Genomic DNA, 142,770 nt, shown 5'->3' on the forward strand with positions numbered 1-142,770 from the left:
GTATTGTTTGTTGGTTTGGCAATCACTGTCAGCCAGAGAAATATGATGAGAAGGATTATCACCACAGCAAGCAAGGTACATGGAGTCAAACAGACAGGCCTGGATGAGATCTTTAAGGTCAGGGCCCACCGCAAGGCTCACAAAATCATTTTAGACTCTAGCCACCCCCTGTACCCTGACTTTTTGATTTGTAACATACAATAGGTCAGGGATAGGCAACCCTGTTCCTGGAGTGCTGGAGGTACTGCAGGATTTTCTTCCAACTAGGCACCACACCAGACCAACTGAGCTAATTGATCAGTTCAGTGATTGACTAAATTCAACACACCTGCTCTTCCAGGTCAGTTAAATCAAAAACATGAAGTGCCTGCGGTCCTCCAGGACCAGGGTTGTCTACCCCTGCAGTAGATGAACGCTTTAACCACAAGCTCTTAAAGACACAAAACCTGCAAAGGTCTTGGGACGTTCTGAAACAAAAAAGGCACATTTCTAAACCAGCAACAGTCATATCAAACAAAACAACATGGAAACAGTTCTCAGAACTCAAAATGTCCTGATTGACAACCATGGAGCAGATCAAATAAAGCAGAAGACTCACACTGAAGCACATTAAATAATTGGCTTTTGGATGTATAATCTAGCAAGGGGTGGAGGTGACAGAATCTTTATCCACAATGTTACCTCTATTGGAGACATTTTGACAGTTCATGAATGCATAGATGTGAAGAGAAACCAAAACCAAACAGGTTATTTCAAATACTCATCACACGAACATCATTTAAAGCACATTTCCATTGCAGATTCCAACTGCATCATACACATTTTATATAGGCTAGTCCACACACTGCTAACTTTAAACTCACATTAGTAATCACCTTCTCATACTGTATGTAGATGTCACTAAAACATGTTCTTCAAATAAATGCTACCACAAATAATGTGAGTAACACATTTCTGGCAACATCTCCACATATCTGCATTGTCAAAAGGGCCCCATAGAAGTACCATGTAAAAGGTGTGTTAGTGTTACTACCTGTTAGTGGGCTGATTGTTATTATTCTGATTCATGGAGTAATCTCTAGGTGTCTTCTCCCCTACAGTGCTATAAACTGTATCCATGGCAACCCCAGACAGAACCCCTGAAACTCCACGATTGGCAAACTGAACATCCCCTACAGTGTGATAAACAGTATCCGGGGCAATAGAATTCTGATTGTTGACTGCATCCCCTGTAAATTTTCACCATCCATCAACATTGTTTACAGCAAATGGAGTAGAAGAGGTTCCTTGAATTTAGGATGTATTTGCCCTTTAAATTTGCATATAAGAAAACGTGGAAATATTCTTAGTTGTGGGATTACTGCTGTGCACTCGCACTCTCGCTTTCTCTCACACAAACACACACAATAGGAGATACAAATTACTAAGTAAGGGCCCTAATTGAATTAAAACTGATTTTTTTATTTCTGGGATGGGACAAAAACAACACTCCTGTCCTGTGCTGTGAGGAAGCATGTGTGCAGTGCATGGAAGTACTGTATGTGTATATGGTGCAGTGCATGAATAATAATAATAATAATGTTGTGTTTGTATTACTGTGGGGAGCCAGTTAGCAGGTTGAATATGGATCAGTCAAGTTAGGGTAAAACTTACCAAACATTCCACCACAAAACCTGCTCAAAAAGGCAATCCAGGTGTCTTGGGGATATCCTGAGATGAAAAAGAGACACACAAATTTAAGACATTATCAAGACACTTTCATTCAAATGAAATTCACATTGTGTAACATTTTGGTGAATCAGTGAGTATGAATAGTTGAAACAGGAAGAGACAGAGAATCATCCTACCATTTTTTTTCTTCCTCCACACCAACCAAACTGGGGAGTAAAAATACAAATATTTTATAACTTCTTAAAGTACAAGTCTGCATTAATATTCTGTCAGCTATTGAATATGACTTTACCCACAATTACATGCTTAAGCTGCAATAAGAAACCATTTCTGAGAGCACCAGTAAACAACCTGCATACAGTACCTGCACACCTGTAAAATAACATAGCCAGCGATTTCACATCTAATATCCAATGAACTCTAAACATATTTTTAGGTTACCACAAAGTCATTACCATCCTTTTTGCTGATTAATTCAGATTAGGCTAATCTATACTCTGCGAGGTCCAAATTGGTGCCTCACTGTGACACATTATGAAGACTGTGCCCTACGGCAGGTGGTGCATCTCACCCCCTGTCTTGTCTGTAGCGGTAGCCTGAACACTACTGTAAATACAGGTAGAACAGGTATCCCCTTCAGGGGGTATAGCTCACTGTTGTTGCTGCTGTTATGTCAATCTGTGCTTCAGAACTATGTACATGTACAGTGCTCTGTTACTATAGATGTGCTGTTCTTACCTGTTATGGCGACAAGTACAAATATGATAAAGACAACCAAAGCAACAACAGCACCGATATTGGAAGGCTCTGAAATAAAAACACATTTTGTATTGATACTTTGACAGGAGTTGATCAGGTATTCAACGTAGTGCAGCATTCAAAATGTCCTACAACACTAGCAGTGTTACTGACATATCAATACATAAGACTGTAGCATACTTATCAGTGTCCACTCACCTGAGTTAAACACCTCTCCAACTGGCTCACTGACTTCCCCTTCCCCACTAACAGAGTTATTCAACTTGCAGATGTACTTGTAACCATTGGTTGGTTTGCCAGTGTCGCTCTTAAAGACATTCATCTGTTTATCTAAGACCTCCCACGCCCCCTCTCCCACTTTCCAGCTGTAGGTGATGGGTTCAGCATCAGTGGTGTCGCCTTCACAGGTCAGAGTGCAGGAGGTTTTATCTGGGTTACAAGAAGAAGTGATTGTGGGTTTGGGGACTTCCTCTGTAAATAGAGGAAAGAAACAGGAATAATTTGGGAAATGCTTGTGAGGCACTGAATAACCTGCTGTTTCTACACGACCACACATACACATATACACATGTATATAACACACACACACACACACACACACACACACACACACACACACACACACACACAGAAACACTTACTGATAACAGACAGTTTATATGTCTTGTATTGCAGTTTGCTGTTGAACTCCACAGAATAAAGTCCACTGTCTGTTTTCGTCAAGCCTCTGATTCTCAGCTCTCCAGTAGTCTGGTCCAGGGTTGTGCGGCCTTTGAAGGCAGCATAGATGTCCAGACCAAAACGATTGTACCACTCTGCCACCTTGTTCTCCCCATGCTTCCATAGTATGTTTGTGATGGGGCCAGGCCAGTTTGTGATGTCTGGTTTCAACAAGACCTCACCTCCCACTTTATGATAAAGATCTGGAAAAGCAGACATTTCATACATGTAAGATAGTATCAATGTATCCAGGGTAACACATTATGGTTAGGGTATGAATATGTGGTCCTAACACTATTGGTATTGAAAGAGACATTATTATGAACCTTTACTTTTTATATCAAGAATTCATTTTGCTGGGTGTATCTGGCCTATGAAGTCTGCCCACTTTGCCAGTATTTTCCCCCTCACCATCGCCACTTGAGCGGAAATTGATCTATACTACACCATAGATGAAAATCTTTGGGTACACCCTGCCTCAGAGGCTGTCCACTATTATATCACCAGCTAGGTTTCCATCCAATTTGAAACAGATTTTCATGCAAATATTCAAAAATATGCATAAAACTATATGAACATTTTTCTACCAGAGATACAGTATGTTTCCATCAAACTGACTTTCTGCGGATAAAAGGCTGTGCGTGATGACGTAGTGCACATACTGTCACGGTTCTCTAAGACCGAACCCAGAAGCAGACCAGGACAAGGTGAGTTGAACGAATGAGAGTGTTTATTTACAGGGAAAAGGTGCAGAATAGTCCAGTAGACGGAGCGGGTGGCGGAGATGAGTAGGTGGTGGTGAAGTAGCAGATGAACTGATGGCACGGCAGGGGTTGGGTGAAGGTTCCGGGAGAATGACTGTAGACAGAACAAACGGAGGTAAGTACAAGGCAGGTCAACAAGATGCAAAAAACAACAAAACTAACGCTAGTACTCTGAGGCTTATACGCTGGCAAAACATACTGTTTATGGCTAACGATCCGGCAGGGAATGGATGTTAGGCCAGAGCCTAAGAAGGGTGATGATCAGGACCAGGTGTGCAGATTGCTGATGGGATGCAGGTGCGGAAATCAAGAGAGCTCCCCGGAGCGTTCCAGAACCCTCGGGAAACTGGAGATCACGAACATAAAAACTAGTCCACAGACAGGACCCGACTCAGACTGCCGGGATCGTTACAGTACCCCCCTCCGGCCGAACGCCACCGGGCGGACTCCCGGAGCGCCAGGATGGAGGCGGTAGAAGTCACTGATGAGGTCAGCATCTAGGACCTGTCGCCGCGGAATCCAACTCCTCTCTTCAGGACCATACCCCTCCCAGTCCACGAGATACTGGAAACCCCGGCCCCGCCGTCTGGAATCCATGATGCGACGCACCGTGTAGGCAGGACCACCTCCGATCATCCGAGGAGGAGGAGGAGGAGGCGGAGGAGGCAACAGAGGACTGAGGAAAACAGGCTTGAGGCAGGAGACATGAAAGGTGGGATGGACTCTGAGCGTCCTCGGGAGTTTGAGTCGAACTGCCACCGGATTGATCACCCTCTCCACCACAAACGGACCAATGAACTTCGGTAACAACTTCCTAGACTCAGTCCGTAAAGGAAGATCCCGTGTGGCCAACCAGACCCTATCTCCGATGGTGTAGGTGGGAGCGGGGATCCGGCGACGATTCGCCTGGAGCTGATACCGGTCCGAAACTCTAAGGAGTGCTTTTCTGGCCCGATGCCAGGTCCGGTGGCAACGGCGAATATGGACCTGAACAGAAGGCACTGAGAGCTCCTTCTCCTGAGAAGGGAACAAGGGAGGTTGGTAGCCATACAGGCACTGGAAGGGAGACATCCCAGTGGCAGATGTAGGGAGAGTATTGTGGGCATACTCAACCCAAGGCAACTGAGAGACCCAGGAGGTGGGGTTGGAAGAGGCCAGGCAGCGTAGCGTGGATTCCATCTTCTGGTTGGCTCTCTCCGCCTGACCATTAGATTGGGGGTGAAAACCAGATGTGAGACTGACTGTAGCTCCAATGGCCAAACAGAAGGACTTCCAGACAGCAGAGGTAAACTGAGGGCCACGGTCGGAAACGATATCACTGGGCAACCCGTGGACCCTGAAAACCTCCCTAACCAGGATCTCGGACGTCTCCGAGGCAGAGGGAAGCTTGGCAATTGGCACAAAGTGGGCGAACTTGCTGAATCTGTCCACGATAGTCAGAACGACCGTGTTCCCCTCAGAAGCGGGCAACCCAGTGACAAAGTCCAGGGCCAGATGCGACCATGGTCGCCGGGGAATAGGAAGGGGGTGAAGTAGTCCAGAGCTGGGCCGATTGGTACTCTTATTCTGCGCACACACTGGACAGGCAGCAACATAACCCCGAGTATCCTCGGCCATGGCAGGCCACCAAAAAGCGTCTGCGAAGAAACGCCATCGTCCGAGCCACGCCAGGGTGACAAGCCATCTTGCTGGCGTGGGACCATTTGAGGACCGCAGGGACGAACCGACTCAGGCACAAACAACCGACCGGGTGGACCGTTACCGGGACCGGGCTGCGTCCGAAGAGCCGCCATCACCTCCTCCTCAATCTTCCACCTAACAGCTCCCACGACGCAGTTCCGGGGGAGAATTGTCTCGGTCTTGGACCCACTCTCCTCCGTCTTGGAGAACATCCGAGACAAGGCGTCCGCCTTGCCGTTCTTAGATCCAGGTCGGAACGTCAGGGAAAAATTGAACCGTCCGAAAAACAACGACCACCTGGCCTGACGGGGAGTTGAGACGTCTAGCCGATTGCACGTAAGCAAGATTCTTGTGGTCAGTCCAGACAATAAACGGCTGCTCCGCCCCCTCCAACCAGTGGCGCCACTCCTCCAAGGCAAGTTTCACCGCGAGAAGCTCCCGGTTACCCACATCGTAATTCCTCTCCGCAGGCGAAAGGCGACGAGAGTAGTAGGCGCAGGGATGGAGTTTACTGTCCGTGGAGCATCGCTGCGACAGGATGGCGCCAACTCCCACATCGGACGCGTCCACTTCAACGACGAACTGACGGTCCGTGTCCGGTTGAGAGAGAATCGGTGCGTTGGTGAATCGCCTCTTCAAATCCAGAAACGCTCGATCCGCCTCCGGATTCCACTTGAAGCTCCTGATACTGGAAGTCAAGGCCGTTAACGGAGCAGCCACACGGCTGTAATCCCGGATGAATCTGCGGTAGAAATTCGCAAACCCCAAAAATCTCTGGAGCTGCAATCTCGTACCGGGCTGGGCCCATTCCAGAACCGCTCTAACCTTCTCCTGGTCCATCCTAATCTCTCCCCTGGAGATGATGTACCCGAGAAAGGATGTCGTGTGGGCGTGGAACTCGCACTTCTCGGCCTTCACGAACAGGCGATTCTCCAACAATCGCTGCAGAACCTGCCGGACATGCTGGACGTGGTCGGAAGGTTCCTTCGAGAAGATCAGAATGTCATCCAGGTAAACAAACACAAAGAGACCGATCATATCTCTCAGGACGTCGTTCACCATACTCTGGAATACCGCTGGAGCATTGGTCAGTCCAAACGGCATCACCTGATACTCGAAGTGACCCATCGGTGTATTGAAACCCGTCAACCACTCGTCTCCCTCTCTGATCCGGACCATGTGATACGCATTGCGTAGGTCTAGCTTGGTGAACACCGTAGCACCCTGTAAGGAGTCGAAGGCAGAACTCATCAAGGGCAGGGGATACTTGTTCTTGACCGTGATGTCATTCAACCCCCGATAATCAATACACGGTCGAAGAGAGCCATCCTTCTTACCCACAAAGAAGAATCCTGCCCCCAGGGGTGATGACGAGGGACGAACGAGACCAGCAGCTAGGGACTCCTTGATGTAGGTCTCCAAAGCCTCACGTTCAGGGCGGGAGATACTGTATAACCTTCCCTTGGGGTAGACAGCTCCAGGGAACAGGTTGATGGCACAATCATATGGTCGGTGGGGAGGGAGTGACAGAGCCTTCTGCTTACTGAACACTTCCCCCAAATCGTGATATGTCTCGGGAACCAGGGACAAATCTGGGGGTTTAGCCTCAATCACCTGACTGGGAACCGAATGGGGACAGGCAGTCTTGAGACAGTTAGCATGACAATCAAGGCTCCAACTCGTTACCTTGCCCGTCACCCAATCGAACGTGGGATTGTGTTCCTTCAGCCAGGGGTATCCAAGGACTAGAGGAACATGGGAAGACGGCAGAATGAAGAATGAAATCATCTCCGAATGATTCCCCGACAACAGCATCTTAACCGGTTCAGTCCTCATCGTGATACGTGCCAGACTACTGCCGTTCAGAGTGGTCGCTTCAATGGCTTCCGGCAATTGCTCCTTGGAAAGCCCCAGCTGTTCCACCAACTCGGCATCAAGAAAGCTTCCATCGGCACCTGAATCGACAAAAGCGTTAATCGCTAAGCTCTGATTCCTGTTCACAAGGGTTGCCGGGAAACGGGGTCTGACAGAGGTACTGAGAGGTTGAAACTGGCTCGCTAAAAGTCCTCCCAACTTTAGCGAGCCGGGCAGTTTGACGACCGCCGGGAACAAGTGGAGATGTAATGTCCCGAGCTACCACAGTAGAGGCAACAGTTGGTCTTACGTCTATGTTGACGCTCCTCCTTGGTTAACCCGTGCCGCCCCACTTGCATGGGTTCAGAATCGGGAGAGAGAACCTCTCCAATAATCCTTTGTGGTGGAGAATGATCGACGTGTTCTGGTCCACCACCCGACCCGACTGGGAACTGAGAAGCTGATCGATTGGACGGACCCCATTGCTTCTCCCTCCTTCGCTCTCGGACTCGATTATCCACCCGAATAGACAAGGCTACCAAGCTGTCCAGATCACTAGGCTCCGGATAGGAGATCAACTCATCCTTGAGCTGCTCCGACAGACCCTGGTAAAAGGCCGCTTGCAGAGACTCCTCATTCCACCCACTCTCCACAGCCAACGTCTTGAACTCGATCACGAAGTCGGCCACGCTGCGAGTTCCTTGGCGAAGCGAAAACAGGCGCCTAGCTGCGTCCCTCCCTCGGACGGAATGGTCGAAGAGCTTCCTCATCTCGGCCGTGAACCCCTGGTATGACGCCATGCAGGGATCCTGTCGTTCCCAAACGGCTGAAGCCCACTCCAGCGCTCGACCACGCAGCAACTCAATCACAAAGGCTATCCTAGCCTTGTCTGTGGCATAAGAGTAGGGCTGTAGATCGAACACTAATCCACACTGCATAAGGAAGGAACGGCATCTTCCCAGCTCCCCCTCATATTTATCCGGCGTCGGAACCTTGGGCTCACGGAAGGACACAGCTCCAGAAGCGGCAGGCGAGATGGGTGAAACCGGTAGTGGATCCTCCACCGGAGACTTGCGTTGGTTCTGGACCTCCGTCAGACCGGTAGAAAGGTTCCGAACTGACAACGCGATCTCCTGTAGTACCGTGCTATGATGGCCCAACATCTTCTCCTGATGGGTAATGGCATGGCGAACAGAGTCCAGGTCCGCTGGGTTCATTAATGGCCGGATCGTTCTGTCACGGTTCTCTAAGACCGAACCCAGAAGCAGACCAGGACAAGGTGAGTTGAACGAATGAGAGTGTTTATTTACAGGGAAAAGGTGCAGAATAGTCCAGTAGACGGAGCGGGTGGCGGAGATGAGTAGGTGGTGGTGAAGTAGCAGATGAACTGATGGCACGGCAGGGGTTGGGTGAAGGTTCCGGGAGAATGACTGTAGACAGAACAAACGGAGGTAAGTACAAGGCAGGTCAACAAGATGCAAAAAACAACAAAACTAACGCTAGTACTCTGAGGCTTATACGCTGGCAAAACATACTGTTTATGGCTAACGATCCGGCAGGGAATGGATGTTAGGCCAGAGCCTAAGAAGGGTGATGATCAGGACCAGGTGTGCAGATTGCTGATGGGATGCAGGTGCGGAAATCAAGAGAGCTCCCCGGAGCGTTCCAGAACCCTCGGGAAACTGGAGATCACGAACATAAAAACTAGTCCACAGACAGGACCCGACTCAGACTGCCGGGATCGTTACACATACAAATAACTTTAGCCGTTAAATTCCCATGTACCGAATGAAACATGGGTTTCCATCGCATTTTCAACTCTACTGATGGTTTGTCACAAAAACTGTTGCATTATATAGCAAATCTGCCCACTCTGGTCTTGGCCCATGCGCTCTAGCCAACAGCTCGCAGCTACAGTGGGCGTAAACTATCTACATTATGAGATTATCATGGATAAGAGCGAGAATATTTTTATTTGTCCAACGGCAGTCAAGCATTGATCATCATGTCACCAGAATAAGACACTCGATATTTATTGGAAAGTAGCATCAAGATCACCCTGCACTTTCTCCACCCTGTGAAGTTCATAATAATTTATTTCATCTGTAGCGAGAAAGCTCACTCTAGCCAAAATCTGTCCTGAATGAACCCAATATTTTTCTTTGGACATAATATGCAGACCTAAGCTTGTCACCTGCATTCCCGCTTTTGGGACAACATTTTACATTTTAGTCATTTAGCAGACGCTCTTATCCAGAGCGACTTACAGTTAGTGAGTGCATACATTATTTATTTTTAATACTGGCCCCCTGTGGGAATCAAACCCACAACCCTGGCGTTGCAAACGCCATGCTCTACCAACTGAGCTACATCCCTGCCAGCCATTCCTTCCCCTACCCTGGACGACGCTGGGCCAATTCTGCGCCGCCCCATGGGTCTCCCGGTCGCGGCCGGCTACGACAGAGCCTGGATTCGAACCAGGATCTCTAGTGGCACAGCTAGCACTGTGACGCAGTGCCTTAGACCACTGCGCCACTCGGGAGATAGTTAGTGCGGAGACAATCTAGTCATTACAGTACCTCGCAAAAAAATTATATTTTGTTGCATTACAACCTGTAATTTAAATAGATTTTTATTTGGATTTCATGTAATGGACATACACAAAATAGTCCAAATTGGTGAAGTGAAATGAAAAAAATTACTTGTTTCAAAGAATTCAAAAAAAATAAAATAACGGAAAAGTGATGAGTGCATATGTATTCACCCCCTTTGCTATGAAGCCCCTAAATAAGATCTGGTGCAACCAAACCTTCAGAAGTCACATAATTAGTTAAATAAAGTCCACCTGTGTGCAATCTAAGTGTTACATGATCCGTCACATGATCTCAGTATATATACACATCTGTTCTGAAAGGCCCCAGAGTCTGCAACACCACTAAGCAAGGGGCACCAACAAGCAAGCGGCAACATGAAGACCAAGGAGCTCTCCAAACAGGTCAGGGACAAAGTTGTGAAGAAGGACAGATCAGGGTTGGGTTATAAAAAAATATCAGAAACTTTGAACATCCCACGGAGCACCATTAAAAACATTATTAAAAAATGGAAAGAATATGGCACCACAACAAACCTGCCAAGAGAGGGCCGCCCACCAAAACTCACGGACCAGGCAAGGAGGGCATTAATCAGAGAGGCAACAAAGAGACCAAAGATAACCCTGAAGGAGCTGCAAAGCTCCACAGCGGAGATTGGAGTATCTGTCCATAGGACCACTTTAAGCCGTACACTCCACAGAGCTGGGCTTTACGGAAGAGTGGCCAGAAAAAAACCATTGCTTAAAGAAAAAAATAAGCAAACACGTTTGGTGTTCGCCAAAAGGCATGTGGGAGACTCTCCAAACATATTGAAGAAGGTACTCTGGTCAGATTAGACTAAAATTGAGCTTTTTGGCCATCAAGGAAAACGCTATGTCTGGCGCAAACCCAACACCTCTCATCACCCCGAGAACACCATCCCCACAGTGAAGCATTGTGGTGGCAGCATCATGCTGTGGGGATGTTTTTCATCGGCAGGGACTGGGAAACTGGTCAGAATTGAAGGAATGATGGATGGCGCTAAATACAGGGAAATTCTTGAGGGAAACCTGTTTCAGTCTTCCAGAGATTTGAGACTGGGACAGAGGTTCACCTTTCAGCAGGACAATGGCACTAAGCATACTGCTAAAGCAACACTTGAGTGGTTTAAGGGGAAACATTTAAATGTCTTGGAAATGCCTAGTCATAGCCCAGACCTCAATCCAATTGAGAATCTGTGGTATGACTTAAAGATTGCTGTACACCAGCGGAACCCATCCAACTTGAAGGAGCTGGAGCAGTTTTGCCTTGAAGAATGGGCAAAAATCCCAGTGGCTAGATGCAACAAAATAGGAAAAATGCCAAGGGGGGTGAATACTTTCGCAAGCCACTGTATATACAGATCTCTGGTTTCAGCCACTTGCGAATTAGAAAGGAAAGTTGTCGGGTGCACATTGCACTGTTCGGATGCTGGCTTTCCCTATATTAAATTTAAGTTTTGCCAAAAACGATATAATTACTCCTGTCTGAATAAAATAACTCTAATTACTTTACCAAAGAGCTTGACTTAGACACAGAGGATCATTAGCTTCTTAAAAAATATATATATGTGGAATGTTTCAAATCACAAGTGAATAGGCCTATGCCAACTTGGGAAGCCAGCAATTTGGGCAGCGTGCGTGGCAATAGGCCCAGCTGATTATTGAGTTGCGGCTGTCAGTGAAAAGCATCTAAAGTGTGTGAAGATAATGTGTCTTGAGTATAATTTAAAATGTTGAGACAAGAAGAAGGGGAGGGGTGTGTGGCGAAGATATGGGCGTCTTTTTCCATTCACTCAGCTCTCCAGAATGTGCTCCACTGTCTCCCGCCAATGCGTGCACATCAATTGTTTCATTGTGTGAATTCAATGCCTTTTTATTGTTTATTTTGATCAAATCCCCATTACATACAGTGGGGAGAACAAGTATTTGATACACTGCCGATTTTGCAGGTTTTCCTACTTACAAAGCATGTAGAGGTCTGTAATTTTTATCATAGGTACACTTCAACTGTGAGAGACGGAACCTAAAACTCCAGAAAAAAATCCAGAAAATCACATTGTATGATTTTTAAGTAATTCATTTGCATTTTATTGCATGACATAAGTATTTGATACATCAGAAAAGCAGAACTTAATATTTGGTACAGAAACCTTTGTTTGCAATTACAGAGATCATACGTTTCCTGTAGGTCTTGACCAGGTTTGCACACACTGCAGCAGGGATTTCGGCCCACTCCTCCATACAGACCTTCTCCAGATACTTCAGGTTTCGGGGCTGTCGCTGGGCAATACGGACTTTCAGCTCCCTCCAAAGATTTTCTATTGGGTTCAGGTCTGGAGACTGGCTAGGCCACTCCAGGACCTTGAGATGCTTCTTACGGAGCCACTCCTTAGTTGCCCTGGCTGTGTGTTTCGGGTCGTTGTCATGCTGGAAGACCCAGCCACGACCCATCTTCAATGCTCTTACTGAGGGAAGGTGGATGTTGGCCAAGATCTCGCGATACATGGCCCCATCCATCCTCCCCTCAATACGGTGCAGTCGTCCTGTCCCCTTTGCAGAAAAGCATCCCCAAAGAATGATGTTTCCACCTCCATGCTTCACGGTTGGGATGGTGTTCTTGGGGTTGTACTCATCCTTCTTCTTCCTCCAAACACAGCGAGTGGAGTTTAGACCAAAAAGCTCTATTTTTGTCTCATCAGACCACATGACCTTCTCCCATTCCTCCTCTGGATCATCCAGATGGTCATTGGCAAACTTCAGACGAGCCTGGACATGCGCTGGCTTGAGCAGGGGGACCTTGCGTGCACTGCAGGATTTTAATCCATGACGGCGTAGTGTGTTACTAATGGTTTTCTTTGAGACTGTGGTCCCAGCTCTCTTCAGGTCATTGACCAGGTCCTGCCGTGTAGTTCTGGGCTGATCCCTCACCTTCCTCATGATCATTGATGCCCCACGAGGTGAGATCTTGCATGGAGCCCCAGACCGAGGGTGATTGACCATCATCTTGAACTTCTTCCATTTTCTAATAATTGCGCCAACAGTTGTTGCCTTCTCACCAGGCTGCTTGCCTATTGTCCTGTAGCCCATCCCAGCCTTGTGCAGGTCTACAATTTTATCCCTGATGTCCTTACACAGCTCTCTGGTCTTGGCCATTGTGGAGAGGTTGGAGTCTGTTTGATTGAGTGTGTGGACAGGTGTCTTTTATACAGGTAACGAGTTCAAACAGGTGCAGTTAATACAGGTAATGAGTGGAGAACAGGAGGGCTTCTTAAAGACAAACTAACAGGTCTGTGAGAGCCGGAATTCTTACTGGTTGGTAGGTGATCAAATACTTATGTCATGCAATAAAATGCAAATTAATTACTTAAAAATCATACAATGTGATTTTCTGGATTTTTGTTTTAGGTTCCGTCTCTCACAGTTGAAGTGTACCTATGATAAAAATTACAGACCTCTACATGCTTTGTAAGTAGGAAAACCTGCAAAATCGGCAGTGTATCATATACTTGTTCTCCCCACTGTATGTAACCAGTAGGTCTAGTAAATGTACCCTTAATCCCCGTCATTTGGTTACATTAATTACTGTTAATGCATGAATTACAGTCATTTACCTTTCTCATTCTCGGAGTGGAAACGTTGTGTGCAGAGTTCACAACCTGCTACACTTGTGAGAAACAAGTTCTTGTCTATTCCATAACTATCATTTAGGAGTTGTCCATTTATTCATTGTATTTTTTTTGGAGTGCTCCATGTGAGCATTGAGCATGTGTGTGGTTTCTCTGTCCTGATAATGTTGAGGCAGCATGCGCGCCTGAGCACGCCAACCTACCGATTTGATACAATGTTGCGCTTCACTAGCAATAACTCAAGTCAAGAAGATAGAAAGGGAGGCAGACATGCGGAGTAGAGACATGAATGCAATTAAAATAACCTGCATTTTCATCAGGATATGTTCTACTGTTTTTATTTTGTTGGCTTTAGGCCTATGTATTTTACTTAGTTGATGATGGAAGTTATAGGCCTTCTGCTGCATTGGCCTATAGGCAGCGCCGACCCGTCTTTCAGGGCCCCATGTCACGGTCGTCGTAAAGGATTGTAGACCAAGGCGCAGCGTGTGAAGCGAACATGACTTTATTATATTAAAGTATCTAAATCACAAACAAAAGACGACTCATGAAGTCCACGGTTACACTGACCGCATAAGGAACAAAACCCCACAAACACAAGGTGAAAACACACAGTTTAAATATGGCTCCCAATCAGAGATAACGAGCCGACAGCTGACACTCGTTACCTCCGATTGGGAGTCATATGACTAACAAGAACAACCAAAACCAAACACACCCAAATACCCAACATAACCAAACCAAACCCAACAAAACTAATACACCCTGGCTCAAATACAAAGTCCCGGAGCCAGAGTGTGACATAACCCCCCCCTTAAGGTGCGAACTCCGGGCGCACCAGCATAAAGTCTAGGGGAGGGTCTGGGAGGGCGTCTGTCCACGGTGGCGGCTCTGGCACTGGTCGTGGTCCCCACCCCACCATAGTCACTACCCGCTTACGTAGCCTCCTCCAAATGACCACCCTCCAATTTAACCCCACTGGATTAAGGGGCAGCACCGGACTAAGAGGCAGCACCGGACTAAGGGGCAGCACCGGACTAAGGGGCAGCACCAGGATAAGGGGCAGCACCAGGATAAGGGGCAGCACCGGACTAAGGGGCAGCACCGGACTGAATGGCGGATCCTAGCTGGCTGGCTCTGGCGGATCCTGGCTGGACGGCTCTGGCGGATCCTGGCTGGACGGCTCATGGCTGGCTGACGGATCTGGCTGCTCATGGCTGGCTGACGGATCTGGCTGCTCATGGCTGGCTGACGGATCTGGCTGCTCATGGCTGGCTGACGGATCTGGCTGCTCATGGCTGGCTGACGGATCTGGCTGCTCATGGCTGGCTGACGGATCTGGCTGCTCATGGCTGGCTGACGGATCTGGCTGCTCATGGCTGGTGGAAGGCTCTGGCTGATCCTGTCTGGCGGAAGGCTCTGGCTGATCCTGTCTGGCGGAAGGCTCTGGCTGATCCTGTCTGGCGGAAGGCTCTGGCTGCTCCTGTCTGGCGGAAGGCTTCGGCTGCTCCTGTCTGGCGGAAGGCTCTAGCGGCTCCTGTCTGGCGGAAGGCTCTAGCGGCTCCGGTCTAGCGGACGGCTCTGAAGGCTCATGGCAGACGGGCGGCTTTGCAGGCTCAGTACAGACGGGCGGCTTATGCAGCGCTTGGCAGACGGGCAGTTCAGGCGCCGTTGGGCAGACGGGCAGTTCAAGCGCCGTTGGGCAGACGGGCAGTTCAGGCGCCGTTGGGCAGACGGGCAGTTCAGGCGCCGTTGGGCAGACGGCAGACTCTGGCCGGCTGAGACGCACTGGTGGCCGGATGCGTGGTGCCGGAACTGGAGGTACCGGGCTGAGGACACGCATCTCAGGGCTAGTGCGGGGAGAAGGAACAGGGCATGCTGGACCCTGGGGACGCACATAAGGCCTAGTGCGTGGTGCCGGAACTGGTGGTCCCGGGCTGAGGACACGCATCTCAGGGCTAGTGCGGGGAGCAGGAATGTACCGAACCGGGCTATGCACGCGTACAGGAGACACCATGCGCTCTACTGCGTAACACGGTGTCTGCCCGTACTCTCGCTCTCCACGGTAAGTACAGGGAGTAGGCGCAGGTCTCCTACCTGACTTCGCCACACTCCCTTTAAGCCCCCCCCCAAGAAATTTTTGGGTAGTACTCTCGGGCTTCCAGCCTTGCCTCCGTGCTGCCTCCTCATATCGCCTCCTCTCGGCTTTAGCTGCCTCCAGCTCTTCACGAGGGCGGCGATATTCTCCCGGTTGTGCCCAAGGACCCTTTCCATCCAGTATCTCCTCCCATGTCCATGAATCCTTTATAGGCGTCCATGAATCCTGTGTATGTGGGTCCTGTTGCCGCTTGACACGCCGCTTGGTCCTAGATTGGTGGGTTTTTCTGTCACGGTCGTCGTAAAGGATTGTAGACCAAGGCGCAGCGTGTGAAGCGAACATGACTTTATTATATTAAAGTATCTAAATCACAAACAAAAAACGACTCATGAAGTCCACGGTTACACTGACCGCATAAGGAACAAAACCCCACAAACACAAGGTGAAAACACACAGTTTAAATATGGCTCCCAATCAGAGATAACGAGCCGACAGCTGACACTCGTTACCTCCGATTGGGAGTCATATGACTAACAAGAACAACCAAAACCAAACACACCCAAATACCCAACATAACCAAACCAAACCCAACAAAACGAATACACCCTGGCTCAAATACAAAGTCCCGGAGCCAGAGTGTGACACCCCACCTGTTTTGAGCCCCACATTTTTTGCAAAAATGGGGGGCTTGCCTGTTTTGCATGTTATTTTGGCATTAATACGTGTCGCATATCAGTTTGCAAACAATGTAAAAATATATATATATATATATCATTGAGTTAATAAAGCTGTCACGCCCTGACTCAGGAGACTCGTATATGTTGAGTCAGGGTGTGTATAATCTTTGTTATGTAGTATTTTCTATGTGGGCATGCTGGTAGGTGTAGATCTATGTTGGCCGGTGTGGTTCCCAATCAGAGGCAGCTGTCGCTCGTTGTCTCTGATTGGGGATCATACTTAGGCAGCCGATTGGCACTATTGAGTTGTGGGATCTTGTTCCGTGTTTAGGCTAGTTGTGTGTTCTACCTTGGACTTCACGTTTCGTTTGTTGTTTTGTCGTAGTGTTTATAAGTTAATAAACATGTATGTATATCACGCTGCGCCTTGTTCTGACCCGTCATTCAACGAACGTGACAGAAGATCCCACCAAACCAGGACCAAGCAGCGTGCCCAGGCGGAGCGAATAGCCATGTCACAGGTGGGCAATTTGTGGTCATGGGAAGAGATATTTGCGGGGAGAGGACCATGGGCTAAGGTAGATGCCCAGGCAGGAGAGGTGCAACGGCAACACGGAGGAGGCCGGTCGAGGAGGAAGCCCGAGAAGCAGCCCCATTAAAAATGTTGGGGGGGGGCACACGGGGTGGTTGGCGGAGCCTAGTGTCAGAGCAGAGCCAACTCCCCGTACTCACGCGAGGAAGCGTATGACTGGGCAGGCTCCGTGTTATGTGGAGCTACGTACTGTGTCGCCAGTGTGCCGGCACAGTCCTGTAAGTCCTGTGCTTGCACCACGCACGTGCCGTGCCAAGATGGGCATCCAGCCAGGACGGGGTGTGCCGGCTCAACGCTCCTGGTCTCCAGTACGCCTCCTCGGTCCTGCATATCCTGCGCCAGTTCTACGAACTGTATCGCCAGTGCGCGTGCACTGCCCAGTGCGTCCTGTGCTGATGCCTCACACATACTGTGCGGAAGTAGGCATTCAGCCAGGACGGGTGGTGCCAGCTCTCCGCTCCAGACCTCCAGTCCGCCTCCACAGTCCGGCCTGTTCCTGCTCCTCGCACCAAGCCAGTGGTGCGCGTCGCCAGCCCGGCCCGGCCTGTTCCTGCTCCTCGCACCAAGTCAGTGGTGCGCGTCGCCAGTCTGGCCCGGCCTGTTCCTGCTCCTCGCACCAAGCCAGTGGTGCGCGTCGCCAGTCCGGCCCGGCCTGTTCCTACTCCTCGCACCAAGCCAGAGGTGCGCGTCGCCAGTCCGGCCAGGCCTGTTCCTGCTCCTCGCACCAAGCCAGTGGTGCGCGTCGCCAGTCTGGCCCGGCCTGTTCCTGCTCCTCGCACCAAGCCAGTGGTGCGCGTCGCCAGTCTGGCCCGGCCTGTTCCTGCTCCTCGCACCAAGCCAGTGGTGCGCGTCGCCAGTCCGGCCCAGCCTGTTCCTGCCCCTCGCACCAAGCCAGTGGTGCGTGTCGCCAGTCCGGCCCGGCCTGTTCCTGCCCCTCGCACCAAGCCAGCGGTGCGCGTCGCCAGTCCGGCCCGGCCTGTTCCTGCTCCTCGCACCAAGGCAGTGGTGCGCGTCGCCAGTCCGGTCCGGCCCGTTCCTGCCCCTCGCACCAGGCCAGTGGTGCGCGTTCCTAGTCCGGTCCGGCCCGTGCCTGCTCCTCGCACCAGACCAGTGGTGCGTTTGTCCAGTCCGGCACGGCCCGTGCCCGTTCCACCGGTGCCTGGTACGGCACCGGTCAGCTGTTCCACTCTGGAGCCAGAGCAGTCCGCTCCACCGGTGCCTGATCCAGCTACGGTCAGCGGCTCCACTCCGGAGCCAGAGCAGTCCGCTCCACCGGTGCCTGATCCAGCTCCGGTTAGCGGCTCCACTCCGGAGCCAGAGCAGTCCGCTCCACCGGTGCCTAGTCCAGCTCTGGTCAGCGGCTCCAGTCCGGAGCCTGAGCAGTCCGCTCCACCGGTGCCTGATCCAGCTCCTGTCAGCGGCTCCAGTCCAGACCATGACGTCAGCCCCTCTCCAGGTTGGTGGTCTCCCACACCAGGGTCCAGACAGGGCCTGGAGTATCGTGGGAGGAAGGAGAGGGGAAGCAGCGCGTCGAGGTCAAGACCAGACCAGGGGCGCAACAGGGAGGCGGAGAGGGTGTGGTCGTCACGCCCGGAATGCCCACCCGGTCCCTACCCTGGTATGTGAAGGTTGTGCGGTCGGAGTCCGCACCTTTGGGGGGGGGGTACTGTCACGCCCTGACTCAGGGGACTCGTATATGTTGAGTCAGGGTGTGTATATTCTTTGTTATGTAGTATTTTCTATGTGGGCATGCTAGTAGGTGTAGATCTACAGTGGGGAGAACAAGTATTTGATACACTGCCGATTTTGCAGGTTTTCCTACTTACAAAGCATGTAGAAGTCTGTAATTTTTATCATAGGTACACTTCAACTGTGAGAGACGGAATCTAAAACAAAAATCCAGAAAATCACATTGTATGATTTTTAAGTAATTAATTTGCATTTTATTGCATGACATAAGTATTTGATACATCAGAAAAGCAGAACTTAATATTTGGTACAGAAACCTTTGTTTGCAATTACAGAGATCATACGTTTCCTGTAGGTCTTGACCAGGTTTGCACACACTGCAGCAGGGATTTTGGCCCACTCCTCCATACAGACCTTCTCCAGATCCTTCAGGTTTCGGGGCTGTCGCTGGGCAATACGGACTTTCAGCTCCCTCCAAAGATTTTCTATTGGGTTCAGGTCTGGAGACTGGCTAGGCCACTCCAGGACCTTGAGATGCTTCTTACGGAGCCACTCCTTAGTTGCCCTGGCTGTGTGTTTCGGGTCGTTGTCATGCTGGAAGACCCAGCCACGACCCATCTTCAATGCTCTTACTGAGGGAAGGAGGTTGTTGGCCAAGATCTCGCGATACATGGCCCCATCCATCCTCCCCTCAATACGGTGCAGTTGTCCTGTACCCTTTGCAGAAAAGCATCCCCAAAGAATGATGTTTCCACCTCCATGCTTCATGGTTGGGATGGTGTTCTTGGGGTTGTACTCATCCTTCTTCTTCCTCCAAACACGGCGAGTGGAGTTTAGACCAAAAAGCTCTATTTTTGTCTCATCAGACCACATGACCTTCTCCCATTCCTCCTCTGGATCATCCAGATGGTCATTGGCAAACTTCAGACGGGCCTGGACATGCGCTTGCTTGAGCAGGGGGACCTTGCGTGTGCTGCAGGATTTTAATCCATGACGGCGTAGTGTGTTACTAATGGTTTTCTTTGAGACTGTGGTCCCAGCTCTCTTTAGGTCATTGACCAGGTCCTGCCGTGTAGTTCTGGTCTGATCCCTCACCTTCCTCATAATCATTGATGCCCCACGAGGTGAGATCTTGCATGGAGCCCCAGACCGAGGGTGATTGACCGTCATCTTGAACTTCTTCCATTTTCTAATAATTGCGCCAACAGTTGTTGCCTTCTCACCAAGCTGCTTGCCTATTGTCCTGTAGCCCATCCCAGCCTTGTGCAGGTCTACAATTTTATCCCTGATGTCCTTACACAGCTCTCTGGTCTTGGCCATTGTGGAGAGGTTGGATTCTGTTTGATTGAGTGTGTGGACAGGTGTCTTTTATACAGGTAACGAGTTCAAACAGGTGCAGTTAATACAGGTAATGAGTGGAGAACAGGAGGGCTTCTTAAAGACAAACTAACAGGTCTGTGAGAGCCGGAATTCTTACTGGTTGGTAGGTGATCAAATACTTATGTCATGCAATAAAATGCAAATTAATTACTTAAAAATCATACAATATGATTTTCTGGATTTTTGTTTTAGGTTCCGTCTCTCACAGTTGAAGTGTACCTATGATAAAAATTACAGACCTCTACATGCTTTGTAAGTAGGAAAACCTGCAAAATCGGCAGTGTATCAAATACTTGTTCTCCCCACTGTATGTTGGCCGGTGTGGTTCCCAATCAGAGGCAGCTGTCGCTCGTTGTCTCTGATTGGGGATCATACTTAGGCAGCCGATTGGCACTATTGAGTTGTGGGATCTTGTTCCGTGTTTAGGCTAGTTGTGTGTTCTACCTTGGACTTCACGTTTCGTTTGTTGTTTTGTCGTGGTGTTTATAAGTTAATAAACATGTACGTATATCACGCTGCGCCTTGGTCTGAACCGTCATTGAACGAACGTGACAAAAGCTGCATACAAACATGGTCTCTTTTTTGTTTTCTTGAGTAAGGCAGCTCCAAAATGCAGGTGTTTCAGCCTAGCTCAGTGCTTTCTGTGGTGGTGGGGCAAGCCAGCAGAAAATATGGAGCGTTGCGTCGTGATTGGCTCAGTGTTCTGTCATTCATGGGGACACTACGTCACCGCCAAGTCTAAGGGTAGACCTCGAAAATTCAAGCCCCTTGGGTGCTGCCATAAATTTACATTAGACTTGCCCATCCAAGAAGACTCAAGGTCATTGGCCACAGATAAAATGACGTCAAATCACGTTATATCTACAGTAGCTTTGATTGGACTGATCATGTCAACATCATACTTTCAAAATCTTAGCTAGCAGTCATCATCATGAATCAAGTCGACAATCTACTGGCAAATCCTTTTTAATCCTTGTCATATGAAGAGAAATAATGAAGAGAAATTATAGATAAAACGTATCAGGGCTCATCGTCCATTGGACATAAACATTACACAACAAGTTGGAAATCGCAAATTCAACAATGAGTGGTTTGGAAGGAATCAGTGACAGTGGCTAACTGCAAGCATTGTAAAGCAATCACTAGCCTGCTATTCAGTGGAGTGGCTGTGTGGTCCCAAATCTGGGATTAAGGGAATTCATTTTCCAAGTTTAAAATTATAAACATTCGACATTGGCCATGCTGTCAATGAAGCATGATTTGTGCCGCGCTCAAAACAACTGTTAACTCGGAACTGCGAAAACTTGAGTTCAAGAGAACTAGGAGGTCGGGAATAAACAAGCTCAGACTGGGAAAATATGTTTTGAACGGTCATCCAACTCGGAATTGTAAATCCGGCCTCTTTCAAAAGCTACATCATCATGATTCAACCTTGTTTTTTCCCAGAGTTCCCAGTTGTCTTGAAAGCACCATCAATCCAGAGAATGGCAGACTTTGATGACAAAATTTGCCCACGAAGGACCGCCGCGCCACCTTCCTGTTCAAGTGAGCACAGCACAACAAGGTGAATCAAAAAATTTATTGTATGCTGCTGCATAAATTATGTAATATGCCAGGGAGATATGTATGCTGTCGCTAAGAAAGTAATACTAAGTGTATGTTGTGTAGTAAGCTGTTAGTAGCCCATGTGCCTCACCCTAATAATTTGGTCTATTTACCCCTCTTAATTTCACCTGTTGTTCTGACTTGGTGGTGCACATGTAGCCTATAACCTGTTTTAGAGAAATGTAATCATCAAATATTGTAAGAGCTTTAATTGTCTGCTTATATGCCCCCTTTTATTTATCTTACGGTTCTGACTTGGTGTACAGGGAGAACACTGTAAGAACGGCCCGTGTTCTGAATTCTGTCGCTGTACATTTCAAAAGTGCTAAACAAATAGTTATATTGACTACGTCCGTCCTAGCGCGCTCATTAATGTCTTCATAGAAATTACGGATTGCCTCTTATCCGCTTGTCGTCCCCTTATGCCATAGTTTGTACATCTCAATTGTCATTAGAAACCACATTTGTTTAAGCAAGTCAGCCATATCAGCTATGTTTTTTTTAAAAGGGAGTAAATGAGGCTGAATGAACTGTTTCGCTGCCAGACAAGGCTCGGCTGATAACCAGGTGTAGCAGTGGTAAGGTGTTGGGACTGTTGTTGGGACAGCTTTATGTAGGCCCTAACAGTTTGTGGGCACCGTATCTCTGAGTTACATGCGCTAATTTCTTTAGCCGCCAATGGATCACGGTGTATCAGTGTGTCCATATGGCAAAGGCTGGTGGTCTTGCATTTTGTTGAATTTTCACTTTTAGATTTTCATCATTTTAATTCAGATTTTTATGATCAACCACATGACAATAATTCTGAGAAACTAAAACGTTTTTATTTAAAATGAAACTGTTGCATGAAAATGTGCATATAAAAATTATCATAACTGGCACGCAGATAGGTAGAAATGGTTAAACTTGAAACTCACGAGCTGCCTATGGTCTTTATTATAAACTGGGTGGTTCAAGCACTGAATGCTGATTGACTGAAAGCCGTGGTATATCAGACTATACACCACGGGTATGACAAAACATGTATTTTTACTGCTCTAATTACGTTGGTAACCAGTTTATAATAACAATTTACATTTACATTTTTACATTTTAGTCATTTAGCAGACGCTCTTATCCAGAGTGACTTACAGTTAGTGAGTGCATACATTATTATTTTATTTTTTCACACTTGGTGCAATAAGGCACCTCAGGGGTTTGTGGTATATTGCCAATATACCATGGCAAAGGGCTGTATCCAGGCACTCCGCATTGTGCATTAGAACAGCCCTTAGTCATGGTATACTGGTCATATACCACACACCCTTGGGCCTTATTGCTTAATTATAACCTCATTAACAATGCAAGGGCGTCCACACAGGAGGTCCCGGGGGAAAAACGGTCCCGCCTACAGAAATCAAATGCCCATCCAACTGATTCGTTCTGGCGCCATACTCTTTTGGTCCAGACAGCATCAGATACATGGTCTACACATACTGTAGCTAAACTGAATTAGAAGGGTGCGGTGCTTATTTCTCATTGAAACCCACATAGACGTCGTTTAAAACCATTCTGATTTTCCATGTTGAAAATCAATATGAAGAGCGTGCTTAGATTATTGTTCATCCATAACGTAGTTAAAAAATAAAAATCTGTGATAAGAATCCCATCGGCGGATGCGCTTCTAACTTGAAGTTACAGCGCACATAGTGTTCATAAATCACATTATCTTACATATACATTTTGTTCATGATAATCAAAGATGTCAAAGATTATGATGTGATGTTGTAGACTAGGCTATACAATTAGTACAGAATAGCAAACAATAGCCAATATTAGGTAGGCCAAATGCCAGGTTCGCCCCTGCCAGTCGGTTCAATTTACCTGTGGAGACCATTTGCGCCAGACAAAGCCAGATGATTAGCGTTAGTTTGGGCGTATTTGCTGCTAGTTTATTTGTGAAGATAATACATAACAGTAAATTCAAATGAGACATCCTAAAACACTGTGTGGTTCACCTAGTCTACGTCTGATCTTTATTTCCCGAGGCTGTGAAAGTGAAAGTAATTAGGTTTAGTTCCTCCCTATGTTTGACCTCTGTGGAAAATAAAATAAGGTGGTGGAAAATAAAATTATGTTCCATTTGACTTGTAAATAATGTTTAATAGCTGCAATACAATCACACTATACCTACACCTGGCATTATGTTTTTATGCCATAACTTTAATATCAATTTTTTTCTAACCACTTCTGGAATATTCCTTGCTGTAGTCGTGCCCATACCTGGTCTTTGACGCCTCCCTGTGTGTATAATTGGCTACAATGTACAGAATTACATATAGAATTTAGAATTGATAGGATCACTGTGCTATAATGTAACAACAGTTGGCAATAATGTAATATTTAAAGGTAACTTTACAATTATAGTTCATTTAATTTTCCTCCTGTACACTGAGTGAGGAATTTTGATTCACCAGCCTAGCCATTAACCTATAGGCTTTGAGACATGCACACAAAAACATTCATACAACGAAATATTTTCCTCAAAACATAATACATTTTTGCCATCTTGTTGCATGGAGCAACATTTCATTATAATTCACATTATTCAAAGTTGAAAAATGATAGTATTCTAGGCTAAACATGACAGCCCATACAGGAAAACACTGATACTATTATGTATAGTAGAAATTGATAGAAAACGAGATGAGTTTACTGAAGAGAAACAAACCTTCCCTGTACATAATCTAAATATTTGTCAAACAAACTATATATTCAATAAGTGCTTTTCAACTGGTTTCTACTGGTCCAGAGGATTTACCTATACTTCTCTATGAAGTAGACAGAGATTAGTTTAACAGTTCTCATATATTTTCGAATCCAAGATTCTGTAAGAAAAATGATTAAATAAAGTTGCTTTATGTTGCAAGATCACAAGCTCTGAGCTGTTGAAGATTTCTCCCACATTTATACTCTAAGCTACTTCAATAATGAGGACACATCAGATAGTACCAATAGGCAACAGGTGTACTGTTCATGCACACCTGAACACTACTGTAAATACAGGTAGAACCAGTATCCACCTTCAGAATTACTGCTTGTCGGCAAAATGATGTAGACATATTGGTAGTACTACTTGCTCCCACTCACCTACAACTTGGTACTTACTAACCCCACATGTTGACAATAAGATGGTTCACTTCAGCGCGGTGACTCTTGTAGCCATGGGAATTTCCAAAACACAAACCTAATGTACCCAAACCCTGTCATAAAGGTTGCCTACTAACAAGTAAGAGGGGGAATGTTCCCACTGTTACTGTTATGTTAACCTGCACCACAACAAATCATCTAACTACAGTAGATTCTATGAGCAAGTGCTCCGTTACTAAATACTAAGAATGTATTGTTCCTACTGGTCAATTTTCTATGAACACCAATGCAAGTGGTAAAAACAAGTAGGGTACGGTCACCGGCAGCAATTCAAATGGCAGTACCAGCACTGTTTGACTCTAAAATGAAGACTGATTTGACATTTTTTTGTTATATGTAATAACATAATCATCAGTAATGATGATCAGGCCTATTGACATTTTAGTCCTTTAGCAGACGTTCCTATCCAGAGTGATTAGGGTTAAGTGCCTTGCTCAAGGGCACAGACAGATGTTTTGACCTAGTCGGCTCAGGGTTTCGAACAAGCGACCTCTCAGTTACTGGCCCAACGCTCTTAACCGCTAGGATACCTACTGCCCTGGCCTATCATTACCACTCACCTGAGCCAAACACTTCTCCAACTGGCTCGCTGACTTCCCCACTAACAGTTTTTCAGCTTGCAGCTGTACTTGTAACTGTTGGTTGATTTGCCATTGTCACTCTTACAGCTGTTTGTCTAAGACCTCCCACGCCCCCTCTCCCACTTTCCAGCTGTAGGTGACTGGTTCAGCACCAGTGGCGTCCCCTTCACAGGTCAGAGTGCAGGAGGTTTTGTTGGTGTTTCAGGAAGAAGTGATTGTGGGTTTAGGGACTGCCTCTGTAAATCCAGGAGAGAGAGACAAAGACAAAGCAGGAAGAAAAGCTTGTGAGGCACTGAATAATCTGCTATTTACAGTGGGGGAAAAAAGTATTTAGTCAGCCACCAATTGTGCAAGTTCTCCCACTTAAAAAGATGAGAGAGGCCTGTAATTTTCATCATAGGTACACGTCAACTATGACAGACAAAATGAGAAAAGAAAATCCAGAAAATCACATTGTAGGATTTTTAATGAATTTATTTGCAAATTATGGTGGAAAATAAGTATTTGGTCAATAACAAAAGTTTCTCAATACTTTGTTATATACCCTTTGTTGGCAATGACACAGGTCAAACGTTTTCTGTAAGTCTTCACAAGGTTTTCACACACTGTTGCTGGTATTTTGGCCCATTCCTCCATGCAGATCTCCTCTAGAGCAATGATGTTTTGGGGCTGTCGCTGGGCAACACAGACTTTCAACTCCCTCCAAAGATTTTCTATGGGGTTGAGATCTGGAGACTGGCTAGGCCACTCCAGGACCTTGAAATGCTTCTTACGAAGCCACTCCTTCGTTGCCCGGGCGGTGTGTTTGGGATCATTGTCATGCTGAATGACCCAGCCACGTTTCATCTTCAATGCCCTTGCTGATGGAAGGAGGTTTTCACTCAAAATCTCACGATACATGGCCCCATTCATTCTTTCCTTTACAAGGATCAGTCGTCCTGGTCCCTTTGCAGAAAAACAGCCCCAAAGCATGATGTTTCCACCCCCATGCTTCACAGTAGGTATGGTGTTCTTTGGATGCAACTCAGCATTCTTTGTCCTCCAAACACGACGAGTTGAATTTTTACCAAAAAGTTATATTTTGGTTTCATCTGACATTCTCCCAATCCTTTTCTGGATCATCCAAATGCACTCTAGCAAACTTCAGACGGGCCTGGACATGTACTGGCTTATGCAGGGGGACACGTCTGGCACTGCAGGATTTGAGTCCCTGGCGGCGTAGTGTGTTACTGATGGTAGGCTTTGTTACTTTGGTCCCAGCTCTCTGCAGGTCATTCACTAGGTCCCCCCGTGTGGTTCTGGGATTTTTGCTCACCGTTCTTGTGATCATTTTGACCCCACGGGGTGAGATCTTGCGTGGAGCCCCAGATCGAGGGAGATTATCAGTGGGCTTGTATGTCTTCCATTTCCTAATAATTGCTCCCACAGTTGATTTCTTCAAACCAAGCTGCTTACCTATTGCAGATTCAGTCTTCCAAGCCTGGTGCAGGTCTACAATTTGTTTCTGGTGTCCTTTGACAGCTCTTTGGTCTTGGCCATAGTGGAGTTTGGAGTGTGACTGTTTGAGGTTGTGGACAGGTGACTTTTATACTGATAACAAGTTCAAACAGGTGCCATCAATACAGGTAACGAGTGGAGGACAGAGGAGCCTCTTAAAGAAGAAGTTACAGGTCTGTGAGAGCCAGAAGTCTTGCTTGTTTGTAGGTGACCAAATACTTATTTTCCACCATAATTTGCAAATAAATTCATAAAAGATCCTACAATGTGATTTTCTGGATTTTTTTTCTCAATTTGTCTGTCATAGTTGACGTGTACCTTTGATGAAAATTACAGGCCTCTCTCATCTTTTTAAGTGGGAGAACTTGCACAATTGGTGGCTGACTAAATACTTTTTTCCCCACTGTACATACATATATATATACATACATACACATATATACACATATACACACACACACACACATACATACACACATTTTTTTATTTTTTTATTTTTTTTATTTAACCTTTATTTAACCAGGTAAGCCAGTTGAGAACAGGTTCTCATTTACAACTGCGACCTGGCCAAGATAAAGCAAAGCAGTGCAATAAAAACAACACAGAGTTACATATGGGGTAAAAAACATAAAGTCAAAAATACAACAGAAAATATATATACAGTGTGTGCAAATGTAGCAAGTTATGGAGGTAAGGCAATAAATAGGCTATAGTGCAGAATAATTACAATAGTATTAACACTGGAATGCTAGATGTGCAAGAGATTATGTGCAAATAGAGATACTGGGGTGCAAAAGAGCAAAATAAATAACAATATAGGGATGAGGTAGTTGGGTGGGCTAATTTCAGATGGGCTGTGTACAGGTGCAGTGATCGGTAAGGTGCTCTGACAACTGATGCTTAAAGTTATTGAGGGAGATAAGAGTCTCCAGCTTCAGAGATTTTTGCAATTCGTTCCAGTCATTGGCAGCAGAGAACTGGAAGGAATGGCGGCCAAAGGAGGTGTTGGCTTTGGGAATGACCAGTGAGATATACCTGCTGGAGCGCAGACTACGGGTGGGTGCTGCTATGGTGACCAATAGAGAGACATACATACATATCCTATAAAAATATATATATATATATTCCCCTTTATTACTTTCCAACCCCGCCACCCTTTCCCTACTTGGAGTAAACTAGTGAACAACAATGCTTAGGCCTCTACTTCCAGCTTATACTTACTATCTACATTTTATGGACACAGTCAATTTTACAATCATTATATTTTGTTAGTTTTTTCTCCTGAACTTCTTCTACTCTCAACCTCTCCGATCATTTTCATGATGTCCATCCGGTTTGCTTCTTTATGCCATATCTTTCTAACTGTGCTCTTTCACAAAAGCTCCCAACCTACAACCTATATACTTATTATGGACACACTATGCTTACATTATTAGTTATCTTGTTATTATTTGTTGTTAGTTGTTATTAGTCCCATCCTTCAATTCCATTCAACACCTCCCATCTATCTCTTAACACCATCCATATAGGATTTCTATTTGCCATATATATTTCAACTGTACTGTGAAGTTCTGAACCTTTCTATTCTTATTGTTTCTACAGATTGTGAATTGAAAATAAACATTTTTGCTAAAAGTATTATTACATTATTGATCGATTGACTATGACTTTTCAGATCACCCAGTAATGCTATCTGCAAGGTTAGCTCCAGGTAAATATTGCAATACTTTAGCCATTCCTGGACCTTTGTCCAAAAACAAGCTACAAATGGACAGTACCAAAACAAATGATCTAATGATTCTGTCTCTTTGCAGCAAAATCTGCAGAGCTGGGAAGATTGTATCCCCCATATAAATAACATTCTATTGGTAGCAAGAATCTTATATAATAATTCAAATTGAAAGATTCTACGTTTTGAATCCGGTGTCATTTTGCGTATCAGTTCATAAACACTATGCTATGGGATCAGTATGTCAAAAATCTCTTCCCAACTATTTTGGAATCTACAGTGAGGGAAAAAAGTATTTGATCCCCTGCTGATTTTGTACGTTTGCCCACTGACAAAGACATGATCAGTCTATAATCTTAATGGTAGGTTTATTTGAACAGTGAGAGACAGAATAACAACAAAAAAATCCAGAAAAACGCATGTCAAAAATGTTATGAATTGATTTGCATTTTGATGAGGGAAATAAGTATTTGACCCCTCTGCAAAACATGACTTAGTACTTGGTGGCAAAACCCTTGTTGGCAATCACAGAGGTCAGACGTTTCTTGTAGTTGGCCACCAGGTTTGCACACATCTCAGGAGGGATTTTGTCCCACTCCTCTTTGCAGATCTTCTCCAAGTCATTAAGGTTTCGAGGCTGACGTTTGGCAACTCGAACCTTCAGCTCCCTCCACAGATTTTCTATGAGATTAAGGTCTGGAGACTGGCTAGGCCACTCCAGGACCTTAATGTGCTTCTTCTTGAGCCACTCCTTTGTTGCCTTGGCCGTGTGTTTTGGGTCATTGTCATGCTGGAATACCCATCCACGACCCATTTTCAATGCCCTGGCTGAGGGAAGGAGGTTCTCACTCAAGATTTGATGGTACATGGCGCCGTCCATCGTCCCTTTGATGCGGTGAAGTGGCCTGTCCCCTTAGCAGAAAAACACCCCCAAAGCATAATGTTTCCACCTCCATGTTTGACGGTGGGGATGGTGTTCTTGGGGTCATAGGCAGCATTCCTCCTCCTCCAAACACGGCGAGTTGAGTTGATGCCAAAGAGCTCGATTTTGGTCTCATCTGACCACAACACTTTCACCCAGTTCTCCTCTGAATCATTCAGATGTTCATTGGCAAACTTCAGACGGGCCTGTATATGTGCTTTCTTGAGCAGGGGGACCTTGCGGGCGCAGCAGGATTTCAGTCCTTCGGTCTTGGCCATGGTGGAGAGTTTGGAATCTGATTGATTGATTGCTTCTGTGGACAGGTGTCTTTTATACAGGTAACAAACTGAGATTAGGAGATTAGGAGCACTCCCTTTAAGAGTGTGCTCCTAATCTCAGCTCGTTACCTGTATAAAAGACACCTGGGAGCCAGAAATCTTTCTGCTTGAGAGGGGCTCAAATACTTATTTCCCTCATTAAAATGCAAATCAATTCATAACATTTTTGACATGTGTTTTTCTGGATTTTTTTATTGTTATTCTGTCTCTCACTGTTCAAATAAACCTAACATTAAAATTATAGACTGATCATGTCTTTGTCAGTGTGCAAACATACAAAATCAGCAGGGGATCAAATACTTTTTTCCCTCACTGTATATGGGACGGCTGTCAATCCTTTGGTCCTTAAATGAAACTGATATACTTTTTTATTTATCACAGTTTTCCTTAACCAATTATGTTCTTTAATGCAAGGCCGACAGACAAGTTCCTTACTTTCTCCCCCTTCCACTTTCCTTTCCATTTTTGGACGTGATTATGCTCCAAGAGACCCACCTGCTGGAAAAGGATGCTCCTAGGGTGGGAGACAGGTGGGTGGGCAGTGCTTACCATAATACATTCAACCCAAAAAAAAGAGGCGTCTCTATTCTATTTTCCAAAAGTATACATGTTCACGTGAAAAAAGAGTTTAAGGACAAAGAGGGACGAATCTTGATTTTACTTGTAAAGATTTCAGGACAAAACATCATATCGGGAAATATTTATGTTCCAAATGAGGAGGATCCAGACTTTTTCCTTCAACTTAACAAAATAATACTGGATTTCAGTGATTTTTCTCTGGTACTAGGGGGGGATTACAATCAGGTCCCTGATTTTTTAGATACATCCAAAACTGGTCTAACCAGGACCTCAAAAACTCAAGAAGCAATTAAAACACTGTGTAAAGATGCTGGTCTTTATGATATATGGAGATTGATCAATCCAACCGCTCGTATTTACACATTCTTTTCAAATAGGCACACTGTTTATTCACGCATGGAGGTTTGTTTCCTCCCTGCGTGGAGGTTATGTTATTTACGTTACCTACGAGTAAAGTACGTTTTCGATTAGCTCTGTGTCCTGCGCCTGACTTCGTCCTACTGCATCACACTGACACCCTGACAGAAACACGCACCAAAATATGGAGTCAGCAGGTACATTAATTTCGTCCGGATCAATGGAGGAACGTGTCCAACAGCAGGCGACTATGATCCAGACTCTCGGCACCGCAATGGAGCGCGTGTTGAACACTATGGAGCGATGGGAGAGAGGTAGTGGTCCTACACCTCCTCCAACTACACAACCACCCACACCGCTGTCCACCCCTTCGTCACCTGGGTCCAGTGGGATTTGGCTCTCGCTCCCGAGGGCATACGATGGTACAGCTGCCGGGTGCCAGGGTTTTCTGCTCCAGGTAGAGCTCTACCTGGCTACCATCCACCCGGCTCCCTTGGGATACGAGAGCGTGTCCGCCCTCATCTCCTGTCTGTCTGGAAGAGCGCTCGAGTGGGCCAACGCCGAGTGGGGAGGAATAGACGCAGCGTCAGTACGCTATGAGGATTTCACCCGCCGCTTTTGGGCGGTATTCGATCAACCACCGGAGGGGAGAGCGGCGGGGGAACGTCTATTCCACCTCAGACAGGGGAGGAGGAGCGCACAGGACTTTGCACTGGACTTCAGGACTCTGGCTGCCAGCGCAGGATGGAATGAGAGGGCCCTGATCGACCACTACCGATGCAGCCTCCGGGAGGACGTTCGTCGGGAACTGGCCTGCAGGGACACCACCCTTAACCTGGACCAACTGGTGGACATGTCGATAAGGCTGGATAACCTGTTGGCATCCTGCGGTCGTCCGGATCAGGGGCCGTCCATTCCATCCCCCAGCACCTCCGACCCTACTCCTATGGAGCTCAAAGGTGCTGCACTTAGGGAGACCGGAAGGAGGGCCATCTCCTGCACCAACTGTGGCCGCGGAGGACACACTGCTGGTCGGTGCTGGGGAGGGTCTTTCAGGAGTCGAGGCGGTAGGCAGAGCACTGGTGGACCGTCTCAGGTGAGTAGGCACCCGACTCACCCAGAACTCCCTGTTGCGCATATGTGTATTGATATTGTATTTCCAGAGTTTTCCCCTCATTCCCAGCATAAGGCACTCGTAGATTCAGGCGCAGCTGGGAACTTTATTGATCGTCAGTTTTCCCGTAGTTTAGGGATTCCTATTGTTCCTGTTGATGTGCCCTTCCCTGTACATGCCTTAGATAGTCGCCCTTTAGGGTCAGGCCTGATTAGGGAGGTCACAGATCCACTCTGGATGAAAACACAGGAGGGTCATGAGGAGAAAATTAGTCTCTATCTGATTGATTCTCCTGCGTTTCCAGACGTGTTGGGGCTTCCCTGGTTAACTTCTCATGACCCCACAATTTCATGGCAACAGAGGGCTCTCAAGGGATGGTTAAGTCAGTGCTCGTGGAGGTGTGTAGGTGTTTCCATAGGGGCAACGACGGTGGAAAGTCCAAACCAGGTCTCCACCATGCACATTCCCCCCGAATATGCCGATTTGTCTTTCGCCTTCTGTAAAAAGAAGGTGACTTAATTACCACCCCATCGACAGGGGGATTGTGCGATAAATCTCCAGGTAGGCGCTGCACTTCCCCGGAGTCACGTGTATCCCCTGTCACAGGAAGAGACGGAGGCTATGGAGGCATATGTCTCCGAATCTCTGGGGCAGGGATACATTCGGCCATCCACTTCACCTGTCTCCTCAAGTTAATTTTTTGTGAAGAAGAAGGATGGAGGTTTACGCCCGTGCATTGACTACCGAGGTCTCAATCAGATCACTATCAAGTACAGTTATCCACTACCGCTCATTGCTAGTATGACGGAGTCATTGCACAGGGCGCGCTTCTTCACAAAATTGGATCTCAGGAGCGCGTACAACCTGGTGCGTATCCGGGAGGGAGATGAGTGGAAGACAGCATTCAGTACCACCTCTGGGCACTATGAGTACCTCGTCATGCCATACGGGTTGATGAATGCTCCATCAGTCTTCCAATCCTTTGTTGATGAGATCTTCAGGGACCTGCACGGACAGGGTGTAGTGGTGTATATTGATGACAATCTCATATACTCCGCTACACGGACCGAGCATGTGTCCCTGGTGCGTCAAGTGCTTGGTCGACTGTTGGAGCATGACCTGTATGTGAAGGCGGAGAAATGTCTGTTCTTCCAAGAGTCCATCTCCTTCCTAGGGCACCGCCTGTCCGCATCAGGGGTGGAGATGGAGATTGACCGCATTTCGGCCGTGCGTAATTGGCCGACTCCAACCACGGTGAAGGAGGTGCAGAGATTTTTGGGTTTTGCCAACTACTACCGGAGGTTTATCCAGGGCTTTGGTCAGGTAGCGGCTCCCATTACCTCCTTGCTGAAGGGGGGACCGGTGTGACTGCAGTGGTCAGCTGAGGCGGACAGGGCTTTTGGTCATCTGAAGGACCTGTTTACCTCGGCTCCAGTGCTGGCTCATCCGGATCTCTCCTTAGCATTCCAGGTTGAGGTGGACGTGTCCGAGGCTGGGATAGGAGCTGTGCTGTCTCAGCGCTCGGGTACGCCACCAAAGCTCCGCCCCTGTGCTTTCTTTTCTAAGAAGCTCAGTCCGGCAGAGCGCAACTATGATGTGGGGGACCGGGAGCTGTTAGCTGTGGTTAAGGCTCTGAAAGTGTGGAGGCATTGGCTTGAGGGGGCTAAACACCCTTTCCTCATTTTGACTGACAATCGCAATCTGGGGTACATCCGGGCGGCGAGGAGATTGAACACTCGCCAGGCAAGGTGGGCCATGTTCTTCACTCGTTTTGTGTTTACTCTTACTTACAGACCAGGTTCCTAGAACGCTAAGGCAGACGCCCTGTCCAGACTGTATGACACAGAGGAGAGGTCCATTGAGCCCACTCCCATACTTCCGACGTCGTGTCTGGTGGCACCGGTGGTGTGGGGGATTGACGCGGACATCGAGTGGGTGTTACGTACCGAGCCCACTCCCCCCCAGTGTCCAGGGGGTCGTATGTACGTGCCGCTCAAGGTTTGCGATCGATTGATCTATTGGGCTCACACGTCACCCTCCTCTGGTCATCCTGGCATCGGTCGGACAGTGCACTGTCTTAGTGGGAAGTACTGGTGGCCCACTTTAGCCAAGGACATGAGGGTTTATGTTTCCTCCTGCTCGGTGTGCGCCCAGTGTAAGGCACCTAGACACCTGCCCAGAGGGAAATTACAACCCCTACCCATTCCACAACGGCCGAGGTCCCATCTATTTTGTTACCGACCTTCCCCCCTCACAAGGGAACACCACGATCCTGGTCGTTGTGGATCGGTTTTCTAAGTCCTGCCGTCTCATTCATATGCCAGGTCTCCCTACGGCCCTACAAACTGCTGAGGCCCTGTTTACACACGTCTTCCGGCACTACGGGGTGCCTGAGGATATTGTATCGGATCGGGGTCCCCAGTTCACCTCAAGGGTCTGGAGGGCGTTCATGGAACGTCTGGGGGTCTCGATCAGCCTGACCTCAGGTTTTCACCCCGAGAGTAATGGGCAGGTGGAGAGAGTTAACCAGGATCTGGATAGGTTTCTGCGGTCCTATTGCCAGGACCGGCCGGGGGAGTGGTCGGGTTTTATCCCCTGGGCAGAGATGGCCCAAAACTCACTCCGCCACTCATCCACTAACCTTTCTCCCTTTCAGTGTGTGTTAGGTTATCCGCCGGTCCTGGCACCTTGGCATCAGAGCCAGATCGAGGCTCCTGCGGTGGATGAGTGGTTTCGGCGCTCGGAAGAGACCTGGAACGCTGCCCATGTACGTCTGCAGCGGGCCATCAGGCGACAAAAGGCAAGCGCCGACCGCCACCGCAGTGATGCCCCGGTGTATGCACCGGGGGACCTGGTCTGGCTCTCAACCCGAAACCTGCCCCTTCGCCTGCCCTGCTGGAAGCTGGGTCGGCGGTTTGTGGGGCCATTTAAAGTCCTGAGGAGATTGAACGAGGTTTGTTATAGATTACAGCTTCCTCTGAACTACCGTATTAACCCCTCGTTCCATGTGTCTCTCCTCAGGCCGGTGGTAGCTGGTCCACTCCAGGAGTCTGAGGTACGGGAGGTTCCTCCGCCCCCACTGGACATCGAGGGGGCACCGGCGTACTCGGTCCGTTCCATCCTGGATTCGAGGCGTCGGGTGGGGGGCCTGCAGTATCTCGTGGAGTGGGAGGGGTACGGTCCGGAGGAACGGTGCTGGGTCCCTAGGAGGGACATCCTCGATCCCTCCATGTTGAGGGATTTCCACCGTCGTCATCCGACTCGCCCTGCGCCGCGTCGTCCTGGCCGTCCCCGAGGCCGGTGTCGGCGCACGGTTGGAGCCGCGCGTCAAGGGTGGGGGGTGGGTACTGTCACGGATTCAGCCGAGGCTGCTCCTCCTCCTTGCTCGGGCAGGTTTCGGCGTTCGTCGTCACCGGAGTACTAGCTGCTACCGATCTATGTTTCTGTGTTCTACTTGTCTTGTCTTTAGTGTTCACACCTGGTTACCATTAAGTATTGATTACTTCCCTATTTAATCCTCTGGCTCCCACTGTATGTTGTGCGTGTTTGTTCATGTTTGGTTGTCGTCTGGTGAGCGGGTTTGTTTCCTCCCTGCGTGGAGGTTATGTTATTTACGTTACCTACGAGTAAAGTATGTTTTCGATTAGCTCTGTGTCCTGCGCCTGACTTCGTCCTACCGCATCACACTGACACAAATAGGCTCTCTCTTTCTTGAGAACTCAACTAGGCCAATTTGGGTGGACATGGAAGAGGAACTTAATGCCCCATTTGGAGCATCAGATTATTTGAGGCAACAAAAGTTGGGACTGCAGAATCCAATAATGTACCATACTAAAAATATATGGAGCCAGATTCATAAGAGAGAGAGATCTTCACCTTTCTTGACTAGCTCTGCTTCATTATGGAACAACCCTAAATTGAAAATCAGGGGACAAATGGTTTTCTGGAAAGATTGGTATAGAAAGGGGATAAAGAACATTGTTTGTCTGTATCAAGAAAACACTTTTACCTCATCTGAAGATGTCACGGTTTCGGCCAAGGCTGCTCCTCCTCCTGGTTCGGGCAGGCTTCGGCGGTCGTCGTCCCCGGAGTACTAGCTGCCACCGATCTATGTTTCATGTTCGTTTGGTTTTGTCTTGATGTTGTACACCTGTGTCTAGTTAGTCCTCGTTAGTGTCCTATTTAGTTCTCGTTGTGTGTGTCTGTGTTTGTGTGTGATTGCTCTTCTGTTTTGGTGTTTGAGCTACGTACTTCCCTCCAGTGTTTGGAGAGGTTTTCGCACATGTTAGTGCGCCGTTTGTTTGACGCCTGTGTGCGCCGTTATTTCGCCTCCGGGCTTATTGTGCTCATTTACTATGTGAATATTTCACTAAAGTATTTTGGACTGAGCTTCTGCGTCCTGCGCTTGATTCCTGCACCACACCCACCTTCAGCACCCCTTGACAGAATCACACACCAATTGAATGGAATCAGCAGGATCAACAGTCACGCCTGAGTCGCTCGAGGAGCATGTCCGCGGCCAGGATGACCAGATACGACAACTGGGGACCGCTCTACAGGACGTCATCAACACCCTGCACTGATGGGAGGCCAGAGGGGTACCCACACCTCCACCTACCCTGCCAACCCCATCGGCCGGTCCACCAGTCCCAGGTCCGGAACCCAGGGGGATTCGGCTCTCGCTCCCGAGGGCGTATGACGGAACAGCTGCCGGGTGTCAGGGGTTCCTCCTGCAGGTGGAGCTCTACCTGGCCACTGTACACCCGGTGCCCTCGGGACACGAGAGCGTTTCCGCCCTCATCTCCTGTCTCACGGGCGAGGCGTTGGAATGGGCCAACGCCGAGTGGAGGAAGATGGACGCCACCACCATCTCCTACGCCGAGTTCTCCCGTCGCTTCAAGGCCGTGTTCGACCATCCACCTGAGGGCAAAGCGGCGGGGGAGCGTCTAGTCCACCTGAGACAGGGGAGGAGGAGCGCACAGGCGTTTGCGCTGGAGTTCCGGACTCTAGCGGCGGACGCAGGGTGGAATGAATGGGCCCTCATCGACCATTTTCGATGTAGCCTACGGGAGGACATTCAACGTGAGTTGGCCTGCAGGGATACCAATCTCACCTTCGACCAGTTGGTCGATATGTCCATCCGTCTGGACACCCTGCTGGCCACCCGTGGACGTCCCGAGGGGGGTCCGTCCATTCCGCCCTCCGGCACCTCCGAGCCGAGCCCTATGGAGCTCGGGGGTGCCAGCGCTAGAGAAAGGAATAGGAGGAGCCCGAGGGGGCCTGTCTCCTGCACCAAGTGCGGTCGTGGAGGGCACACTGCGGCCAGGTGCTGGGGAGGGTTCTCCGGGGGAGAAGACAACAGGCCACACACTGGGGAGCCCTCCCAGGTGAGTAGACGCCCCACTTACCCAGAGCTCTCTGTTGCGCACTTTTGTATATCTGTTTGTTTTCCACAGGTTGCACCTCATTCCCAGCATAAGGCGCTAGTAGATTCAGGCGCAGCTGGGAATTTTGTTGATCGGAAGTTTTGTTTAGATTTAGGGATCCCTCTCCTACCTGTTGACAAACCTTTTCCCGTTCATGCCTTAGATAGCCGCCCGTTGGGGTCGGGGTTGATTAGGGAGATCACAGCACCACTTAGGATGTGTGCGCAGGGGGGTCATGAAGAGACTATACAGCTGTATCTGATCGACTCTCCTGCGTACCCAGTGGTGCTGGGAATTCCCTGGTTAAGCACTGTGACGTCACGAGAGGCTACACAGCTTTCAGCGGGATTGCTCAAGTAGTGCAAGGAGACAAGGTTCAAACAACACAAGGATTTTATTATAGGTCTTGGGAAATTAACGAAAATATAACAAAATTATGTTCTCTTGTGGCTCTTTAAGGGTTAACAGTTCAGGGATGTCTCTTCCACATCCAAAATCATAATTCTCACTCGCTCAGATAACTTTTCCCCGGCCTTACTGTAGTCCTCGTTGCAGCTAGTGGCCAACCCAGCAAAAAGTCCTTCCAAATGTCTCTCACGTATTTCCACAGGTGCATATATCCAAAGGGGAGTATTTCCCAAAGGTAAGTATCTCCAAATCCTTATATTCCTCATGGAAGTGGACGTGCAGCACTCTTGTCCTCCCGAGAGCCCAGCTTGGAGACCGTGTCTCTTCCCTTCAACAAACCTTCAGCTCATCAGCTCCTGATTGGTTTCAGCTGCGTGGGAAGATTGGCCATAGAGGGTTGGAGTTCCCGACCATACCAGCAGATGGAGCCATAGCTGTCTGGGTTTGCAGCCACCTCAGGGGGATGTAACGTCCCTCCAGGACACAGCCTCTCGTGACATCACACATCCCCCTCCTCGGGACCGACGTCCTCGTCGGGGTAAAGGCCGCGAAGAAGGCATCACGCCGGGAGAGGGCGTCCGCATTGCCGTGGTGCTTGCCAGCCTGCTCTCTCTTCAACTCCTCCACCTCTAGGACCAGGGACTCAGCCTCCTGTTGTCTCTCCTTGAGTTTCTTACTGAACGCATCAGCCTTGGTTTTAGCAGAGTTTAGCTTCTGTTGAGCAGCTTTCAGTTCCTTCTCTCTCTCTGCCTCCGCATTCTTCATCTTGTTCTCCAACACCTTGTACTTCTCCTCTGCCTTCTTCTGGACCTCCTTACTACTGCGCAGGGTCTCCTCACACTCCTCGATGGTCCTGCGCAGCCTCTCCAGCTCCTCCTGTTGCTTATGGAAGGAGCTCTGTTGGAGTTTAGCCTGGAGGATATCTAACTCTTCTGTCTTCATGTCTAACTGTTGCTTTAACAAACGATACCTCTCAGCGGTCCCCTTCAGACCAGACAGTTCTTTGTCCAGATTCTGTAGCTCCGTCTCTGTGTCGGTCTGGGCACCTGCCCTCCCTATCAGAGCCCGGGCGGGAGTGAGTAATTCGGAGGATTGCACCGGAGCCTTCCCAGGATGAGTCTTGCCTCTCCGTTTCCGAGGTTCTCGGGTTATCCTCTCCTGAGACTCTCTCCAGAGTGGGTAAAAGGCTGGGCAGTCTCGTCCAATTAGGACAGGGACGGGGAGGGAATCAACCACCCCCGCCGTCGTGTGTATGGTTCCCCGTGTGCTGGTCATTGTAAGTTCAGTAATGGGGTATTCTCTGGTGTCCCCATGGACACAGGAAACTGGGAGGACTTTCCCCGGGGTCAGACACGTTGGGCCCACCAAATCCTTACGCACCAGGGTGGCCCGGCTACCAGAATCCAGTAAGGCCTCCACATCATGGTGATTCACAGTTACCGGGCAGGTGGGGGGTCGATCTGGGCCGCCATCTACGACTCCCAAGAGCGAGGCAAAACGGTGTGTGGGTGCTGAGCTGGAGGACTCCGCAGTGGGCATAGGTTCATCGGCTGGTTTCCCACACTGCCAGGAGATATGTCCCATCTCCCCCACACCGGTAACACTGTCGAGTTTCCCCCTCCTGGTGTACTCTTCTTGGACCCGCCTGGTTTCTGGCTCCCCCTGGAGCCGGGATAAGTCCTGACGTGGCTGGGTTCGAGACCTTGGGGTCCTTTGGACGGGTTCTTCCCATTTGTGGTGGGGCCGCACTCCTGGGGTCTTTTCGGGAAGCATTCAGCATCTCCGCTGTGGCCTGGTACTTTTCCACAGCTTCCACGGTCAGATCAGCCGTGGTCAAGGCCTGTTGACTGATGAACCGTTTTGCCTCATAAGGCAGGGCGCGTAGGTAACGATCCACCACAACGGCCTCCACCACCGCCGCTGCTGTATTCCTCTGCGGATCCAGCCATTTCCTTGCGATTCGGACAAGTTCATGCATCTGCGCCCGAGGAGGTTGGTCTGGTTGGAAGGTCCAACTGTGAAAGCGCTGGGCCATACCAAACTTTGTGAGTCCATATCTGCTGAGGATCTCAGACTTCAGGGCATCATAGTCAGTAACCTGGTCAGGGCCCAGGTCCCGGACAGCATTCAGCGCTTCCCCGGTTAGAAAGGGGGCTAACAGACCAACCCACTGTTGCTTGGGCCAGGCTTCCCTAGTGGCCGTGGCCTCAAATGCATGCAGGTATGCCTCAATGTCATCGGTAGCTCCCATCTTAGATATAAAGTCACTTGCCTTTATTGGGCGGGTATTTTGGACCACCCTCTGTCTCTGCAACTGCAATTCCTCTGCCTTCAGAAGGTTGGCTTTCTTTTGCTCCTCAAAGAGAGCCACGTTTGCTTGCATCTGGGCTTGCTGGCCAGCAACAAGGGCTTTCAATATGTCCTCCATTTCAGTCGGCGGGGAGCCTACGGCCAACTTGGAAAACTGGGTGATCAAACCTTCGGTATCCTCCTCTGACATGCACTATTAACGCTTGAGCGTGCCCGTATTCTCCACCATCTGTGACGTCACGAGAGGCTACACAGCTTTCAGCGGGATTGCTCAAGTAGTGCAAGGAGACAAGGTTCAAACAACACAAGGATTTTATTATAGGTCTTGGGAAATTAACGAAAATATAACAAAATTATGTTCTCTTGTGGCTCTTTAAGGGTTAACAGTTCAGGGATGTCTCTTCCACATCCAAAATCATAATTCTCACTCGCTCAGATAACTTTTCCCCGGCCTTACTGTAGTCCTCGTTGCAGCTAGTGGCCAACCCAGCAAAAAGTCCTTCCAAATGTCTCTCACGTATTTCCACAGGTGCATATATCCAAAGGGGAGTATTTCCCAAAGGTAAGTATCTCCAAATCCTTATATTCCTCATGGAAGTGGACGTGCAGCACTCTTGTCCTCCCGAGAGCCCAGCTTGGAGACCGTGTCTCTTCCCTTCAACAAACCTTCAGCTCATCAGCTCCTGATTGGTTTCAGCTGCGTGGGAAGATTGGCCATAGAGGGTTGGAGTTCCCGACCATACCAGCAGATGGAGCCATAGCTGTCTGGGTTTGCAGCCACCTCAGGGGGATGTAACGTCCCTCCAGGACACAGCCTCTCGTGACATCACAGCACCCATAACCCTGCTATTTCGTGGCAACAGAGGGCTCTCGATGGGTGGTCTGCTCAGTGCGAGGGGCGATGTCTGGGTGTTTCCGTGGGGGCGACATCGGTGGAAAGTCCAAACCAAGTGCCCGCACTGCACATTCCACCTGAATATGGGGATTTAGCTCTCGTGTTTAGTAAAACTAGGGCGACGCAGTTGCCTCCTCATAGACAGGGGGATTGCGCGATTGATCTCCAGGCAGGAGCAGCGCTCCCACGGAGCCACGTGTATCCGTTGTCTCAAGAGGAGAGAAAAGCTATGGAGACTTACATAGCCGAATCTTTGAGACAGGGATACATTCGGCCCTCCACTTCTCCCGCCTCCTCAAGCTTCTTTTTGTGAAGAAAAAGATGGAGGGTTGCGCCCGTGCATTGATTACCGTGGTCTCAATCAGATTACTGTGAAATACAGTTATCCACTCCCTCTGATTGCGACCATGACGGAGTCATTGCATGGAGCGCGGTTTTTCACAAAACTGGATCTCAGGAGCGCGTATAACTTGGTGCGCATTAGGGAGGGCGACGAATGGAAAACAGCGTTTAGTACCACGTCAGGTCATTTCGAGTATCTCGTCATGCCATATGGGTTGATGAATGCTCCATCAGTCTTCCAATCCTTCGTAGATGACATTTTCCGGGATATGCAGGGGCAAGGGGTGGTCGTGTACATTGATGACATTCTGGTGTACTCGTCTACCCGAGCCGAGCATATAACCCTGGTGCGTCGTGTATTGAGGAGGCTGTTGGAGCACGACCTATATGTCAAGGCAGAGAAATGTCTGTTTTTCCAGGAGTCGGTCTCCTTTTTGGGTTATCGGTTGTCCGCGTCAGGGGTGAGAATGGAGGTGGATCGTGTGTCCGCTGTGCGTAATTGGCAAACCCCAACCACAGTCAAAGAGGTGCAGCAGTTCTTGGGCTTTGCGAATTACTACCGGAGGTTTATCCGGGGTTTTGGACAGGTGGCAGCTCCCATCACGTCCCTTCTGAAAGGCGGTCCGGTGCGCCTGCAGTGGTCAGCTGATGCGGACAGGGCCTTTAGGAGACTGAAGGACCTGTTTACGTCGGCTCCGGTGCTGGCGCATCCGGATCCCGCATTACCCTTTCAGGTTGAGGTGGACGCGTCTGAGGCTGGTATAGGGGCCGTTCTCTCTCAACGGTCCGGCTCGCCACCTAAACTCCGCCCCTGTGCTTTTTACTCAAAAAAGCTCAGCCCGGCGGAGCGTAATTATGACGTCGGCTGTAGTTCAGGCCCTTAAGGTGTGGAGGCATTGGCTTGAGGGGGCTCAACACCCTTTCCTCATTTTGACTGACCATCGGAACCTGGAGTACATCCGGGCAGCGAGGAGACTGAACCCTCGCCAGGCTCGATGGAGTATGTTTCTCACCAGGTTCGTATTTAAAATCACGTACATCCCTGGGTCCCAGAATGGTAAGGCAGATGCGCTGTCCCGGCGGTATGACACGGAGGAGAGGTCCGTTGAGCCTACTCCCATACTACCGGAGTCTTGTCTTGTGGCACCGGTGGTGTGGGAGGTCGATGCCGAAATCGAGCGAGCGTTGCGTACCGACCCCAGCCCTCCACAGTGTCCTCAGGGTCAGAAGTACGTTCCGCTCGAGATTCGGGATCGACTCATTTACTGGGCTCACACGTCACCGTCCTCTGGACATCCGGGTATTGGCCGGACAGTGCATTGTCTTAACACTAAATACTGGTGGCCCACGTTAGCCAGGGATGTGAGGGTTTATGTCTCCTCCTGCTCGGTGTGCGCCCAGTGTAAGGCACCCAGACACCTGCCCAGGGGTAAGTTACAACCCCTGCCCGTTCCACAACGACCATGGTCCCACCTCTCGGTGGATTTAGTGTCTGATCGAGGCCCCCAGTTTACCTCCCGAGTATGGAGAGCGTTCATGGAGCGTTTGGGGGTCTCGGTTAGCCTTACCTCAGGGTACCACCCGGAGAGTAACGGGCAGGTAGAACGTGTCAACCAGGATGTGGGTAGGTTTCTGAGGTCGTATTGCCAGGACCGGCCTGAGGAGTGGGCTCGGTACATTCCCTGGGCCGAGATGGCCCAGAACTCTCTCCGCCACTCCTCTACCAACCTAACCCCCTTCCAATGTGTGTTAGGTTACCAGCCGGTTCTGGCACCTTGGCAGCAGAGCCAGATCGAGGCCCCTGCGGTGGATGATTGGATGAGGCGCTCGGAGGAGACGTGGAACGCTGCCCACCTGCAGCGGGCCATCCGTCGTCACAAGGCGAGCGCCGATCTCCACCGCAGTGAGGGGCCGGTGTACGCACCCGGAGATCGAGTCTGGCTCTCTACCAGAAACCTACCCCTCCGCCTGCCCTGCCGGAAGCTGGGTCGGCGGTTTGTGGGGCCTTTTAAAGTCCTGAGAAGATTGAACGAGGTGTGTTATAGGTTACATCTACCTGTTGAATATAAGAATATTAACCCCTCGTTCCATGTGTCTCTTCTCAGGCCGGTGGTAGCTGGTCCACTCCAGGAAGGTGAGATAGGAGAGACTCCTCCGCCCCCACTGGGCTCCGGCGTACACCGTTCGGTCCATCTTGGACTCAAGACGCCGGATGGGGTGTCTCCAGTATCTCGTGGAGTGGGAGGGGTACGGCCCGGAGGAGCGGTGCTGGGTGCCGCGGAGGGACATCCTAGGTCATCTCTCCTGTCGGAGTTCCACCGGGACCATCCCGCGCGCCCTGCTCCGCGTCCTCCTGGTCGTCCCCGAGGCCGGGGTCGGCGCACGGCTGGAGCCGCGCGTCAAGGGGGGGGTACTGTCACGGTTTCGGCCGAGGCTGCTCCTCCTCCTGGTTCGGGCAGGCTTCGGCGGTCGTCGTCCCCGGAGTACTAGCTGCCACCGATCTATGTTTCATGTTCGTTTGGTTTTGTCTTGATGTTGTACACCTGTGTCTAGTTAGTCCTCGTTAGTGTCCTATTTAGTTCTCGTTGTGTGTGTCTGTGTTTGTGTGTGATTGCTCTTCTGTTTTGGTGTTTGAGCTACGTACTTCCCTCCAGTGTTTGGAGAGGTTTTCGCACATGTTAGTGCGCCGTTTGTTTGACGCCTGTGTGCGCCGTTATTTCGCCTCCGGGCTTATTGTGCTCATTTACTACGTGAATATTTCACTAAAGTCTTTTGGACTGAGCTTCTGCGTCCTGCGCTTGATTCCTGCACCACACCCACCTTCAGCACCCCTTGACAGAAGAACTAAGGTCCAAGGATAATTTACAGAAACAAGACTTTTGGAGGTATCTCCAGCTTAGAGATTGTATGTTTAAGGTAGGACAAAACAACAACAAATTCCCAGTACATTCCGATATAAGTGTTAATATAGAAATCCTATGCATATTACCACATACCTCAGGGCTTATATATAGCCACCTTATAGGTGCATTTAATGGAACTTGTAAGGGCCTAAAGGCCATATGGGAAAAATACTTGGAGGTAACATTTGGAGAGGAGGAATGGAATATAATAGTACAACAGATGCTCCTCCCTATGAGAGATGCCCGGTCCAAGCTGATTCAATTTAAAGTGTTCAATAGGAGGTTGAACAGAATAGGTTTGATAGAATCCAACCTATGCTGGAGATGTCAGTCAAGTACAGATGACATGATCCATATGTTCTGTAACTGTCCAAGCTTGCATACCTTTTGGCAGAAGGTAGTGGAAAATATTGGGGATATTCTGGGTACCACAATACTTGCAAATCCTGCTTTGTTATTACTGAATGTCACTAAGGATATTGATAGACTGAGAAGCTCATGTTTAAACTGGCTAAAAGCCAAAATAGTCATAATGAGACACTGGAGGGAGAAGGACACTCCCTCATATAAGGAATTTTATGTAGCCTTGGCAGAAACAGCTTCATACGAAAGATTGATTTATAAAATGAATGGTAAACTCGATACGTTTTCTGACATCTGCTGACATTTTCATGTCTGTCAAATTATTGTTTAATGCCAAATGTAATTCAATTGCATTGTTGTTATATTATATAAGGAAACAATAAAAACTATAATTACAAAAAATAAAAATAAACACGTCCTCTTCTAGGCCGATTCTTAACATCGCCAGTTGCTTTAAACTTTTTAATTATTGCCCTGATAGTGGAAATAGGCATTTTCAACTGTTGAGATATTTTCTTATAGCCATTTCGGATTTGTGCAGCTCAACAACCTTTTCTCGCACATCATTACTGTATTCTTGGGTCTTTCCTATAGTGATGGATGACTATGGGAACTTGGCCTGTGTGTCACCTCATATTTATACCCCAGTGAAACAGGAAGTCATGGCTTACCACTTAAGTGTTCCTTCACACTTAGTGAACTTAAAAACGTAAAATATGAATGGGAATATACTTCAGTTATATTTTACTCATAAGAATTTCTAGGGGTGCCAATAATTGTGGCAGACATGTTTTGGAGAAAAATATTTATTTCACATTAATTTTTTTGAATCATTTTACTTCAATTAAAGGTTTGATTTTTGTGAATATTTTGAATGAAATTCCAAGAGGATAAACAGCAAAGACATATTTTTCACAGCCCGTTTTGCTCATATTTACCAAGGGTGCCAATATTAGTGGAGGGCACTGTACATGGTCGACACATTCTGAGACAGAGGGGCGCTGTTTCGCTCGCTCGGATGCTTTATCTGAGATTGATGGGTCTTTCTGTCAGCGTGAGTTTAGGTCAAATAAATGATCAATATTTGAATATTTTATTTGGATGGTGTTATGATGAGTTTCTCTGACATCAAGTAATTCAGTATACAAGAAGATACTTACATGGAGAGTTGATTCAAAGTATTTAATATTGCGGTACCGGGTTCACATAGCAAACGGCACGTGGTTGGCCCATTGCTAACTGAACTCACTGAACAAAGGACATCTCTTAGCTTATATACTTGTTTGCAAGCTAATTCTATCCAACAGTTGCCAACCATTATTGAGTGTCACTCCTCACCAGAATAGGATTACCCTATATGGTATCGTGTTGCACCCTAGTCAGGATATTCCATCACGCACTCCTTCTAAGATTAGCACCAGTGGCCCCCCAGCTATCTTGGCCCGCATACCTCCTGGCACCGACCAGTGACAGAAATAAATACATGGAATGTCCTCATTCTCCAAATCCTTATGCAGCTCACAATATCAAACATGAACTAATCCTGTATAAAATACATAATATCAGATGGGCAAGGAAGTAAGGTAGGGTGGGCCAGCCCCGCTAAGGCCCGCCCATAACGCCGGCCCTGCCATGATCATGCAGACCCTTCTTTCTCATCGAAACCCACATAGACGTCGTTTAAAAAAATTCTGACTTTCCATGTTGAAAATCAATGTGAAGAGCGTGTTTAGGATATTGTCGATCCATAATGTCGTTACAAGTTGTTGTTTTTCAGTGATATGAATCCCACTCGGCGGCTGCGCTAAGAACTTGAAGTTGCAATGCACATAGCGTTCATAAAGTACATTACCTTACATATATATACCTATTGTTCATGATAATTAAATATTATGATGTGATGTTGTTACCTCAGATAAACATTTAGCACACAATAGCAAACAAGTAGCCTAACAAATATTTGGTAGGCCAAACGGTGCGTTCGGCCCCGCCAGTCGTTTCAAATTACCTCTGGAGACAACCGTTCGCGCCAGACAAAGCCAGAAGCACAATCTGATGAGCGTTAGTTTGGGCATATAGTTAGTTTGTTTAGATAATAAATAAAAGTAAGTTCAAATGAGATATGCTAAAACACTGTGTGGTTCATCTAGCCTACATCTGATCTTTATTTCCTGAGGCTGTGAACATGAAAGTAAAACGTGGTTTAGTTCCTCCCTATGTATGACCTCTTGTTGGAAAATAAAATAACGTTCCATTTGACTTGTAAATCATGTTTAATATCTGCAATACAATCACACTGTATACCAACACATTGCATTATGTTTATATGCTATATTAATAATAATATAATAATATGCCATTTAGCAGACGCTTTTATCTAAAGCCACTTACAGTCATGTGTGCATACATTTTTACGTATGGGTGGTCCCGGGGATCGAACCCACTACCCTGGCGTTACAAGCACCATGCTCTACCAATTCAGCTACAGAGGACCACATTAACTTTAATAAAAAAAAATTCTAACCACTTCTGGAATATTCCTTGATGTAGTCGTGCCCATACCTGGTCTTTGGCACCTCCCTGTGTGTATAATTGGCTGCAATGCACATAATTACATATAGAATTAAGAATTGATAGAATCTCTACTATAATGTAACAAAAGTTGACAATACTGTAATATTCAAACGTAAATAAATAACTATAGTTCATTTACTTGTCCTCCTGTCCACTGAGTGTGAGGGATTTTGATTCACCAGCCTAGCCATTCACCTGTAGGCCTATTTGGCATGCACACAAAAACATTCACACAATAAATATTTTCCTTAAGACATAATACATTTTCTCATCTTATTGTATGGATCAACATTTCATTATAATGCACATTATTCAAAGTTGAAAAATTATAGTAGCATAGGCTAAACATGACAGCACATCACATACAGGATAACAATATGATACTTAATAGGCTAACCCAAAAGAGATAGTAAGATATATTAGTTTACTGAAGAGAAACAAACCTTCCCTTTACAGAATCTAAATATTTGTCAAACAAACTATATACACTACATTACCAAAAGTATGTGGACACCTGCTCGTCAAACATCTCACTCCTAAATAATGGGCATTAATATGGAGCTGGTCCACCCTTTGCTGCTATAACAGTCTCCACTTCTGGGAAGGCTTTCACTAGATGTTGGAACATTGCTGCGGGGACTTACTTCCATTTAGCCACAAGAGCATTAGTCAGGTGGAGCACTGATGTTGGGTGATTAGGCCTGGCTTGCAGTCGGCGTTCCAATTCATCCCAAAGGTGTTCGATGGGGTTCAGGTCAGGGCTCTGTGCAGGCTAGTCAAGTTCTTCCACACCGATCTCGACAAACCATTTCTGTATGGACCTCGCTTTGTGCACGGGGGCATTGTCATGCTGAAACAGGAAAGGTCCTTCCCCAAACGGTTGCCACATACAGTGGGGAGAACAAGTATTTGATACACTGACGATTTTGCAGGTTTTCCTACTTACAAAGCATGTAGAGGTCTGTAATATTTATCATAGGTACACTTCAACTGTGAGAGACGGAATCTAAAACAAAAATCCAGAAAATCACATTCTATGATTTTAAGTAATTAATTTGCATTTTATTGCATGACATAAGTATTTGATCACCTACCAACCAATAAGAATTCCGGCTCTCACAGACCTGTTAGTTTTTCTTTAAGAAACCCTCCTGTTCTCCACTCATTACCTGTATTAACTGCACCTGTTTGAACTCGTTACCTGTATAAAAGACACCTGTCCACACACTCAATCAAACAGACTCTAACCTCTCCACAATGGCCAAGACCAGAGAGCTGTGTAAGGACATCAGGGATTAAATTGTAGACCTGCACAAGGCTGGGATGGGCTACAGGACAATAGGCAAGCAGCTTGGTGAGAAGGCAACAACTGTTTGCGCAATTATTAGAAAATGGAAGAAGTTCAAGATGACGGTCAATCACCCTCGGTCTGGGGCTCCATGCAAGATCTCACCTCGTGGGGCATCAATGATCATGAGGAAGGTGAGGGATCAGCCCAGAACTACACGGCAGGACCTGGTCAATGACCTGAAGAGAGCTGGGACCACAGTCTCAAAGAAAACCATTAGTAACACACTACACCCTAACACTAAAAATCCTGCAGCGCACGCAAGGTCCCTCTGCTCAAGCCATGCATGTCCAGGCCCGTCTGAAGTTTGCCAATGACCATCTGGATGATCCAGAGGAGGAATGGGAGAAGGTCATGTGGTCTGATGAGACAAAAATAGAGCTTTTTGGTCTAAACTCCACTCGCCGTGTTTGGAGGAAGAAGAAGGATGAGTACAACCCCAAGAACACCATCCCAACCGTGAAGCATGGAGGTGGAAACATCATTCTTTGGGGATGCTTTTCTGCAAAGGGGACAGGACGACTGCACCGTATTGAGGGGGGGATGGATGGGGCCATGCCGCGAGATCTTGGCCAACAACCTCCTTCCCTCAGTAAGAGCATTGAAGATGGGTCGTGGCTCGGTCTTCCAGCATGACAACGACCCGAAACACACAGCCAGGGCAACTAAGGAGTGGCTCCGTAAGAAGCATCTCAAGGTCCTGGAGTGGCCTAGCCAGTCTCCAGACCTGAACCCAATAGAAAATCTTAGGAGGGATCTGAAAGTCCGTATTGCCCAGCGACAGCCCCGAAACCTGAAGGATCTGGAGAAGGTATGGAGGAGTGGGCCAAAATCCCTGCTGCAGTGTGTGCAAACCTGGTCAAGACCTACAGGAAACGTATGATCTCTGTAATTGCAAACAAAGGTTTCTGTACCAAATATTAAGTTCTGCTTTTCTGATGTATCAAATACTTATGTCATGCAATAAAATGCAAATTAATTACGTAAAAATCATACAATGTGATTTTCTGGATTTTTGTTTTAGATTCCGTCTCTCACAGATGAAGTGTACCTATGATAAAAATTACAGACCTCTACATGCTTTGTAAGTAGGAAAACCTGCAAAATCGGCAGTGTATCAAATACTTGTTCTCCCCACTGTAGTTGGAAGCACAGAATGTCATTGTATGCTGTAGTGTTAAGATTTCCCTTCACTGGAACTAAGGGGCCTAGCCCAAACCATGAAAAACAACCCTAGACCATTATTCCTCCTCCACCAAAATAATGACCAGCTCTGTATACCAGAGGGACATTTGAAGGAATTTGATGAAGACAACCACTGTGTTTGTCAAATTAAAACATTAAGGTATTAAAACAAATACACATGCACCATTGTTGTTAGTAATACAACATCTCAGTACTGCAGAGGACTCTCTTTTAGTAATAAAACATTTAAAACAGAAAGTGGAGTGGGTTGGCATAAAGCGCTCTGGGGAAAATACCTGAAAAGGTATCATACAACCACAAAGTGATTGATACTATGGCTTCAAACAACAAAAACAACCTGCACAAATTGATGGAGATATGTAAAGACGAGGTATGAATTGTGAGAAAGGGTAAGAATCTCTTGTTTTTGTCAATCACCAAATGTTCTGAGATACAAATATTGCCCTCAAATTTCTGAAGTACTGTAAGTTCATAAAGCACACAGCTCATCACATTATACAGTGAGCTCCAAAATTGTTGGGACAGTCACACATTTTTTGGTTGTTTTGGCTTTGTACTCCAGCACTTTGGATTTTTAAATGACACAATGACTATGAGGTTAAAGTGCAGACTGACTGTCAGCTTTAATTTGAGGGTATTCTCATCCATATCGGGTTAAAGCTGACAGTCTACACTTTAACCTTATAGTCATTATCTAATTTCAAATCCAAAGTGCTGGAGTACAGAGCCAAAATAACAAAATATGTCTCTGTGCCAATACTTTGTAGCTCACTGTACTTCATCTGATTGAATGCAAGTTACTATTTGCAATATTTGCCTGTTGTTTCCTTCATTATATATTTAATTAAAAACATCTCCAACCGTTCAAACATGTTTCTCTCTTCTTGGTCGTTTGTCTCAATGTAACAGATTTGGAGGCATGTACTGAGAGCCTTCAAACCCCATTTTTGTGGTCCTCACTTCCCCACCTGGAAGGAAGCAATAGAGATCAGAGCTCATGACACAAAACATTACTAATGACTAGGGCCAGGAGTTTTCCCTGGTCAGATCACATGGTCTGGAAAAACTCTTGGTCTTATGTTATAAATGCAATAACAGGTGTTCTTCCTTTCCTTTAAAGCCAGACTCAGTCCCAAATAAAATATCACATTTCTTTTTTTGATTAATATATCTCGAAATGGATAGATGAAAGCTTAAGTTGCCATTTGGGTCATTTCAAAGTGATAAATACGTTTTTATGAGTTATAAATACAGCAGTTTTGTTTACAAATTGCAGGTCAGATTTCTGTCAGGTAGCCTAGACTCTAGAGTATGTTATGACATCATGCCTGGGTTTGTTTTGCTGACGCAACGAAACAAAACATACAAAGTAAACAAAATGACGAAACTGACACAGAGTCTGGCTTTAAGAATGCCAACACCAATCTCACGTGTTCAATGTTTGACTTTCATGGCATCCAAATTAAAAGAAAAATCCCACATGTTGATCACACACATAATAACAATGTAATAACAATGTGAGCACTTCCAAATGCTTTCTTAATAAATATTGTGGTTACTGTCTTTCTCAGACTCAGACTTAACATCCTAAAACACTGGATTCTTTACAGTCTGTCTTTCTACTCCATCAACGGTGTGGTTTCTGGCAAGAAAACACACAACAGAAGAGTTGGACTTAATCATACATACACATGCAGGTAAGCACGCACGCGCACACACATCCCTGGTCTCCCTTCACACCCTCACAAGCTACAACAATCAAACAGTACAGGGATTTCCTAGTTTGTCTATTCTGGACCACAAACTGGCTCTAACAATCCTCAAGGTAAACAACATAGTAGATGGCAAAATTCCAGGTGAATGCCACTGTGCCTTACCCTAACACTTTGACTCATCTTTAGGACTGTTGGATCCGCTAGGTTCATCTGCTAATGAGAACAGAAGGATACACTTTTTCTAATGAGATCATTTCTAGTAACCCTCTAGATCACGTGTCAAACTCATTCCACAGAGTGCCGAGTGTCTGCGGGTTTTCACTCCTCCCTTGTACTTGATTGATGAATTAAGGTCACTAATTAGTACAGAACTCCTGGTTGTCTAGGTCTTAATAAAAATAAAAAAATAAAAAACTCAGACACTAAGCCCTTCATGGAATGAGTTTGACACCCCTGTTCTAGATGAACCCTCTATCCTTATAATACACAGTATAATGTTACAGGAATCAAATCATCCGGACAAATATGGTTGGAGTTCACTGTAACTGCCAGAGCACTCTGTTACCGGTTAAACTATCTGCTTAAGTTTCATACACACCTCCCTTCCCCTGCCCCTTTCCAGCTTTGTCTGCGTCGTCTTCCCCTGTTTTGGGGTTGGCCGTTTGCGGAACCTTAACCCCTGCAGAATCACACGTAGAAGGAAAACATTAACTACAGCCTCTCTCCTACTGCATCAAACACTGCTTAAAGCTACGATATGTCACTTTTTGGGCGACCCAGCCAAATTCACATAGAAATGTGAGTTATAGATCTTTCATTCCCGTTTTAAGCAAGTCTAAGAAGTGGTAAATCTGTTCTATTTCTATGCTTCCCATTTTGGTTTTGTACACCAGCTTCAAACAACTGAATATACAATATTTTTGGTTATGGAAAAATATATTTCACAGCGGTTTAGATGGTACAATGATTCTCTACACAATGACTGCTTGTTTTTTCACATAATCTGAAATTAGGCAAACTATTACAATTTTATCAACCAGGAAACTTAGTGATTTCTGTATATTACATCTTTAAAGAAGTTACTTCTACTTTATACAGTCTGAAATTAACTGGATGACTTGCCTGGGGCTTGCTGGACTACATCACTGCCTTTAGTTGAGGAGAAGAGAGAAAAGTTTACCTTAACATTCTCATACACAGACCATATTAGTATTTGTTGTGTTCACTTCTGGATGACAATGAAAAGGATGGTAAGTGGCAGAATTCCAGGTGAATGCCACTGTGTCTTACCCTCAGGCTTTGACTCATCTTTAGGACTGTTGGATCCGCTGGCTTCAGCTGCTAAGGAGAACAGAAGGGCAAACTTTCTCTAATCTGATCATTTGAAAGAAACACTCCTGTACTTATAATACACAGTAGATTATATCTTTTCAGCAGTGGTAGACGGGGGGCATTGCTACTAGTGTTAGCGCAATAACATGCTACAGTACATGACCAAAAGCATGTTCCTTAGATGGGGGGTTGGTTCTGTGGCTGTTGGACGTCCTGAGCCAGAGGTCACAGCGGGTCAAAGTAGGTCCCCACGTGTCGGACATACGCACCACCAACACAGGCTCTCCTCAGGGATGTGTTTGGTCCCCACTCCTGTACACCTTGTACACTAACAGCTGTACCTGTTCCCATCCTGACAGACACCTCATTAAGTTCACTGATGACACTGCCTTGATCAGCCTGATGACAAGGAACACCATGGCCCGGTCCTAAATGATTTTGTAGAGGGGTGTGACGGATCACACTTGGTCCTCAATACCAACAAGACCAAAGAGATGTGCATAGACTTCAGGAAGCGTACAACACCTACCTCTGCAACATCTATCAGAGGTCAGAACATATAGATTGTAGAGGAATAAAAAATATATGTGTGTCCTCTTGGACAATAAGCTTCAGTGGAGTAAATGTACAGACCTGATCTACAAAAAGAGTCAACAGAGACTGTACTTTCTCAAAAAGCTGGGATCTTTTAATGTTGACTGTACTATACTGACTGTTTTACAAATCTTTCATTGAGATTATTTTCACTTTTTGTATTGTTTGTTGGTTAGGCAATGCTAAACAGACAGGGCTGGATGAGATCTTTAAGGTCAGGGCCCTCCGCCAGGCTCACAAAATCATTTTAGACCCAAGCCACCCCCTGTACCCGGACTTTGAACTACTCCCCTCTGGGTGCAGGTATAGGGCACCCCTCGACAGGAAAAACAGAACTAGACATTAATTTGTGCCGGGTGTGATATCCCTCCTAAATAGCTTGGGCTAATGTTCCTATTGACCCAGTAAGGCCAGCAGGCTAATGTTCCTATTGACCCAGTAAGGCCAGCAGGTTAATGTTCCTATCCACCCAGTAAGGCCAGCAGGTTAATGTTCCTATCGACCCAGTATGGCCAGCAGGCTAATGTTCCTATTGACCCAGTAAGGCCAGCAGGCTAATGTTCCTATCGACCCAGTAAGGCCAGCAGGCTAATGTTCCTATCGACCCAGTAAGGCCAGCAGGCTAATGTTCCTATCGACCCAGTAAGGCCAGCAGGCTAATGTTCCTATCGACCCAGTAAGGCCAGCAGGCTAGTCTCTTTTTATTGGTATGTAACTGTTATGACAGTTGTATTGTCAATTTGTTTTGTATTTAAACACCACTTTAAATGTGTACATGACACTGCAACAAAACTTCCCCATGGGGACAATAAAGTCAGTAAAAGTAAATCTACCCTTTAACTTTGACTCATCTTTAGGACTGTTGGATCTGCTGGCTGGAACACACAACTTGTGTTACCTTCTGGTTGACATAGCAACTTCCTACTAAAAGTCATCAACAACAGAATTCAAATAAAATAGCAATCTATGTTATCGTGATATTCTGAGATATGCAGATAAGCATTTATGCTACTTCTGCTTTATGACGTCTTAAATTAGCTGGATGACTTGCCTGTGGTTTGGTTGTTTCCATCACCGGCATTAGCTGAAGAGAGAATAGATCAGTTTAGCATTCTCAAACATCTTTGTTGTGACAATATTGAATGATGATGGGAGAAGTCTGAAGATGTAACTTTTTGATTTGTAACAGGGATAGGCATCCCTGTTCCTGGAGTGCTGGAGGTACTGCAGGATTTTCTTCCAACTAGGCACCACACCAGACCAACTGAGCTAATTGATCAGTTCAGTGATTGCCTAAATTCAACACACCTGGTCTTCCAGGTCAGTTAAATCAAAAACATGAAGTGCCTGCAGAACTCCAGGACCAGGGTTGTCTACCCCTGCAATAGATGAATGCTTTAAGCATAAGCTCTAATTTAAGACATTATCAAGACACTTTCAATCAAATGAAATTCACATTGTGTAACATTTTGGTGAATCAGTGAGTATGAAGAGTTGAACCAGGAAGAGACAGAGAATCATCCTACCGTTTTTTTTCTTCCTCACCAACCAACCTGGGGAGTAAAAATACAAATATTTTATAACTTCTTAAAGTACAAGTCTGCATTAATATTCTGTCAGCTATTGAATATAACTTTACCCACAAATACATGCTTAAGCTGCAATAAGAAACCATTTCTGAGAGCACCAATAAACAAGCTGCATACAGTACCTGCACACCTGTAAAATAACATAGCCAGCGATTTCACATCTAATATCCATTGAACTCTAAACATATTTTTAGGTTACCACAAAGTGATTACGGTCCTTTTTGCTGATTAATTAATTAATTCAGATTAGGCTAATCCATACTCTGCGAGGTCCAAATTGGTGCCTCACTGTGACACATTATGAAGACTGTGCCCTACGGCAGGTGGTGCATCTAACCCCCTGTCTTGTCTGTAGCAGTAGCCTGAACACTACTGTAAATACAGGTAGAACAGGTATCCCCTTCAGGGGGTATAGCTCACTGTTGTTGCTGCTGTTATGTCAATATGTGCTTCAGAACTATGTACATGTGCAGTGCTCTGTTACTATGTATGTGCTGTTCTTACCTGTTAAGATGATGAAAACAAACGCTACGATGGCAGTGACCACAACAACAACAACATCTCTGATGGAAGGCTCTGAAATGAAAACACATTTAGTATTGATACTTTGACAGGAGTTGATCAGGTATTCAACATAGTGCAGCATTCAAAATGTCCTACAACACTAGCAGTGTTACTGACATATCAATACATATGACTGTAGCATACTTATGAGTGTCCACTAACCTGAGACAAACACCTCTACAACTGGCTCACTGACTTCCCCTTCCCCACTAACAGAGTTATTCAGCTTGCAGATGTACTTGTAACCATTGTTTGGTTTGCTAGTGTCGCTTTTAGAGATATTCAGCTGTTTGTCTAAGACCTCCCACTCCCCCTCTCCCACTTTCCAGCTGTAGGTGATGGGTTCAGCATCAGTGGTGTCGCCTTCACAGGACAGAATGCAGGAGGTTTTATCTGGGTTACAGGAAGAAGTGATTGTGGGTTTGGGGACTGCCTCTGTAAATAGAGGAAAGAAACAGGAATAATTTGGGAAAATGCTTCTGAGACACTGAATAACCTGCTGTTTCTACACAACCACACACACACATACACGCATGTATATACACACAGACGTATGCACACACACGGACGTATGCCCCCCACACACACACACACGGAAACACTTACTGATAACAGATAGTTTATATGTCTTGTCAAGCAGTTTGCTGTTGAACTCCACAGAAAAAACTCCACTGTCTGTTTTCGTCAAGCCACTGATTCTCAGCTCTCCAGTAGCCAGGTCCAGGGTTGTGCGCTCTTTGAAGGGAACATAAATGTCCAGACCAAAGTGATTGTCCCACTCTGTCACCTTGTTCTTCCCATGCTTCCATAGGATGCTTGTGATGGGGCCAAGCACTGTGGACTTGTCTGGCTTCAACACGAGCTCACCTCCCACTTTATGATAAAGATCTGGAAAAGCAGACATTTCATACATGTTTTAGAGTATCAATGTATCCAGGGTAACACATTATGGTTAGGGTATAAATATGTGGTCCTAACCCTATTGGTATTGAACTGACATTATCAACTTTTTACTTTTTATGTCTAGAATTCTGCTTGCTGGGCTTGAGCGGAGATTGATCTAGACTACACCACAGATGAAAATCTTTGTCTACACCCTGCCTCGGAGGCTGTCCACTATTATATCACCAGCTAGGTTTCCATCCTATTTGAAACAGATTTTCATGCAAATATTCAAAAATATGCATAAAACAATATGAACATTTTTCTACCAGAGATACAGTATGTTTCCATCAAACTGACTTTCTGCGGATAAAAGGCTGTGTGTGATGATGTAGTGCACATACAAATAACTTTATCCGTTAAATTCCCATGTACCGAATGAAACAATACGGTTTCCATCGCATTTTCAACTCTGCTGATGGTTTGTCACAAAAACTGTTGCATTATTTACATTTTAGTCATTTAGCAGACGCTCTTATCCAGCGCGACTTACAGTTAGTGAGTGCATACATTTTTCATACTGGCCCCCCGTGGGAATCGAACCCACAACCCTGGTGTTGCAAGCGCCATGCTCTACCAATTGAGTTACAGAAGGCCCATTATATAGCAAATCTGCCCAATCTGGTCTAGGCACATGCGCTCTAGCCAACAGCTCACAGCTATAGTGGGCGTAAACTATCTACATTATGAGATAATCAACGGCAGTCAAGCATTGATCATCATGTCACCAGAATGAGACCCTCGATATTTATTGGAAAGGAGCATCAAGATCACCCTGCACTTTCTCCACCCTGTGAAGTTCATAATAATTTATTTCATCTATAGCGAGAGAGCTCACTCTAGCCAAAATCTGTCCTGAATAAACCCAATATTTTTCTATGGGCATAATATGCCGACCTAAGCTTGTCGCCTGCATTCCCGCCTTTGGGACAAAGACTCCTATTGTTAGTGCGGAGACATGAGTATCTCGTCATTACAGTGCCTTGCAAAAGTATTTGTTTTTCCTATTTTGTTGCATTACAACCTGTCATTTAAATTGATTTTTATTCGGATTTCATGTAATGGACATACACAAAATAGTCCAAACTGGTGAAGTGATTTTTTTTTTAAAGCCCCTAAATAAGATCTGGTGCAACCAGTTACCTTCAGAAGTCACATAATTAGTTAAATAAAGTCCACCTGTGTACAAAGTGTCACATGATCCGTCACATGATCTCAGTATATATACACACCTGTTCTGAAAGGCCCCAGAGTCTGCAACACCACTAAGCAAGGGGCACCAACAAGCAAGCGGCACCATGAAGACCAAGGAGCTCTCCAAACAGGTCAGGGACAAAGTTGTGGAGAAGTACAGATCAGGGTTGGGTTATAAAAAAATATCAGAAACTTTGAACATCCCACGGAGCACCATTAAATCCATTATAAATTTTTTTAAAGAATATGGCACCACAACAAACCTGCCAAGAGAGGGCTGCCCACTAAAACTCATGGACCAGGCAAGGAGGGCATTAATCAGAGAGGCAACAAAGAGACCAAAGATAACCCTTAAGGAGTTGCAAAGCTCCACAGTGGAGATGGGAGTATCTGTCCATAGGACTACTTTAAGCCGTACACTCCACAGAGCTGGGCTTTACGGAAGAGTGGCCAGAAAAAAGCTGTTGCTTAAAGAAAGAAATATGCAAACACGTTTGGTGTTCACTTAAAAGCCATGTGGGAGACTCCCCAAACATATGGAAGAAGGTACTCTGGTCAGATGAGAATAGTTATGCACGCTCAAGTTTTCTGTTTTATTGTCTTATTTCTTCTTTGTTTCACAATAAAAAATATTTTGCGTCTTCAAAGTGGTAGGCATGTCGTGTAAATCAAATGATACAAACCCCCCAAAAATCAATTTTAATTCCAGGTTGTAAGGCAACAAAATAGGAAAAATGCCAAGGGGGGTGAAGACTTTCGCAAGCCACTGTATATACAGATCTCTGGTTTCAGCCACTTGCGAATTAGAAAGGAAAGTTGTCGGGTGCACAGTGCACTGTTCGGATGCTGGCATTCCCTAAAGTAAATTGATGTTTTGCCAAAAACAATATAATTACTCCTGTCTGAATAAAATAACTCAAAATACTTTACCAAAGAGCTTGACTTAGCCACAGAGGATCATTAGCTTCTTCAAAAAATATATCTGTGGATTGTTTCAAATCACAAGTGAATAGGCCTATGCCTACTTGGGAAGCCAGCAATTTGGGCAGCGCGCGTGGCAATAGGCCCAGCTGAATATTGAGTTGCGGCTGTCAGTGAAAAGCATCTAAAATGTGTAAAGATAATGTGTTTTGAGTATAATTTAAAATGTTGAGACAAGAAGAATGGGAGGGGTGTGTGGCGAATATATGGGCGTCTTTTTCCAGATTGTATTCACTCAGCTCTCCAGAATGTGCTCCACTGTCTCCTGCCAATGCGTGCACATCAATTGTTTCATTGTGTGAAATCTTTGCCCTTTGAATGTTTATTTTGATCAAATCCCCATTACATATTGTTATGATGTAATTTCACAGTGTGGTGGGAACCAGGTTAAATTTATGAGATAAGTGACTTGGTGCCACAGAGTCTGAATAACAAGGATTCCATTATGTCAAGGGAGCTTACTGGGGGTTTATCTTAGAATGATTGATATATATGATATACTGACTTGGAGTACAAGGTAATAACATCAAAGAAGGGAGTGCCCACTGAAGGTTAACAGATGTTGTTGAAGGAACGTGTAACTGAAAGTATATAAGTAAGAGATTTCCTTTGTTCAGTGAGTTCGACTGGCAAGAGGCGAAGCACGTGCCTTTTGTTATGCGAACCACGGTACCTATTAAATATTTGAATGAACTCTCCATCTAAGTGTTAAATATCTTCTTGCATCATGAATTACTTGATACCTGAGAAACTCATCATAACAGATTGGCGTCTAAACGAACAGGATGCAGTTCACTGCCGAACTAACAGGTAAGCAGACTTTCATGTCAAATTCTGCTTATCTGTGGTAAGGCTGAGCTGTAAGGAACATTTAAAATTCTATATTTTAAAAGGGGGAAGATGAGTGGTGTTGAGTTATGTAAGGGATGTAAGGAGAAAGATAAAATTAGACAATAACAGGGTGCTATGATTCTAAGCAGGATTTGTTCAGAGTAATGAATAGAAAACAACAGAGGAGAAGGAGAATGGGTTTAACAAGATTGGGTGTAGGGTCTTTTAATGGGTACGACATTATAGTAAGGTCAGAGGTTCGAGTCCTCAACATGATGAGATTATAAGGTGTACAACATTATAAAATAGGTTTGAGTCCTATAAAGTGACATAACCCATTATAAAGTAAGTACTGTGTTGAAGGAATAGACAATGTTCATAGGTTCAAGTCCTGTGATGAAAGAATAGACATTGTTGAAGTTTCAAGTCCTTGTAAGACATTATAAAATAGGTTTAAGTCCTTTGATATGAAAGATATCATAAAGTATTAGATGAAAAGAGGTTCAAGTCCTTGGTTGAAGGTTAACGTACTAGGTTTAAGGTTAGAGTCCTTTGTAAAAGCCTTATAGAGGAGAAGTACAAATTAATGAGGTTCAGCCTTATGAGAGGTAGAGTACCTGGGTGAAGAGAGAATTAGTCCTTTGTGAATTACTCAAAACGGCCAGGACAGGGAACAGATACAAGTGAGCCTGTTGAATCATAGCACCAAAGACAAAAGTGGCAAACTGAATTTTAATAGAGATCAATGTGGGGATTTCATTTAAGTATTTGATTACTAATATTGCATGAACTAATATAAGTAATGAATGGCCAGCTTAGTAGACCGGTAAATAAAAAAAAACTGTCACCATTAAGAGTAAATCAGAGCTTCATTTACCTCGAAGAGAGATACAGAAAGTGATGAAATTATTACAGACAAATCCGCATTTAGAACAAGTCTCTTGTAATAGTAATGTTAATCAGACAATGCGCGAATGGATGTTAAGTAAATTAGGATTTTTCTATGTGGGACAATATCTTGGTGATTTATCAGCATGGACAGATAATGAGTATCCTCAAGAAGGTGTTTTCAAAAGGGATACGTTTCAGATAGCGCGAAAATATATAATTGACAATATCGTCATAAGCAACACGAAATGGGATTTAGATGATATAAAAGAGGCGTATAAAGCATGCGATTTAATGAGTGCACGGTGGCCTGGGCATGTAATTAGTAAGGAGAAAAAAGTCAGCTAAGGAATTAAGCAACAGGGCAATGGAACAACATATGGGCTATCTTATGAACAAAGAGCAGAAAGTAATTTGAATCTGAAGGGTGCATAATAAGTTATAGAAATGGATATGATAATTTGATATAAGTTTGGATAAGAAGTTTCGATATAGAACAGAATTAGGTCATAGAATATCAAGGAGTGGTATGGAGATTGTGAGGTTATTTTAGAGAGTAGTGTAAAAGTCTGTATTTTCTGGGACAGGCAGGGCAGTATCCTGGAAATTACAGTCTGTTTTTTTGGGGTTCCGCTGGGAGCATGTTTGAAGAAGTTGATTAGTGTCGATTGAGAATTGGTTAAAAAAAACACAGAAGTATTCTTTGATGTGAGAACCAAGAAGTTTATAACGTTCTATATGGAGTTTGTGACGATGTGGAAATAGGATTAAGTTTATGTATGTATTAACTTGCTCACCCAAACGTAGATGTACGTCAGGGGTGGGAAGCGATAAATAAAAGTTTTCGATGTTGGTGCCGTTTATGGATCATGTGATAGAGATAAGGTTTAAGGAATAAACTGCCCATAAGGACTGGAATTTATAGACGTAACTTATAACATAGTACAAAGCCAATTTGGGGTTTCCATTAAATTAATTATCATTGTGGAGCTAAGGTGGTGAAGTGAAGGAATTTCATTATGGATCAGATGTTAAGACGAAAAACCATTGTAATTGGGATATTTGTGGGATTTCTGTTTCATTTCAATAGCATTGGGGTAATGGCATAGAGTAAACAAATCTGGGTTTCTGAGTGTAATTAAACTGTGGGTATGTGTTGCTTAGACAGATACTACAAAGTATTTGGTTTGGTAATGTAGAATGGAAGGTTTGTAGAGTGTTTGGTTCAAATGGAAAGACTCACTTATTTAACAGGAATAGTGAGACGATTTCGTGGTAGTCATTATTATAAAAAATTTTGCGTTGCCTAAGGGTTTGCTAGATTAGACGATTGAGAATGGTGACATAATGTGTATCAATAAATTGGATATTGATACTATGGATATAAATTCTATATATGCTTCTCAACTATAGGAAGTGTTTTGGTTTATTGCTTGTAGCCTACTTAGAAAGGACGGTTACCTAGACCTGCTGTATTCTAATAATGGAGGATTGGTGGTTTCACAAGAGCTGTGGCTATGATCTTAGTTGATAACAGGGGAAAATAAGGGTGTAGTGACGACGCACAGGGTAGCGAGTGTATTATCTTCATGGGAAGTGAAGCAAGGGAACTCAAAGAATAAAAGGAATATTAAACAAACATCAGGGATAATGAAGCAGTGTTGGAAGGAAGCAGAGTATGAGAGATAACATTGACTGAGGAATATAGCAACTTCTTGTTGAGGTCACTAAATAAATATTACTGACACAATATCGTAACGGATAAACTGAACCAAACATGAAGCTACTACAGCAATTGATTGTTAATATTGTTAAGTTAGTTTTTAAACCCTATGATAGAGGTAAATGCAGAACTATGTTTGAGAATGGGTTTTATTTGGTCTACTAGTAAGAATGGAAGAGTTTCAATGTTTTTGTCTGCGGGTGTTAGCCACTGGGGCTCGCTGAACGTGAGAGAGCTTTAAGTGTCATTATGGGTTACGTTTGGTGTACACAGATAAATGGTTGCTGAGGAGAAGGAAGTCAAAGAAGGGTGAATGTTACCAGTGTGGAAGGGCTAGCTAGTTAGTGGTGTGAACTAGTAGCATTTAGAGTGGTGACGTAACTTGATCTGCGACCTGGAAGTAGTTGTTTGCCTTGATTTGCAAGGACCGCGTTTTTTGTGGAGCGACGGGTAACGGTGCTTCAAGGGTAATTGTTGTCGATGTGTGCAGCGGGTCCCTGGTTCAAGCCCAGGTAGGGATGGAAGCAAAACTGTTACATTGATGCTATTGACCTAGATCATCTGAGTGAATTGATAACATTATAGGAAAGGGATTGTCTTACCGACACATGGCGGCATAGGATAACATAGTAATTAAAGTTGCATCACTGTAAATAGATGTTTTGGTTGTTTTGAATATAACTTAAAAATAATTTGTCATATGATTAGTACCGTTAGATGGAAAGTCAGCGATAAAGAAAAATAGATATTGTTGAGGGTTTTCTGTGTTAGAAGGATACAGTAAGTAGGTTAATTAGGAGATGAGAAATGTTGAATTGGATTGTTTGTAGTAGACTGGTATTAAAATAATTATTTCTAGTTATGTGAATGCAAATATGTTAGTAAGTAGTAGTGGTTTGTGGATAGAATTGACTAATGCCATGATTTAATAAACAGGTGAAAGAGAGTAGTGCTCGTTGGGGTATATCGAGATGTAAAGACGCATTGGGATAATGTGAAGCCGATGTCTGAATAGTTGAATATAAAACGTTCTTTGACAATTTTTAATTATTATTATTAAATTCTATAGTTTCTTTAGAAAACAATGAGTTATGCAGACAGTTCATTCATTCTAAACACGATAATCTGTTTCTGGTACGTTTTTACTATTAGGCTGATGGAGTAGTAAACATTATGTGTAAGTTCTGAAGTTATTAAACAATAGGTTGTTATTTTAAAACATCAATGCAACAAGTGGAGAAGATTACATGACCAAACAGGGGTTATAGGTATATTAGAAGGTGTAGTGAACTTAATGAAACATGGTTTTATCTGATGTCTTTTGAGTGGGAGTATTTTTTTCCAGGATTGATGGAAGTCACCTACAGTATATGTTAAGGAAAATAAATAATAATAATAATATGCCATTTAGCAGACGCTTTTATCCAAAGCGACTTACAGTCATGCGTGCATACATTTTTGTGTATGGGTGGTCCTGGGGATCGAACCCACTACCTTGGCGTTACAAGCGCCATGCTCTACCAGCTGAGCTACAGAGGAGGAGACAACGTCTAAAACTATTTTTTAATAGATACCTGGGATAAAATATCACGGCTTACTTATGCGGAGTAATTGATTATATTGGCGAATGAATTAAATATGACATTTAGAGGGGTGACAGGAACAATATAAGGGGGAAAATATATTTCCTATGTTGTTGATTAAGTAACGATACTAGGATAATTTGATATGGGATCAAAAGGAGCAGATTTTGGGTTTTGAATAATCATTGTGAGAATTACAGAGGATGAAGTCTGAAGGGTAATCAATTAAAAATACTCATTGTAAACTCAGAGAAACTTGAGTGGTTTTCATCTTTTGAGAGATGTTATGGAATCTTCTTTTGGAATAGTTATGAGGGATTAGATTAAAACAAACGACTATTGATGTAGGGTAGGAAATGGTATATGTGAATCATGTTTAGTGTGTAATTACCATTTTGGATTGCTGATTATAACTGAATGTTAATGAAATGTATACTTTCTCTTCCAGGAGAATGGAGATTTCCTTATCTCTCATTGGAATGTTTCCCAAGTCTGTGGGCTGGGGGGCGAAGTTAGTAATATTTGGCAGTCTTATTATTAGGTCGTAAAAGGGAGATACCAAATTAAATAAGGCCTGGCTATTTTTGTTTGTTGTTTTCCAATTGGGTTTTTTAAATAACCACACACAACCCACCTATTACAATGGTAATATAGAGATTTTATTTCGATTTTATGAGTTTTTCACGAGTTAGCGATGATAAGTCTTAAAGGGCACACACTGAATTGTATGTTTTGGTTTTCTGAGTAAGTTTTGGGTGCACACGTAATTTATTTTGAGAAGAAATGTCAGGAGGACTTACTGTATGCTTGGGAGAATGGAACATTTCTTTGAAGGGTTTGAATGACCTCTGAACTCTGTCCTGACTTTCTAGTGTGAATTGATCACCCACACTGGAAATCCTAGAGGCATGGGATGAGGAATTTAAGGTGATTTATTATACCGAGTTGAGGGTACTGTGTAATACTGATAATTATGAAGAAGTTTATAATTTGACAATAGTCTTAAATATATGATTCGGACCATGACAAGGACAGAGAGAGAGAGCACTATCCCTGAATGAGGGATACATGTCCCTAGTCCATTTTACTATTCTTGAATTACTTTATGGGATACAAGTAAGTGAAGGTATTATCAATGTTGTCATTTATTATTTTGGTTTAACAGGCAACGTTGTTTTGTTTTTGAACGCATGAATCATGATGTGAGTCATGTGTCCAAAGGAGGGAAGTACTGCTTGCATGAGGATGTTTGGTAAATATGCAACTTGTATTAAGAATATGAGCAGTAGTAATTAATGTGTTATGGGTTAGATTAAATGTTTTAGGTGAAATATATATTTGTGGTATAAGGCAGGATGTGGAGGAGGTCTGTCTATAAAACTAGTGGACTGCAACAAGCTGCAAGTATGTGCACTTCCTAATCTCGAGGCTTCTCCTGACTGATAAGAAGACAGGGGAAAGTAGCATACTGTGTCACACCTCACAATGTTTTTAAGACTTTCTTTCCATGGGTGAAGGCAACTCTGCCCAAACCTATCAGGAGAATATGGACATTTTCTGCACCTTGGAGGCTTTGTGTCAGTAAAGGATTACAGAAGTAAGAGCTGGACAGACTCTAGGTGGAGAGATTAATGCTAGGTGTTGCTGGCTAACTATATGGAGGGGAAAGTAGCAGAGAGAGATACCTGCATCTATGTGTCCCACTGTAGGAGTGTTCCAACCCAGAAGAGGAAGATGGAAAAGCCACTGTGGAGCATTGTTTTTGTGTTTGTGTCTGTGAACCGGCTGAAGATGAACATCAGAGGAGTTGAAGACGTTACTGTAAAGTACCACTTCTACATGCAACCGGTGTGCAACAGCCAAGTGAAGCAATAAACTGATTTTCTCTCATGTTTTTATATCGAGGGAGTGGGACAGAAGTCCACCATTGAGTGAGAATGGTAAAGATATGTTCAGGTACAACATTTCTAATGTTATTGGTATAATTGTTGGCAAAATGGACAAGACAAAATGGGGTGTAGAGTTGGAGGTGACTCGAATGAGACATTGTAGTTGTGAAATTGTCATGGGCAATTCATTTTGAAATATGAAGCTGTCTGAAGAACATAATGTAGAAACGGCAGAAGATTTACGTGCCAGAGAAAAAAGGGGTTGCTTAGCTGTGTTGATAATAAATTGGGATTTATCTACATTTGCTTATTTGGGTAGGAGGTATATACACTGCTAAATGAATACTATTAAGAATACATTGAGATAATGATCTGTAGTTATTCTCAGGATGAGGAAAGTCATAATAGGATTATGGATGTTACTGTATGTTAATATAAGTGTACATTCTGACAGTGGTAATGGGTGCTAAAAGTTGAGGGTTTTAATTTTGAGTGATAGGACCAAAGTGAATCATTAAGAATTGTCATTCTACATTTGGTTTAGTTATTTGGTTTTGGTTATAATTTATAAGATGACTGAGTGATTTAAGTGAATCATTAGTATATATTAGTATAAATATTTTCAGCATGAAGGATATTGCTTGTACAATTGAGATAACTGTCTCATATACAGTGAGGGAAAAAAGCATTTGATCCCCTGCTGATTTTGTACGTTTGCCCACTGACAAAGAAATGATCAGTCTATAATTTTAATGGTAGGTTTATTTGAACAGTGAGAGACAGAATAACAACAAAAAAATCCAGAAAAACGCACGTCAAAAATGTTAAATTGATTTGCATTTTAATGAGGGAAATAAGGATTTGACCCCCTCTCAATCAGAAAGATTTCTGGCTCCCAGGAGACTTTTATACAGGTAACGAGCTGAGATTAGGAGCACACTCTTAAAGGGAGTGCTCCTAATCTCAGCTTGTTACCTGTATAAAAGACACCTGTCCACAGAAGCAATCAATTTTACATTTTAATAATTTAGCAGACGCTCTTATCCAGAGCAACTTACAGTTAGTGAATGCATACATTATTTTCATATTGGCCCCCCATGGGAATCGAACCCACAACCCTGGCGTTGCAAACACCATGCTCTACCAACTGAGCAACATCCCTGCCGGTCTCCCGGTTGCAACCAGCTACAACAGAGCCTGGATTCGAACCAGGATCTCTAGTGGCACAGCTAGCACTGTGATGCAGTGCCTTAGACCACTGCCCCACTTGGGTCCAATCAGATTCCAAACTCTCCACCATGGCCAAGACCAAAGAGCTCTCCAAGGATGTCAGGGACAAGATTGTAGACCTACACAAGGCTGGAATGGGCTACAAGACCATCGCCAAGCAGCTTGGTGAGAAGGTGACAACAGTTGGTGTGATTATTCGCAAATGGAAGAAACACAAAAGAACTGTCAATCTCCCTCAGCCTGGGGCTCCATGCAAGTATTACCTTGTGGAGTTGCAATGATCATGACAACTGCTAGGAATCAGCCCAGAACTACATGGGAGGATCTTGTCAATGATCTCAAGTTAGCTGGGACCATAGTCACCAAAAAAACAATTGGTAACACACTACGCCGTGAAGGACTGAAATCCTGCAGCGCCCGCAAGGTCCCCCTGCTAAAGAAAGCACATATACAGGCCCGTCTGAAGTTTGCCAATGAACATCTGAATGATTCAGAGGAGAACTGGGTGAAGGTGTTGTGGTCAGATGAGACCAAAATCGAGCTCTTTGGCATCAACTCAACTCGCCGTGTTTGGAGGAGGAGGAATGCTGCCTATGACCCCAAGATCACCATCCCCACGTCAAACATGGAGGTGGAAACATAATGCTTTGGGGGTGTTTTTCTGCTAAGGGGACAGGACAACTTCACCGCATCAAAGGGACGATGGACGGGGCCATGTACCATCAAATCTTGAGTGAGAACCTCCTTCCCTCAGCCAGGGCATTGAAAATGGGTCGTGGATGGGTATTCCAGCATGACAATGACCCAAAACACATGGCCAAGGCAACAAAGGAGTGGCTCAAGAAGAAGCACATTAAGTTCCTGGAGTGGCCTAGCCAGTCTCCAGACCTTAATCCCATAGAAAATCTGTGGAGGGAGCTGAAGGCTCGTCAGGCTCGAAACCTTAATGACTTCGAGAAGATCTGCAAAGAGGAGTGGGACAAAATCCCTCCTGAGATGTGTGCAAACCTGGTGGCCAACTACAAGAACCGTCTGACCTCTGTGATTGCCAACAAGGGTTTTGCCACCAAGTACTAAGTCATGTTTTGCAGAGGAGTCAAATACTTATTTCCCTCATTAAAATGCAAATCAATTTATAACATTTTTGACATGCATTTTTCTGGATTTTTTTGTTGTTATTCAGTCTTCCACTGTTCAAATAAACCTACCATTAAAATTATAGACTGATAATTTCTTTATCAGTGGGCAAATGTACAAAATCAGCTGGGGATCAAATACTTTTTTCCCTCACTGTAGATATTATGGTTAAAACAGTGATACATTATGGTAATGTCTTAGGATACACTTGTGTGATGTATTTTGGGTAGACATTTTTGAATCATACTGTTTGAAACATGTAAGTTAATGGAAATGAAATCATGAATATGTTGGTTATTAAGTTACCGTATTAACATAGTAGTCAATATATACATTTGAAGTATAGGGTGGTATTGATATGGATGTTTAGAGTGTTTGTCACGGATTCTGCCGAGGCTGCTCCTCCTCCTTGCTCGGGCAGGCTTCGGCGTTCGCCGTCCCCGGAGTACTAGCTACCACCGTTAGATGTTTCGATGTTAGATTGGTTTTGTCTGTCTATTGCACCTGTGTCCGTTTGTGTCTGATTATGTGTCCTATAAGTTGCCTGCTTTGTGTTGGTTAGTTTGTGTGTTATTGTACGCCTGTCCGTTGGTGCTGCGTGTTTTTCTCTGTTTTTGTTTTGTAGTTTACGCACAGTTTGCGTAATCGCTCGCCTCTGTTTTGTTGAAGCCGTTGTTTGTATTTTGCCTAGTGTTGACTAGTAAAGTCTGTTGGACTAAGCTTCAGTGTCCTGCGCCTGACTCCCACACCACATTTACATCAGCCCTTGACAGAATAACACACCCCTATGGAGTCAGCAGGAGCAGCGGCGGCACCCAAGTCGCTGGAGGAACGGATCAGCGATCAAGACACCATGATCCGGCAACTTGGGGCCGCCATGAACGAGGTGTCCAACACTCTGCGCCGTTTGGTCACTGGAGAGGTGCCCACGCCTTCGCACACCTTACCATCACCATCGGCCAGTCCTCCTCTCCCAGCACCGGAACCCAGTGGCATTCGGCTCTCGCTCCCGAGGGCATATGATGGTACCGCAGCCGGGTGTCAGGGGTTCATCCTGCAGGTGGAACTCTACCTGGCCACCATACACCCGGCGCCCTCGGGATACGAGAGCGTCTCCGCCCTCATCTCCTGTCTATCCGGCAAGGCATTGGAGTGGGCCAACGCCGAATGGAGGGGAATAGACGCCGCCACCATCACCTACGCGGAGTTCTCCCGCCGCTTCAGGGCTGTGTTCGATCATCCACCTGAGGGGAAGGCGGCGGGGGAGCGTCTGTTCCACCTCCGACAGGGGAAGAGGAGTGCACAGGAGTTCGCCCTGGAGTTCCGGACTTTAGCGGCGGATGCGGGGTGGAATGAGAGGGCCCTCATCGACCATTATCGGTGCAGCCTACGAGAGGACGTTCGTCGTGAGCTGGCCTGCAGGGACACCAACCTATCCTTCGACCAGTTGTTGGACATTTCCATCCGTCTCGACACCCTGCTGGCTACCCGCGGGACGTCCCGAATGGGGGGTCGTCCATTCCGCCCTCCAGCACCTCCGAGCCGATTCCCATGGAGCTCGGGGGTGCTGGCGCTAGGGAGAGGAGGAGAGAGAACCCGAGGGGGGCCGTCCCCTGCACCAACTGTGGCCGTGGAGGGCACACTGCGGCTAGGTGCTGGGGAGGGTCTCCTGGGAGAGGGGACAACAGGTCACGCACTGGGGAGTCATTTCAGGTGAGTAGGCGTCCCACTTACCCAGAGCTCTCTGTTGGTCACCTGTGTATACCTGTGAGATTTCCACAGATGGCACCTCATTCCCAGCATAAGGCGCTAGTAGATTCAGGCGCAGCTGGGAATTTTGTTGATCGTGAATTTTGTTCTAGGTTAGGAATTCCCCTTCGGCCGGTGGAAGCCCCCTTCCCTGTTCATGCCCTAGACAGCCGGCCGCTGGGGTCGGGGTTGATTAGAGAAGTCACAGCACCACTTAAGATGACTACGCAGGGGGGTCATGAGGAGATCATTCAGTTTTTCCCTGAATATGAGGATTTAGCACTTGTGTTCAGCAAGACTAGGGCAACACGGCTGCCACCTCATAGACAGGGGGATTGTGCGATAGATCTCCAAACAGGAGCGGCACTTCCGCGGAGCCGTGTGTATCCCCTGTCTCAAGAGGAGACAGTGGCTATGGAGACTTACATAGCCGAGTCCTTGGAACAGGGATACATACGGTCCTCCACTTCCCGGTTTCCTCGAGTTTCTTCGTTGTGAAGAAGAAGGACGGGGGTTTGCGCCCGTGTATTGATTACCGTAGTCTCAATCAGATCACGGTTAAGTACAGATATCCTCTTCCTCTGATTGCGACTATGACTGAGTCATTACGCGGAGCGCGGTTCTTCACAAAGTTGGATCTCAGGAGCGCGTACAATCTGGTGCGCATTAGGGAGGGGGATGAATGGAAAACAGCATTTAGCACCACCTCGGGTCATTACGAGTATCTCGTCATGCCATACGGGTTAATGAATGCTCCTTCAGTCTTCCAATCCTTTGTGGACGAGATTTTCCGGGACATGCATGGGCAGGGTGTGGTAGTATACATCGACGACATCCTAGTGTACTCTTCCACACGAGCCGAGCATGTAGCCCTGGTGCGCCGAGTGTTGAGGAGGCTGTTGGAGCATGACTTGTATGTCAAGGCAGAGAAATGCTTGTTTTTCCAGGAGTCCATCTCCTTTTTGGGTTATCGATTGTCCGCGTCTGGTGTGAAGATAGAGGTTGACCGTGTGTCGGCCGTGCGTAATTGGCAAACTCCAACCACTGTAAAAGAGGTGCAGCAGTTTTTGGGTTTTGCTAATTACTACCGGAGGTTTATCCGGGGCTTTGGACAGGTGGCAGCTCCCATTACGTCCCTGCTAAAGGGGGGCCCGGTGCGTTTGCAGTGGTCAGCTGAAGCGGACAGGGCATTTGTTAAACTTAAGAACCTGTTCACTTCGGCTCCGGTGCTGGCGCATCCGGACCCCGCTTTACCATTCCAAGTTGAGGTAAAAAAATAAAAATAAAAAGGTAGACGCGTCCGAGGCCGGTATTGGGGCAGTTCTGTCGCAACGGTCCGGCACGCCACCTAAACTCCGCCCCTGTGCGTTCTATTCTAAGAAGCTCAGCCCGGCGGAGCGTAATTATGACGTAGGGGACAGGGAGCTGTTAGCTGTGGTTCAGGCCCTAAAGTTGTGGAGGCATTGGCTTGAGGGGGCTCAACACCCTTTCCTCATTCTGACTGACCACCGTAACCTGGAGTACATCCGGGCAGCTAGGAGATTAAACCCTCGTCAGGCTAGGTGGAACATGTTCCTGACCCGGTTTGTTTTTAAGATCACATACATCCCAGGGTCCCAGAACGGTAAGGCAGACGCCCTGTCCCGGCGGTATGATACAGAGGAGAGGTCCATTGAGCCTACTCCCATACTGCCGGAGTCTTGTCTGGTGGCTCCGGTGGTGTGTGAGGTCGATGCGGAGATCGAGCGGGCATTGCGTACCGACCCTACTCCCCCAGAGTGTCCTGTGGGGCGGACGTATGTTCCGCTCGAGGTTCGTGATCGCCTTATTTATTGGGCTCATACATCACCCTCCTCTGGACATCCAGGTATTGGCCGGACAGTGCACTGCCTTAGCGTGAAATACTGGTGGCCAAGGTTAGCTAGGGATGTGAGGGTTTATGTCTCCTCCTGCTCGGTGTGCGCCCAGTGTAAGGCGCCTAGACACCTGCCCAGGGGAAAGTTACATTCCCTGCCCATTCCACAACGACCATGGTCCCACCTCTCGGTGGATTTTGTGACCGACCTTCCCCCCTCCCAGGGGAATACCACCATTTTGGTCGTTGTGGATCGGTTTTCCAAGGCCTGTCATCTCCTCCCAATGCCGGGTCTCCCTACTGCCCTACAGACCGCTGAGGCCCTATTTACCCACGTTTTCCGGCACTATGGGGTTCCCGAGGATATAGTGTCTGACCGAGGTCCCCAGTTCACCTCCAGAGTCTGGGGGGCGTTCATGGAACGCTTGGGGGTCTCGGTGAGCCTTACCTCGGGTTACCACCCAGAGAGCAATGGGCAGGTAGAACGAGTCAACCAGGATGTGGGTAGGTTTCTGAGGTCCTATTGCCAGGGCCAGCCGGAGGAGTGGTCAAGGTATATCCCCTGGGCAGAGATGGCACAGAAAACTCTCCGCCACTCCTCCACCAATCTAACCCCTTTCCAGTGTGTGTTAGGGTATCAGCCGGTTCTGGCACCATGGCACGAGAGCCAGATCGAGGCTCCTGCGGTGGATGAGTGGATTCGGCGCTCGGAGGAGACGTGGAACGCTGCTCATGTCCATCTGCAGCGGGCCATCCGTCGACAGAAGGCGAGCGCCGATCGCCACCGCAGTGAGGGTCCGGTGTACGCACCGGGAGATCGAGTCTGGCTCTCGACTCGAAACCTGCCCCTCCGCCTGCCCTGCCGGAAGCTGGGTCGGCGGTTTGTGGGGCCTTTTAAAGTCCTGAAGAGATTGAACGAGGTGTGTTACAGGTTACAACTGCCTATTGATTATAAGAATATTAACCCCTCGTTCCATGTGTCTCTTCTCAGGCCGGTGGTAGCTGGTCCACTCCAGGAAGGTGAGATAGGAGAGACCCCTCCGCCCCCACTGGACATCGAGGGAGCTCCAGCGTACACGGTCAGGACCATCTTGGACTCGAGACGTCGGATGGGGGGTCTCCAGTATCTCGTGGAGTGGGAGGGGTACGGTCCGGAGGAACGGTGCTGGGTGCCTAGGAGGGATATCCTAGATCCATCTCTCCTGACTGAGTTCCACCGTGGTCATCCCACGCGCCCGGCTCCGCGTCCTCCTGGTCGTCCCCCGAGGCCCCGGATTCTGCCGAGGCTGCTCCTCCTCCTTGCTCGGGCAGGCTTCGGCGTTCGCCGTCCCCGGAGTACTAGCTACCACCGTTAGATGTTTCGATGTTAGATTGGTTTTGTCTGTCTATTGCACCTGTGTCCGTTTGTGTCTGATTATGTGTCCTATAAGTTGCCTGCTTTGTGTTGGTTAGTTTGTGTGTTATTGTACGCCTGTCCGTTGGTGCTGCGTGTTTTTCTCTGTTTTTGTTTTGTAGTTTACGCACAGTTTGCGTAATCGCTCGCCTCTGTTTTGTTGAGGCCGTTGTTTGTATTTTGCCTAGTGTTGACTAGTAAAGTCTGTTGGACTAAGCTTCAGTGTCCTGCGCCTGACTCCCACACCACATTTACATCAGCCCTTGACAGTTTTACACATCTTTGTTGATAGTCAAGAACTTAATTGGTTCCTATCATGGGGGTTTGATATTTGTGACATAGGAATGTTTATGCTATTTTCATCTGATCTGATTTTGGTTGAATTTCTCAATCCTAACTAGTCCAAGGAAATAATGATTTAACAGGGACTGGAAACAGAGTGTCATAAGAGTAGGAAGGTATTGGGAATGTAATTAAAGCTATGGGAAATATTAGAGACATACAGGAAGGTATTAAGGGTAAGAATAGAGATGCAAAGATTGTGGGGGAATATGGTAATTTGAACGCGGTTGAAGTATTTTCAAGTTTTCTTTTAGTGATAATTCAATAGGAACATGGATGGCAAGCATTATAGGTACATTAGTGACCATAGTCATTATTGTAGTCATAGTTATGGGGTGTTGTTTTCCCATTTATCGGGGATTGATTTTGAGATCTATACAAACGATTACTAATATGACAGTGTCTGCAGTAAGAGATGCATCAGTCGATATTAATGCAAGGAGGGAAAGTACATATTCTTCTATATCATCTTATTCCAGTTTAGAGTCCATTGACAATGTTGATTGAGGAATGGGGAATGTTAAGTTTGAATTGTATAACGTGGAATTTAAGATTTACATGATTGAAGATGTGGATCTCAGTCAATCAGATAGCGCCCCAAGTGACCAGAGAAAAGCTTGGGGTTCCTCTGAATGAACATGGATGAAGAAGACTGACGTTATTTGTATTGATATATATTCATTTGAATATATTATAATTTCCATGTAACTTAGAGAGGGTCATGTATCATTGTAGTTGTGGGGATGATTTCATGATGTTAACAATTTATTTCTATGTATGTTTTTCTTGGTAGCATGTCTAAGAGGATGTGTATATTTGAAAATACAAGGGTGTCATAAAAAAATAGGGATGTCTATGTGGGATTTTTCCTTATATCAGTAAGGTTTTGACTACATATATTTTTTTAGTGTGAATATATAGTAGTTAATCATGTATTTATCTTTTACTCAGACTGACTACATAAACGTTTGAGAGGTTTGATAATGATGAGCTAAGTGATTGAGAATGTATACCTTTGTTGATTAAATATTGAGAATCTGGTTGGATTCGGGTATAGAAGGTATAAGGGGGATGCATTCTTAGTTATTGGGCATAGTTTAGATTCTAATCATATATCTATACTACTGATTGGAGAACATTTTATTTTATATGAAGTTTTATGTGAATTGTTTGGGTTAAGTAAAGTTATATCTGAGTAATGTTACTTACCACAAAAATACGAAAATAATTGGAGGATTGTTATGATATAATTTAAAATATTGAGACAAGAAGAATGGGAGGGGTGTGTGGCGAATATATGGGCGTCTTTTTCCAGATTGTATTCACTCAGCTCTCCAGAATGTGCTCCACTGTCTCCTGCCAATGCGTGCACATCAATTGTTTCATTGTGTGAAATCTTTGCCCTTTGAATGTTTATTTTGATCAAATCCCCATTACATATTGTTATGATGTAATTTCACAGTGTGGTGGGAACCAGGTTAAATTTATGAGATAAGTGACTTGGTGCCACAGAGTCTGAATAACAAGGATTCCATTATGTCAAGGGAGCTTACTGGGGGGTTTATCTTAGAATGATTGATATATATGATATACTGACTTGGAGTACAAGGTAATAACATCAAAGAAGGGAGTGCCCACTGAAGGTTAACAGATGTTGTTGAAGGAACGTGTAACTGAAAGTATATAAGTAAGAGATTTCCTTTGTTCAGTGAGTTCGACTGGCAAGAGGCGAAGCACGTGCCTTTTGTTATGCGAACCACGGTACCTATTAAATATTTGAATGAACTCTCCATCTAAGTGTTAAATATCTTCTTGCATCATGAATTACTTGATACCTGAGAAACTCATCATAACAGATTGGCGTCTAAACGAACAGGATGCAGTTCACTGCCGAACTAACAGGTAAGCAGACTTTCATGTCAAATTCTGCTTATCTGTGGTAAGGCTGAGCTGTAAGGAACATTTAAAATTCTATATTTTAAAAAGGGGGGAAGATGAGTGGTGTTGAGTTATGTAAGGGATGTAAGGAGAAAGATAAAATTAGACAATAACAGGGTGCTATGATTCTAAGCAGGATTTGTTCAGAGTAATGAATAGAAAACAACAGAGGAGAAGGAGAATGGGTTTAACAAGATTGGGTGTAGGGTCTTTTAATGGGTACGACATTATAGTAAGGTCAGAGGTTCGAGTCCTCAACATGATGAGATTATAAGGTGTACAACATTATAAAATAGGTTTGAGTCCTATAAAGTGACATAACCCATTATAAAGTAAGTACTGTGTTGAAGGAATAGACAATGTTCATAGGTTCAAGTCCTGTGATGAAAGAATAGACATTGTTGAAGTTTCAAGTCCTTGTAAGACATTATAAAATAGGTTTAAGTCCTTTGATATGAAAGATATCATAAAGTATTAGATGAAAAGAGGTTCAAGTCCTTGGTTGAAGGTTAACGTACTAGGTTTAAGGTTAGAGTCCTTTGTAAAAGCCTTATAGAGGAGAAGTACAAATTAATGAGGTTCAGCCTTATGAGAGGTAGAGTACCTGGGTGAAGAGAGAATTAGTCCTTTGTGAATTACTCAAAACGGCCAGGACAGGGAACAGATACAAGTGAGCCTGTTGAATCATAGCACCAAAGACAAAAGTGGCAAACTGAATTTTAATAGAGATCAATGTGGGGATTTCATTTAAGTATTTGATTACTAATATTGCATGAACTAATATAAGTAATGAATGGCCAGCTTAGTAGACCGGTAAATAAAAAAAAACTGTCACCATTAAGAGTAAATCAGAGCTTCATTTACCTCGAAGAGAGATACAGAAAGTGATGAAATTATTACAGACAAATCCGCATTTAGAACAAGTCTCTTGTAATAGTAATGTTAATCAGACAATGCGCGAATGGATGTTAAGTAAATTAGGATTTTTCTATGTGGGACAATATCTTGGTGATTTATCAGCATGGACAGATAATGAGTATCCTCAAGAAGGTGTTTTCAAAAGGGATACGTTTCAGATAGCGCGAAAATATATAATTGACAATATCGTCATAAGCAACACGAAATGGGATTTAGATGATATAAAAGAGGCGTATAAAGCATGCGATTTAATGAGTGCACGGTGGCCTGGGCATGTAATTAGTAAGGAGAAAAAGTCAGCTAAGGAATTAAGCAACAGGGCAATGGAACAACATATGGGCTATCTTATGAACAAAGAGCAGAAAGTAATTTGAATCTGAAGGGTGCATAATAAGTTATAGAAATGGATATGATAATTTGATATAAGTTTGGATAAGAAGTTTCGATATAGAACAGAATTAGGTCATAGAATATCAAGGAGTGGTATGGAGATTGTGAGGTTATTTTAGAGAGTAGTGTAAAAGTCTGTATTTTCTGGGACAGGCAGGGCAGTATCCTGGAAATTACAGTCTGTTTTTTTGGGGGTTCCGCTGGGAGCATGTTTGAAGAAGTTGATTAGTGTCGATTGAGAATTGGTAAAAAAAAACACAGAAGTATTCTTTGATGTGAGAACCAAGAAGTTTATAACGTTCTATATGGAGTTTGTGACGATGTGGAAATAGGATTAAGTTTATGTATGTATTAACTTGCTCACCCAAACGTAGATGTACGTCAGGGGTGGGAAGCGATAAATAAAAGTTTTCGATGTTGGTGCCGTTTATGGATCATGTGATAGAGATAAGGTTTAAGGAATAAACTGCCCATAAGGACTGGAATTTATAGACGTAACTTATAACATAGTACAAAGCCAATTTGGGGTTTCCATTAAATTAATTATCATTGTGGAGCTAAGGTGGTGAAGTGAAGGAATTTCATTATGGATCAGATGTTAAGACGAAAAACCATTGTAATTGGGATATTTGTGGGATTTCTGTTTCATTTCAATAGCATTGGGGTAATGGCATAGAGTAAACAAATCTGGGTTTCTGAGTGTAATTAAACTGTGGGTATGTGTTGCTTAGACAGATACTACAAAGTATTTGGTTTGGTAATGTAGAATGGAAGGTTTGTAGAGTGTTTGGTTCAAATGGAAAGACTCACTTATTTAACAGGAATAGTGAGACGATTTCGTGGTAGTCATTATTATAAAAAAATTTTGCGTTGCCTAAGGGTTTGCTAGATTAGACGATTGAGAATGGTGACATAATGTGTATCAATAAATTGGATATTGATACTATGGATATAAATTCTATATATGCTTCTCAACTATAGGAAGTGTTTTGGTTTATTGCTTGTAGCCTACTTAGAAAGGACGGTTACCTAGACCTGCTGTATTCTAATAATGGAGGATTGGTGGTTTCACAAGAGCTGTGGCTATGATCTTAGTTGATAACAGGGGAAAATAAGGGTGTAGTGACGACGCACAGGGTAGCGAGTGTATTATCTTCATGGGAAGTGAAGCAAGGGAACTCAAAGAATAAAAGGAATATTAAACAAACATCAGGGATAATGAAGCAGTGTTGGAAGGAAGCAGAGTATGAGAGATAACATTGACTGAGGAATATAGCAACTTCTTGTTGAGGTCACTAAATAAATATTACTGACACAATATCGTAACGGATAAACTGAACCAAACATGAAGCTACTACAGCAATTGATTGTTAATATTGTTAAGTTAGTTTTTAAACCCTATGATAGAGGTAAATGCAGAACTATGTTTGAGAATGGGTTTTATTTGGTCTACTAGTAAGAATGGAAGAGTTTCAATGTTTTTGTCTGCGGGTGTTAGCCACTGGGGCTCGCTGAACGTGAGAGAGCTTTAAGTGTCATTATGGGTTACGTTTGGTGTACACAGATAAATGGTTGCTGAGGAGAAGGAAGTCAAAGAAGGGTGAATGTTACCAGTGTGGAAGGGCTAGCTAGTTAGTGGTGTGAACTAGTAGCATTTAGAGTGGTGACGTAACTTGATCTGCGACCTGGAAGTAGTTGTTTGCCTTGATTTGCAAGGACCGCGTTTTTTGTGGAGCGACGGGTAACGGTGCTTCAAGGGTAATTGTTGTCGATGTGTGCAGCGGGTCCCTGGTTCAAGCCCAGGTAGGGATGGAAGCAAAACTGTTACATTGATGCTATTGACCTAGATCATCTGAGTGAATTGATAACATTATAGGAAAGGGATTGTCTTACCGACACATGGCGGCATAGGATAACATAGTAATTAAAGTTGCATCACTGTAAATAGATGTTTTGGTTGTTTTGAATATAACTTAAAAATAATTTGTCATATGATTAGTACCGTTAGATGGAAAGTCAGCGATAAAGAAAAATAGATATTGTTGAGGGTTTTCTGTGTTAGAAGGATACAGTAAGTAGGTTAATTAGGAGATGAGAAATGTTGAATTGGATTGTTTGTAGTAGACTGGTATTAAAATAATTATTTCTAGTTATGTGAATGCAAATATGTTAGTAAGTAGTAGTGGTTTGTGGATAGAATTGACTAATGCCATGATTTAATAAACAGGTGAAAGAGAGTAGTGCTCGTTGGGGTATATCGAGATGTAAAGACGCATTGGGATAATGTGAAGCCGATGTCTGAATAGTTGAATATAAAACGTTCTTTGACAATTTTTAATTATTATTATTAAATTCTATAGTTTCTTTAGAAAACAATGAGTTATGCAGACAGTTCATTCATTCTAAACACGATAATCTGTTTCTGGTACGTTTTTACTATTAGGCTGATGGAGTAGTAAACATTATGTGTAAGTTCTGAAGTTATTAAACAATAGGTTGTTATTTTAAAACATCAATGCAACAAGTGGAGAAGATTACATGACCAAACAGGGGTTATAGGTATATTAGAAGGTGTAGTGAACTTAATGAAACATGGTTTTATCTGATGTCTTTTGAGTGGGAGTATTTTTTTCCAGGATTGATGGAAGTCACCTACAGTATATGTTAAGGAAAATAAATAATAATAATAATATGCCATTTAGCAGACGCTTTTATCCAAAGCGACTTACAGTCATGCGTGCATACATTTTTGTGTATGGGTGGTCCTGGGGATCGAACCCACTACCTTGGCGTTACAAGCGCCATGCTCTACCAGCTGAGCTACAGAGGAGGAGACAACGTCTAAAACTATTTTTTAATAGATACCTGGGATAAAATATCACGGCTTACTTATGCGGAGTAATTGATTATATTGGCGAATGAATTAAATATGACATTTAGAGGGGTGACAGGAACAATATAAGGGGGAAAATATATTTCCTATGTTGTTGATTAAGTAACGATACTAGGATAATTTGATATGGGATCAAAAGGAGCAGATTTTGGGTTTTGAATAATCATTGTGAGAATTACAGAGGATGAAGTCTGAAGGGTAATCAATTAAAAATACTCATTGTAAACTCAGAGAAACTTGAGTGGTTTTCATCTTTTGAGAGATGTTATGGAATCTTCTTTTGGAATAGTTATGAGGGATTAGATTAAAACAAACGACTATTGATGTAAGGTAGGAAATGGTATATGTGAATCATGTTTAGTGTGTAATTACCATTTTGGATTGCTGATTATAACTGAATGTTAATGAAATGTATACTTTCTCTTCCAGGAGAATGGAGATTTCCTTATCTCTCATTGGAATGTTTCCCAAGTCTGTGGGCTGGGGGCGAAGTTAGTAATATTTGGCAGTCTTATTATTAGGTCGTAAAAGGGAGATACCAAATTAAATAAGGCCTGGCTATTTTTGTTTGTTGTTTTCCAATTGGGTTTTTTAAATAACCACACACAACCCACCTATTACAATGGTAATATAGAGATTTTATTTCGATTTTATGAGTTTTTCACGAGTTAGCGATGATAAGTCTTAAAGGGCACACACTGAATTGTATGTTTTGGTTTTCTGAGTAAGTTTTGGGTGCACACGTAATTTATTTTGAGAAGAAATGTCAGGAGGACTTACTGTATGCTTGGGAGAATGGAACATTTCTTTGAAGGGTTTGAATGACCTCTGAACTCTGTCCTGACTTTCTAGTGTGAATTGATCACCCACACTGGAAATCCTAGAGGCATGGGATGAGGAATTTAAGGTGATTTATTATACCGAGTTGAGGGTACTGTGTAATACTGATAATTATGAAGAAGTTTATAATTTGACAATAGTCTTAAATATATGATTCGGACCATGACAAGGACAGAGAGAGAGAGCACTATCCCTGAATGAGGGATACATGTCCCTAGTCCATTTTACTATTCTTGAATTACTTTATGGGATACAAGTAAGTGAAGGTATTATCAATGTTGTCATTTATTATTTTGGTTTAACAGGCAACGTTGTTTTGTTTTTGAACGCATGAATCATGATGTGAGTCATGTGTCCAAAGGAGGGAAGTACTGCTTGCATGAGGATGTTTGGTAAATATGCAACTTGTATTAAGAATATGAGCAGTAGTAATTAATGTGTTATGGGTTAGATTAAATGTTTTAGGTGAAATATATATTTGTGGTATAAGGCAGGATGTGGAGGAGGTCTGTCTATAAAACTAGTGGACTGCAACAAGCTGCAAGTATGTGCACTTCCTAATCTCGAGGCTTCTCCTGACTGATAAGAAGACAGGGGAAAGTAGCATACTGTGTCACACCTCACAATGTTTTTAAGACTTTCTTTCCATGGGTGAAGGCAACTCTGCCCAAACCTATCAGGAGAATATGGACATTTTCTGCACCTTGGAGGCTTTGTGTCAGTAAAGGATTACAGAAGTAAGAGCTGGACAGACTCTAGGTGGAGAGATTAATGCTAGGTGTTGCTGGCTAACTATATGGAGGGGAAAGTAGCAGAGAGAGATACCTGCATCTATGTGTCCCACTGTAGGAGTGTTCCAACCCAGAAGAGGAAGATGGAAAAGCCACTGTGGAGCATTGTTTTTGTGTTTGTGTCTGTGAACCGGCTGAAGATGAACATCAGAGGAGTTGAAGACGTTACTGTAAAGTACCACTTCTACATGCAACCGGTGTGCAACAGCCAAGTGAAGCAATAAACTGATTTTCTCTCATGTTTTTATATCGAGGGAGTGGGACAGAAGTCCACCATTGAGTGAGAATGGTAAAGATATGTTCAGGTACAACATTTCTAATGTTATTGGTATAATTGTTGGCAAAATGGACAAGACAAAATGGGGTGTAGAGTTGGAGGTGACTCGAATGAGACATTGTAGTTGTGAAATTGTCATGGGCAATTCATTTTGAAATATGAAGCTGTCTGAAGAACATAATGTAGAAACGGCAGAAGATTTACGTGCCAGAGAAAAAAGGGGTTGCTTAGCTGTGTTGATAATAAATTGGGATTTATCTACATTTGCTTATTTGGGTAGGAGGTATATACACTGCTAAATGAATACTATTAAGAATACATTGAGATAATGATCTGTAGTTATTCTCAGGATGAGGAAAGTCATAATAGGATTATGGATGTTACTGTATGTTAATATAAGTGTACATTCTGACAGTGGTAATGGGTGCTAAAAGTTGAGGGTTTTAATTTTGAGTGATAGGACCAAAGTGAATCATTAAGAATTGTCATTCTACATTTGGTTTAGTTATTTGGTTTTGGTTATAATTTATAAGATGACTGAGTGATTTAAGTGAATCATTAGTATATATTAGTATAAATATTTTCAGCATGAAGGATATTGCTTGTACAATTGAGATAACTGTCTCATATACAGTGAGGGAAAAAAGCATTTGATCCCCTGCTGATTTTGTACGTTTGCCCACTGACAAAGAAATGATCAGTCTATAATTTTAATGGTAGGTTTATTTGAACAGTGAGAGACAGAATAACAACAAAAAAATCCAGAAAAACGCACGTCAAAAATGTTAAATTGATTTGCATTTTAATGAGGGAAATAAGGATTTGACCCCCTCTCAATCAGAAAGATTTCTGGCTCCCAGGAGACTTTTATACAGGTAACGAGCTGAGATTAGGAGCACACTCTTAAAGGGAGTGCTCCTAATCTCAGCTTGTTACCTGTATAAAAGACACCTGTCCACAGAAGCAATCAATTTTACATTTTAATAATTTAGCAGACGCTCTTATCCAGAGCAACTTACAGTTAGTGAATGCATACATTATTTTCATATTGGCCCCCCATGGGAATCGAACCCACAACCCTGGCGTTGCAAACACCATGCTCTACCAACTGAGCAACATCCCTGCCGGTCTCCCGGTTGCAACCAGCTACAACAGAGCCTGGATTCGAACCAGGATCTCTAGTGGCACAGCTAGCACTGTGATGCAGTGCCTTAGACCACTGCCCCACTTGGGTCCAATCAGATTCCAAACTCTCCACCATGGCCAAGACCAAAGAGCTCTCCAAGGATGTCAGGGACAAGATTGTAGACCTACACAAGGCTGGAATGGGCTACAAGACCATCGCCAAGCAGCTTGGTGAGAAGGTGACAACAGTTGGTGTGATTATTCGCAAATGGAAGAAACACAAAAGAACTGTCAATCTCCCTCAGCCTGGGGCTCCATGCAAGTATTACCTTGTGGAGTTGCAATGATCATGACAACTGCTAGGAATCAGCCCAGAACTACATGGGAGGATCTTGTCAATGATCTCAAGTTAGCTGGGACCATAGTCACCAAAAAAACAATTGGTAACACACTACGCCGTGAAGGACTGAAATCCTGCAGCGCCCGCAAGGTCCCCCTGCTAAAGAAAGCACATATACAGGCCCGTCTGAAGTTTGCCAATGAACATCTGAATGATTCAGAGGAGAACTGGGTGAAGGTGTTGTGGTCAGATGAGACCAAAATCGAGCTCTTTGGCATCAACTCAACTCGCCGTGTTTGGAGGAGGAGGAATGCTGCCTATGACCCCAAGATCACCATCCCCACGTCAAACATGGAGGTGGAAACATAATGCTTTGGGGGTGTTTTTCTGCTAAGGGGACAGGACAACTTCACCGCATCAAAGGGACGATGGACGGGGCCATGTACCATCAAATCTTGAGTGAGAACCTCCTTCCCTCAGCCAGGGCATTGAAAATGGGTCGTGGATGGGTATTCCAGCATGACAATGACCCAAAACACATGGCCAAGGCAACAAAGGAGTGGCTCAAGAAGAAGCACATTAAGTTCCTGGAGTGGCCTAGCCAGTCTCCAGACCTTAATCCCATAGAAAATCTGTGGAGGGAGCTGAAGGCTCGTCAGGCTCGAAACCTTAATGACTTCGAGAAGATCTGCAAAGAGGAGTGGGACAAAATCCCTCCTGAGATGTGTGCAAACCTGGTGGCCAACTACAAGAACCGTCTGACCTCTGTGATTGCCAACAAGGGTTTTGCCACCAAGTACTAAGTCATGTTTTGCAGAGGAGTCAAATACTTATTTCCCTCATTAAAATGCAAATCAATTTATAACATTTTTGACATGCATTTTTCTGGATTTTTTTGTTGTTATTCAGTCTTCCACTGTTCAAATAAACCTACCATTAAAATTATAGACTGATAATTTCTTTATCAGTGGGCAAATGTACAAAATCAGCTGGGGATCAAATACTTTTTTCCCTCACTGTAGATATTATGGTTAAAACAGTGATACATTATGGTAATGTCTTAGGATACACTTGTGTGATGTATTTTGGGTAGACATTTTTGAATCATACTGTTTGAAACATGTAAGTTAATGGAAATGAAATCATGAATATGTTGGTTATTAAGTTACCGTATTAACATAGTAGTCAATATATACATTTGAAGTATAGGGTGGTATTGATATGGATGTTTAGAGTGTTTGTCACGGATTCTGCCGAGGCTGCTCCTCCTCCTTGCTCGGGCAGGCTTCGGCGTTCGCCGTCCCCGGAGTACTAGCTACCACCGTTAGATGTTTCGATGTTAGATTGGTTTTGTCTGTCTATTGCACCTGTGTCCGTTTGTGTCTGATTATGTGTCCTATAAGTTGCCTGCTTTGTGTTGGTTAGTTTGTGTGTTATTGTACGCCTGTCCGTTGGTGCTGCGTGTTTTTCTCTGTTTTTGTTTTGTAGTTTACGCACAGTTTGCGTAATCGCTCGCCTCTGTTTTGTTGAAGCCGTTGTTTGTATTTTTGCCTAGTGTTGACTAGTAAAGTCTGTTGGACTAAGCTTCAGTGTCCTGCGCCTGACTCCCACACCACATTTACATCAGCCCTTGACAGAATAACACACCCCTATGGAGTCAGCAGGAGCAGCGGCGGCACCCAAGTCGCTGGAGGAACGGATCAGCGATCAAGACACCATGATCCGGCAACTTGGGGCCGCCATGAACGAGGTGTCCAACACTCTGCGCCGTTTGGTCACTGGAGAGGTGCCCACGCCTTCGCACACCTTACCATCACCATCGGCCAGTCCTCCTCTCCCAGCACCGGAACCCAGTGGCATTCGGCTCTCGCTCCCGAGGGCATATGATGGTACCGCAGCCGGGTGTCAGGGGTTCATCCTGCAGGTGGAACTCTACCTGGCCACCATACACCCGGCGCCCTCGGGATACGAGAGCGTCTCCGCCCTCATCTCCTGTCTATCCGGCAAGGCATTGGAGTGGGCCAACGCCGAATGGAGGGGAATAGACGCCGCCACCATCACCTACGCGGAGTTCTCCCGCCGCTTCAGGGCTGTGTTCGATCATCCACCTGAGGGGAAGGCGGCGGGGGGAGCGTCTGTTCCACCTCCGACAGGGGAAGAGGAGTGCACAGGAGTTCGCCCTGGAGTTCCGGACTTTAGCGGCGGATGCGGGGTGGAATGAGAGGGCCCTCATCGACCATTATCGGTGCAGCCTACGAGAGGACGTTCGTCGTGAGCTGGCCTGCAGGGACACCAACCTATCCTTCGACCAGTTGTTGGACATTTCCATCCGTCTCGACACCCTGCTGGCTACCCGCGGACGTCCCGAATGGGGGTCGTCCATTCCGCCCTCCAGCACCTCCGAGCCGATTCCCATGGAGCTCGGGGGTGCTGGCGCTAGGGAGAGGAGGAGAGAGAACCCGAGGGGGGCCGTCCCCTGCACCAACTGTGGCCGTGGAGGGCACACTGCGGCTAGGTGCTGGGGAGGGTCTCCTGGGAGAGGGGACAACAGGTCACGCACTGGGGAGTCATTTCAGGTGAGTAGGCGTCCCACTTACCCAGAGCTCTCTGTTGGTCACCTGTGTATACCTGTGAGATTTCCACAGATGGCACCTCATTCCCAGCATAAGGCGCTAGTAGATTCAGGCGCAGCTGGGAATTTTGTTGATCGTGAATTTTGTTCTAGGTTAGGAATTCCCCTTCGGCCGGTGGAAGCCCCCTTCCCTGTTCATGCCCTAGACAGCCGGCCGCTGGGGTCGGGGTTGATTAGAGAAGTCACAGCACCACTTAAGATGACTACGCAGGGGGGTCATGAGGAGATCATTCAGTTTTTCCCTGAATATGAGGATTTAGCACTTGTGTTCAGCAAGACTAGGGCAACACGGCTGCCACCTCATAGACAGGGGGATTGTGCGATAGATCTCCAAACAGGAGCGGCACTTCCGCGGAGCCGTGTGTATCCCCTGTCTCAAGAGGAGACAGTGGCTATGGAGACTTACATAGCCGAGTCCTTGGAACAGGGATACATACGGTCCTCCACTTCCCCGGTTTCCTCGAGTTTCTTCGTTGTGAAGAAGAAGGACGGGGGTTTGCGCCCGTGTATTGATTACCGTAGTCTCAATCAGATCACGGTTAAGTACAGATATCCTCTTCCTCTGATTGCGACTATGACTGAGTCATTACGCGGAGCGCGGTTCTTCACAAAGTTGGATCTCAGGAGCGCGTACAATCTGGTGCGCATTAGGGAGGGGGATGAATGGAAAACAGCATTTAGCACCACCTCGGGTCATTACGAGTATCTCGTCATGCCATACGGGTTAATGAATGCTCCTTCAGTCTTCCAATCCTTTGTGGACGAGATTTTCCGGGACATGCATGGGCAGGGTGTGGTAGTATACATCGACGACATCCTAGTGTACTCTTCCACACGAGCCGAGCATGTAGCCCTGGTGCGCCGAGTGTTGAGGAGGCTGTTGGAGCATGACTTGTATGTCAAGGCAGAGAAATGCTTGTTTTTCCAGGAGTCCATCTCCTTTTTGGGTTATCGATTGTCCGCGTCTGGTGTGAAGATAGAGGTTGACCGTGTGTCGGCCGTGCGTAATTGGCAAACTCCAACCACTGTAAAAGAGGTGCAGCAGTTTTTGGGTTTTGCTAATTACTACCGGAGGTTTATCCGGGGCTTTGGACAGGTGGCAGCTCCCATTACGTCCCTGCTAAAGGGGGGCCCGGTGCGTTTGCAGTGGTCAGCTGAAGCGGACAGGGCATTTGTTAAACTTAAGAACCTGTTCACTTCGGCTCCGGTGCTGGCGCATCCGGACCCCGCTTTACCATTCCAAGTTGAGGTAAAAAAATAAAAATAAAAGGTAGACGCGTCCGAGGCCGGTATTGGGGCAGTTCTGTCGCAACGGTCCGGCACGCCACCTAAACTCCGCCCCTGTGCGTTCTATTCTAAGAAGCTCAGCCCGGCGGAGCGTAATTATGACGTAGGGGACAGGGAGCTGTTAGCTGTGGTTCAGGCCCTAAAGTTGTGGAGGCATTGGCTTGAGGGGGCTCAACACCCTTTCCTCATTCTGACTGACCACCGTAACCTGGAGTACATCCGGGCAGCTAGGAGATTAAACCCTCGTCAGGCTAGGTGGAACATGTTCCTGACCCGGTTTGTTTTTAAGATCACATACATCCCAGGGTCCCAGAACGGTAAGGCAGACGCCCTGTCCCGGCGGTATGATACAGAGGAGAGGTCCATTGAGCCTACTCCCATACTGCCGGAGTCTTGTCTGGTGGCTCCGGTGGTGTGTGAGGTCGATGCGGAGATCGAGCGGGCATTGCGTACCGACCCTACTCCCCCAGAGTGTCCTGTGGGGCGGACGTATGTTCCGCTCGAGGTTCGTGATCGCCTTATTTATTGGGCTCATACATCACCCTCCTCTGGACATCCAGGTATTGGCCGGACAGTGCACTGCCTTAGCGTGAAATACTGGTGGCCAAGGTTAGCTAGGGATGTGAGGGTTTATGTCTCCTCCTGCTCGGTGTGCGCCCAGTGTAAGGCGCCTAGACACCTGCCCAGGGGAAAGTTACATTCCCTGCCCATTCCACAACGACCATGGTCCCACCTCTCGGTGGATTTTGTGACCGACCTTCCCCCCTCCCAGGGGAATACCACCATTTTGGTCGTTGTGGATCGGTTTTCCAAGGCCTGTCATCTCCTCCCAATGCCGGGTCTCCCTACTGCCCTACAGACCGCTGAGGCCCTATTTACCCACGTTTTCCGGCACTATGGGGTTCCCGAGGATATAGTGTCTGACCGAGGTCCCCAGTTCACCTCCAGAGTCTGGGGGGCGTTCATGGAACGCTTGGGGGTCTCGGTGAGCCTTACCTCGGGTTACCACCCAGAGAGCAATGGGCAGGTAGAACGAGTCAACCAGGATGTGGGTAGGTTTCTGAGGTCCTATTGCCAGGGCCAGCCGGAGGAGTGGTCAAGGTATATCCCCTGGGCAGAGATGGCACAGAAAACTCTCCGCCACTCCTCCACCAATCTAACCCCTTTCCAGTGTGTGTTAGGGTATCAGCCGGTTCTGGCACCATGGCACGAGAGCCAGATCGAGGCTCCTGCGGTGGATGAGTGGATTCGGCGCTCGGAGGAGACGTGGAACGCTGCTCATGTCCATCTGCAGCGGGCCATCCGTCGACAGAAGGCGAGCGCCGATCGCCACCGCAGTGAGGGTCCGGTGTACGCACCGGGAGATCGAGTCTGGCTCTCGACTCGAAACCTGCCCCTCCGCCTGCCCTGCCGGAAGCTGGGTCGGCGGTTTGTGGGGCCTTTTAAAGTCCTGAAGAGATTGAACGAGGTGTGTTACAGGTTACAACTGCCTATTGATTATAAGAATATTAACCCCTCGTTCCATGTGTCTCTTCTCAGGCCGGTGGTAGCTGGTCCACTCCAGGAAGGTGAGATAGGAGAGACCCCTCCGCCCCCACTGGACATCGAGGGAGCTCCAGCGTACACGGTCAGGACCATCTTGGACTCGAGACGTCGGATGGGGGGTCTCCAGTATCTCGTGGAGTGGGAGGGGTACGGTCCGGAGGAACGGTGCTGGGTGCCTAGGAGGGATATCCTAGATCCATCTCTCCTGACTGAGTTCCACCGTGGTCATCCCACGCGCCCGGCTCCGCGTCCTCCTGGTCGTCCCCGAGGCCCCGGATTCTGCCGAGGCTGCTCCTCCTCCTTGCTCGGGCAGGCTTCGGCGTTCGCCGTCCCCGGAGTACTAGCTACCACCGTTAGATGTTTCGATGTTAGATTGGTTTTGTCTGTCTATTGCACCTGTGTCCGTTTGTGTCTGATTATGTGTCCTATAAGTTGCCTGCTTTGTGTTGGTTAGTTTGTGTGTTATTGTACGCCTGTCCGTTGGTGCTGCGTGTTTTTCTCTGTTTTTGTTTTGTAGTTTACGCACAGTTTGCGTAATCGCTCGCCTCTGTTTTGTTGAGGCCGTTGTTTGTATTTTGCCTAGTGTTGACTAGTAAAGTCTGTTGGACTAAGCTTCAGTGTCCTGCGCCTGACTCCCACACCACATTTACATCAGCCCTTGACAGTTTTACACATCTTTGTTGATAGTCAAGAACTTAATTGGTTCCTATCATGGGGTTTGATATTTGTGACATAGGAATGTTTATGCTATTTTCATCTGATCTGATTTTGGTTGAATTTCTCAATCCTAACTAGTCCAAGGAAATAATGATTTAACAGGGACTGGAAACAGAGTGTCATAAGAGTAGGAAGGTATTGGGAATGTAATTAAAGCTATGGGAAATATTAGAGACATACAGGAAGGTATTAAGGGTAAGAATAGAGATGCAAAGATTGTGGGGGAATATGGTAATTTGAACGCGGTTGAAGTATTTTCAAGTTTTCTTTTAGTGATAATTCAATAGGAACATGGATGGCAAGCATTATAGGTACATTAGTGACCATAGTCATTATTGTAGTCATAGTTATGGGGTGTTGTTTTCCCATTTATCGGGGATTGATTTTGAGATCTATACAAACGATTACTAATATGACAGTGTCTGCAGTAAGAGATGCATCAGTCGATATTAATGCAAGGAGGGAAAGTACATATTCTTCTATATCATCTTATTCCAGTTTAGAGTCCATTGACAATGTTGATTGAGGAATGGGGAATGTTAAGTTTGAATTGTATAACGTGGAATTTAAGATTTACATGATTGAAGATGTGGATCTCAGTCAATCAGATAGCGCCCCAAGTGACCAGAGAAAAGCTTGGGGTTCCTCTGAATGAACATGGATGAAGAAGACTGACGTTATTTGTATTGATATATATTCATTTGAATATATTATAATTTCCATGTAACTTAGAGAGGGTCATGTATCATTGTAGTTGTGGGGATGATTTCATGATGTTAACAATTTATTTCTATGTATGTTTTTCTTGGTAGCATGTCTAAGAGGATGTGTATATTTGAAAATACAAGGGTGTCATAAAAAAAATAGGGATGTCTATGTGGGATTTTTCCTTATATCAGTAAGGTTTTGACTACATATATTTTTTTAGTGTGAATATATAGTAGTTAATCATGTATTTATCTTTTACTCAGACTGACTACATAAACGTTTGAGAGGTTTGATAATGATGAGCTAAGTGATTGAGAATGTATACCTTTGTTGATTAAATATTGAGAATCTGGTTGGATTCGGGTATAGAAGGTATAAGGGGGATGCATTCTTAGTTATTGGGCATAGTTTAGATTCTAATCATATATCTATACTACTGATTGGAGAACATTTTATTTTATATGAAGTTTTATGTGAATTGTTTGGGTTAAGTAAAGTTATATCTGAGTAATGTTACTTACCACAAAAATACGAAAATAATTGGAGGATTGTTATGATATAATTTAAAATGTTGAGACAAGAAGAATGGGAGGGGTGTGTGGCGAATATATGGGCGTCTTTTTCCAGATTGTATTCACTCAGCTCTCCAGAATGTGCTCCACTGTCTCCCGCCAATGCGTGCACATCAATTGTTTCATTGTGTGAAATCTTTGCCCTTTGAATGTTTATTTTGATCAAATCCCCATTACATATTGTTATGATGTCATTTCACAGTGTTGTGGGAACCAGGTTAAAAGTATGAGATAAGTGACTTGGTTCCACAGAGTCTGAATAACAAGGATTCCATTATGTCAAGGGAGCTTACTGGGGGTTTATCTTAGAATGATTGATAGATATGATATACTGACTTGGGGTACAAGGTAATAACATCAAAGAAGGGAGTGCCCACTGAGGGTTAACAGATGTTGTTGAAGGAACGTGTAACTGAAAGTATATAAGTAAGAGATTTCCTTTGTTCAGTGAGTTCGACTGGAAAGAGGCGAAGCGCGTGCCTTTTGTTATGCGAACCACGGTACCTATTAAATATTTGAATGAACTCTCCATCTAAGTGTTAAATATCTTCTTGCATCATGAATTACTTGATACCTGAGAAACTCATCATAACACATATGTAACCAGTAGGACTAGTAAATGTACCGTTAATGCCCGTCATTTGGTTACATTAATTACTGTTAATGCACGAATTACAGTCTTACCTTTCTCATTCTCGGAGTGGAAATGTTGTGTGCAGAGATCACAACCTGCTACACTTGTGAGAAACAAGATGTTGTCTATTCCATAACCATCATTTAGGAGTTGTCAATTTTTTCATAGTATTTTTTTTTGGAGTGCTCCATGTGAGCAATGAGCATGTGTGTGGTTTCTCTGTCGTGATAATGTTGAGGCAGCGTGCGCGCCTGAGCACGCCAACCTCCCAATTTGATACAATGTTGTGCTTCACTAGCAATAACTCAAGTCAAGAAGATAGAAAGGGAGGCAGACATGCGGAGTAGAGACATGAATGCAATTTAAATAACCTGCATTTTCATCAGGATATATTCTACTGTTTTTATTTTGTCGGCTTTAGGCCTATGTATTTTACTTAGTTGATGATGGAAGTTATAGGCCTTCTGCTGCATTGGCCTATAGGCAGCGCCGACCCGTCATGAGTGGTTTGGAAGGAATCAGTGACAGTGGCTAACTGCAAGCATTGTAAAGCAATCACTAGCCTGCTATTCAGTGGAGTGGCTGTGTGGTCCCAAATCTGGGATTAAAGGGCTCTTTTCCAAGTTTAAAATTATATACATTCGACATTGGCCATGCTGTCAATGAAGCATGATTTGTGCCGCGCTCAAAACAACTGTTAACTCGGAACTGCGAAAACTTGAGTTCAAGACAACTAGGAGGTCGGGAATGAACAAGCTCAGACTGGGAAAATATGGTTTGAACGGTCATCCAACTCGGAATTGTAAATCCGGCCTCTTTCAAAAGCTACATCATCATGATTCGACCTTGTTTTTTCCCCGAGTTCCCAGTTGTATTGAAAGCACCATCAATCCAGAGAATGGCAGACTTTGATGACAACATTTTCCCACGAAGGACCGCTGCGCCACCTTCCTGTTCAAGTGAGCACGGCACAACAAGGTGAATCAAAAAATGTATTGTATGCTGCTGCATAAATGATGTAATATGCCAGGGAGATATGTATGCTGTAGCTAAGAAAGTAATACTAAGTGTATGTTGTCTAGTAAGCTGTTAGTAGCCCATGTGCCTCACCCTAATAATTTGGTCTATTTACACCTCTTAATTTCACCTGTTGTTCTGACTTGGTGGTGCACATGTAGCCTATAACCTGTTTTAGAGAAATGTAATCATCTAATATTGTAAGAGCTTTAATTGTCTGCTTATATACCCCCTTTGTCATGAACCCTGCGTCCTGAGTCTGTTCCTGCCTGTGTTGCCGTTTTTTCTGCTCTGAATCGCCTGTTTCCTGAGGGTCCCTGAACGCACCCTGTCCGGTTGCCGGGCGACGTTGCTAGGCGGGTGATTTCTCGATTACCCGCACCTGCTTCTCATCAGCTTCGGCACACCTGGTCCTGATCATCACCCCTTCATAAGCCCTGACCTGACATCCATTCTCTGCCGGATCGTTAGCCATGAACAGTATGTTTGTCAGCGTATCAGCCTCTGAGTTACTAGCGTTAGTTTTGTTGTTTTGCACCTTGTTGGCTTGCCGTGTACTTACCTCAGTTTTTTTCTGTCTACAGTCATTCTCCCGGAACCTTCACCCAACCCCTGCCTGGTTGTCGGCGGCTGCCGAGCCATCATTGGATCTGCCACTTCACCTCCACCAACTCATCTCCGCCGCCCGCTCCGTCTCCTGGATTATTCTGCATCTTTTTTTGAATCTGTTAATAAATACTCACCTTAGTTCAACTCACCTTGTCCTGGTCTGCTTCTGGGTTCTGGCTTAGAAAACCGTGACAGAACGATCCGGCCAGAAATGAACCCAGCGGACCTGGACTCTGTTCGCCATGCCATCACCCATCAGGAAAGGATGTTGGGACAACACAGCACGGCGCTACAGGAGATAGCGTTGTCGGTTCAGAACTTTTCGACCAGTCTGACGAAGATCCAGGCTCAGCTCAGTTTGCCGGTGGAGAATCCACCACCGGTTTCACCCCTTTCGACTGCCGCTTCTGGAGCTGTGCCCTTCTGTGAGCCCAAGGTTCCGACGCCTGATAAGTATGAGGGGGATTTGGGAAGATGCTGTTCCTTTCTTATGCAGTGTGGATTAGTGTTCGATCTACAGCCCCACTCGTACGCCACAGACAAGGCTAGGATAGCCTTTGTTATTGAATTGCTGCGTGGTAGAGCCCTGGAGTGGGCTTCAGCCGTATGGGAACGACAGGACACCTGCATGGCGTCATACCAGGAGTTCACGGCAGAGATGAGGAAGCTGTTTGACCATCCAGTCCGAGGTAAGGACGCAGCTAAGCGCCTGTTTTCTCTTCGCCAAGGAGCTCGCAGCGTTGCCGACTTCGTAATCGAATTCAGGGCATTGGCTGTGGAGAGTGGGTGGAATGAGGAGTCACTGAAAGCAGCCTTTTATCAGGGGTTGTCGGAGCAACTCAAGGATGAGCTGATCTCCTATCCGGAGCCTAGTGACCTGGACAGTTTGGTAGCTTTGTCTATTCGGGTGGATAACAGAGTTCGAGAGAGAAGGAGGGAGAAGCAATGGGGCCCGTCCAATCAATCAGCTTCTCGGTTCCCAGTCGGGTCAGGAGGTGGACCAGAACGCGTCGATCATTGTCCACCACACGGGATTAGTGGAGAGGTCCTGCCTCCAGATTCTGAACCCATGCAAGTGGGGCGGCACGGGTTAACCAAGGAGGAGCGCCAACATAGACGTGAGACCAACCGCTGCCTCTACTGTGGTAGTTCGGGACATTACATCTCCACTTGTTCCCAGCGGCCGTCAAACTGTCCAGTTTCAACCTCTCAATACCCCTGTCAGACCCCGTTTCCCGGCTACCCTCATGAACGGGATTCAGAGTTTAGCGATTAACGCTTTCGTCGATTCAGGTGCCGATGGCAGCTTTATTGATGCCGACGTGGTGGTACAGCTGGGGCTTTCCAAGGAGCGATTACCGGAAGCCATTGAAGCTACCACTCTGAACGGCAGTAGTCTGGCACGTATCACGATGAGGACTGAACCGGTTAGGATGCTGTTGTCAGGGAATCATTCTGAGGTTATCTCATTCTTCATTCTGCCTTCTCCCCATGTTCCTCTGATCCTTGGATACCCCTGGCTGAAGGAACACAATCCCTCGTTCGATTGGGTGACTGGCAAGGTAACTAGTTGGCGCATTGATTGTCCTGCTAACTGCCTCAAGACTGCCTGTTCCCATTCTGTTCCCAGTCAGGTCATTGAGGCTAACCCCCCAGATTTGTCCCTGGTTCCCGAAACATATGACGAGTTGGGGAAAGTGTTCAGTAAGCAGAGGGCTCTGTCACTCCCTCCCCACCGACCATATGATTGTGCCATAAACCTGTTCCCTGGAGCTGCCTATCCCAAGGGACGGTTATACAGCATCTCCCGACCTGAACGTGAAGCTTTGGAGATCTACATTAAGGAGTCCCTAGCTGCTGGTCTCATTCGTCCCTCGTCATCACCCCTGGGGGCAGGATTCTTCTTTGTGAGTAAGAAGGATGGCTCTCTTCGACCTTGTATTGATTATCGGGGGTTGAACGATATCACTGTCAAGAACAAGTATCCCCTGCCCTTGATGAGCTCTGCTTTCGACTCCTTACAGGGTGCTACTGTGTTCACCAAGCTGGACCTACGCAATGCTTATCTTCTGGTCGGGATCAGAGAGGGGGACGAGTGGTTGACTGGTTTCAATACACCGATGGGTCATTTCGAGTAGCAGGTGATGCCGTTTGGACTGACCAATGCTCCAGCAGTGTTCCAGAGTATGGTGAATGACGTCCTGAGAGATATGATCGGTCTTTTTGTGTTCGTTTACCTGGATGACATTCTTATCTTCTCGAAGGAGCCTTCCAGCCACGTCCAGCATGTCAAGCAGGTTCTGCAGCGATTGCTGGAGAATCGCCTGTTTGTGAAGGCCGAGAAGTGTGAATTTCACGCCCACACTACATCCTTCCTCGGGTACATCATCTCCAGGGGAGAGATTAGGATGGACCAAGAGAAGGTTAGGGCGGTTCTGGATTGGGCCCAGCCCGGTACGAGATTGCAGCTCCAGAGGTTTCTGGGGTTTGCGAATTTCTATCGGAGATTTATCCGTGATTACAGCCGTGTGGCCGCTCCTTTAACTGCCCTGACTTCTAGTACCAGAACCTTCAGTTGGAATCCTGAGGCGGACCGAGCATTTCTGGATTTGAAGAGGCGATTCACCAACGCTCCGATTCTCTCTCAACCTGACACTGCCCGTCAGTTTGTCGTTGAAGTGGATGCGTCTGATGTGGGGGTTGGCGCCATCCTGTCCCAGCGATGCTCCACTGACGGTAAACTCCATCCCTGTGCCTACTACTCTCGTCGTCTTTCGTTTACGGAGAGGAACTACGATGTGGGTAACCGGGAGCTTCTCGCGGTGAAACTTGCCTTGGAGGAGTGGCGCCTCTGGTTGGAGGGGGTGGAGCAACCGTTTGTTGTCTGGACTGACCACAAGAATCTTGCTTACGTGGAATCGGCTAAACGTCTCAACTCCCGTCAGGCCAGGTGGTCGCTGTTTTTTGGACGCATTAATTTTTCCTTGACGTTCCGTCCGGGGTCTAAGAACGGCAAGGCGGACGCCTTGTCCCGGATGTTCTCCAAGACGGAGGAGAGTGGGGCCAAGACTGAGACGATTCTTCCCCGGAACCTTGTCGTGGGAGCCGTTATGTGGAGGATTGAGGAGGAGGTTATGGCGGCCCTTCAGACGCAACCCGGCCCAGGTAACGGTCCACCCGGTCGGTTGTTTGTGCCCGAGTCGGTCCGTTCGGCTGTCCTCCAATGGTCCCACGCCAGCAAGATGGCTTGTCACCCTGGCGTGGCTCGGACGATGGCGCTTCTACGCAGACGATTTTGGTGGCCTGCCATGGGAGAAGATACTCGGAGGTTTGTTGCTGCCTGTCCTTTTTTGTGCGCAGAACAAGAGTGCCAATCGGCCCAGCTCTGGACTTCTTCACCCCCTACCTATTCCCCGGCGACCATGGTCGCATCTGGCCCTGGACTTTGTCACTGGGTTGCCCTCTTCTGAGGGGAACACGGTCATTCTGACTATTGTGGACAGATTCAGCAAGTTCGCCCACTTTGTGCCCATCTCCAAGCTTCCCTCTGCCTCTGAGACGTCCAAGATCCTGGTTAGGGAGGTTTTCAGGGTCCACGGATTGCCCAGTGACATAGTTTCCGACCGTGGCCCTCAGTTCACCTCTGCTGTCTGGAAATCCTTCTGTTTGGCCATTGGAGCTACAGTCAGTCTCACATCTGGATTTCACCCCCAATCTAATGGACAGGCGGAGAGAGCCAACCAGAAAATGGAATCCACGCTGCGCTGCCTTGTTTCCTCCAACCCCACCTCTTGGGTCTCTCAGTTGCCTTGGGTTGAGTATGCCCACAATACTCTCCCTACTTCTGCCACTGGGATGTCTCCCTTCCAGTGCCTATACGGCTACCAACCCCCCTTGTTTCCTTCTCAGGAGAAGGATCTCTCGGTTCCCTCTGTCCAGGCCCACATTCGTCGTTGCCACCGGACCTGGCATCGGGCCAGAAAGGCCCTCCTTAGAGTTTCTGACCGGTATCAGCTCCAGGCGAATCGTCGCCGTAGTCCAGCCCCCGCTTATGCAATCGGAGATAGGGTCTGGTTGGCTACACGGGACCTTCCTCTGCGGACTGAGTCAAGGAAACTGTCGCCGAGGTTCATTGGTCCGTTTGTGGTGGAGAGAGTGATTAATCCTGTAGTGGTTCGACTCAAGTTGCCGAGTACGCTCAGAGTCCATCCCACCTTCCATGTCTCCTGCCTCAAGCCTGTTCTCCTCAGCCCTCTGTTGCCCCCTCCGCCCCCTCCTCCTCCTCCTCGGATGATCAGAGGAGGTCCTGTCTACACGGTGCGCCGCATCATGGATTCCAGAGGGCGGGGCCGGGGTTTCCAGTATCTCGTGGACTGGGAGGGGTATGGTCCTGAGGAGAGGAGTTGGATTCCTCGGCGTCAGATCCTTGATGCTGACCTCCTTCGTGACTTCTACCGCCTCCATCCTGGCGCTCCGGGTAGTCCGCCCGGTGGCGTTCATCGGAGGGGGGGTACTGTCATGAACCCTGCGTCCTGAGTCTGTTCCTGCCTGTGTTGCCGTTTTTTCTGCTCTGAATCGCCTGTTTCCTGAGGGTTCCTGAATGCACCCTGTCCGGTTGCCGGGCGACGTTGCTAGGCGGGTGATTTCTCGATTACCGCACCTGCTTCTCATCAGCTTCGGCACACCTGGTCCTGATCATCACCCCTTCATAAGCCCTGACCTGACATCCATTCCCTGCCAGATCGTTAGCCATGAACAGTATGTTTGTCAGCGTATCAGCCTCTGAGTTACTAGCGTTAGTTTTGTTGTTTTGCACCTTGTTGGCTTGCCGTGTACTTACCTCAGTTTTTTTCTGTCTACAGTCATTCTCCCGGAACCTTCACCCAACCCCTGCCTGGTTGTCGGCGGCTGACGAGCCATCATTGGATCTGCCACTTCACCTCCACCAACTCATCTCCGCCGCCCGCTCCGTCTCCTGGATTATTCTGCATATTTTTTTGAATCTGTTAATAAATACTCACCTTAGTTCAACTCACCTTGTGTCAAGAATGCTGAGTGTGGATGTGGTGCGAGAAATCAAGCGCAGGAACAAGGGCGTTCGTCAACAGACTTTAGTGATCCAAAAATATAACTCCAAACAGGTAACTGGCCAACCCAACCGGGAGGCATGAACAATTACGCACACACACAACAGTGCGTAAAATAGTAGAAACGCGCACGCAGTGCGGACTCTCAAAAAACAAACAACATGAGAGGAAAACCCACCAACAGCTAACAGCTGACATAACAATCACACATAACACCTGACCCAACACACGATAACTAAATAGGAACCAAAATCAAACACTAACAAGGGACAGGTGTACAAACAGACAAAACCAAACAAACAAGAAACATCGAACGGTGGTAGCTAGTACTCCGGGGACGACGACCGCCGAAGCCTGCCCGAACAAGGAGGAGGAGCAGCCTCGGCCGAAACCGTGACAGTACCCCCCCCTTGACACGCGGCCCCAGCCGTGCGCCGACCCCGGCCTCGGGGACGACCAGGAAGACGCGGAGCAGGGCGCGTAGGATGACCCCGATGGAACTCGGTCAGAAGAGACAGGTCTAATATGTCCCTCCTCGGCACCCAGCACCGCTCCTCCGGGCCGTACCCCTCCCACTCCACGAGATATTGGAGACCCCCATCCGGCGTCTCGAATCAAGGATGGACCTAACGGTGTGCGCCGGAGCCCCCTCGATGTCCAACGGGGCGGAGGAGTCTCTTCTATCTCATAGTCCTGGAGTGGACCAGCTACCACCGGCCTGAGGAGAGACACATGGAACGAGGGGTTAATATTCTTGTAATCAATGGGCAGTTCTAACCTGTAACACACCTTGTTCAACCTCCTCAGGACTTTGAACGGCCCCACAAACCGCCGACCCAGCTTCCGGCAGGGCAGGCGGAGGGGCAGGTTTCTGGTCGAGAGCCAGACTCGATCTCCAGGTGCATACACAGGCCCCTCACTGCGGTGGAGATCGGCGCTCGTCTTCTGTCGACGGATGGCCCGCTGCAGATGAACGTGGGCAGCGTTCCACGTCTCCTCCGAGCGCCGCACCCACTCATCCACCGCAGGGGCCTCGATCTGTCTCTCATGCCAAGGTGCCAGAACCGGCTGGTACCCTAACACACACTGGAAAGGGGTTAGTTTGGTGGAGGAGTGGCGGAGAGAGTTTTGTGCCATTTCGGCCCAGGGAACATATCTCGCCCACTCCTCCGGCCGGCCCTGGCAATATGACCTCAGAAACCTACCCTCATCCTGGTTGACACGTTCAACCTGCCCATTACTCTCCGGGTGGTAACCCGAGGTAAGGCTCACCGAAACCCCCAACCGTTCCATAAAGGCTCTCCACAGTCTGGAGGTGAACTGGGGGCCTCGATCAGACACTATATCCTCGGGTACCCCGTAATGCCGGAAGACATGGGTAAACAGAGCCCCAGCGGTCTGTAGGGCAGTAGGGAGACCCGGCATGGGAAGGAGACGACAGGCCTTCGAGAACCGATCCACAATGACCAGGATGGTAGTATTCCCCTGTGAGGGGGGAAGGTCTGTAACAAAGTCCACCGAGAGGTGGGACCAGGGTCGTTGCGGAACGGGCAGGGGTTGTAGCTTACCCCTGGGCAAATGTCTGGGCGCCTTACACTGGGCACACACCGAACAGGAGGAAACATAAACCCTCACATCCCTGGCTAACGTTGGCCACCAGTACTTAGTGCTAAGGCAGTGAACTGTCCGGCCGATACCTGGATGTCCAGAGGAGGGGGACGTATGAGCCCAATAAATGAGGCGATCGCGTACCTCGAGCGGAACGTACGTCCGACCCACTGGACACTGTGGAGGACTTGGGTCGGTGCGTAACGCCCGCTCGATCTCTGCATCGACCTCCCATACCACCGGTGCCACCAGACAAGACTTTGGTAGTATGGGAGTGGGCTCAACGGACCTCTCCTCCGTGTCATACCGCCGAGACAGGGCATCTGCCTTCCCGTTCTGGGACCCAGGGATGTAAGTGATTTTAAATACAAACCGGGCTAGAAACATAGTCCAGCGAGCCTGGCGAGGATTCAGTCTCCTAGCTGCCCGGATGTATTCCAGGTTACGGTGGTCGGTCAAAATGAGGAAAGGGTGTTGAGCCCCCTCAAGCCAATGCCTCCACACCTTTAGGGCTTGTACCACGGCTAACAGCTCCCTGTCCCCTACGTCATAATTCCGCTCCGCCGGACTGAGCTTCTTAGAATAAAAAGCACAGGGGCGGAGTTTAGGTGGTGTGCCAGACCGTTGTGAGAGAACGGCCCCGATACCGGCTTCAGACGCGTCTACCTCTACGTGAAATGGTAAAGTGGGATCCGGATGCGCCAGCACCGGCGCCGAGGTAAACAGGTCCTTCAGTCTCCCAAAAGCCCTGTCCGCCTCAGCTGACCACCGCAAGCGCACCGGACCCCCCTTCAACAGGGACGTTATGGGAGCTGCCACCTGTCCAAAACCCCGGATAAACCTCCGGTAGTAATTCGCAAAACCCAAGAACTGTTGCACCTCTTTCACAGTGGTTGGGGTTTGCCAATTACGCACAGCTGACACCCGGTCAACCTCCATCTTCACCCCTGACGCAGACAACTGATAACCCAAAAAGGAGACCGACTCCTGAAAGAACAGACATTTCTCTGCCTTGACATATAGGTCATGCTCCAACAGCCTCCTCAATACTCGGCGCACCATGGCTACATGCTCAGCTCGGGTAGAACTGTACACCAGAATATCGTCTATGTACACGACTACTCCCTGCCCCTGCATGTCCCGGAAAATCTCATCTACAAAGGATTGGAAGACTGAGGGAGCATTCATTAACCCATATGGCATGACGAGATATACTCGTAATGACCGGAGGTCGTGCTAAATGCTGTCTTCCATTCATCGCCCTCTCTAATGCACACCAAGTTATATGCGCTCCTGAGATCCAATTTTGTGAAGAACTGAGCACCGTGTAATGACTCTGTCATAGTCGCAATCAGAGGAAGTGGATAACTGTACTTCACCGTAATCTGATTGAGACCGCGGTAATCAATACACTGGCGCAAACCTCCATCTTTTTTCTTCACAAAAAAGAAGCTTGAGGAAGCGGGTGAAGTGGAGGCCCGTATGTATCCCTGTCTCAGAGACTCGGCGATGTAAGTTTCCATCGCCTTCCTCTCCTCTTGAGACAAGGGATACACATGGCTCCGCGGGAGTGCTGCTCCTAACCGGAGATCTATCGCACAATCCCCCTGTCTATGAGGCGGCAGCTGCGCCGCCCTTGTCTTACTAAACACCAGTGTCAAATCCTCATACTCGGGGGCAGTGGCGGCTCCTGAAAAAATTCTCAGGGGGGGCAATTTTTCTGATGATTTAGGTGACCTACACACATTTAAAAAAAGATATGTCCAGCAACAACATGAAGACAGGGGCAGCATATAAGTCAATGCCAGAAGCATTTATTGACTGATCTCAAAAGTGTTGGCTTACAAAAGCAAAATAAGTTATCACAGTAAAAATAATCAAGGGTGTTCTTTCACATTCCTCAACACTGCATAAACAATATGCATTTCCATAAACAAATGAAATATCAGCTGAAAATACAGCATCTTGGTATTTGTTCAGATTGCAGGATCAACAAGAGCTTTTACCACATTTTTTGCCTCATGGTTGAATTGGAAATATGTGCACCTGAGCATAATTCACAACAAGCAAGCAGGAGCTTTTGATAGAGGCTACTGAAAACATTGATGCAAGTTATTGGTAATTAGAAATGTTTATAGACTTCCATATTCTGCCCTCTTGTATAGATTTGTGAAAATGAACAGTGATAGACATTTTGCCTGAAAACAGAATTTGAAAATAATTTATAGAAAAGGTAAACACAGCTATCTGTATGGCTTTGTAAAAATGAACAACCATATTCTGGCCAATTGTATAGATTTGTAAATATGAACAACCATATTCTGGCCAATTGTATAGATTTTAGGGGTGTAACGATTCGTTTTAACAACGATTCGATTTGTATCACGATTCGTGGTTGTCGATACGATTCAAGGACGATATTGGTTCATTTAGAACGATACGATCCGAAACGATTCAGTGACTTGAAATCGATTCAGTAACCTTTTAGCCAAAAATTCAACCAGTGTGACTGAAATAAATACCTGGTAACCAGTTGCATTTTAATGGCTGGCAATAGTCTTGATATTTTTAACAGTGTTTCATGCCTCCATGCAGACCATCTGGTATTATGAAACTTACCCAGTTCCACAAAGGAGATCCCATTTTCTTCACATAGCTTTATTCAGTGCAGCAGTTTTTTTTGCTCCACCTTTTTGTAAATAAAACTGCAGCAGCTTGACCACAGAGCGATGAAATGTCTCACAGTAAGGAACGTTGCGATCAGCTGATTTCGCGCAATTCTCCAGTGTGTGTGCGGTGCACAGAATGTGCACAAGGGAGTCTCCAACCGCAGCATGTTGCCGGAGTTTTGGCACAACGCCGTTGTAGATACCTACGTTGACAGCAGCCCCGTCTGTGTACACAGCGACCAACTTTGTTGTCCAGTCATCCAAGCCTGTGTCCTGGAAAAGTCTCACAAGTCCGTCTGTTATGGCCTGTGCGGTTCGGTCAGCACCCAATTCAATCAGTCCAATAAAGTCCGAAGTAAACTCTCCGTTGCTGGACACAGACACAATGTAAACTATTTCCTGCTCAGTTTTTGTGATGTCCTCAGATCCATCAAAAAGCATTCAGTAAAGGAACATCCTCAGAATAGGAAGACATGGGACGTGCGTGTTTAGCTTTATGGAAAGAGAAAAATATTAAACAGAGCTTGCCGCTGTTCTTCATTCAGCTTGTCTCGCCATCTGGCAAGTGGGCGACTGGACATTTATTCTCGGCTAGCTTTTAGCAATGGCTTGCGCCACATTCGTGTGCTCCTTGCTCTTTTCATGTTTGTCAAATAAAGGATGGTTGAAATTCTTTGAGCCTTTATAAAATGCACCTGTTTTGTCTGCTAGATGTGGATTTGAGCGGCAAATCTTGCACCACATTTCAGTGCGCTCATCGTTAGCTTCAAGCCACTGCACATCTTGGAGCCACTTTTCCGAAAAAAGTATTTTCTTCGGCTCTGGCTCCAGTTGGTGTTTCTTTGTAGGTGGCGAAACGCCAAAGAAGCTGCTTAATGTCTGTTGCTTTTTGGACATCCCTGACAGTAGTTGACAAGCAACATGTCATGTGTAAGGTTAGATGAGAAGATCGGTCAAGTACGCAAAGGCGCGTAGTAACACAAGTGGCATTACGCATTCCTGATTTTTGTCGCGCTTGCGTATCTGCGTACCAGTTATGTGCACCCCTGCATATAAAGTCTGACGTGCTTAAATCCAATGGGTTATTTCCTAGTATCGATACAATCGATTTATTACATTTTAAAACGATGTTAGATCGATATATGTTGTCCAAAAGGCCAACTCGCCGAGCACAGATCGATGTAGTTGGATCATATGAATATAAATCGATACATCGATGTAGTAGATGGATCGTTACACCCCTAATAGATTTGTAAAAGTGAACATGAACAGATTATTTTATTTTTTTTACTTTTTTTAAAATGAAAAATAACTATTTTAAACAACATCAACTGTGAACTGATTTGGGCGTGTGTGTGTTAAAGAGACAGACAGGGAGGGACAAAGAGAGAGAGAGGCTACATTACTTGTACTGAAACTGTTCTCTTCTCTCTTTCAATGCAGCAAAGCGGTCAATGACTTTCTCATTGAAATCAGGCATGCTGAGGACTAGTTCCCTCTCCATGGAAAGCATGGCCAGTGCATTCAGACGTTCCTGGCCCATTGAATTTCGCAGGAATGTCTTAACTCGTGTCAAAGTTGAGAAACATCTCTCAGCTTCAGCTGTTGTCATGGGAGTAGTTATGAGGATGTTCAACAGAGTCACAGTCTCAGAGAACGTCTCCTGGAGGTTGTAGCTCATGAGAACCTGGTACAGTGCCAGTGCACCACAGTTTGACTTTCTCGTCGTCTGCAAAAAGACCGTTCAGTCTCTCCAAAAGCACACTGGCGATTGAGACTGAGGTTGATTCCGAGATGGGAAGGAACTCAAAAAAGCGCTCCTGCACTTTGTGGTTGCTATCTATGTACCTCAGCACAAGCACCAGCTGTGTCTGTGTAGAAACGTCCGTGGTCTCGTCAGCTTGGATAGCTACGAAGTTCGCCGACTTCACCTCCTCCACAATATGTTCCCTCATGACCGCTAGCATACACTCCAGTAGCTCGTTTTGAATGGTCTTTGATGTGAACTTCTTTCAAAGAGACAATCGAGTTGCACTGAACGCTAGCCGTCTTTTTGATAGTAGTACGTGAATTGATTGACGCTGCTACCCGCTCTTTTCTTAGTTACGTTCATGGTTATGTTACGTATGACGAAAGCGCGTAAGTGCAAGCCCTCAGAAACCCATAGAGATTGTATTGAAAGCTCTGATATTTGAAAAAAAAAGATTTTACATGAGAGGCTATGACAGACTTCTGGGGCGATTTTCAACCTGACTGAAATCGCCCCAAAAGGGGCGGGGCCATTTGAAGCACGACTTTAGCCTGATTGGACATTTAGTGGCAGATCAGACGTCTAGATTAGAACACTGATAACTACTGTTGCCGTGATATAATTGATTAGAAAAAAAATCCCTTCCTTTTCCCGTTTGGCAGTGCGTCGCCCATATCGCCCTAATGAACACACCGCCCCTGCTCGGGGGGAATATGCAGTGCGGGCATTTGATTTGGACTCTCCACCGAGGTCGCCCCTATGGAAACACCCAGACATAGCCCCTCACACTGAACAGACCACCCTTTAAGAGCTTTCTCTCGCCACGAAATAGTAGGATCATGGGTAATCAACCAGGGAAGTCCCAGCACCACCGGATACGCAGGAGAGTCAATCAGATAGAGCTGAATCGTCTCCTCATGACCCCCCTGCGTCTTCATCCTAAGGGGCGCTGTGACCTCCCTAATTAACCCAGATCCTAACGGACGGCTATCTAGGGCATGTACAGGGAAAGGCTTATCAACGGGAAGGAGAGGAATCCCTAACTCTACACAGAACTGGCGATCTACAAAATTCCCAGCTGCGCCTGAATCTACTAGCGCCTTATGCTGGGAACGAGGTGCAACCTGTGGAAAACAAACAGGCAAGGTTATGTGAACGACAGAAAGCTCTGGGTAAGTAGGGCGCCTACTCCCCTGGGAGGACTCCCCAATGCGTGGCCTGCCTTCACCTCCACCGGGGGACCTTCCCCAACACCTAGCCGCGGAGTGCCCTCCACGGCCACAGTTGGTGCAGGGAACGGCCCCCCTCGGGTTCCTACTCCTCCGTTCTCTAGCGCCAGCACCTCCGAGCTCCATAGGGCTCGGCTCGGAGGTGCCGGAGGGTGGAATGGGCAACCCCCACCCAGGACGTCCACGGGTGGCGAGCAGGGTGTCCAGCCGAATGGCCATGTCGACCAGTTGGTCAAACGACAACGTGGTATCCCTGCACGCCAACTCTCTCTGGACGTCCTCCCGGAGGCTGCAGCGGAAGTGGTCTATGAGGGCCCGCTCATTCCACCCTGCATCTGCCGCTAGAGTCCGGAACTCCAAAGCAAAATCCTGTGCGCTCCTCATCCCCTGTCGGAGGTAGAACAGACGCTCCCCCGCTGCCTTCCCTTCTGGTGGATGGTCAAACACGGCACGGAAGCGGCGGGAGAACTCCGCATAGGTAATAGTAGCGGTGTCTATTCTCCTCCATTCGGCGTTGGCCCACTCCAACGCCTTGCCGGTGAGACAGGAGATGAGGGCGGAGACGCTCTCGTGTCCCGAGGGCGCCGGGTGTACGGTGGCGAGGTAGAGCTCCACTTGCAGCAGGAACCCTTGACACCCGGCAGCGGAGCCGTCGTACGCCCTCGGGAGCGAGAGCCGAATCCCGCTGGGTTCCGGAAGGGGAACAGGAGGACTGACCGATGGGGATGGTCCGGTAGGTGGGGGCGTGGGTACCCCGCTGCTTTCCCATCGGTGGAGAGTGTTCATCACCCGATCCAGGGCGTGACCGATCTGGTTGATCCTGTCCTCCTGCCCACGAAGACGGTCCTCCATGATGTCCGTTGGCGCGGTTGCTCCTGCTGATTCCATGGTGTGATGTGTGATTCTGTCAAGAATGCTGAGTGTGGATGTGGTGCGAGAAATCAAGCGCAGGAACAAGGGCGTTCGTCAACAGACTTTAGTGATCCAAAAATATAACTCCAAACAGGTAACTGGCCAACCCAACCGGGAGGCATGAACAATTACGCACACACACAACAGTGCGTAAAATAGTAGAAACGCGCACGCAGTGCGGACTCTCAAAAAACAAACAACATGAGAGGAAAACCCACCAACAGCTAACAGCTGACATAACAATCACACATAACACCTGACCCAACACACGATAACTAAATAGGAACCAAAATCAAACACTAACAAGGGACAGGTGTACAAACAGACAAAACCAAACAAACAAGAAACATCGAACGGTGGTAGCTAGTACTCCGGGGACGACGACCGCCGAAGCCTGCCCGAACAAGGAGGAGGAGCAGCCTCGGCCGAAACCGTGACACCTTGTCCTGGTCTGCTTCTGGGTTCTGGCTTAGAAAACCGTGACACCCTTTATTTATCCTACGGTTTAACTTGGTGTACAGGGAGAACACTGTAAGAACAGCCCATGTTCTGAATTCTGTCACTGTACATTTCAAAAGTGCTAAACAAATAGTTATATTGACTACGACCATCCTAACGCACTCATTAATGTCTTAATCGAAATTACGGATTGCCTCTTATCCGCTTGTCGTCCCCTTATGCCATAGTTTGTACATCTCAATTGTCATTAGAAACCACATTTGTTTAAGCAAGTGAGCCATATCAGCTATGTTTTTTTAAAAGGCAGTAAATGAGGCTGAATGAACTGTTTCGCTGCCAGACAAGACTCCACTGATAGCCAGGTGTAGCAGTGGTAAGATGTTGGGACTGGTGTTGGGACAGCTTTATGTAGGCCCTAACAGTTTGTGGGCACCGTTTGTCACTTTTATTGTGCAATTAATGTGTTATTTAGTGTTGTGTTGTGCAGTGGCTTTGCTGGCATGCATCCCACTTTCTATTTTTTCACCAAGATTTACATGCTAAAATCGCCACTGCCTATTGGCTATCTCTGAGTTACATGCGCTAATTTCTTTAGCCGCCAATGGATCACGGTGTATCAGTGTATCCATATGCCAAAGGCTGGTGCTCTTGCATTTAGTAGAATTTTCACTTTTAGATTTTAATCAATAATTATAAATAATATGCCATTTAGCAGACGCTTTTAATAATTTTCATTCAGATTTTTATGATCAACCACATGACAATAATTCTGAGAAACTAAAACTTTATTATTGAAATGAAACTGTTGCATGAAAATGTGCATGTAAAAATAACTGGCAAGCAGATAGGTAGAAATGGTTAAACTTGAAACTCACAAGCTGCCTATGGTCTTTTTATAAACTGGGTGGTTCAAGCACTGAATGCTGATTGTCTAAAAGCCTTGGTATATCAGACTATATACCATGGGTATGACAAAACATGTTTTTTTACTGCTCTAATTACATTGGTAACCAGTTTATAATAGCAATAAGGCACCTCAGGGGTTTGTGGTATATTGCCAATATACCATGGCAAAGGGCTGTATCCAGGCACTCCGCATAAGAACTTAGTCATGGTATATTGGCCATATACCACACACCCTTGGGCCTTATTGCTTAATTATAACACCCATTCACAATGCAAGGGCGTCCACACAGGAGGTTACATTTACATTTTAGTCATTTAGCAGACACTCTTATCCAGAGCGACTTACAGGAGCAATTAGGGTTAAGTGCCTTGCTCAAGGGCACATCGACAGATTTTTCACCTAGTCGGCTCGGGGATTAGAACTAGCGACCTTTCGGTTACTGGCACAACGCTCTTAACCACTAAGCTACCTGTCCCGTAGGAAAAAACGGGCCCGCCTATAGAAATCAAATGCCCATCCACATTCGTTCTGGCGCCATACCCTTTTGGTCCAGACAGCATCAGATACATGGTCAACACATACTGTAGCTAAACTGAATTAGAAGGGTGCGGTCCTTATTTCTCATTGAAACCCACATAGACATCGTTTAAAACCATTCTGACTTTCCATGTTGAAAATCAATATGAAGTGTGTTTAGATTATTGTTCATCCATAACGTAGTTTAAAAATAAAAATCTGTGATAAGAATCTCATCGGCGGATGCGCTTCTAACTTGAAGTTACAGCGCACAGTGTTCATAAAGCACATTATCTTACATATACATATTGTTCATGATAATCAAAGATGTCAAATATTATGATGTGATGTTGTAGACTAGGCTATACAATAAGCACAGAATAGCAAACAAGTAGCCAATATTAGGTAGGCTAAATGTCAGGTTCGCCCCTGTCAGTCGGTTCAACTTACCTGCGGAGACCATTTGCGCCAGACAAAGCCAGATGATGAGCGTTGGTTTGGGCATATTTGCTGCTAGTTTGTTTGTAAATATAATACATAACAGTAAATGAGACATGCTAAAACACTGTGTGGTTCATCTAGCCTACTTCTGATCTTTATTTCCCGAGGCTGTGAAAGTGAAAGTAATTAGGAAAGTGAAAGTAATTCCTCCCTATGTTTGACCTGTTTGTGGAAAATAAAATAAGGTGGTGGAAAATAAAATTATGTTCCATTTCACTTGTAAATAATGTTTAATAGCTGCAATACAATCACACTATACCTACACCTGGCATTATGTTTACATGCCATAATAACTGTAGTATAAATTTTTTCTAACCACTTCTGGAATATTCCTTGATGTAGTCGTGCCCATACCGGGTCTTTGACGCCTCCCTGTGTGTATAATTGGCTACAATGTACAGAATTACATATAGAATTTAGAATTGATAGGATCACTGAGCTATAATGTAACAACAGTTGACAATACTGTAATATTCAAAGGTAACTTAATAATTATAGTTCATTTAATTTTCCTCCTGTCCACTGAGTGAGAGATTTTGATTCACCAGCCTAGCCATTGACCTATAGGCTTTGAGGCATGCACACAAAAACATTCACACAACGAAATATTTTCCTCAAAACATAATACATTTTTGACATCTTGTTGCATGGATCAACATTTCATTATAATTCACATTATTAAAAGTTGAAAAATGATAGTATCCTAGGCTAAACATGACAGCCCATACAGGAAAACAATATGATACTATTATGTATAGTAGAAATTGATAGAAAAAGAGATATGAGTTTACTGAAGAGAAACAAACCTTCCCTGTACATAATCTAAATATTTGTCAAACAAACTATATATTCAATAAGTGCTTTTCAACTTGTTTCTTCTGGTACACATGTTGTATCTGAGCTGGTGTCTACTGGTCCAGAGGGTACACCTATACTTCTCTATGAAGTAGACAGAGATTAGTTTAACAGTTCTCATATATTTTAGAATCCAAGATTCTGTAAGAAAAATGATTAAATAAAGTTTCTTTATGTTGCAAGATCACAAGCTCTGAGCTGTTGAAGATTTCTCCCACATTTATACTCTAAGCTACTTCAATAATGAGGACACATCAGATAGTACCAATAGGCAACAGGTGTACTGTTCATGCACACCTGAACACTACTGTAAATACAGATAGAACCAGTATCCACCTTCAGAATTAGTGGTTGTCAGCAAAATGATGTAGACATATTGGTAGTACTACTTGCTCCCACTCACCTACAACTTGGCACTTACTAACCCCACATGTTGACAATAAGATGGTTCACTTCAGCGCGGTGACTCTTGCAGCCATGGGAATTTCCAAAACACAAACCTAATGTAGCCAAACCCTGTCATAAAGGTTGCCTACTAACAAGTAGGAGGGGGAATGTTACCACTGTTACTATTATGTTAACCTGCACCACAACAAATCATCTAACTACAGTAGATTCTATGAGCAAGTGCTCCGTTACTAAATACTACGAATGTATTGTCCCTACTGGTCAATTTTCTATGAACACCAATGCAAGTGGTCAAAACAAGTAGGGTACGGTCACCGGCAGCAATTCAAATGGCAGTACCAGCACTGTTTGACTCTAAAATGAAGACTGATTTGACATTTTTTTGTTATATGTAATAACATAATCATCAGTAATGATGATCAGGCCTATTGACATTTTAGTCCTTTAGCAGACGTTCCTATCCAGAGTGATTAGGGTTAAGTGCCTTGCTCAAGGGCACAGACAGATGTTTTGACCTAGTCGACTCAGGGTTTCGAACAAGCGACCTCTCAGTTACTGGCCCAACGCTCTTAACCGCTAGGATACCTACTGCCCTGGCCTATCATTACCACTCACCTGAGCCAAACACTTCTCCAACTGGCTCGCTGACTTCCCCACTAACAGAGTTTTTCAGCTTGCAGCTGTACTTGTAACTGTTGGTTGATTTGCCATTGTCACTCTTGCAGCTGTTTGTCTAAGACCTCCCACGCCCCTGTAGTGCCTAAAAGAAACACTTTTGCTGGTCCATGCTTGTGATGATAAGAAGATCCGCCGACACTGTACTCTGTTTTTAAAGGTTTATTATAACAAAGGTTCCAGCATCAGAATTTGACAGATTCTGCAGATATCTGTGAGACAGCACAGCCAATCAGTAATTTGCTATTCCTCCTCTCTGTTCAAGACATGGCATTATATCGTACATGGCCAGAGCATGGCGTGATTCTAACATCCAATCCCTGGCCATTACATATCCTCTTTTCCAGGAATTTAGTAATGCTTTCCAGATGTTTCCAGCACAGTAGAGTAGAGTTACATCATTTTGCCACATCAGCAAAATCTTAGGGCCACGTTTCCTACTTTAAGCAACGGTCAGCATTTCTAGACTGTTTAAGATACTACATATTCCCCCCTTCGAGACTAATTAAGTCTCGAAAACAAAAAGAATAGGATTATGACAAATAACAATTCTTGCTCTTGAGTAACTTTAACAATAAACCAAAATTAATGGAGATTAAACACATGTTTATATAGACACATTTTTGTATGTAGTGTAAATACATTATTATGGAGTGTAAATAAATTGTCATGGAGTGTAAATGAATTGTCATGGAGTGTAAATGAATTGTCATGGAGTGTAAATGAATTGTCATGGAGTGTAAATGAATTGTCATGGAGTGTAAGAGCGAAAAACCTGTCTGGCAGCTTTCATTCCAAATATCCATCAGTCAGTCAAGACAGGAAAATTCTCTCACGGCCCCTCTGCCCTAGGCGACCACCTAAGTACTCCAGATCAATTCATACATCTTCATGAATACATTTTAAGCTATGATGCAATTGAATACATATGAAAACCCCAGCAAACAAAATACAATCAAAATGTCCACATTCAGGCTGGTCGACCCATCGGACCCTCCTGTGGATTCTCTCTGTCCTTGCCTAGACCCCATATCCCTAAACTTCAACGAAATAAACAAAAACATCTGAGGTCCCCACATGTACCCAACACAGAAAACATAATTCTTCAAAAATTAATACAGAAAGAATATAACACTGGAATGTAGTAAGAATATAACACTGGAATGTAGTCCACTACACTTCATCTCCTCCACAGTGTCGTCTTTCAATGCGACGTTGATGATGGAATCGGAACATTTCCACTCCTTCCTTGTTCCACTTCCTCCAGTCCATTCATATTGTCCATGTTTGAGTATTTGAGTCCCTCTACATATTCCCCCATATGCTTCTGGAAGAAAAGAAAATACCAAACAGTATCTTTTGCAAAACAACATATGCAAATTAAAACATCAATGTCAACTAAAAATGATATATAAAATTAGATATAAAATGAATGACATTCCATTTCCCCCCTTTGATTCATCACAATAATATAATCGTCCCACAATCAGATATTCCAAATTTCCTAGAGTTATTTCAACCCTAGTTTTCATAACATTTTAGTCTGACTTTTTCCAATTTTATCTTTCTCTAATTTTTTTTTTTTTTTTTTTTTAAAACCCATTTCACTGATTTATTCACAAAACTCTTTCCCATTTTCTGAGGATATTAAATCGGGAAATTCCCACCTGCTGATGACTTCTTTACACAATAACTTTGCAACCGACTGAGCATATTTTAGCTTAGTTGAACATCTTATGAACCTCTTGGTATATGAATGTAACCAAGAATAACAGTCACACATTATTTTTCGGACAGATTATGCACCTACCTATGACATAGTCAATCTATTCAAGAAAATATGGTTCCCAAAAACTCTACTCCTTTGTGATCTTTATCCTAATCTCCCCTTTTACAACATTAGCTAACCCATAGCTTACTAAATCATCTTGGTTTCTCCAAAACAATAATTGATTGCTACTCTAACGATTTTTCTATTGTCTTCAAAACACTTGCTTTCGAAAGTCCTTCAATTTATGGTTCAATTCCTTGGATTGCTTCATCTTTCAATGGATACTGATTCTTCCAAGGATGTCTGGCTCCTGGTCGAAATTCAACTTTCACCTCAATTGAGTTCAATATCAGTCCTACTTTGATATCACAAACATTCTTGAACTTTTTTCAACATCTCTTCTTCCATAGATTCTCAATCCATCTTCACACTTCAAACACATTCATTTATCTTCCGTACAGCTTATGACTCTCCTTGTCCTTGAGCCAAAATCATCATTTTCAGAAATCGCTGATTTTCACTCCTCCAAATCCTTCTCATAATTAGTTGATTTGACATAGTGAGATGTGTAACCTCTTCAGGCTGAACACAGATAAAAGCCTTTCTGCTATCCATCATTACTTCCCATAGTCCATTGTTTACTTTCACTTCAATTGTTGGATCTTTTTCTCTTCTTCTCTAATCGGTGCTATCAGCTGAAACTCCTCCTTTCGGATCTTCTGGGCACCTCCAGAATCCTTGCTCCGGGCCCCTATAAGGGTTCACCTGTCCTCCAGATGATCTTCACTTGCTCCTGTATCTTCCTCTGAAATTATTTCTTTCCAGAAACTATCTATGGATATGAAACAACTTGTACCACTAGTTGTGGCTGGTACAGTTGCATTTGACCTTGTTCAGTTGAAACTGTAGCAGTGATTGTTGATTTGGTTCACACTGATTCTGCATAACCAAAGCTTCTCTTCTCCTTCTTCTTCTCCACCAGTTGTATTTGATTGAGTTTTCTGAGAGTTTCTTGGTCCTGTTCTTTCTGGTTGTGTTCCTTTTTCCGGTACAGATCCACTTGATGGGCTATATGATCTGTATAGACACCTTTTGTCATGCTCCCAAGTCCAACCACTTCTGCCAGTTTGCTCCTTACCGGTAAGGGCAGTCCCATCTGTAGTTTAGCTCTCAAGATTGACTGCTCAATTTGACTCACATCTGGATCATTTCCGGTAATATTTCTCCACACTTGATGAACTCTTGACACGTAGGCTCTCGGATTTTCTTGTTGTCCTAGTGGGTCAATCAGAATGTTGTCAGGATGCACATTTGTTGGAAACGTATCCTTCAGTGCTCTCCACAGCCGATTCCTACTTGCAGCCAACAATTCAGGATCGTTCACTGCAGTCCCCACATATCTATGAAGTCCAGCTCTCTGAAAAATTTCTTCCATGCCTGGAATCCCAAGGAGATTAGCCAAAAGTCTCTTGATGTCTCCTATGGCAGACTGTGTTCCCACCGTAATTTCTTCCAACTTTGAAATCCAAGGATATGCTCCATCTTGAAGAGTAGGCAGCTTCTCAAGTATATCTGACATATCGGTATTCTGCAAAGGCTTATATTCTAGGTTTTGTCCTCGAATGATCACCGGCATAATTTTCTTACTAGTGCCATCTTTCCTTGGCCTCAATGTATATCTCTTCTCAGATTTTTGGGATTCTTTCCTCAGCAGCTTCTTTTCCTTTGTCTTCAGCTTTTTGAGTCGTTCTTCCAGTTCTTTTACTTCTTCTAAGTTATTGGCCTTATACAGGTATGATACGCATCGGTCTATATCTCTTTCTACTTCTTCTGTGTTAGTCATTGGAGGATAAAATCCTCTTGAATATGAAGCACCTTTAGTCTCCAAATCTTCATCGCTGTCTCCATCTTCATTTTCATCAGGGCTTGAATCGCTTGTATTCTTCTTCTTCCAACTTCCATCACCCCTTCTTTCCGCTCTGGCCAACCTCTGTCTGATGACAGGGTCATATCCACCCATGATCTCTTCTGAATCACTCTGATCATCATCATCATCATCATCATCATCATCATCAAGTTCCATCCTCCTTGATCTCACTCTACCCTTAGTCTCCAGACATCTCGTTGTTTTCCTGCCTTTGGAGTTTGGATTCATCTTTATGGTCGTTTCTGCTTGTCCTCTCTCTATTATTCGTTCATCCTCATCTCTGATGCAATAATCACCTTCCTGAATGATCACTGGAAGCTGAGGATAAACGTCCTTAAACTTGGCTTCTTTCTCATAAGGTGGGGGTGTTTTTGCTGAATCCATATATGAGAAAGGTGTATTGACTTCTGCAATCAGTTTTTCTGTCACCTTCACCTCTTTTGCCATTTTCTCTGTATCTCTGTCTCTCCTGTCTTTTGTATCTTTTATCAGTTTTTGTCCTTCATTTTCAAACAGCTTAAGAACATCCAGCTCTCTTTGTCTTTTTTCTTTGCGAAGTTTTCCCTTCTTCCCCTTCTTTTGTTCTGCCTTATACGTGGATACAAGCACTTGCATTATCTTGATGACGTCTGGATTAAAAGTGCCTTCCAATGGCCATGGTTGTTCAATGTCAGGCCAACATTTATTCCATTTTTCAGATAATTTTGCTATACCATTAACTAGAGGATTACTATTCTGTACTACATGAAGAGGAGTAATTGCTTTTGTAGTTTTGATGTCCTTTTTCCCCATTGTAATGACTATGTTATGTGTTTCCCTCTTGTTTCCCTCTGTATTTTTTTTTTTTTTTTATTATTAAAAAATTAATCAATTAATCCAATCAATCAATTAACCAATTAAATCAATCAAAAATCAACCAATCAATCAATCAAAAAATCAAATCAATCAATCAATCAACTAATTCAATCAATCAATCAAATCAATCAATCAATCAACTAATTATATCAATCAATCAAATCAATCCAATCAACTAACTAAACAAAATCAATCAATCAATTACTAATCAAATCAATCAATCAATTAATCCAATCAATCAACTAATCAATCAAATCAATGAATTACTAATCAATCAATCAACTAATCAATCAATAAATCAGTCAATCACTAATAAATCAATCAATCAATCGATCACCAATGAAATCAATCAATCAACTAATTAAACCAAATCAATCAATCAATTAATTAAAAAATAAAATCAATCAACCAATTCAATCAATAAATCAAATCAATCAATGAATTAATCCAATCAATCAATCAATCAATCAAATCAATCAATCAATTAATTAATTAACTACATCAATCAACCAATTAACTAAATCAATCAATCAACCAACCAACTAAATCAACCAATTCAATCCATCAATTCAATCAATATATCAATTTGTTTGTGAATTTTATTTTACCAAATTATTGATTGGTGGCAGTCTTACCACATCCGATCAGGAAAGGTAAAGGAAAGTAGTCAACTCCAGAGCAATTCAAGAATAAAATACCTGTACCAGCAGCACTACCCAATTGCTTAATAAGCAATTAATTACCTTATTTTTACAGAATAACGTTAATGCTGGATTTCCAAGACAACTCTAATCAATACAAGTCATTCACGGAAACTGTAATGTGCAATTATCAATTACATAAATTCATCAGTCTGTTGCCAAGCTCTTGCGAAATGGTCACAACATGAAATATTCTATGTAAACACAATGTATCAATTATATCCTGTAAGGGAAAGTAGATTTGTGAATAATAACAGCACTGGCCTTGATTTGGACAGGGTTGCCGTCACTGGTGTCAGTTGATGTCAGCCCCTCCTCTCTCTCTCTCTCTCTCTGTCTCCTCCTTCTCGTCTCTCGTATGACATAAAGACAAAAGCACAAAGAAGAGTTTAGTGTATATATATTTTTTTTCCACATTCACGCTAAGAAATAAGCAAACAGCTTAATTCAGGAATATTATAAATAGCTCAATAACATTTTATTTTATTCATTTATTTTATTATTATTATTATTAATCCGTCAATATATCTGTCATTCACCAACTCAACCGATTATCAACAAAACAGTTTTACAGTCAAGCAATAGTTAATTCAAGAGAAGATTTCACTTGTGTGCAAAATTCCCCCTCCCGTTTTCTATTTTGGCTGCACTGAAGTGGACTCTCCCGTTCTCTCTCCAGTTCAGTGCAGGGGAGTGGCTAAACTCACAAATCCTACGCGTGCGCAGTTCAGTCACCAATGTGATTTCAGAGTGGTAGGAGCGGACAGAGCAGACTGTTGCTCCGTTCTCTCCTCCCATAGACAATAACACTTAAGACTTTAACAGAGCTCACAAACTGAACACATAGAACATACAGAACACAGAACACAAACCCACTACCAAGCTTGTTATCTTTCACTTATCTGCAGATTTATAGTTATGCTGTTATCAATTACAAAACATCTCTATACACTCTTAAAAAGTCCTCCCTGTAGGCTCATGATTCGTTAGTAAACGTTCTCTTTTTATAGAGACTCATAAGATCTTTAAACTTATAGTCCTTCCAGGGGGCTCATAGTTTATATAGTTTAAGAATTACAAACGTTCTCACAAACAGAGACTCATAAGATATTTAACCTTAACTGTGTTGTAGGGGTTTCAACTTTTTACTCTAGGGGCTTAACATTTGAAAACCAAGATACCTAACACATTTATTTACAAGAGACTAAAAACTCTGCTCAAAGCCTTAGTCGACACACATCTGGAAGTCATCAAGCACGCAGCCACACTCACTCTGTTCCACACACACACTCGCTGACAGAGAAATGTGCTTTTTCCTCCTCTCAGACACACACATAGTTACATACAGGATCCATTAATACAAAGCAAACTTGCTCATCGCCGTTCCTTTTGTCTTTTAAATTATTTTGCTAAATTTCTGCTACCTTAAGTTGCCAACATTAAATGAGAGGTTACATTGGGCATACAATCCGTCAACCATATTCCAAGAGGTAACATACAATTTAATATATGTCGTACAAACTCACTGTTCCCAGAACAGACTTGAGAGTTAATTCTAATAACTATCAAGATTTATGGCCATCATATGGATGCCTTGGTCTCAAGGGCTTGCTTAAATTAACGGCGCCCTAAAAGTATACTGTTAACTCATATCAAGCGTTATCCTCTAAGCCTTTCATTGAACACTCCTTTCACTTTTATTCAAGGCAAAATATGTGTGTCCAAATCGGTGTGCCCTACAGACACTCCCCACTGTTTGCGTTGTTCTCAACGCAAACTAATTCAGAAAATTTAAAACGGAACTCCTACCACACAGCAAAAAGAACCAGCAAAATGCACGCATAAGTAATTTAACGGTACATCTCTAACGCACACACTCTCTGGACTCACAAAACGGCCAGCGCCCAATGTAAGGGATTAAACTCACCTTATTTTTGCCGGCTTCTTTGAGCGGTAGTCGTTTTGTAGCCCAGGAATGGAATGCAAAGAAGAGACGTAGCACGTCCCAAAAAGAATAAAAATAAAATAAAACTACCTCGTCGCCATTAATGTAGTGCCTAAAAGAAACACTTTTGCTGGTCCATGCTTGTGATGATAAGAAGATCCGCCGACACTGTACTCTGTTTTTAAAGGTTTATTATAACAAAGGTTCCAGCATCAGAATTTGACAGATTCTGCAGATATCTGTGAGACAGCACAGCCAATCAGTAATTTGCTATTCCTCCTCTCTGTTCAAGACATGGCATTATATCGTACATGGCCAGAGCATGGCGTGATTCTAACATCCAATCCCTGGCCATTACATATCCTCTTTTCCAGGAATTTAGTAATGCTTTCCAGATGTTTCCAGCACAGTAGAGTAGAGTTACATCATTTTGCCACATCAGCAAAATCTTAGGGCCACGTTTCCTACTTTAAGCAACGGTCAGCATTTCTAGACTGTTTAAGATACTACACCCCCTCTCCCACTTTCCAGCTGTAGGTGACTGGTTCAGCACCATTGGCGTTGCCTTCACAGGTCAGAATGCAGTAGGTTTTGTTGGAGTTACAGGAAGAAGTGATTGTGGGTTTAGGGACTGCCTCTGTAAATAGAGGAGAGAGCGACAAAGACAAAGCAGGAAGAAAAGCTTGTGAGGCACTGAATAATCTGCTATTTACAGGGGGGGAAAAAAGTATTTAGTCAGCCACCAATTGTGCAAGTTCTCCCACTTAAAAAGATGAGAGAGGCCTGTAATCTTCATCATAGGTACACTGTCACACCCTGGCTCTGGGACTCATTATGTTGAGCCAGGGTGTGTGCATTCTATGTGTTTTTTTCTATGTTGGTAGTTCTGTTGGGTCTTTTCTAGGTTGTGGTATTTGGTTGTTCATGTGACTCCCAATCGGAGGTAACGAGTGTCAGCTGTCGGCTCGTTATCTCTGATTGGGAGCCATATTTAAACTGTGTGTTTTCACCTTGTGGTTGTGGGTTTTTGTTCCGTTATCAGTCAGTGTTACTGTGGACTTCTCGATCGTGTTTTTGTTTTGTTTTTTGTGCTTTACTATTAAAGTCATGTTCGTTGCACACGCTGCGCCTTGGTCTACTCCTTCTCGTCCACACGATCGTGACAGAAAAACCCACCACAAAAGGACCAAGCAGCGTGTCCAGGAGCAAAGGGTCTGGACATGGGAGGAGATTTTGGACGGAAAAGGGTCCTGGACTTGGGAGGAAATCCTAGAGGGGATGGATCGCCGTCCATGGAGCGAAACAGTGGAGAGGCGACGGAGAGAGGAGCAACGGCGTCGGCAGGGCCATCGTCGGAGGGACGAGAGGCAACCCCAAAAAGCTTTTGGGGGGGGGCACATGGCTTGGGCGGTTGGGCAGCAGGAGGCTGCCACAGGGAGATGTGGAGAGAAGGCTATCGGATTACGGGAGCCATTGGCGAGTAGAGGAAGGGAAGTTGTTGCGGCACGGCGTGAGAGACTGATGTGTGTTACCAGTCCGGTCCGGCCCGTTCCTGATCCCCAGTTAAAGCCAGTGGTGTGTGTTCCCAGTACGGACCGGCCTGTTCCTACTCCACGCATCAAGCCCACGGTGTGCGTCGCCAGTCCAGCCCGGCCGGTTCCTGCTCCACGTACTAAGCCTACGGTGTACGTCGCCAGCCCGACCCGGCCTGTTCCTGCCACTCGCACCAAACCTACGGTGCGCGTCGCCAGCCCGGTCCGGCCTGTTCCTGCCACCCGCACCAAGTCTACGGTGCGCGTCGCCAGCCCGACCCGGCCTGTTCCTGCCACTCGCACCAAACCTACGGTGCGCGTCGCCAGCCCAGCCCGGCCTGTTCCTGCTCTACGCACCAAGTCTACGGTGTGCGTTGACAGCCCTGCCTGGCCCGTTCCTGTTCCTCGCACCAAGTCTACGGTGTGCGTCGACAGCCCTGCCCGGCCTGTCCCTGCTCCACGCACCAAACCTACGGTGTGCGTCGCCAGCCCAGCCCGGCCTGTTCCTGCTCCACGCACTAGAGCTACGGTGTGCGTCGACAGCCCAGCCCGGCCTGTTCCTGCTCCACGCACTAGAACTACGGTGTGCGTCGCCAGCCCAGCCCGGCCTGTTCCTGCTCCACGCACTAGAACTACGGTGTGCGTCGCCAGCCCAGCCCGGCCTGTTCCTGCTCCACGCACAGAACCTACGGTGTGCGTCGCCAGCTCAGCCCGGCCTGTTCCTGCTCCACGCACAGAACCTACGGTGCGCGTCGCCAGCCCGACCCGGCCTGTTCCTGCCACTCGCACCAAGCCAAGGGTGCGAGTCGTCAGCCTGGTTCAGCTCGTCCCTGCTACTCGCACCAAGCCAAGGGTGCGAGCCGTCAGCCTGATCCAGCCCACTCCTGCTACTCGCACCAAGCCAGGGATGCGAGTCGTCAGCCTGGGGAGGCCCGTTCCGGCTCCACGCATCAAGCCTAGGGTGCGTTTCGTCGGCCCTGTCCGGCCCGTTCCTGCTCCCCGCACCAAGTCTGTGGTGCGTTTCGTCAGCCCTGTCCGGCCCGGTCCCGCTCTCAGCACCAAGTCAAGGGTGCGCTTCGTCAGCCCGGTCCGGCCCATTCCTGCTCCCCGCGCCAAGGCAGTGGTGCGCGTCGTCAGCCTGGTAAGGCCCGTTCGTCCTCCACGCACCAAGCCAGGGGCGCGTGTCGTCAGTCCGGCTCCGGCCAGCGGGGCTAGACAGGACCAGGGGTACTTTGGGGGGTGGCAGAGGAGGTGGGGATCAAGGCCGGAGCCAGAGCCACCGCCGAGGAGGTATGCCCACCCAGCCCTCCCTTGTTTAGCCCGTATTGAGGCGCGGTCGCAGTCCGCGCCTTTAGGGGGGGTACTGTCACACCCTGGCTCTGGGACTCATTATGTTGAGCCAGGGTGTGTGCATTCTATGTGTTTTTTTCTATGTTGGTAGTTCTGTTGGGTCTTTTCTAGGTTGTGGTATTTGGTTGTTCATGTGACTCCCAATCGGAGGTAACGAGTGTCAGCTGTCGGCTCGTTATCTCTGATTGGGAGCCATATTTAAACTGTGTGTTTTCACCTTGTGGTTGTGGGTTTTTGTTCCGTTATCAGTCAGTGTTACTGTGGACTTCTCGATCGTGTTTTTGTTTTGTTTTTTGTGCTTTACTATTAAAGTCATGTTCGTTGCACACGCTGCGCCTTGGTCTACTCCTTCTCGTCCACACGATCGTGACATACACGTCAAGTATGACAGACAAAATGAAAAAAAAAATCCAGAAAATCACATTGTAGGATTTCTAATGAATTTATTTGCAAATTATGGTGGAAAATAAGTATTTGGTCAATAACAAAAGTTTCTCAATACTTTGTTTTATACCCTTTGTTGGCAATGACACAGGTCAAACGTTTTCTGTAAGTCTTCACAAGGTTTTCACACACTGTTGCTGGTATTTTGGCCCATTCCTCCATGCAGATCTCCTCTAGAGCAGTGATGTTTTGGGGCTGTCGCTGGGCAACACAGACTTTCAACTCCCTCCAAAGATTTTCTATGGGGTTGAGATCTGGAGACTGGCTAGGCCACTCCAGGACCTTGAAATGCTTCTTACGAAGCCACTCCTTCGTTGCCCGGGCGGTGTGTTTGGGATCATTGTCATGCTGAAAGACCCAGCCACGTTTCATCTTCAATGCCCTTGCTGATGGAAGGAGGTTTTCACTCAAAATCTCACGATACATGGCCCCATTCATTCTTTCCTTTACACGGATCAGTCGTCCTGGTCCCTTTGCAGAAAAACAGCCCCAAAGCATGATGTTTCCACCCCCATGCTTCACAGTAGGTATGGTGTTCTTTGGATGCAACTCAGCATTCTTTGTCCTCCAAACACGACGAGTTGAGTTTTTACCAAAAAGTTCTATTTTGGTTTCATCTGACCATATGACATTCTCCCAATCCTCTTCTGGATCATCCAAATGCACTCTAGCAAACTTCAGACGGGCCTGGACATGTACTGGCTTAAGCAGGGGGACATGTCTTGCACTGCAGGATTTGAGTCCCTGGCGGCATAGTGTGTTACTGATGGTAGGCTTTGTTACTTTGGTCCCAGCTCTCTGCAGGTTATTCACTAGGTCCCCCCATGTGGTTCTGGGATTTTTGCTCACCGTTCTTGTGATCATTTTGACCCCACGGGGTGAGATCTTGCGTGGAGCCCCAGATCAAGGGAAATTATCAGTGGTCTTGTATGTCTTCCATTTCCTAATAATTGCTCCCACAGTTGATTTCTTCAAACCAAGCTGCTTACCTATTGCAGATTCAGTCTTCCCAGCCTGGTGCAGGTCTACAATTTTGTTTCTGGTGTCCTTTGACAGCTCTTTGGTCTTGGCCATAGTGGAGTTTGGAATGTGACTGTTTGAGGTTATGGACAGGTGTCTTTTATACTGATAACAAGTTCAAACAGGTGCCATTAATACAGGTAACAAGTGGAGGACAGAGGAGCCTCTTAAAGAAGAAGTTACAGGTCTGTGAGAGCCAGAAATCTTGCTTGTTTGTAGGTGACCAAATACTTATTTTCCACCATAATTTGCAAATAAATTCATTAAAAATCCTACAATGTGATTTTCTGGAATTTTCTTTCTCAATTTGTCTGTCATAGTTGACGTGTACCTATGATGCAAATTACAGGCCTCTCTCATCTTTTTAAGTGGGAGAACTTGCACAATTGGTGGCTGACTAAATACTTTTTTCCCCACTGTAATATAGAGGCACACACACACACAGCAATACTGCAAGAACTGTAACAAACATGCGCACACACACTGATAACAGATCATATATACAGTATATTGCTTTCACCAATCAGGTTAGTAAAAAATGTGATCACTGTCAGAGGTCCTTTATTTAAAAAATATAAATATCAAACACCTCAAATTCACAAAGTATTGGCAGTATATGCAGTCTGGAATTCAATCGTTGCAGATAAAATATTTTTAACACACTGCGCTTTGAAGTGCATTTGTTTAGCACAGCAGCATGTCTCGGAAGGAAGGAGTTGACACTTGATTTAGGAATCGTCAGTCCTGTGGTGAGATCTGTTTAGTGAACCTGGCTGAGAAGTCATCCAGTGCATGCAAAGAGACTGATCTCTAAGTCTAGAGTCAACTAGTCCCTTTCCCTAGCTCAGTATTCATAGATCTGAAGGGTTCAGATAGGGATACGTACAGTATGTTGATGATGGCTCAGCCCAGCCCTATACGGACCTTCCTCTGTATTGCTTTCACCAATCAAGTTTGGAAAAAATACATTCTTAAGACAAAGTGCTGAAACAGAATTGGTGTTCAGATGTTGTGTGTACATGGACAACACAAGCATTCAGTCATCAACACACCACTACAGTGTGAGGTCTGGAGTTTAAACAGGGATACATACAATGATTGTACAAGTACAGGTTTTTGCATGTGCCAGGACTCCATTTTAGAACAGTCCAGTTCCAAAATAAAGCAATGTGGCTGGTCTTAATTCATAACATCTTCTTCTGTAACATAATTACCTGAGACATACTAGTAAACAAACTAAAACCTGGGATATCCCAGGTTAGTTGTCTTTCCCAACAAATGTTCTTACCAATCTGGTGGCAACTAGTCAACACCGCTGTTACTCCTAATTTTGGTCCATCACAGATTGATGTACAGATATGAGAATTGTTTTATTAAAATCCAGGTGACAAAATTATATTGTGAAAACAGATACGCTCAGATATACAGTGCTGCTTGAAAGTATGTGAGACCTTTTTTCCGTTTTTACCATGAAATCTTATTTTAATCAGAACCAGTCTTTTTGATCTGACATAACAGGTTTATATTTACCAATACCATATGTTGGTGTAGAGGAAATCATGCGTGTAGTAGAAAAACAAAATTAAAAAGTAATTATTGCAGGTGCAAAAATAAGTGAACCCCAAGTTGCATTGGTTAAATCAAGTAGGTAAGTAGAATCAGGTGGGTAAATAATTAGCTACCAAATGAACGAATCAAAGGAGAGATCATTAGGAAAGAGTTTGGGCGGGACTCTGATAAATAGAGATAAGAAACCTGGTCAGTTTGGTGTTACCCATCCAGGTGAATGAAAAGCACACCATGCCGAGAGGAAAGGAGATCGCAGAGGACATCAGGATGAGGGTAGTGAGAGCACATCAGTCTGGGGAAGGCTATAAAATAATCAGTCCACTGTGAGGCAAATAATTTACAAATGGAGAGCATTTAACATGTCAGCAACTCGGCCTAGAAGTGGACGCCCTTCCAAAATATCCCCAAGAGCCACAAGAACAATAATAAATCAGGGTAAAAGCCAACCCAAACATACCATCTAGAGCAGGGGTGTCAAACTCATTTTAGCTCAGGGGCCACATGGAGGAAAATCTATTCCCAAGTGGACCGGACCGGAAAAATCATGGTATATATAACTTAAAAACAACAACTTCAGATTGTTTTCTTTGTTTTAATACGATCAACATACAACATAAAGCTGGAGCCTGAGGACAGTGTGTCCAAAATAGTACAAGCACAACATCACTATTAATCATAAAACACGTCAAGTTTATTTGAAAATTCTAAAGAAAAAGAACACACAAACGCACAATGCCTCAGTGATTAACAGAACTGTTTCACAGATCACAGAACTATATCAGGGTGTCATTTCTCAGGCAGAAATGTAGATAAAAATAATGAAATCCTGTTCCCCAAACAAGTGCAAGAACCACAGAGTCAAGAATAGGTTAAATATACAAATAAAATAAAATCAATTAAAAACAATAGCACATCAACATAAAAACATATAAACATAAATCTGAAAGCGTTGCTCAAACTCCCGTAACAGTCCAGTTATTTTATCTTTGAACCGCTTCATGTCTGCCACATGTTGGGTCGCGCACACATTTTTCAGACAGGGGAAGTGAGCTGCATCACCACCGGCAAGTTGCGTCTCCCACAATGACAGCTTCAACTTGAAAGAACGTATGCTGTCATAATACTGCGTGACAACTTTGTTGCGCCCTTGCAGCTGTTTGTTCAAGTTATTCAGGTGCTCTGTAACATCCACCATAAATGCAAGGTCCGGCATCCATTCTGCGGAATGAAATTCTAACACTGGTTTGCCCTTTTCTTCCATGAACTGTTCAATTTCTTCTCGTAAATCAAAGAAACGCCTCAGCACAGCACCTCGGCTTAACCATCTTACCTCAGTGTGGTATGGCAGGCCATAGATGTGGTCTTTCTCTCTGAGAAGGCTGTCAAACTGACGGTGATTCAGGCTTCTGGATCGGATGAAATTAACAGTTTGGATGACCACCTTCATGACGTTATCCATCTTTAATGACTTGCAACACAAAGCCTCCTGGTGCAAAATACAGTGAAAAGTCAAAAAATCACGTCCTCCATTTGCAGATTGCACTTTCTCTCTGAACTTTGTCACAACGCCTGCTTTTTTCCCGATCATTGAGGGCCGACCCTGTCCAGCGCGCCAACGAGTGCGGTAAAAATATCAGCTGCTGTCGTTGTATCTGTCATCGGCACCAACTCCACGAACTCCTCGGTGACGGTCAATGTGTCATCAACTCCGCGGATGAAAAAATGGCCAGTTGTGCAACATCTGTAATGTCCGTGCTTTCATCAATTGCAACCGAAAACGCAATAAATGACTTTACTTTTTGCTTCAACTGGCTGTCCAAATCCACTGAAAGATCGGAAATCCTGTCTGCAACTATGTTTCTTGTCAGGCTGATATTTGCAAAAGCCTGCCGCTTTTCAGGGCACACAATCTCCGCTGCCTTCATCATGCATGTTTTTACAAATTCACCCTCACTAAATGGTTTTGAAGCCACTGCGATTACATTAGCAATGAGGTAGCTAGCTTTCACTGCAGTGTCACTGATGTCTCGGCTGTGAGTAAACACAGACTGCTGTTTCTTCAGACCGCCATCAGTTCATTCACCTTCTCTCATCTCCGCTGTCCTTGAAAGTTGTCATATTTGTCGGCATGAAGACTCACATAGTGGCGACGAAGGTTATATTCTTTCAGCACTGCAACATGCTCTGAACACACCAAACATACAGCTTTCCCATTCAGTTCCGTGATTAAATAGGATGACCATTTTTCTTGGAACACTCTGCACTCTGCGTCCACTTTTCTCTTTTTTGACAGAGACATATTGGGGCAATGAGGGTGCCAAAGCACATTATGTTAAAAGTAGAAGCCGTAATAAATATCGCGGGCAAAACAAAGTAGCTCATTGGCTGCACGTGCTTGACCTACTTGCTCTGCCCCGGTATAAACAGTTTGCTTGCTTAACACAATTGCTATTGCGCCATCCAGTGGACGCAATTGGAACAGCAGTTTATTTTATTGAAAAATTGCAGCGCATTTTTATACCAAAATAACCTTATCCCAACAGTCAAGCATGGTGGTGGGAATGTCAAGATCTGGGGCTGCTTTTCCTCCTCTGGACCTGGATGACTTCACATCATTAAGGGAACCATGAATTCTGAGGTATACCAGGAGATTCTTGAACAGAACGTCAGGCCATCAGTCAAGGAGATAAAGCTGGGACGAAAATGGGTCTTCCAACAAGACAACGACCCAAAGCATTCAAGCAAATCTACCAAAGAATGGCTCAGGAGAAAGAAGATTTGTGTTTTGGATTGGGCAAGTCAAAGTCCTGACCTAAATCCAATCGAGATGCTGTGACAGGACCTGAAGCGGGCAGTTCATGCCAGAAACCCCTCAAACCTCACTCAATTGGCTGAATTCTGTAAGGAGGAGTGTGCAAAAATCACTCAAAACAGATGTCAGACTGATTTTACTGGCTATAGGAGACGTTTAGTCCAAGTTACCGCTGCTAATGGAGGTGCCACAAGCTATTGACTGAAGGGGTTCACATATTTTTGGACATATCAAATCTGAGTTACTGTTAAATAAACAATGAAAATATCATTTCTTTTTTGTTTGTCATTTACTTGAATGTCTTTATTACGAATTGGGGTTTAGATAAGGATTTTATGTTTATTTTAATATTTTATAGCAAAAATAATGACAGCCCTGTAGGGTTCACATATTTTCAAGCAGCACTGTATACCAGAGGGAAATTTGAAGGAATATTAAGGTATTAAAACAAATACACATGCACCATTGTTGTTAGTAATACAACATCTCAGTACTGCAGAGCTCTCTCTCTTTACAAGGCAGATGAGGATGAGCTCTACCTCTCAGGCCTGGTTCCTCTCAACCAACACTCTCTCCCTACAGTATACTTTGCCTAGTGTGGGGGTTGGCATAAATTACTCTGATTAAAATAACTATAACAATAACAACCTGTACAAATTCCTTGATATATGTCAAGTGAAGGCTTGAAGAATTAGTAAATTATGAAATGATATAAGAAATTCACAAGCTGCGATTTAAAACAGAAAGTGGAGTGGGTTGGCATAAAGCGCTCTGGGGAAAATACCTGAAAAGGAATCATACAACCACAAAGTGATTAATACTATGGCTTCAAACAACAAAAACAACCTGCACAAATTGATGGAGATTTGTAAAGACGAGGTATGAATTGTGAGAAAGGGTAAGAATCTCTTGTTTTTGTCAATCACCAAATGTTCTGAGATACAAATATTGGCCTCAAATATCTGAAGTACTGTAAGTTCATAAAGCACATGGCTCATCACATTATACAGAGAGCTCCAAAATTGTTGGGACAGTCACACGTGTTTTGGTTGTTTTGGTTTTGTACTCCAGCACTTTGGATTTTAAATGACACAATGACTATGAGGTTAAAGTGCAGACTGACTGTCAGCTTTAATTTGAGGGTATTCTCATTCATATCGGGTTAAAGCTGACAGTCTACACTTTAACCTTATAGTCATTATCTAATTTCAAATCCAAAGTGCTGGAGTACAGAGCCAAAATAACAAAAGATGTCTCTGTGCCAATACTTTGTAGCTCACTGTACTTCATCTGATTGAATGCAAGTTACTATGTGCAATATTTGCCTATTTTCCATTTTAAATGTATAGTACATTAAAAACATCTCCAACAGTTTCTCTCTTCTTGGTCGTTTGTCTCAATGTAACAGATATGGAGGCATGTACTGAGAGACTTCAAACCCCATTTTTGTGGTCCTCAGTTCAGCACCAGGAAGACCACCAGCTGGAAGGAAGCAATATAGAACAGAGCTCATGAGACAAAACATTACTAATGACTAGGACCAGGAGTTTTTCCCTGGTCAGGTCACATGGTCTGGAAAAACTCTTGGTCTTATGTTATAAATGCAACAACAGGTGTTCTTCCTTTCCTTTAAAGCCAGACTAAGTCCCAAATAAAATATCACTTTTTTTGTTTTGTTTAATATATCTCGAAATGGATAGATGAAAGCTTAAGTTGCCATTTGGGTCACTTCAAAGTGATGAATACGTTTTTATGAGTTATAAATAGAGCAGCTTTGTTTACAAATTGCAGGTCAGATTTCTCTCAGGTAGCCTAGACTCTAGAGTATGTTATGACATCATGGCTGGGTTTGTTTTGTTGAAGCGACAAAACAATGTTTGACTTTCATGGCATCCAAATTAAAAGACAAATCCCACATGTTGATAATAATAATAATAATAATATGCCATTTAGCAGACGCTTTTATCCAAAGCGACTTACAGTCATGCGTGCATAAAAAATGTTTTTGTGTATGGGTGGTCCCGGGGATCGAACCCACTACCTTGGCGTTACCAGCTGAGCTACAGAGGACTACATCACAAACATAATAACAATGTAATAACAATGTGAGCACTTCCAAATGCTTTCTTAATAAATCTTGTGGTTAGTGTCTTTCTCAGACTCATACTTACCATCCTAAAACACTGGATTCTTTACTGACGTCTTAAATTAGCTGGATGACTTGCCTGTGGTTTGGTTGTTTCCATCACTGGCTTTGGCTGAAGAAGAGAGAAGAGATCAGTTTAGCATTCTCAAACATCTTTGTTGTGACAATATTTAATGATGATGATACAACTATTTGATTTGTAACATACAGTAGATCAGGGATAGGCAACTCTGTTCCTGGAGTGCGAGGCTCTGTTGCATCCCACAGTGTGTGTGACGTTTGGTGTGACGTTCTTTTATGTTTTTAATTTGTACACTTTGTTTGTAAACCATCTGTCAACGATGGCTTTACAGTGGTGGGGTGTTGGACTGATCTTGTTGATCGTGTACCCGCTACAGATGGACTAAATTATGAAAACGCTGCTGGCAGCGGAATCCAATACAGAAGAGAGTTCCTACTACAATGCAACTCAAACACGAATGCCATGGATATCCCAATGGCACATATAATCCCTGAGTGGAAAACGCGGGGGAATCAGACAAATACTTAAAAATTAAAGACCAAACTTCCCTTACCCACCTTACCCACCCACCTTGCTGATCAATGCCCAGTCACTGAGGGGGAAAGCGGATGAGCTGTCAGAGAATCTGCGCTTCCAACACGAATACTGGGAGGCCTGTTTGCTGGCGTTTACTGAGACTTGGCTGGATGACAGAGTCCCGGACAGGGAAGTGGAGCCGGCCGGCTTCACACTGGTCAGAGCGGACCGTGATCTGACCGTCACAGGGAAACATCACTGTGGCCTGCTTGTCAGGGACCAGTGGTGTAAATCGATCCTGGTAAGAGAGATACTCTGTACCCCCAACATTGAACTGCTTTCTGTGTCACTGCGACCCTACTATCTGCCCCGTGAGTTCCCCCAATTGTTTGTTACCGTTGTGTACATTCAACCAAAAGCTAATATAGCAAAAGCATCAGAGATTATTTATAATCTGTCACAGAAACTGGAATCCATCTCCCCCGACGCACCCACATTTATTTTAGGGGATTTTAACAACTGTACTTTGCACAAGATCCTGCGCACGTACCACCAGTATGTGAAATGTCACACTAGGAAAAATAAGACTCTTGATTTGTGCTATGGGACAATACCAAATGCTTTCTCTGCCACCACTAGACCTCCCCTGGGGACATCAGACCACAATGTTGTCTACCTCTGGCCAACCTACTGTCGGCTCCTGGAGAGGGAGAAACCTACAGTTAAAACTGTTCAGATCTGGAACGACAATAGTATCACTCATCTCCAAGGGTGTTTTGACTGTACTATGTGGGAGGTATATGAGGATATATGAGGTATATGAGGACAGCTCTGATCTTGATGAACTCACAGATGTTGTTTCAGACTATGTAAACTTCTGAGTCAGTTGTGCCTACTAAAACCTGTAAAATATTCCCTAACAATAAGCCTTGGGTATCAAAACATCTAAAATCACTACTTAATAGGAAGAAGGCAGTTTATGCTGATGGTAATAGACAGGCTAGACAACGTGAGATCAAAAGACAGATACTGGTGGACAAGGAGGCATACAAGCAAAGGGTGGAGAGGACCCTCTCCTCAGGAAACTCAAGGGTGGCCTGGCAAGGGATTGAATCCATGGCTAGTGCCTCCCAAATAGGCAGGGTAAAAACCAATGCTGACCTTGGGAGACATGAGGGCCAGAACATGGCTAACAAATGCTGACCTTGGGAGACATGAAGGCCAGAACATGGCTAACCAATGCTGACCTTGGGAGACACGAGGGCCAGAAAATGGCTAACCAATGCTGACCTTGGGAGACATGAAGGCCAGAACATGGCTAACCAATGCTGACCTTGGGAGACATGAGGGCCAGAACATGGCTAATGAACTGAATGTTTTCTTCTCACGATTTGAATCTGACGACTTTGTGTCGGAGGTAAAACAAATGGAAGCATCATTACAAATGTTTGAGAGGGTTGTTGCTAAACAGGCTGATGTTGTAAAGTTGTTCAGGGGATGTAACGCACACAAAAGCCCAGGCCCAGACAAAATAACTGGACGTGTTAAAGCACTGTGCTGAACCACTGACTGGTGTTTTTACAGACATTTAGCAATCCTCGCTCTACCAGCAACATGTGCCAGTATTGTGGAAAAACTCAATAATTATACCCATTCCTAAAGCATCTAATCCCTCTGTGCCGAATGACCACCGCCCTGTCGCCTTGACATCCTTAGTAATGAAATGCTTTGAGAAAATTGTGAGAAGTCATATTCTTAGTGCCACCCAGAAGCTCCTCGACCCGTTTCAGTTTGCCTATCAGCCCAGCAGAGGAGTTGATGATGCCGTTCTTACTCTCCTCAACATGGTCTATACCCATGCCAGGGTTCTGTGGTCCTCTGTAGCTCAATTGGTAGAGCATGGTGCTTGTAACGCCAGGGTAGTGGGTTCGATGCCTGGGACCACCCATACGTAAACATGTATGCACACATGACTGTAAGTCGCTTTGGATAAAAGCGTCTGCTAAATGGCATATTATTATTATTCTGTTGACTTTTCTTCTGACTTCAACACAATCCAGCCTTACATTCTGGCACAGAGTCTCATAAGGGACTTCTCCTTAGATGGGGGAATGGTTTTGTGGCTGTTAGACTTCCTGAGCCAGAGGTCACAGCGGGTCAGAGTAGATCCCCACGTGTCGGACATATGCACCACCAACACAGGCTCGCCTCAGGGATGTGTTTTGTCCCCACTCCTGTACACTACTAGTTGTACTAGTTTCCATCCTAACAGACACCTCATTAAGTTCGCTGATGACACTGCCTTGATTAGCCTGTTGCATGATGACGAGGAACACCATCCTAAATGACTTTGTAGAGTGGTGTGACAAATCACACTTGGTCCTCAATACCAACAAGACCAAAGAGATGTGCATAGACTTCAGGAAGCGTACAACACCTACCTCTGCAACATCTATCAGAGGTCAGAACATATAGATTGTAGAGGAATACAAATATCTGGGTGTCCTCATGAACAATAAGCTTCAGTGGAATAAATGTACAGACCTGATCTACAAAAAGAGTCAACAGAGACTGTACTTTCTGAAAAAGCTGGGATCTTTTAATGTTGACTGTACTATACTGAAACTGTTTTACAAATCTTTCATTGAGATTATTTTATTAACTTTTTGTATTGTTTGTTGGTTTGGCAAAGCCACTGTCAGCCAGAGCAATATGATGAGAAGGATTATCACCACAGCAAGCAAGGTACTTGGAGTCAAACAGAAAAGCCTGGATGAGATCTTTAAGGTCAGGGCCCACCGCAAGGCTCACAAAATCATTTTAGACCCAAGCCACCCCCTGTACCCTGACTTTTTGATTTGTAACATACAATAGGTCAGGGATAGGCAACCCTATTCCTGGAGTGCTGGAGGTACTGCAGGATCTTCTTCCAACTAGGCACCACACCAGACCAACTGAGCTAATTGATCAGTTCAGTGGATTGACTAAATTCAACACACCTGGTCTTCCAGGTCGGTTAAATCAAAAACATGAAGTGCCTACAGACCTCCAGGACCAGGGTTACCTACCCCTGCAGTAGTTAAACGCTTTAACCACAAGCTCTTAAAGACACAAAACCTGCAAAGGTCTTGAGACGTTCTGAAACAAGCCACATTTCTAAACCAGCAACAGGCATATCAAACAAAACAAAATGGAAGCAGTTCTCAGAACTCAAAATGTCCTGATTGACAACCATGGAGCAAATCAAATAAAGCAGAAGACTCACACTGAAGCACATTAAATAATTGGCTTTTGGAACATATAAACTAGCAAGGGGTGACGTTGACAGAATCTTTATCCACAATGTTACCTCTATTGGAAACATTTTGACAGTGCATGAATGCATAGATGTGAAGAGAAACCAAAACCAAACAGGTTATTTCAAATACTCATCAAACGTACATCATTTAAAGCACATTTCTGTTGGAGATTCCAACTGCATAATACACATTTTATATAGGCTAGTCCACACACTGCTAACTTTAAACTCACATTAGTCATCACCTTCTCATACTGTATGTAGATGTCACTAAAACATGTTCTTCAAATAAATGCTGCCACAAATAATGTGAGTAACACATTTCTGGCAACATCTCCACATATCTGCATTGTCAAAATGGCCCCTTAGAAGTACCATGTAAAAGGTGTGTTAGTGTTAACACCTGTGTTAGTGGGCTGATTGTTATCATTCTGATTCATGGAGTAATCTCTAGAAGACTTCTCCCCTACAGTGCTATAAACTGTATCCATGGTAACCCCAGAGCGAACCCCTGAAACTCCACAGTTGGCAACCTGATCATCCCCCAACATAGTGATAAACATTATCCAGGGCAATAGAATTCTGATTGTTGACTGCATCTCCTGTAAAGTTACACCATCCATCAACATTTGTTTACAGCAAACAGAGTAGAAGAGGTTCCTTGAGTTTAAGATGTATTTGCCCTTTAAGTTTGCATATAAGAAAACATGGAAATATTCTGGGTTGTGGGATTACTGCTGTGCACTCGCACTCTCGCTTTCTCTCACACAAACACAAACACACACAATAGGAGATACCCATTACTAAGTAAGGGCCCTAATTCAATTAAAACAGATTTAATGATTTCTGGGATTGGACAAAAACAACACTCTTGTCCTGTGCTGTGAGGAAGCATGTGTGCAGTGCATGGAAGTACTGTATGTGTATATGGTGCAGTGCATGAATATTAATAATAATGTTGTGTTTGTAATACTGTGGGGAGCCAGTTAGCAGGTTGAATATGGATCAGAGTCAAGTTAGGGTAAAACTTACCAAACATTCTACCACAACACTTTCTCAAAAAGTCGATCCAGGTGTCTTGGGGATATCCTGAGATGAAAAAGAGACACACAAATGTAAGACATTATCAAGACACAGTGCACACAGTGCTGCAAGCTGTATCACTGCCCCTGATTGTATTTGAACTGTAACTCAGTAAAATCGTTGAAATTGTTGCATGTTGCATTTAAATTTTTGTTCAGTATATTTAGCTTTTAAGAATCAGTCAGTTATAGGAATCAAATCCTCCGGGACAAATATGGTTTGAGTGTACTGTAACTGCCAGTGCACTCTGTTATCAGGTAAACTATCCGCATCATACACACCTCCATTCTCCTGCCCCTTTCCAGCTTTGTCTGCATCCTCTTCCCCTGTTATGTTGTTGTCCGTTAGCGGAACCGTAACCTCTGCAGAATCACACACAGAAGGAAAACCTCAACTACAGCCTCTCTCCTACTGCATCAAATGCTACTTAAAGAAGTTACTTCTGCTTTACAATCTTAACTGGATGACTTGCCTTGTTCTGGCTGGACTCCAGCAATGCCTTTAGTTGAGGAGAAGAGAAGAGAGAAAAGTGGAGCTTAACATTCTCATACACAGACCACATTAGTATTTGTTGTGTTCACTTCTAGATGACCATGAAAAGGATGCTAAGTGGCAGAATTCCAGGGGAATGGCACTGTGTCTTACCATCAAGTGTCATTGACTTAAACAGAGACTTCCTACTTAAAGTAATTAAAAACAGAATTCAAATAAAATAGCAATCAATCTATGTTCTCGTGATATTCTGAGATATGCAGATGAGCATCTATCCTACTTCTTCATGACGTCTTAAATGAGCTGGATGACTTGCCTGTGGTTTGGTTGTTTCCATCACTGGGTTTAACTGAAGAAGAGAGAATAGATCAGTTTAGCATTCTCAAACATCTTTGTTGTGACCATATTTAATGATGATGATGGAACTATTTGATTTGTAACATACAGTAGATCAGGGATAGGCAACCCTGTTCCTGGAGTGCGAGGCTCTGTTGCATCCCACAGTGTGTGTGACGTTTGGTGTGACGTTCTTTTATGTTTTTAATTTGTACACTTTGTTTGTAAACCATCTGTCAACGATGGCTTTACAGTGGTGGGGTGTTGGACTGATCATGTTGATCGTGTACCCGCTACAGATGGACTAAATGATGAAAACGCTCCTGGCAGCGGAATCCAATACAGCAGAGAGTGCCTACTACAATGCAACTCAAACACGAATGCCATGGATATCCCAATGGCACATAAAATCCCTGAGTGGAAAACGCGGGGGAATCAGACAAATACTTAAAAATTTAAGACCAAACTTCCCTTACCCACCTTACCCACCCACCTTGCTGATCAATGCCCAGTCACTGAGGGGGAAAGCGGATGAGCTGTCAGAGAATCTGTGCTTCCAACACGAATACTGGGAGGCCTGTTTGCTGGCGTTTACTGAGACTTGGCTGGATGACAGAGTCCCGGACAGGGAAGTGGAGCCGGCCGGCTTCACACTGGTCAGAGCGGACCGTGATCTGACCATCACAGGGAAACATCACTGTGGCCTGCTTGTCAGGGACCAGTGGTGTAAATCGATCCTGGTAAGAGAGATACTCTGTACCCCCAACATTGAACTGCTTTCTGTGTCACTGCGACCCTACTATCTGCCCCGTGAGTTCCCCCAATTGTTTGTTACCGTTGTGTACATTCAACCAAAAGCTAATATAGCAAAAGCATCAGAGATTATTTATAATCTGTCACAGAAACTGGAATCCATCTCCCCCGACGCACCCACATTTATTTTAGGGGATTTTAACAACTGTACTTTGCACAAGATCCTGCACACGTACCACCAGTATGTGAAATGTCACACTAGGAAAAATAAGACTCTTGATTTGTGCTATGGGACAATACCAAATGCTTTCTCTGCCACCACTAGACCTCCCCTGGGGACATCAGACCACAATGTTGTCTACCTCCGGCCAACCTACTGTCGGCTCCTGGAGAGGGAGAAACCAACAGTTAAAACTGTTCAGATCTGGAACGACAATAGTATCACTCATCTCCAAGGGTGTTTTGACTGTACTATGTGGGAGGTATATGAGGATATATGAGGTATATGAGGACAGCTCTGATCTTGATGAACTCACATATGTTGCTTCAGACTATGTCAACTTCTGTGTTGAGTCAGTTGTGCCTACTAATACCTGTAAAATCTTCCCTAACAATAAGCCTTGGGTATCAAAAAATCTAAAATCACTACTTAATAGGAAGAAGGCCTTTTATGCTGATGGTTATAGACAGGCTAGACAACGTGAGATCAAAAGACAGATACTGGTGGACAAGGAGGCATACAAGCAAAGGGTGGAGAGGACCCTCTCCTCAGGAAACTCAAGGGTGGCCTGGCAAGGGATTGAATCCATGGCTAGTGCCTCCCAAATAGGCAGGGTAAAAACCAATGTTGACCTTGGGAGACATGAGGGCCAGAACATGGCTAACAAATGCTGACCTTGGGAGACATGAAGGCCAGAACATGGCTAACCAATGCTGACCTTGGGAGACACGAGGGCCAGAACATGGCTAACCAATGCTGACCTTGGGAGACATGAAGGCCAGAACATGGCTAACCAATGCTGACCTTGGGAGACATGAGGGTCAGAACATGGCTAATGAACTGAATGTTTTCTTCTCACGATTTGAATCTGACGACTTTGTGTCGGAGGTAAAACAAATGGAAGCATCATTACAAATGTTTGAGAGGGTTGATGTTAAACAGGCTGATGTTGTAAAGTTGTTCAGGGGATGTAACGCACACAAAAGCCCAGGCCCAGACAAAATAACTGGACGTGTTAAAGCACTGTGCTGAACCACTGACTGGTGTTTTTACAGACATTTAGCAATCCTCGCTCTACCAGCAACATGTGCCAGTATTGTGGAAAAACTCAATAATTATACCCATTCCTAAAGCATCTAATCCCTCTGTGCTGAATGACCACCACCCTGTCGCCTTGACATCCTTATTAATGAAATGCTTTGAGAAAATTGTGAGAAGTCATATTCTCAGTGCCACCCAGAAGCTCCTCGACCCGTTTCAGTTTGCCTATCAGCCCAGCAGAGGAGTTGATGATGCCGTTCTTACTCTCCTCAACATGATCTATAGATATCTAGAGGGCGCCAAATCCCATGTCACGGTTCTGTTGACTTTTCTTCTGCCTTCAACACAATCCAGCCTTACATTCTGGCACAGAGACTCATAAGGGACTTCTCCTTAGATGGGGGGCTGGTTTTGTGGCTGTTGGACTTCCTGAGCCAGAGGTCGCAGCGGGTCAAAGTAGGTCCCCACGTGTCGGACATACGCACCACCAACACAGGCTCTCCTCAGGGATGTGTTTTGTCCCCACTCCTGTACATCCTGTACACTAATAGTTGTACTAGTTTCCATACTGACAGACACTTCATTAAGTTCGCTGATGACACTGCCTTGATCAGCCTGTTGCATGATGACGAGGAACACCATCCTAAATGACTTTCTAGAGTGGTGTGACAAATCACACTGTAAGTCGCTCTGGATAAGAGCGTCTGCTAAATGACAAAAATGTAAAATGTCCTCAATACCAATAAGACCAAAGAGATGTGCTTAGACGTCAGGAAGCGTACAACATCTATCAGAGGTCAGAACATAGAGATTGTAGAGGAATACACATATCAGGGTGTCCTCTTAGACAATAAGCTTCAGTGGAGTAAATGTACAGACCTGATCTACAAAAAGAGTCAACAGAGACTGTACTTTCTCAAAAAGCTGGGATCTTTTAATATTGACTGTACTATACTGACTCTGTTTACAAATCTTTCATTGAGATTAATTTAACTTTTTGTATTGTTTGTTTGTTTGGCAATCACTGTCAGCCAGATAAATATGCTGAGAAGGATTATCACCACAGCAAGCAAGGTACTTGGAGTCAAACAGACAGGCCTGGATGAGATCTTTAAGGTCAGGGCCCACCGCAAGGCTCACAAAATCATTTTAGACCCAAGCCACCCCCTGTACCCTGACTTTTTGATTTGTAACATACAATAGGTCAGGGATAGGCAACCCTGTTCCTGGAGTGCTGGAGGTACTGCAGGATTTTCTTCCAACTAGGCACCACACCAGACCAACTGAGCTAATTGATCAGTTCAGTGATTGACTAAATTCACACCACACCTGGTCTTCCAGGTCAGTTAAATCAAAAACATGAAGTGCCTGCGGTCCTCCAGGACCAGGGTTACCTACCCCTGCAGTAGATGAACGCTTTAACCACAAGCTCTTAAAGACACAAAACCTGCAAAGGTCTTGAGACATTCTGAAACAAGCCACATTTCTAAACCAGCAACAGTCATATCAAACAAAACAACATGGAAACAGTTCTCAGAACTCAAAATGTTCTGATTGACAACCATGGAACAGATCAAATAAAGCAGAAGACTCACACTGAATGTCACGCTCGTTAACGGAAGATACGGACCAAGGCGCAGCGTGATAAGCGTACATCTTTATTGTAGTACACAACACGAACAAAAACAACAAACAAACGATACGTGAAGTCCTGAGGCTACACAAAACAAACCTTTACGGAACAAGATCCCACACCGACTGGTGCCAAACAGGCTGCCTAAGTATGGTCCCCAATCAGAGACAACGAGATACAGCTGCCTCTGATTGGGAACCAACCTGGCCAACATAGATCTAAACGATCTAGAACATCAACATAGAAAATATAACATAGACACTACACACCCTGGCTCAACATTTAAGAGTCCCCAGAGCCAGGGCGTGACAGTACCCCCCCCCCAAAGGAAATATTCTGGGTTGTGGGATTACTGCTGTGCACTCGCACTCTCGCTTTCTCTCACACAAACACACACAACAGGAGATACCTGTTACTTAGTAAGGGCCCTAATTCAATTAAAACAGATTTCTGGATTTCTGGGATGGGACAAAAACAACACTCCTGTCCTGTGCTGTGAGGAACCATGTGTGCAGTGCATGGAAGTACTGTATGTGTATATGGTGCAGTGCATGAATAATAATAATAATGTTGTGTTTGTATTACTGTGGGGAGCCAGTTAGCAGGTTGAATATGGATCAGAGTCAAGTTAGGGTAAAACTTACCAAACACTCCACCACAAAACTTGGTCAAAAAGTCGATCCAGGTGTATTCGGGATATCCTGAGATGAAAAAGAGACACACAAATTTAAGACATTATCAAGACATTTTCATTCAAATGAAATTCACATTGTGTAACATTTTGGTTAATCAGTGAGTATGAAGAGTTGAACCAGGAAGAGACAGAGAATCATCCTACCGTTTTTTTTCTTCCACACCAACCAAACTGGGGAGTAAAAATACAAATATTTTATGACTTTTTTATTTTATTTCATTTCACCTTTATTTAACCAGGTAAGCCAGTTGAGAACAAGTTCTCATTTACAACTGCGACCTGGCCAAGATAAAGCAAAGCAGTGCGATAAAAACAACAACAACACAGAGTTACATATGGGATAAACACAACGTACAGTCAATTACACAATAGAAAATCTATATACAGTGTGTGCAAATGTGGTAAGTTATGGAGGTAAGGCAATAAATAGGCCATTGTGCAAAATAATTACAATTTAGTATTAACACTGGAATGATAGATGTGCAGAAGATGATGTGCAAATAGAGATACTGGGGTGCAAATGAGCAAAATAAATAACAATATGGGGATGAAGTAGTTGGGTGGGCTAATTACAGATGGGCTGTGTACAGGTGCAGTGATCGGTAAGCTGCTCTGACAACTGATGCTTAAAGTTAGTGAGGGAGATAAGAGTCTCCAGCTTCAGAGATTTTTGCAGTTTGTTCCAGTCATTGGCAGCAGAGAACTGGAAGGAATGGCTACCAAAGGAGGTGTTGGCTTTGGGGATGACCAGTGAGATATACCTGCTGGAGCACATACTACGGGTGGGTGTTGCTATGGTGACCAATGAGCTAAGATAAGGCGGGGATTTGCCTAGCAGTGATTTATAGATGACCTGGAGCCAGTGGGTTTGGCGCCGAATATGGAGTGAGGGCCAGCCAACGAGAGCGTACAGGTCACAATGGTGGGTAGTATATGGGGCTTTGGTGACAAAACGGATGGCACTGTGATAGACTACATCCAATTTGCTGAGTAGAGTGTTGGAGGCTATTTTGTAAATGATATCGCTGAAGTCAAGGATCGGTAGGATAGTCAGTTTTACGAGGGCATGTTTGGCAGCATGAGTGAAGGAGGCTTTGTTGCGAAATAGGAAGCCGATTCTAGATTTAACTTTGGATTGGAGATGCTTAATGTGAGTCTGGAAGGAGAGTTTACGGTCTAACCAGACACCTAGGTATTTGTAGTTGTCCACATATTCTAAGTCAGACCCGCCGAGAGTAGTGATTCTAGTCGGGCGGGCGGGTGCAAGCAGCGTTCGTTTGAAGAGCATGCATTTAGTTTTACTAGCGTTTAAGAGCTGTTGGAGGCTACGGAAGGAGTGCTGTATGGCATTGAAGCTCGTTTGGAGGTTTGTTAACACAGTGTCCAATGAAGGGCCAGATGTATACAAAATGGTGTCTTCTTAATTACACGTCTGCATTAATATTATGTCTGCTATTGAATATGACTTTACCCACAATTACATGCTTAAGCTGCAATAAGAAACCATTTCTGAGAGCACCAATAAACAACCTGCATACAGTACCTGCACACCTGTAAAATAACATAGCCAGCGATTTCACATCTAATATCCAATGAACTCTAAACATATTTTTAGGTTACCACAAAGTAATTACGGTCCTTTTTGCTGATTAATTAATTCAGATTAGGCTAATCCATACTGTGCGAGGTCCAAATTTGTGCATCACTGTGACACATTATGAAGACTGTGCCCTACGGCAGGTGGTGCATCTAACCCACTGTCTTGTCTGTAGCAGTAGCCTGAACACTACTGTAAATACAGGTAGAACAGGTATCCCCTTCAGGGGGTATAGCTCACTGTTGTTGCTGCTGTTATGTCAATCTGTGCTTCAGAAATATGTACATGTGCAGTGCTCTGTTACTATAGATGTGCTGTTCTTACCTGCTATGGTGGCGACAAGTACTAATATGGTAAAGACAACCAAAGCAACAACAGCACCGATATTGGAAGGCTCTGAAATAAAAACACATTTTGTATTGATACTTTGACAGGAGTTGATCAGGTATTCAACATAGTGCAGCATTCAAAATGTCCTACAACACTAACAGTGTTACTGACATATCAATACATAAGACTGTAGCATACTTATGAGTGTCCACTCACCTGGGCCAAACACCTCTCCAATTGGCTCACTGACTTCCCCTTCCCCAGCAGAGTTCTTCATCTTGCAGAAGTACTTGTAACTGTTGGTGGATTTGCCAGTGTTGTTCTTAGAGACAATCAGCTGTTTGTCTATGACCTTCCACTCCCCCTCTCCCACTTTCCAGCTGTAGGTGACGGGTTCAGCATCAGTGGTGTCACCTTCACAGGTCAGAGTGCAGGTGGTTTTGTTGGAGTTACAGGAAGAAGTGATTGTGGGTTTAGGGACTGCCTCTGTAAATAGAGGAAAGAAACAGGAATAATTTGGGGAAATGCTTGTGAGGCACTGAATAACCTGCTGTTTCTACACGACCACACATACACACGTACACACACACAGATGTATGCACACACACACACACACACACACAGAAACACTTACTGATAACAAATAGTTTATATGTCTTGTCAAGCAGTTTGCCGTTGAACTCCACATAATAAACTCCACTGTCTGTTCTCGTCAATCCACTGATTCTCAGCTCTCCAGTAGCCTGGTTCAGGGTTGTGCGGCCTTTGAAGGCAGCATAGATTTCCAGACCAAAATCCTTGTCCCACTCTGCCACCTTGTTCTTCCCATGCTTCCATATGATGCTTGTGATGGGGTCAGTCACTGTGGACTTGTCTGGCTTCAACACGAGCTCACCTCCCACTTTATGATAAAGATCATCTGGAAAAGCAGACATTTCATACATGTAAGATAGTATCAATGTATCCAGGGTAACACATTATGGTTAGGGTATAAATATGTAGTCCTAACCCTATTGACATTGAACTGACATTATTATGAACTTTTACTTTTTATGTCTAGAATTCTGCTTGCTGGGAGTATCTGGTCTATGTAGTCTGCCCACTTTGATAGTATTTCCCTCCTCACCACCACCACTGGAGCAGAAATGTATCTAGACTACACCACAGACAAAAATCTTTGTCTACACCCTGCCTCTGAGGCTGTCCACTATTATATCACCAGCTAGGTTTCCATCCAATTTGTGACATATTTTCATGTGAATATTCTAAAATCTGCATAAAACAATACGCGCATTTTCCCACCAGAGATATTTTTCCATCAAACTGACTTTTTGCAGATAAAAGGCTGTGTGTGATGACATAGTGTACATAAAAATAATTTTTGCCATTCAATTCCCATGTACACTCCTTGTTGAACCTTTTAGGGGTTCAACAAGGTTTCTTCTAAGATCCTCAAAGTTCTTTGAAGAACCTTAGGGTTCTTGGCACTGAACATGGACCCCAAAAGGTTATTCCATGAACCCCATAGGAGGTGGGGTTCATCAAGGAACCTTAGTTGGTGGGGGTTCTTGCAGGAACCTAACTGCCCAACTGAAACATTTGGATATGAATTTGAAAGGACAGCAGGTGCAGGCACTTAACTGAAAAATGTAAAGATCTCCTCAATTTAAGGTAAGGTTTGTCCCTTGAAAGATCTAAATTGATATTGTTTTATGATGATACCATCTATCTTTTCATATTTGTGTAAATCTTTCTTAAAACATAAAATGGACACAATTCAATGGATATCAATAAACAAAGAGGTAAGAATATGTAGGCTATAAGAATATGTTGAAGGCTCGCTGTATTGGGTGCAGATGACTGAACTGCTCACTTTTGTGTCTGTGTCTGCAGGTATACAGACGAGGAGGCATACAAAGGTATGCCAATTGGTATTGGTATGTTATGCAGATCACATTTACCATCCTCCTCCCTTACCTCTTCAATGAAAATCCCATAGGCCTCTACATTATGGACATGTTATGTGTCTCAAAACAGTTTTTTTTCCCATTCCCATTTACCACAAAAACCAAGGTATGAATACTGTTGTGTGCATGTTTTGTTAATCATCTGTATAATTACTATTTTGGGGATTCACAGACTTCACCCTCCCTACACCTCTGATGAATATAACAGGAAACCTGTTCGATCACCATGCACTGCAAAATCATTCTGGCTATGGATACAGAGATATACCCATTGGACTTGGGGTTCTACTGGGAGTTTACCTCATATTTTGATTTTTTAATTCTGCTTTGCCACTAAAATCATAATAAACACTGACAACTAAAATATTGTGTTATTGTTATTGTTATGCTAATTATTATTATTAATAATAATAATAATAATAATAGGGGAGGGGGGGTAGTTCAAAAATTAAGCCCAAAAGGTTCTTCAAAAGGTTATTCGAGGATCCATTAAAAGGGGTTCTTCTCCTTTTAAAGGGTTCTTCTAAGAACTTATAGGGGTTCCCCCACAGTTTCAATTTGAAGAACCC

At 45.1% G+C, this 142,770-nt stretch overlaps 2 protein-coding genes and 1 long non-coding RNA gene across 3 annotated transcripts; all 3 read right to left on the bottom strand.

The window, feature by feature from the left end:
• Positions 1–1,677: 1,677 nt before the first annotated feature.
• Positions 1,678–3,369, bottom strand: LOC121558096 (T-cell surface antigen CD2-like). The gene is made up of 4 exons (XM_041871587.1): positions 3,072–3,369; positions 2,629–2,901; positions 2,036–2,043; positions 1,678–1,710 (listed from the first exon to the last, which is right to left on the bottom strand). Exons 1-4 carry the CDS (start codon positions 3,367–3,369, stop codon positions 1,678–1,680), a joined length of 612 nt encoding a protein of 203 aa, XP_041727521.1.
• A 47,335-nt stretch (positions 3,370–50,704) lies between these two features.
• LOC123481510 lies at positions 50,705–108,171 on the bottom strand. The gene is made up of 6 exons (XM_045205836.1): positions 108,159–108,171; positions 56,208–56,489; positions 55,764–56,036; positions 52,813–52,863; positions 52,121–52,201; positions 50,705–50,775 (listed from the first exon to the last, which is right to left on the bottom strand). Exons 1-6 carry the CDS (start codon positions 108,169–108,171, stop codon positions 50,705–50,707), a joined length of 771 nt encoding a protein of 256 aa, XP_045061771.1.
• A 22,553-nt stretch (positions 108,172–130,724) lies between these two features.
• LOC121558092 lies at positions 130,725–133,502 on the bottom strand. Its single transcript, XR_005998463.1, has 3 exons — positions 133,420–133,502; positions 133,088–133,144; positions 130,725–131,505 (listed from the first exon to the last, which is right to left on the bottom strand). It is a non-coding gene; the product is annotated as an uncharacterized LOC121558092 (long non-coding RNA).
• Between the last annotated feature and the right edge of the window lie 9,268 nt (positions 133,503–142,770).

The sequence above is a fragment of the Coregonus clupeaformis genome, chromosome 20, assembly GCF_020615455.1.
Source record: "Coregonus clupeaformis isolate EN_2021a chromosome 20, ASM2061545v1, whole genome shotgun sequence".
In the NCBI taxonomy this organism is placed as follows: Eukaryota; Metazoa; Chordata; class Actinopteri; order Salmoniformes; family Salmonidae; genus Coregonus; species Coregonus clupeaformis.

Coding starts and splice junctions, on each gene's coding strand:
- LOC121558096 (XM_041871587.1), bottom strand. CDS start 3,369: ATGTCTGCTTTTCCAGATCTTTATCATAAAGTGGGAGGTGAGGTCTTG. Junction 2,902..3,071: donor ATATAAACTGTCTGTTATCA/GTAAGTGTTTCT, acceptor CTCTATTTACAG/AGGAAGTCCCCAAACCCACA.
- LOC123481510 (XM_045205836.1), bottom strand. Junction 56,037..56,207: donor ATATAAACTATCTGTTATCA/GTAAGTGTTTCC, acceptor CTCTATTTACAG/AGGCAGTCCCCAAACCCACA. Junction 52,202..52,812: donor AGATGAGTCAAAGCCTGAGG/GTAAGACACAGT, acceptor GTGATTCTGCAG/GGGTTAAGGTTCCGCAAACG.